At 41.3% G+C, this 144,179-nt stretch overlaps 1 protein-coding gene across 3 annotated transcripts; it reads right to left on the reverse strand.

Annotated features, from left to right (window-relative positions):
- Positions 1–32,871: 32,871 nt before the first annotated feature.
- KCNK5 (potassium two pore domain channel subfamily K member 5) lies at positions 32,872–91,748 on the reverse strand. 3 transcript variants are annotated; one of them, XM_061624900.1, is made up of 6 exons: positions 91,153–91,748; positions 90,045–90,256; positions 46,634–46,745; positions 39,991–40,157; positions 38,680–38,848; positions 32,872–37,954 (listed from the first exon to the last, which is right to left on the reverse strand). In XM_061624900.1, the coding sequence occupies exons 2-6, from the start codon at positions 90,228–90,230 to the stop codon at positions 37,131–37,133; spliced, it is 1,458 nt and encodes a 485-aa protein (XP_061480884.1). In that variant the 5' UTR covers positions 90,231–90,256; positions 91,153–91,748; the 3' UTR covers positions 32,872–37,130. The 3 variants fall into 3 exon arrangements, with proteins under 3 accessions (XP_061480884.1, XP_061480883.1, XP_061480885.1); XM_061624899.1 differs by lacking the exon at positions 91,153–91,748 and adding an exon at positions 90,561–91,120; XM_061624901.1 differs by lacking the exon at positions 91,153–91,748 and adding an exon at positions 90,426–90,552.
- Positions 91,749–144,179: the final 52,431 nt, after the last annotated feature.

Consider the following 144,179-nt stretch of genomic DNA (forward strand, 5'->3'; position numbering starts at 1 on the left):
CAGCCACTTGCAAACCAACATCTGCACCCTACTGGATCGCTGCTTCTGCTTATCAGACTAGATGGGCCACTGGCCTGATCCAGCAGGTTCTTCTTATGTTTTTAAGTACTACATCCAGAATCAAAGGTGGTAAACCTCTGAATACCAGTTGCTGGAGAGTGGGGAGGGCGCTGTTGCACATATGTCCTGCTTGTCGGCTTCCCATAGACATCTCGGGTCACCTCATTCATAGAACAGTAGAGTTGGAAGGGGCCTGTATGGCTATTGAGTCCAATCCTCTGCTCAATGCAGGAATCCAGCTTAAAGCATACCTACCAGGTGACTGTCCAGCTGCTTCTTGAAGGCCTCCAGTATTCGAGAGCCCACCACTTCCCTAGGTAATTGGTTCCATTGTCGTACTGCTCTTACAGTTAGGTAGTTTTTCCTGATGTTCAGTTGAAATCTAGCTTCATGTAACTTGAGCCCATTATTCCGTGTCCTGCACTCTGGGATGATCAAGAAGAGATCCTGGCCCTCCTCTGTGTGGCAACCTTTCAAGTACTTGAAGAGTGCTATCATATCTCCTTTCAGTTTCCTCTTCTCAAGGCTAAACATGCTCGGTTATTTCAGTCTCTTCTCATAGGGCTTTGTTTCCAGTCCCCTGATCATCCTTGTTGCCCTCCCCTGAACCTCTTCCAGATTGTCTGTATCCTTCTTAAAGTCTGGTGTCCAGAACGGAATGCAGTACTCAAGATGAGGCCTAACCAGTGCCAAACAGAGAGGAAATAGTACTTCACATGATTTGGAAACTATATTTCTGTTAATGCAGCCTAAAACAGCATTTATGGGCTCATATTCAGCTTGTGATCAACAACAATCCCAAGATCCTTCTCGCGTGTAGTATTGCTGAACCAAGTATCCCTCGTCTTATATCTGTGCATTTGGCTTCTTTACCTAGGTGTAGAACTTTGCATTTATCCCTGCTAAATTTCATTCTGTTGTTTTCAGCCTAATGTTCCAGTCTGTCAAGATCACTTTGAATTTTGTTTCTGTCTTCCAAGGTATTATCTATCCCTCCCAATTTTATATCATCTGCAGATTTGATAAGCACTCCCTACACATCCTCATCCAAGTCATTAATAAAAATGTTGAAGAGGACTGGGCCTGTTACCCTTTTGCGGGAGGGATGCAAGTGCACACTGGAAATATAGGTTTGTGTACTTAAGGAGATTAAAGCACTGTATCACTCTGGTGCAACAAATCCACTTTTTAAAGAAATGGACTTAAAAGGAAAGTGACATGGAAAATGCACTGAAAAGTGTGGGATAACAATCGATTATGGGAAGTCATTTAATCTTTGAACAAACAAATCAAGATAAATACTCATTAAACAATGGATGTCATACAGCCTCCCCACAAATGAATGCTCAATAAAGAGTGGACATTATATAACACTCAAACAAGCTTTGTGCAAGAAAGTCAGGATAAATACTCAACTAAAAAGGTCATCTGGAGGAGCCTTGGTTGGCCACTGTAAAACAGGATGCTGGAATAGATTGAACTTTGGTCTGATCCAGAAGGGCTCTTCTTACCTTCTTATGAGCATGTGGACAAAGAAAGTAGCAGATGTATTGATATGTACACATGAGGTGAGGTTTACAAGGTGAGGGCTAAAGATAGCAGAAATGCAGAGAACACACATCCTGAAATGAAAGACATGATTGAATATAACGCTTGATTTGCATTTGCTGGTGCAACAAAACATGAAATTCTAAAGGCCTTTTCTGACAACTCTCTCTCTCTCTCTCTCTCTCTCTCTCTCATGAAATGATTCTTAATGTAGTGGTCATTTTGCAGGGAAATCACATTTTCCAAGTTCTCAAAATATTTTGGACATTGTGAAAATGCAAAACTTTCTCAAGCTAGTGTGCTTTTTGCAATAGTTTGTGCTGTGTTAGTAGTGCACGTGCCATGGACACCTATTTACTAGGGCCTGAAAAGTTACTGGTTGACAGTCGAGCTATCTGCTCATGCCCATGTCATTTTTGTTTCTTGATAACATAGTTTTCATTTTTAATACATGTGTAACCAAGTCATAACTCCAGGTACACAATGATGAATACTGAGCAATGATAGGTCAGCATAAGCAGTATTTTATGCTTCTCTAGAGGTAAGAGTGCTCACCCACTGTACACTGGCATCAAGGAAGTGTTAATGAATCTATTTAAAGACCAAAAAGCCAACAAATGTGTTTCTTCCCCCTCAAGAAAACCTCAGTACCACAATTCTGTGAATCTTCAGAAGATGTCAGTTTCCTGCTGCATTGACTGTATGCACATGCCCTTTCTTAAACAAACAATGCAGCTGATAGACTAGCATTTATTTATTTATTTATTTAATTTCATTTATAAACCGCCCATAGCCAATGGCTCCCTGGGCGGTGTACAACATACAATAATACGATAAATGAACAAAATCACAGATAAAAATACAAATTCATAATAACACTAAATGATATTAGCATAGCTAAAACATTAAAACAATAAAATACATAGAAATATATTAAAATGCCTGGGAGAATAGGAAGGTTTTAGCCTGGCGCCGAAAGGATAGCAGCATAGGCACCAGGCGTACCTCCTCGGGAAGACTGTTCCATAATTCGGGGGCCACCACCAAAAAGGCCCTAGATCTTGTCATTACCCTCCGAGCCTCTCGGTGAGACGGTACTCGGAGGAGGGCCTTAGATGTCGAACGAAGTGTACGGGTAGGTTCATAGCAGGAGAGGCGTTCCATCAGATATTGCGGGCCCACACCTTGTAAGGCTTTATAGGTCAATACCAGCACCTTGAATCTGGCCCGGAAACAAATCGGCAACCAGTGCAAACGGGCCAGAACAGGTGTAATATGTGAGGACCGCTTGGTCCTCGTCAGTAGTCTGGCTGCTGCGTTTTGCACTAGCTGCAGCTTCCGAACCGTCTTCAAGGGCAGCCCCACGTAGAGTGCATTACAGTAATCCAATCTAGAGGTCACTAGAGCATGAACAACTGAGGCGAGGTCATCACCGCCAAGATAGGGGTGTAGTTGGGCTACCAAACGAAGATGGTAAAACGCATTCCGAGCCACCGAGGCTACCTGAGCCTCGAGTGACAAGGAAGGGTCGAAAAGAACCCCCAGACTACGAACCTGTTCCTTCAGGGGGAGTGTAACCCCATCCAGAACAGGATGAACATCCTCCATCTGAGCGGAAAAGGCACTCACCAACAGCGTCTCAGTCTTGTCTGGATTGAGTTTCAGTTTATTAGCTCCCATCCAGTCCATTATCGCGGCCAGGCAACGGTTCAGCACATCAACAGCCTCACCTGAAGCAGATGAAAAGGAGTAATAGAGTTGCGTGTCATCAGCATACTGATGGCAACGCACTCCAAAACTCCAGATGACCGCACCCAGAGGCTTCATGTAGATGTTGAAAAGCATGGGGGACAGAACCGATCCCTGAGGGACTCCACAATGGAGAGTCCAGGGTATCGAGCAATGTTCCCCAAGCACTACCTTCTGGAGACGATCCGCCAAGTAGGAGCGGAGCCACTGCCAAGCAGTACCCCCAACTCCCAACTCCGCAAGTGTCTCCAGAAGGATACCATGGTTGATGGTATCAAAAGCAGCTGAGAGATCAAGGAGAATCAACAGAGTTACACTCCCGCTGTCCCTCTCCCGACAAAGGTCATCGTACAGGGCGACCAAGGCTGTTTCTGTGCCAAAACCGGGCCTAAAACCGGATTGAAACGGATCTAGATAATCGGTTTCATCCAAGAGCGCCTGGAGCTGGCTGGCAACCACCTGTTCCAAGACCTTGCCCAGAAATGGAACATTCGCTACCGGTCGATAGTTGTTCAAATTATCTGGGTCCAAGGACGACCTCTTCAAGAGAGGTCTCATTACAGCCTCCTTGAGACAATGAGGGACAACTCCCTCACTCAAGGAGGCATTGATCACTTCCTTGGCCCAGCCGGCAGTTCCAGCCCGGCTAGCTTTAACTAGCCAAGAAGGGCAAGGGTCGAGTACCGACATGGTTGCACGCACCAGTCCAAGCATCTTGTCAACTTCCTCAAGCTGCACTGACTGAAACTCATCCAACAACTGAGGACAAGACCGTGATCTAGGTACCTCAATGTGCAGACATTGCCTGCCCTATGCATTATTACATTAAAGGTGCTATATCAGATACTGTGCACCCCGCTAGTGTACTGTAGTACTACTATAGTGGACTGTGACCTGGGAGACCAGGTTTCAAATCCTCACTCAGCCATGAAATTCACCAGGTGACCTTGGGCCAGTCACCATTTCTCATCTTAACCTACCTCACAGGGTTGTTGTGAGGATAACATTGGGAGCAGGAAAACCATGCACACCACTTAGAACTCCTTAGAAGAAATAAATGTAATAATAATTCTCTTGCCTGGAAATGTCCTATAGCACCATATGGGAGACAGCTGAGAGAACCATTCATAATGCTTTTTTGAACTTTGAAAAACATGCCCTTTTTCTAGATTCTAGTTCTGCAGCTTTTCACTGCAACTATCCCTTGTATTGACCTTAAGGTTAAAAACAGAATGTCCAAGAAGAGTGAAATGCTCCCACACTGATTATGTGTATTCCAGTTGTAGCATTCCATTTTGTCCATTCATTCTTTTTTGTAGGGATTGTGATGCTCTTTGGCTGATGTATTATAAACAGCTGCAGAATATTACTATTTGACTGCTACTATGAAATTATGGTGTACATAATAGGAAGATGGGTAGATAAGTGAGCCCTTGATAATATGACCAATGTTATTAAGCTTGGCTACTGAGAGGGGGTGAACTTTTCCTCCATGAATTTGTCTAGTCCTTTTTTAAAGCCATCCAAGGTTGTGGCCATCACTGCCTCCACTGGGAGTGAGATCCATAGCTTAACTATAATTTATAACAATTAATTAACAATTAATAAATACTTTATTTTATCTATCCTGAATTTTCCAGCATTCAGCTCTTTGGATGTGCACGAATTCTAGTGTTATGAGAGAGGGAGAAAAACCTCTCTCTATCCACTCTCTCCATGCCATACATAATTTTATCAACTCTTACCTTTGCTCTGAACTAAGAAGCCTCAAATGCTGCATCCTTTAGCATAGGGGAGTCACTCCATCCCCTTGGTCATCTTGGTTGCCCTTTTTTGAACCTTTTCCAGTGCTACAATATCCATTTTGAGGTGAGGTGACCAAAACTATACACAGCATTCCAAATGTGTATAGCAGCATTGTGATTGTTGTAGTTGTTATGTGCCTTCAAGTCAATTGCGACTTATGGCGACCCTATGAATCAGTGACCTCCAATAGCATCTGTCCTGAATCACCCTGTTCAGATCTTGTAAGTTCAGCTCTGTGGCTTCCTTTATGGAATCAATCCATCTCTTGTTGGGCCTTCCTCTTTTTCTAGTCCCTTCTGTTTTTCCCAGCGTTATTGTCTTTTCTAGTGAATCATGTCTTCTCATTATGTGTCCAAAGTATGATGACCTCAGTTTCATCATTTTAGCTTCCTCCTGCTGGGAGGAAGGGCGGGATACAAAACAAACAAATAATAAATAAATAAATAAATAAATAAATAATAGTAATAAGCATTATGATATCAGCTGTTTTATTTTCAGTTCCTTTACTAATGATCACTGGCATGGAATTTGACTATTTCACAGTTACCATACACATCTTCAACGAGCTTTCCATGACCCCAAAGTCTCATTCCTGGTCAGTCACTGCCAGTTCAGACCGTATGAGCATATATGTGAAATTAAGACTTTTTGCATCACTTCACACTTGCTCACATGAAATTGCATTTGCCATTTTACCACCCATTCACTCAGATTGGAGATGTCCTTTTGGAGCTCTTTCCAATTCCTTTTTGTTTTAATGACCCTGAACAATTTAGTATCATCAGCAAGTTTGGTTACCTCACTGCTCACCCCTAACTCTACATTGTTTATGATGTATATTGTTTACAAACAAATTAAAAAGCACAGGTCCCAATACTAACTTCTGGGGAACTCCACTTAGTTTCTACATATACATATATATATGCATTTCGTTTTCTCACCATTCACTGCCCCACATTTTAATTCTTGGTTTAACACACTAGGATATGGATTGTCCACTGTTAGTACGTCCCCACACTATACCCCTGCCTCTTCTTTTAGTCTATTATGCAAAATGTCTGCCTTAATGGCATTGAAAAAAGTACTGGCAGAAAGTGCATGCCCCAGAAATATGGGCTCAGAAATATTTTGTATTTCATTGCCTTAGTTCAGCCATTTGTGGAAGGCTGGGACTCTGTAAGTTCTGTTCCTGATCTTGATCTCAGATCAGCAGTCAATGAAATGCCTAGTTCAAATTATTTCTTTTGTAGTTCTTTCTGGTTATACTGCACGTTGTTGTTGTTATGTGCCTTCAAGTCGATTACGACTTATGGCGACCCTATGAATCAGTGACCTCAATGAGCATCTGTCATGAACCACCCTGTTCAGATCCTGTAAGTTCAGGTCTGCGGCTTACTTTATGTAATCAATCCATCGTTTGTTTGACCTTCCTCTTTTTCTACTCCCTTCTGTTTTTCCCAGCATTATTGTCTTTTCTAGTGAATCAGGTCTTCTCATGATGTGTCCAAAGTATGATAGCTTCAGTTTCATCATTTTAGCTTCTAGTGACACGTATCAACATTACAATACTTGGTGTGAGTGAATTAAAATGGACGGGAATGGGATATTTTCAATCAGACAACTACAAAATATTTTATGCAGGAAATGAGAAATAAAGAAGAAACGGGGTTGCTTTAATAGTGAGAAGGGATGTAACAAAAACAATTAGCAGCTACAACGCAAGATCTGAGCAAGTGATATCAATGAGATTAAATGGGAATCCTATTAACATAACCATCATCCAAGTCTATGTTCCAACGGCAAATGCAGAAGAAGAGGAATTGGAGGGATTTTATGCAGAAGTACAGGAGGAAATTGATCACACACCAAAACAAGATGTGCTGATAATCATGGGGGACTGGAATGCAAAAGCAGGGAACAGAGAAAAACTAGGAATTGTAGAGAAATGGGACTTAGGAGACAGAAAGACTTACTGAATTATGTGAAGCCAATAATTCATTTCTTGCAAACACATTTTTTGAATAACCAAAAAGACAACTGTACACGTGGACATCACCAAATGGTCAATATAGGAATCAAATTGATTATATAATTGGTAGCAGAAGATGGAGAAGTTCCATACTTACTGCGAAAACAAGACCAGGAGCAGACTGTGGTACAGATCATGAACTGGTCATATCGAAAATCAGAGAAAAGCTAAAGGAGAAGAACAAAGCAATCATAAAGCCAAAATACAATTTAAATAACATCCCAGAAAAATATAAAGATCAAACAAGGAACAGATTTGAGGCTTTAAACTTAGTTAACAGAGAATCAGAAGATCTATGGAGTAAGAGACATTATCAGGGAAGAATGCCAAAAGAGAATATCTCCAGTTAAAAGAGAGAAAGACCTCAATGGATGACTGAAGAAACTCTTAAAATGGTGAAAGAGAGAAGGAAAGCAAAAGCAAGAGGAGATAGAAACACTGTCAGAACTCTAAATGCAACAATACAGCGACTATTATGTAGGGACAAAGAGATCTATAACAATAGATACTCTATAGAAATAGAAGAGGACAACACAAAGGGTAGCACAAGAGCCCTGTTCCAAAAGATTAGAGAAATGAAAGGGAAATTTAAACCACGAGTAGGGATGTTGAATAATCAACAGGGGTACACACTGACTGATCGAGATGAAGGAAGATGACAGCAATACACTGAAGAACTGTATAAAAGAGATGCCAGGATGACAGATTCATTCACGGAGGAATCATATGATGAAGAACCAGAAATTCTAGAATGTGAGGTGAAAGCTGCTCTTCAAATACTTGGAAGAAACAAACCACCAGAAACAGATGGCATACCAATAGAGTTGCTACAAGCTACTGACACTGAATCTGTCCAAATTCTGACAAAAATTTGTCAAGAAATATGGAAATCTAAACAATGGCCCACAGACTGGAAGCGTTCAGTATACATCCCAATTCCAAAGAAAGGGGATCCCAGGGAATGCAGTAATTATTAAACTATTGCCTTAATATCCCATGCAAGTAAAGTAATGCTCAAGATTCTACAACAAAGGCTCTTACCATATATGGAGCGAGAAATGCCAGACGTCCAAGCTGGATTTAGAAAGGGAAGAGGCACCAGAGATCATATCTCAAACATATGTTGGATAATGGAACAGAGCAAGGAATTTCAGAAGAAAATCACCCTGTGCTTTATAGATTACAGCAAAGCCTTTGACTGTGAAGATCATGAAAGACTATGGAATGCTTTAAAAGAAATGGGGGTGCCACAGCATCTGATTGTCCTGATGCACAACCTATACTCTGGACAAGAGGCTACTGGAAGGACAGAATATGGAGAAACTGATTGGTTCCCAATTGGAAAGGGTGTGAGACAGGGGTGTATTTTATCACCCTATTTGTTTAATCTATACGCAGAACATATCATACGAAAAGCGGGATTGGACCAAGATGAAGGAGGTGTGAAAATTGGAGGGAGAAATATCAATAATTTAAAATATGCAGACGGTACCATACTACTAGCAGAAACCAGTAATGATTTGAAACGAATGCTGTTGAAAGTTAAAGAGGAAAGCACAAAAGCAGGAGTACAGCTGAAATCAAGAAGACTAAAGTAATGACAACAGAAGATTTATGTAACTTTAAAGTTGACAACGAGGACATTGAACTTGTCAAGGATCATCAATACCTCAGCACAGTCATTAACCCAAATGGAGACAATAGTCAAGAAATCAGAAGAAGGCTAGGAGTGTGGAGGGCAGCTATGAGAGAACTAGAAAAGTATCACTGAACACCAAAGTCAGGATCATTCAGACCATGGTATTCCCAATCTCTATGTATGTATGTGAAAGTTGGACAGTGAAAAAAGCGGATAAGAGAAAAATCAACTCATTTGAAATGTGGTGTTGGAGGAGAGCTTTGCGCATACCATGGACTGCAAAAAAGACAAATACTTGGGTGTTAGAACAAATTAAACCAGAACTGTCACTAGAAGCTAAAATGATGAAACTGAGGCTATCCTACTTTGGACACATCATGAGAAGACAGGATTCATTAGAAAAGACCATAATGCTGGGAAAAACAGCAGGCAGTAGAAAAAGAGGAAGGCCAAACAAGAGATGGATTGATTCCATAAAGGAAGCCACAGACCTGAACTTACAAGATCTGAACAGGGTGGTTCATGACAGATGCTATTAGAGGTCGCTGATTTATAGGGTCACCATAAGTCGTGATCGACTTGAAGGCACATAACATCAACAACAGGGAAAAGGATTCTAGTTTAACTAGCTGAGTTGGAGGCGCAATGACCAGATATGGTCATTGCCCTCGTGTTGCAGGTGAGAGAGACAAATGAAAGATGTCACCTCTTCTGAAGAGATCAAGAAAAAGCAGGAAGGAGAGTATGGATTGATAAGAGTATCAGTTTACAGGAAGGAAGATCAGCAGAAGAGTACAAGGAGGGTTCTTTCTCTATTTCCCCTCTCCCATCCAAACCCAATTTGAAATGCTTTCCCACAATTCCAACCATTTGTTTTTACGAAGTTTGCAGGGAGGTTACACTACATTGGCTATTTACAGTATTGAGCATTTATTTGGATTTTTTGTGGAGAGGTTATACGATGTCTGGACAATCAATTCTACATTTCCCCCTCACCTTTCTTATAGTAAAAAGTCCAGTTGTGGGGGGAAGTGAGTCTGTTGTGCAAGAGCGCCAAATTGACTTGCACAGCTTCAGTGTGCCTGTATCTGATTGAACCCCACCTGAAAATAGCAACAATCTGGAAGTGCCCATTCTCACTGGAATTAAATAAGGCAAACAGGGCAATTATTAGAGCCTTGCCTCAGCTGCATGGGCCCTCCTCCCAGTAGAGTGAAATCTGCACATATCCTCTCTCTCCCCCCTGGGCCATTATGAGACTTAAAATATTCCAGACATGCTGTTGTGATTCTGTGTCATGGTTACTCTGGCACTCTCGTGCCAGAACAATCAAAACTCTCACTGTAGTTTCTCCAGTGCTCTGGGTTAAATTTCAGCAAGCATACACTATTCTGCGAGTGTCCTAACATTGCTGTGCCCTGCAATGTTTACATTTCTGACATTTGTTTTGGGGAACAGAATGTGTTTTCTGTCATGATACCTTTGGTTTTCCCATAGACTTCACACAACTTACTGACTATTTCATGAAGAACACGTTTTCCTTAACCCTCTGATTTGACATGGAATATATGGAGGCACAGTTTGTGCCTCAGTGAAAAATTTGTGTGAGTAAAACCAATATTGTATTATTAGCATGAAAAGACTGTTAAATCCTGGGATTCCCACTGTGTTCTATAGTGAGTGGGCACTGTTACATTAGAAAGTAACTTACCCTGAAGCAATTTTGGGGAAAATGCCATTTGTGGCAAATGTCAGTCATCCTTCATAAGAACAGCTCTGCTGTCAAGCCCAGTATCCTGTTCTCACAGTGCCCATAGGAAGCATGCTGAGAAGCCCAAAAGCAGGACTTGACTCTCCCCACTTGTAATTCCCAGCAACTGATATTCAGATTCATACTGCCTCTGAAATTATAGACATCTATAACATGCCTATAAGACATGCATTTTCAGTGTCTTATCTCCAGGGCTCACAAATAATAATATATATATTTTTTTAAATACCTCAACCCATTAATTAAGTTTGCAGCCTTCTTCCACTTATCTGGAGTTTTGAACTGAATAGGACTTCCTTCTGAGCAGACATGGGTAGGACTGCACTAGAAAGAACAAATCTAAAGAAAAGCCATTTATGTGAGCTTATAGAAATATGAATTGTCTTCATTAGTCAAAAGAATGTCAGAAGAATTAAACATTCTAGGACCTTATCTTGCATGTTAATCAGAGGCATTAGTCATTGGCATTTCACATTACTCATGCAGGGGTGGGCAGACATTAAGCTTGCAGGATCTACTTTGTTTTTCCCCAGATCCACCAGCTGAAGCCAAGCGCAAGACAGCAACTTTTGAAAGAGAGATGGACAAACATTGAGAGGCTTGGTCCTGAAAAGTGACTGCTAAATAACTGAAGTAAAGAAATTATTTCTAAATAAATGTTCTGAAATAAATAAATAAATCTATTTTGGTATGGGTTTCTCAAAAGGCGCTAATAATTTGGTCACATGAAATGCCAGCTTTAGAAATATTGAACTATTACTGGTTTTTTTAATTTGTTACAGCATTTGTTTACTTACTGCCTCAAATTAAAGGAAACAATATGTCTTTAATCATAATAATATCTATAATTCTGAAAAACTATGGCTTTTTCGCACAGAAAAATTACCAAGGATTATTAACAATGAATTTACCGTGATGTAAAAAGAACAACCCAAAGTCAACAGCATTTTATTTTATGAGTGATATCCAATTAGGTCATTCAGAGAAGACCCTTTGAAATCATGGACTTATATAATTTGTCCATGGGTTTACTCCAAGTTTGACTAACATTAGATATCACCATATGTGAATAAGACATGACTGTCAGCTACTGACAACTCATGGTTCTTTATGGAAGGATATTTTCAAATGAGACTGAGTTCAGAAATGCTAGCATGGACAGCCCATAATAGACAATCACTGGAGAAATGTTTGTATTGAGTGTGAATGTGGATGAAGCAACCCACCCCCAGTCAATCTGTTGTCATTATTTGTTGCTTATTAATGTTTATATCTGAAAAAGAATAAAAATTTTATATATATGTCTCTGTGTGCGCTTTGACATTCTGGGAAGAAAGGCAGGATATAAACTTAATAAATAAATAATATGAAAATGTGATCTAAACAGCATTTGTTTATTGTTAGGGGTGACTTTCTTTAATGATTTCTGTTTAATTGCCTGCTACGATAACACACCACAGATAAAATAGCTTCGAAAGCTAAGGTACCCTTAGCGTGTTTTAAACACATATTTTAAACCCTGTGGAGTGCATCCTGCCAATAAAAATGTACCTACACTGATTAATATTGGCTGCCACCCAAAGCTTTAGATGATTAACTGCCTGCTTGAGTCAAGATCCACCCATGGTGCAATGTTGGACAAGCACTGGGGAAACCCAGATTCAAGTCCCCACTCAGACATAAAGCTCACAGGGCAACTTTGGGCCAATCACTCTCTCACACCCTAACCTGTCTTCCAGGGTTGTTGTGAGGGTAAATGGGATGGGGTGGGGGAAATGTTATGTGGTTTTATGCTCATTGGAGGAAAGATTCTATCTATCTATCTCTTGCAGCCCTACTTCTGTTAAGAAAATTATTGGGGGTGGGGAAACAGGGAGCCTTTGCTGCAAGGATCCCAGCCAGGAAAATTTGTGATTGTCTTGAAGAGTGGTATTAAAAACTAAGTAAACCCCAGATAGCACCAGATGTTCTCATTCACAGGTGCTTTGAAAGCAATAAAAATGCTTCTCAGCTTCCTTCCTAAAAAGACTAAATTCTCTAGGGAGAAATCTTATTTCTGACTTGATTCCCAGACTTCGCAAATGATGATGACATATTGATCCCTCACACTGGGTCAGAGGAGAGAGAGATTGCTAGACTGAGCACTGACAAGGTCATGCACACTGTGGAAGGGTCTACTTATGTTCTTCTGCGAAACAGACAAGTAGAAGGAAGAACTGTGTGACATAAGAGCAAATTTTGGATGGGTAGCGTGTTTTTTAAACAAATTATATATAAATGGAAAAGAATGCATAACTCTCTATGCTACTCCTTCGAATACAATCCTTTTCTTAATCATAAGCCTGCCATCACTGGATAACTTCCAAGGACCAGCACCCCAGCAGGGACCACTGACACTGGTGCCTTACTGAGACTTTGCCCACCCCCACCCAATGACCCGGTCCATGTTCAGGCTTCCCTTGCTGCAGTGCAAGAGAAATCCTATGTCAGGGCATAGAAATTAAAATGGTGGGCACGTTGCAGCTGCTCGCCTCACCTCCTGGCATGACTGCTGCTGCCTGTCATCAGTGGTAAGCCAATGATGTCAGGGTGGTGGTGGTGGTACCAGGCAGCACTTGGCCAAAGGGCCCCCTTCAACCTGGAGCCAAACCTGATCATAGTTTTCCTTCTTTAAATGGCAATAGTCCTAAGATCCCAAATTATGGAATGATATACCTGACGAGGTGCACCTGGCACCAACACTGTTATCTTTTCAGCACCAGGTAAAGACTTTCCTCTTCTCCCAGGCATTTTAGCATGTGTTTTTAAATTGTTTTAAATTTCTAAATTGTGTTTTAAATTGTTTTTAAAAGATGTGTTTTAAATTTGTATATTTGTTTTAATGTTTTTAGTTACTGTAAACCACCCAGAGAGCTTCGGCTATGGGGCGATATATAAATACAATAAAATAAATAAATAAATAAATAAGACTTGTTATAGCAGAGCATGCTGGATTAGGCCAGTGGTCCATCTAGTTCAGCATCCTGTTCTCACAGTGGCCAACCAGAGGCCTGCGGGAAGCCCACAAGCAGGACCAGAGAGCAAGAGCACTCTCCCTTCCTGTGATTTCCACCAAGTGGTATTTGGAAGCATACTGCCTCTGACTGCTATGTTCATGACACAGAGATTAAAACAAACATGATGTGGGAAAGCTGTGATCAGATCCCTCATATTTTTATTCCTAAAAGCAATCCCACAGAGCAGTGGCACTGGTTTTGACTAGAGGAGAAGTAGTAGAGTATTTTGCCTACAACAGTGGTACTAAGGGAAGAATATACCATTTATTTAGTTAGTTGAGGGATTTATTTATACTCTGGCTTTCAACAGAATCCCCCAAAATGTAAAAACAAAATAAAACATAAAATACACAAAAATACAGTAAAATGGTAAAATCGCTAGGAGCAGCATAGGAAAAAAAGAAGCCCAGTCAAGATGAAGCAGATTAAATTGAATTAGAAGGCCTGAGAAAATAATGAAAGTCCATCACCTGGCACTGAAACACGTAAGCCCCACCCGCAACTCAGGCACCATCTGAGAAGGCCCTTTCCACAGTAGCCACTGAGATATGGTGGGGGAAACCCAAAGAACCTCTGATGAGTGTCTTACTGTATGGACAGGCACATGTGGAGACAGGGGATCCTTCAGGTCTCTGGTGCCAACCTGTGAAAGGCTGTAAAGGTCAAAACCAGCACTTTCTAATGAGCCTTGAAATGGACCAGAATCCAGTGCAGTTTGGGAAGCACTGGTGTGATATGATTGCAACATCCAGTTCCAACTAGCTATCTTGTGACTGTGTGCTGAACTAATGGCAGTTTCCAAACAGTCTTCAAGGGCAGCCCCACATATTGCAGATGTTTAATCGCTGCCACCACCCCCACCAAATGCCATTTTTTCAATCTAAATTGACTTCCTGAAACTGCTGTAAGACCCATAGTGCGTGGGTAGTGAGATCTACATTATTCCTATGTTGTTCTCAGCTGCTGGTCTCCTAAGAGCAGCTTGGTGGTGATGTGGGGGTAAATGTTGGGGGAAAGATGAGGAGGAAAGGGTTTAACAAACTTCCCCCAGTTGTACTGCACCAATCAAAATCCCTGTGACTAGCCGCTTTAAAGTGGAGGGAGGGACCATATCCGGACATCTGATCACAGATGTTCTGTGTCACGTCTATTTTGTCTCTGCAAGTATTGCAAACTCTAGCATGAACCTCAAATGCTTCTACATACTGATGGGATTTTTAAAGCACATGCTACCTTGGCATTTATGAGGAGTAAACATGGCATACGGAGAAAGCTTTTATGTGTTTTTTTATGGCACTCTACATCAATAGAAAAGATTCATCACATAAACTATGTTGCAAGGCCTACAATCTTCTGACTCCCTTGTCTTTTCCATTTGTTTTCCTTCTCAGTGCCATTCTGTGTTCAGGGTTGCGCTGTTGATCAAGGACTGGCCCGAGACATTTTGCTGTTCAAGGCAAGGACAAGATGGTGCCCCCTTCAATCAGAGCTTGGAAAAGTTACTTTTTTGAACTACAACTCCCATCAGCCCCAGCCAGCATGGCCACTGGATTGGGCTGATGGGCGTTGTAGTTCAAAAAAGTAACTTTTCCAAGCTCTGCCTTCAATGCCATCCTGGGCTTCTGCTGGGAGGAACAGCAGGATATAAATCAAATAATAAACAAACAAACAAATTCTACACACAGACGTTGACTAGGCTTCTTATGGTAATACTGGAGCCTCTTCCACCACACTTGAGAGCAGTGAGGTAGTTTAAGGGGTACAGGGCAGATCACATCACATACATAGCTAGGAATGGGTGAATCTGTCCATTTTAGTTTCACTCAGTTTTTCCATCTTAAGTCCAGTTCTGTACATTTAGGCAGCAATTTGCACTGGGGGGAAAAAGTCATGAAAATTCATCAGCATTTTAATGCAAATATCTCCTAATACACACCAGTTTGTATGAAATTTCCCCTAAAATAACCTAGAGGTCAACTGGCCAATCCAGATCTACCTGTTGTCCCCCAGCTCTGGACTCAAATGCCACTTGTCCTGTGTGCATGAGAACATTAAAACTCCCCCACCCCACCCTCATTTTTGCAGTCTTTCCCAGAAGAAGGAGTTCGCTTGTGGGCAGAATTTGCTTTCTCTTTGGATAACTGTTTTTATTGGATGTAGTTATACATCACTATAGTATTTTGTATTGTTTAGTGGTTTATAAATATTCTGAATTATACAGCCACGAGAGTGGCTGTATACTATAGTCAGTAGGGATTTTTCGCGTTCTACCATGTTAAATGAAAATACCCCCTCACCCCTTTCTGGTGCTTTGTATAGTCCCAATTCAAAACAAAAACTTACAAGTCTTATACTGTTGGATTCAGAATCACTTGCTCTACAACTCTGGAAGTTTTCTTGGTGATACACAGCCCCCACACGGAGAATCCACAGGTTAAAGTGAAAAACGGGAGGGAAAAAAACTAGAAGCCATTTGGACTTTTTTTTCTTGAAATTGACATAATCTGTTGTCCTTGATTACAACTCAAAGATTACTCTAAGGTATCCCTAATCAATTGCCCGAGCTTGCCCCAAACACAGTACTTCATCTGAAGTAGGTTTAAATTAAAAAAACGCCATGGTTTATTTTTAATTAAATTTTTAAAAAATGCATTGTAGTGGGTGATAACATACCGCATGCGTAGAAGAGTTCTTTCGGTTTCACTCTTCCTCTCCCTCCCCCTCCCCTTCCAGTTACTTGGAGGAAGCAGGGGAAGTCAACAAACAGAAAAAATTAATTATCTTTGGAGATGGCAGGTGTTGCCACCACTCACCATATGCTCAGAGGCACATGTTACCAAATTCTTCCAAGCTACACAGGAAGTGGATTGGACTGTGAAAGACCAACCCAAATGGTGTTTGCATTTTGACAGATTTATAGGGTAGTATAATATCTCAGAGAGGAGTTCAGGTCCCCTGCTCCCCTGGTGCATTCACTATAGCTGCCCAATTTCCCTGCTTTTTAAAGTTTGATAGAAATAGCTGTGGGCTATAGGTACATTCTTAAACCGCAAGGTTTTTTGCCTATTAGTGAATAAATACATAAGATAAATAAATTAATTTGCTTTTAAATTCAAAAAGGCCCACTGAGCTATATACAAGGAGGAAACCAGGTAGTAAAGTTAGTTGGTAGGACTGTAGACAATTTTCCTTCCTTTTCTTCACATCTTTCAGACTTGAGCATGGAAAGTTGATGTCAGATGCTACCGCAAGAGCCCTGCATTCTTTCTGCATGGGTTGGGACAAGGTGAGAGCCAGTTTATGCAGTAAGCAGAACAGGGCTAGCTCCGGGTTTGAGAGGTTCCTCAGCATCAGCATAGCTCATACTGGTGGGTGCCTCCTGAACTGGTTCCCCCCTCCCGAGTCCTAATAGCAGGAGATGACATGGCAGCAGCAGTTCTCTGAGGAGCACTAGGTGGCTTAGAGCCACCATTTACATTTCTTATAAGGCCTTGGAATGCCCTTAAAATAGCATTGATTGGGAAATTAGGGGAAGGGCTGTAGCTCAGTGGTACAGCACCTGTTTAGCATGCAGAAGGTCCCAGGTTGAATCTCAGCATCTCAAGGTACAGCTAGGAATGCCCCAGTTCTGAAACCCCAGAGAACCAGTGCCATTCAATGTAGATAATATTGAGGTAGATGGACCCCTAGGGTCTGACTCAGTATAAGGCTGCTTCTTATGTCCTAACAGGGCAGCCTCCAGTCTCTATGTTGGAGGGTGTTCTGAGGCACTGTATGATGTTTGAATTGTGGCTCCAAGGCTCTCAGTGCTCACCAGAGCACCAAAAAGGGGAAGTCAAGGACTTCCATGTGCTGCTAGGGCCCTGTAGCAGGATCATGTGGCAAGCATTTCCCCCCAGATGGTATTACTTCCCATTGTACCTGAAGTGTTGCAAACAACAACAACAACACTTCCTCACACAAAGAAAATGAACAAGGGAAAGGGTTTATTCTGGGCAGGAAGGTAATTTGGGGGATGTAATTATGCACCTTGGTGTACTTTTCATTGCAGAACTTCACAGAGGAAGATCTGCAGTGTAGACCTTCAAAGGCATCATCACTTGCACAGTAGTAGCAATGTCCCCAAATGTCAGCCACTTACCATTTACCATTTTCTTTCTGTACCAAAAAAACAAAAAAAATCCCAAGAAAATCAAGGATGCTGTTTGTTTGAGACAATGTAGCATATTGGGGTGTGAAAAAAATCCAACAAAAAATAACCGAATTATGCAAGTTTAAATGTTGAGAGTTTTGTTTTTGAAAAGAAAAATCCCAAGAAATCAACCAGTGTTATACTGGAAGTCCTGTGGCTTTTTCAAAGGGAAACTGAACTATGGAAGCAGACGTAGGTGTCCTACTTCTGACACAACATACATGACTTTGGGGACATTTTACTATCCTAAGATATTTTTATTTTATTTATTTACGAAAATATTTGTATACCGCTATTTCATGAAAAACATCAAAGCCGTTTATGTTAAAAAACCCACAAACAACAATAGAATAAAAATAATAAAAATACAATAAGAACAAAGGCCAACTGTTGCAAACAAAGCAAAACAAAAACATCTTAACTGCATGAATAAGCTTGGCGAAGAGAAAGGTTTTCAGCAGGCACTTAAAAATTAAAACAAAAGGCGCCTGCTGAAAACCTTTCTGTTCCACCAGGCTTATGCATTAGAACTTAGTTGGGTTTGCAAAAGCATCTCCCCCCCCAAAAAAAAACCCATTTATGTTATGTTTTTCAGGGGTCTGGATTACTTAATGAGGGAGCAGTCAAACATGTATGAAGCTATAGGCAATGGGGTAAAATTAGTGTGAGGGGGCAAAGGAATGTAACCAGCACACTGCCGCCTATAATTTCCTCTGATGCTGACTCCTTGTGACACATACTCTGCTTGTCATTGCTTTTAGGTTTTTAATAGAAAAGAAATTTACAGTATAATCCTATACTCAGATTTTAATCCTACTGAGTTCAGTGGAACTTATTCCCAGATATAGGACTCAATTCTAGTTACCAATACAATTCTTAAATTATAGAGGATGGATTTTACTGTCTTTCCAAACTGAATGACTTTGGAACAAAGCAGGGAAAATGGATTAAAACCTCCATCTCACTTTTCCCTTGCAAATCTCTGCCTTCCGGCTCAGTTTTTGGCTTTGACCAAAAGATAGGAGGAGAAGCCTCAGAGATTGTCACAGATTGTTTATTTTAAATGTTTGTTATTTTAAAAACAAAAGCTAGGGTTAAAATGTCCTATTAAAAGTCCTTTCTCTAAATATGACAGCCCCAGAGTTGATAACTTAGAATTAGGTACTCTGTGTACATGTGCCACTCGTGAAAAAGTTCATATGAACAATGATGGCTCCTCTTCATGCCACCCCATCTGCAATGCCCAGTTGTATATTTCCACAGGACTATAGCTCAGTGGCAGAACTCTTGCTTTGCAAGCAAAAGGTGCCAGGTTCAATTCATCTTGTAAAAATGAAAGGCATTTGCAAAATCATTTCCTGTTACGTTTGCTAGGGAAAGAAAGTGTGATGTTATATTACTAGTTTTGAGAACTTGTTTCCTTAAAGTTCCTCAAAGTGGCCTCATGTAATATTGCTTTTTCCTAGTTCATTCCACTGGGGGCAGCTCCTGTTGGGAGCTGTTAAAAGTAGCAATTACCAGAACTGAGGTGCATGGAAGAGTGTTTATATACCATCAGATTTAATGGAATAGTATGATATGTATATATATCCTACATAACTGAATCCCATTGATATCACGTCATCTATAGCAGTCACTTCTGTAAATAAGTTCCCAAACCTCTGTCTCTCATGGTGATTCATGGGATCCTGCCAATGGTAATCTTACTATTGTGTGGCAGGAAGAGCTGAAACTCCGTTGATGTACTCTTCTGGAAGTATATATATGACCACTGGTCATGACCATGACCACATGACCATGATTTGGAGACCCTTGAAGAAGTGGGGGAAGTTTGGAGACTCTTGGAGGGGAAGGGGGAGGATTGGAGATCCATAGAGGGGCAGGGGGCAAACTTTGATGACCAGTGCTTGGGAGGGGGCTCTGGTGACCCATGTGTGGTTGGGTTGGGGTGGAGTTTGTGAGGGGGTGGGGGATGGCTAGGGGCAGCTGGAAGAGGTGATGGGGAGTGGTACGGGGTGGCATGGCAGAGGCAGCAGCTCCTAGTGTGTGTGTGCATGTATGTACACACACACACATATACATGCAAAGCATATGTTCTGCCACTGAGCTATGGTCCTGCTGGGGAAATATAAGTGTGGCCACAATCCAGCATAGTTCAATTCATTGAAATAAATGGTGTTACACATGCCCCAAAACAAAACAGTCCTTTTAATTCTCAACACATTTCAGACACAAACAGAAGACTGTCTTAAGCTGGTATCTCTCTTAAGTTAGTGAATGGATCTGTGGTCTGAACCACTGGGCTGCCTTGAATCAGAAACAGCAGAGGTTGGAAGATAACTTTTAAAAAGGAATAAATTACTGTTACAATTACTGTTACATGGCCCCAAAAAGGAACAAATTACCATTACAATGACACTTGTTCTGAAAGGAATTGATTATTTTACTGTTATTTATTTATTTATTGCATTTGTATACCACCCCATAGCCGAACCTCTCTGGGCAGTTTACAACAATTAAAAACATGAAAAACAAATATACATATTTAAAAACACATTTTTAAAAAGCAATTTAAAAACACATGCTAAAATGCCTGGGAGAAGAGGAAAGTCTTGACCTGGTGCTGAAAAAATAACAGTGTTGGTGCCAGGTGCACCTCATCAGAGAGATCATTCCATAATTTGGGGGCTACCACTGAGAAGGCCCTCTCCCTTGTTGCCAGACTCCCAGCTTCCCTCAGAGTAGGCACCAGGAGGAGGGCCTTGGATGCTGAGGGTAGTGTATGGGTGGGTTCATGTTGGGAGAGGCTTTCCATCAGGTATTGTGGTCCCAAGCCGTGTAAGACTTTATAGGTTAAAAACCAGCACCTTGATTTGAGCTTGGAAACCTACAGGAGCCAATGTAAGCGGGCCACAATCGCTTTTATATGTTCAAACCATCTGGTCCCTGTTACCAATATGGCCGCTGCATTTTGCACAAGCTGCAGTTTCTGAATTGTCTTCAAAGGCGCATAGAGTGCATTGCAGTAATTAACTTGGAGCTTACCAGAGCATGGACAACTGAAGCCAGGTTATCCCTGTCCAGATAGGGGCGTAGCTGGGCCACCAACCGAAGTTGGTAGAAGGCACTCTGCGCCACCGAGGTTACTTGAGCCTCAAGTGACAGGGATGGTTCTAGGTTCAAAAGTAATCACTACAATTACAGTTAAGTTATTTTTTTAAAAAACCTAGAGTGCCTACAAGGTGATAGCTTTGGCTGCTGCACAATAAGTTGCCTAAAACAACATTAAAAATAATCATACCCAGACACAGGTAGTAAAATCCTTTTTATCCATAAGATATCCGTGGTCTCTACATTGGTAAGGGAGGTGAGGAGGGGGCAGAGGCCACCGCTCTTTGTGCATCAAACCAAGTGCAACCCACACACACACATTCTCAGCCAACAAGCATCATCTCTCTCACTCAACCACTTCTCGGACCCTGCCCTGCCACCAACCAAGGCACACGCACCCAAGCAAACATTTTCCCCTGGGGTGCAAAAAAGTTAAAACATTACAAATGCAGCAAAGTAGCCAGGTAGGGTGGTGGAGGCTCCTTCGCACACCAAGTACAAACACAATATTCACACACACACACACACACACACACACACACACACACACACACACACACGTTGTCATCTCTCACTTCCACAGTTCTTTATCTTTATTCTGCTGCTGCCTCCTTCTCCTCCTTCATCCATGTCCTTGAACTCTGGCTCCTTTCTCCCTCCATTCCATTCTTCTCCACCACTGTCCATTTTTTAAACATTTTTTTCCTCCACTCCACCCATCTTGCTCTTGCTCTCCACCTCCTCCCTCCTCACCTCCTAAATACCTACAGAACACTAGGGAAGAGAGACGCTGCACAGAAGCCCAGTTTGAGGCACATGATTTTCATCCATGAATTAGAGGAGGAGAAAACTTCCCCTGCTCCCACCTCCAGTAATGCCCAAAAGTAATGCTGGGAGCATCACAGTTGCTCCTCAAAGGTAACAAAATCACTCTTTGTTCTATTACAATCAAAATGTAAATAAATTAGCCACTTGTTCCTCAAAAAAGTATTAAATTAGAAGTAATTCATGTGTTGTAATTAATTACTCCCAAAATCTGGGTAACAGTCTGGAAATGTAAAACAGAAGGATTACTCAATGACTGAGAGATCTAACTGCCTTTACCTGTGAACATTTTGTTGAAACACATTGGAAATGAGGGATACTCCTTTGCCCACAACTAGTACTCTTGCAGATTTGAGGCATCCCTTTTTTTAAAAATATCCTTTGTTGCTTTGGATTTATTTGATTATTTATCTCTACCAGTACTCTCCCCCTTTAGGATGCACACCTTAACGTGGTGAGGGGGTTTGAAAGTGTTGAAGAAGCTGCGAGCAATGCCATCAGGAGTCTAGACCAAGAGACTAGACTGCTAGCAGGGGCACCCAAGGCGGAATGGTCAAAGCTGAGACACCAGACTAAGATGGATCCAAACTCAGAGAGAGGCAGTGGTAAACCACCTCTGAATATCCCCTACCACGAAAACCCTATGAGTAGAGTATCCAAAATGCAACACGAGATAGTGCTGGAAGATGAGACCCCCAGGTCAGAAGGCACTCAGTGAGCTACTGGGGAAGAACAAAGGACAAGTACGAGTAGCGCTGTGACTAATGACGCAGCTGGGTCAAAGCCGAAAGGAAGCCCAGAGGGTGATGTGCACAGATGTGAAAGGAGAGTCCGGAGTTGTACGACGCACACAATAGGAACATGGAATGTGAGAAGCATGAACCAGGGAAAGTTAGAAATTGTCAAGCAAGAAATAGAACGTATCAACATTACAATACTTGGTGTGAGTGAATTAAAATGGACGGGAATGGGACACTTTCAATCAGGCAACTACAAAATATTTTATGCAGGAAATGAGAAATTAAAAAGAAATGGGGTTGCTTTAATAGTGAGAAGTGATGTAGCAAAAGCAATTAGGAGCTACAATGCAAGGTCTGAACGAGTGATATCAATGAGATTAAACGGGAAACCTATTAACATAACCATCATCCAAGTCTACGCTCCAACGGCAAACACAGAAGAGGAAGAATTGGAGAGATTTTATGCAGGAGTATAGGAGGAAATTGATCACACACCAAAACAAAATGTGCTGATAATCATGGGGGACTGGAATGCAAAAGTAGGGAACAGAGAAGAACTAGGAATTGTGGGGAAATGGAGCTTTGGAGACAGAAATGAAGCAGGAGAAAGACTTACTGAGTTCTGTGAAGCCAATAATTTGTTTCTTGTGAACACATTTTTTCAGCAACCGAAAAGATGACTGTACACGTGGACATCACCAAATGGTCGATACAGCAATGAAATTGATTTTATAATTGGTAGCAGAAGATGAAGAAGTTCCATACTTACTGCGAAAACAAGACCAGGAGCAGGCTGTGGTACAGATCATGAACTGGTTGTATCGAAAATCAGAGTAAAGCTAAAGAAGACCAACAAAGCAATCATAAAGCCAAAATACAATTTAGATAACATCCCAGAAGAATATAAGATCAAATAAGGAACAGATTTGAGGCTTTACGCTTAGTTGACAGAGAACCAGAAGAACTATAGAGTGAACTCAGAGACATTATCAGGGAAGAATGCAAAAAGACAATACCTGTAGTTAAAAAGAGAGAAAGACCTTAATGGATGACTGATGAAACTCTTAAAATGGTTAAAGAGAAAAGGAAAGCAAAAGCAAAAGGAGATAGAAACAGGATCAGAACCCTAAATGCAACAATACAGCAACTAGTACGTAGGGACAAAGCGACTGAGTGACCGAGATGAAATAAAAGGAAGATAGCTTCCTTTATGGAATCAATCCATCTCTTGTTTGGTCTTCCTCTTTTTCTACTCCCTTCTGTTTTCCCCAGCATTATGGTCTTTTCTAGTGTATCATATCTTCTCATTATGTGTCCAAAGTATGATAACCTCCGTTTCATCATTTTAGCTTCTAATGACAGTTCTGGTATAATTTGTTCTAACACCCAGGTATTTGTCTTTTTCGCAGTCCATGGTATGCGCAAATCTCTCCTCCAACACCACATTTCGCATAAGTTGATTTTTCTCTTAACTGCTTTTTTCACTGTCCAACTTTCACATCCATACATAGAGATCGGGAATACCATGGCTTGAATGATCCTGACTTTAGTGTTTAGTGATACATCTTTGCATTTGAGGACATTTACTAGTTCTCTCATAGCTGCCCTCCCCAGTCCTAGCCTTCTTATGATTTCTTGACTATTGTCTCCATTTCTGTTAATGACTGTGCCAAGGTATTGATAATCCTTGACAAGTTCAATGTCCTCATTGTCAACTTTAAAATTACATAAATCTTCTGTTGTCGTTACTTTAGTCTTCCTGATGTTCAGCTGTAGTCCTGCTTTTGTGCTTTCCTCTTTAACTTTCATCACCATTCGTTTCAAATCATTACTGGTTTCTGCTAGTAGATTTGTGTCGTCTGCATATTTTAAATTATTGATATTTCTACCTCCAATTTTCACACCTCCTTCATCTTGATCCAATCCTGCTTTCCATATGATATGTTCTGCATACAAATAAACAGGGTGATAAAATACACCCCTGTCTCACACCCTTTCCAATTGGGAACCAATCGGTTTCTCCATATTCTGTCCTTACAATAGCCTCTTGTCCAGAGTATAGGCTGCTTATCAGGGTAATCAGATGCTGTGGTACCCCCATTTCTTTTAAAGCATTCCATAGTCTTTCATGACCTACACAATCAAAGGCTTTGTTGTAATCTATATAGCACAGGGTGATTTTTTCTGAAATTCCTTGCTCCGTTCCATTATCCAACGTATGTTTGTGATATGATCTCTCGTCCAGAGCTTGGATATCTGGCATTTCTTGCTCCATATATGGCAACAGCCTTTGTTGCAGAATCTTGAGGATTACTTTACTTGCATGCGATATTAAGACAATACTCCAATAATTACTGCATTCCCTGGGATCCCCTTTCTTTGGAATTGGGATATATATTGAACGCTTCCATATATTCCATATTTCTTGACAAATTTTTGTCAAAGTTTGGACAGATTCAGTCTCAGTAACTTGTAGCAATTCTATTGGTATGCCATCTTTTCCTGGTGATTTGTTTCTTCCAAGTATTTTAAGAGCAGCTTTCACCTCACATTCTAAACTTTCTGGTTGTTCATCATACGGTTCCTCCGTGAATGAAACTGTCATCGCTGCATCTCCGTTATAGGGTTCTTCAGTGTTTTGCTTCCGTCTTCCTTTTATTTCATCTTGGTCAGTCAGTATGTTCCCGTTGATTATTCAACATCCTTACTCTTGGTTTAAATTTCTCTTTAATTTCTCTAATCTTTTGATATAGGGCTCTTCTACCTTTTTTGTTGTCCTCTTCTATTTCTATACCATAAGTATTGTAATAGTTCTCTGTGCCCCTACATAGAAACAATGTACGTATGTAACAAAGTGACAGGAGACCCCAATTCCCCTGAGAGAGCTACAATTCCTAGAGTTCCCTGGGAAGAGGGATTGATTGTTAAACCTTTCTGGGAATGTTGGCTCTGTGAGGGGAATAGGGGTCTCCTAACAACTGTCAGCACCCTTAAACTATAGTTCCCAGGATTATTTGCAGGAAGCTATGACAGTTGAAAGTGGTATGACACTGTTTTAAACGTATATTGCAGATGTGGTCTTCTTTTCCACACCTGCTGGATTGTGGCTGATGTATTCTCAACTAGAATATGGGATTTATTTATTTTTTACCTATGAGTAACTATTTGCAAAACATGATTCTTCACATACCCTTCAAGTCTCAAAATAATGTTTTTCATTATTTTTACTTAGTGTAACTTGCCTTATCAGCTAATTTATATATAATTTTAATCAGAGTACATATGTGCTAGCACAACTGAAATAGCTGAGATGGCTTTGTAGCCTGTTTACTCATTTATGTCAAGGTGTTAGCTCTATCGGACCCTATCACCATCTTCATTTGGACAACACCTTTCAGGAAGAAGGGAAATAATAGCCACACCACTCAATAAGCTAATCAGAATCCTTTCACTTATACAGCATAGCAGTGGCAACTATGGCACTTTCTGAATGCATCCATTTTATCAAGATTATGGAAAGGTGTTTGTTTTTCTGGCTAAGATGGCATATTTTGCATTCTTAGGTGCTATAAACCTTCAGTTATAGGATCCCTCTGTTCTAGAACATTTCCAGGTCAGTAGATTTAGCACTACACCATTCTAACACCTGTAGCCTGAAATATTTTAGTGAGGCGGCTAAGGATTAACTGTGTGTAAGCAGGACATAACGAGTTAGTATGAAACAGCAAAAATCCATATATAAGCCTGATATGTTTATAGTTGTTTAACTTACTGTTTAATTAGTCTTTGATGTAGGAGAGGTAATATGTGAATCAATTCAACCAATAAGGCTTTGTCATGTTTTGCCATTACATCCCTTCGTGATTCAAAAAAGGAAGTCTGCAGCCAGATTCACTCCAGACATTTATTCCACATTAAACAGCCATGGCTTCCCCCTAAAATCCTGGGAAGGGTAGTTTGTGAAGGGTGCTGAGACCTGTTAGGAGATTGTTATTCCCCTCACAGAGCTCCAATTCCCAGGATTCTCTGGGAAGAGGGGCTGACTATTAAACCACTTGTGCATTAGAGCTCTGTCAGGGGAATAGGACTCTCCTAACAACACTCAGCAGACTTCACAAAGTTCTCTTCCCAGTATTCTCTGGGGGAAGCCATACCTGTTTAATGTGGAATAAATGTTTGGTGTGGCTGTGGCTGTAGGACCTCTGAAGTTGTGACTATAACAAACAAGTGGGACTTGCAACAAAATGTTGCAGTGTGAGGTACTCGTGTTCAGGGTCTTAGGCCATATTCACACCATACATTTATTCCACTATTATTCCACTTTAAACAGCTATGGCTTCCCTCAAAGAATCCTGGGAAGTGTAGTTTTTGAGGGATGCTAAGAATTGTTAGGAGACTCCTATTCACTGCACAGAGCTACAAGTGTTGTTTAGCAGTCAGCCCCTCTACTAGGGAACTCTGGAAACTGTAGTTCTGTGAGGGGAATAAAAGTCTCCTTCACAAACTACCCTTCCCAGGACTCTCTGGGGGAAGCCATAATTGTTTAAAGTGGAATAAATGTGTGGTGTAAATGTGGCCTGTGGCAGTCAACCATTTCCTCCTCCATAATATTCCATTTCATCTCCCTCCCGTCTGGTCCCACCCACATTAGTTAGCATTCCATGAAAGAAGGGAGGGGAGGCACATGGCCTTGAGGTTCACTGCACCATGGTTTCCTGATATGTCTCAACTGAGTCACTCTCTTGCCAGCAGAACAGTGGTCTGGGTAGCTGTAGCTCCCTCAATAGTACTGTTTCCTTTTAAAAGGCAGGGTAGCTCTGGGATGTCACATTGCTGTGTGGCTTCCTGACATCGGCACAAGGAAAACCTCTCTATCAATTAAATGGTTTACCAGTTCAGACAGACATAGTTGCATTGCAAGCATCAAGAATCTCAAAGCTATTCTGTAACACAGGGTTGGGGAACCTGTGTCCTGCTAGATGCTGTTGGACTATGATTACCACAATCCCTGATCACTGGCCGTTCCAGCTGGCCATGCAAAAATGGGAGCATGATATTCGTGTGTCCTCTTATTCCCAAAAATGAAGATGCTTTTCAATCTGTGAGGTAATGCTGTAGACCCAATGACAGTTTAATTATAGGGGGCAACACATGCAGATGGAAAGCGAGGAGTGAGGTTGCATGATCACCTACAGAGGAACTCTCAGGAACAGGATTGCATGCCATCATCTTTACCCTCTCATAGCTCCTCATGATTCATGCAGCATCTTCACAACAATGGCAAGTTATTGGAAAGGGAATAAAAATACTATATATTTTCACCTTGTTATGTTGAACACACTTAATGAAAGGAAAACAGTGGGTGTTCTGCTTATCACACATTGAGATGTTGAGTTTTTTCAGAGAGTAAGCTGCCATCTACTTCCTGTGATAAACACTGGTCAATGCTGCTTCTTTCTACCAGCTTTGGGGAACGTATGGTCCTCCAGATATTTTATTTGCAACTCCCAACATCCCTGACCACGGGCCAGGCTGTCTGAGACTTTACTCAACACTTGAAGTAGTAATTTGATTTCTGAGTAGCCATTTTCTGTTTAGCTTTAATGTTCCTCAACATGGGGACACAGTAACTGACCCAAGGTCACCCAGTGAGTTTTATGGCCAAGTGAGGATTTGAACACAGCTGTCTTTAGTCCTAGCCTTATACTCTGACCACTATACTACACATGACTCTTTAGAAGCCTTGTCTTTATTGCCAAGCTCTGACAGCCTGGCCACAATCAACACAAAATAATACCCAGCCCATACAAATGTAATGGCTTCCTCTTAACTATCATTAGAAAGCAGTATTTCCTTACACACCCAGAAACTGACCGAGCAGTGGAAAGAGATTTAATCAGTGGAGTGTGAAGCCATAAACTGGCTATCAGGACAAAGGCATGTAATGCAGGCTCTTCTGCTCCCAGTGTAGGTTGCTTGTGCTTGTTAAAAACGAAGCTTCCCAGTAGGAGATTACAAAGAAGCAAAGTACTGCAGTCTTTCCTAGATGAAAGTTGTGCAAACATATATGTACTTGCAATCTAGTTAGTTCAGGATCAGAATGAGTTAGTGACATGATGCAAAGACTTGTAATTTTCCTGAAGTAACTCTCCAGTCATTTGTCTTCATTTTAAGAAGTTGCCCAATCTCCAAGATTTATCATAATTGGCTAGTTGTGTAACTTTTACCCCAGACAGCCTATTCCACTGTATTTTTTCAGTAGTTGCAAAACAAAAAAACAGGTTGTAGCAGAACATTCTAGCAAACACTTTGCAGTAGCAGAAGGGTGTCCAAAGTGGGTAGTAAGGAATTACTGCAGCATGACACTGTAGCAACTCTTTTCCCTGCCTTCAGCTTTTGTGTCACCTCCTTATATTTCTATGTATGTGTGCATTATACCTGGAGTTTCATCGCAGCCCTTTCTTAAGTAATATTATAACAAAGGCAACCTCCTTGGGAAAAGGCATCAGTAGATTTAGCACTACACCATTCTAAAGCCCATAACCTGAAATGTTTTAGTGAGGCAGCTAAGGATTGACTGTGTGTAGGTGGGACATAACGAGTTAATGTGAAACAGCAAAATCCATATATAAGCCTGATATGTTTATAGTTGTTTAACTTACTGTTTAATTAGGCTTTGATGCTGAGAGATTCCTTTTCTCCTGACAGAACTCCAGAGTGGTTTAACAGTCAGCCGCTCTGATTGAAGCTCTGTGAGGGGAACAGGGCATCTCCTAGCAACTCTCAGCACCCTTCACTAACTATAGTTTCCAGGATTCTTTGGGAGAAGCCATGACTGTCTAAAGTGAAATAAAGGTCTGATGTGGATGTGGCCAGGGACAGCTTTGGTTTAAATTTGGGTGGGAGGCTACATGTGCCTGCTGTAGAATAAAAAGGTGGGGGAAACCCTGAAAAAGAATACTATTTACAATGTTTTCCTTTTGGAAAGGAAAGGGGCTTTCCCTCTGCCCAGTGCCCACACACCCAATCTCTTTCCCCCTCCCTCCTCCTCCCCTTCCTGCCCTCCTCTTCCCCTCCTTGCCCCTCCCCCAGGTCAGTTTCACCTATCCTAAGCACAGGCGTAAATCCCACTGAATTCAAAAAGCATGCAAATGATCAAACCTGCCCTCCCCTCCTCCTCCCTCCCATCCCCTCCCTCTTGCACTTTCCCTCCCCTTACTTTGCCCCTCCCTTCCCCTATCCCCTTCCAATCCCCCCTGGTCAGTTTTATCTATATTAAGCATGATTGCACAGGAGTAAATCCCATCAAACTCAATAGGCATGCAAATGACCAAACCTGCCCTCCCCTCCTCCCTTCATCACCTCCTTTTGGCCCCTCCCCTCCCTTCCTCTACTCCCCTCCCCTTCCTTCCCCCTCCCCCATGGTCAATTTTAACTATCCTAACCATGATTGCACGGTAGTAAATCCCATTGAACTCAATAAGCATGCAAATGATCAGACCTGCCTTTCCCCTCCTTTCCCACTCCTCTCCCTTCCTCTTCCCTCCCATCTTCCTTCTTCCTCCTCCCCTGCCCACTCCAGCCCTCCCTCCCTCTTCTCCCCCCCATGGTCAGTTTTACCTATCCTAAGCATGATTGCACAGGATTAAATCCCACTGAACTCAACATGCAAATGATCAAACTCAACATGCAAGTGATAGGGTGCTCTGCCACCCTAGTCAGAGGCAGCATGCTTCTGAAAACCAGTTGCTGGAAGCCTCAGGAGGGGAGAGTGTTCTTGCACTCAGGTCCTGCTTGTGGGCTTCCCCCAGGCACCTGGTTGGCCACTGTGAGAACAGGATGCTGGACTAGATGGGCCACTGGCCTGATCCAGCAGGCTCTTATGTTCTTATCAAATCTGCCCTCCTCCTCCCCTCCTGCCTGCTCCCATCCATCTTCTCCTCTCTGCCCCTCCTTTCCTCCCTCCTCCCCCCCACACCTGCTCTTCCTCCTCCTCCCCTCTCCATCTCCTGTGCTCAGTTTCACCTATCCTAAGCATGATTGCAGGGGAGTAAATCCCACTGAACTCAATAAGCATGCAAATGAGCAATCCATTCTCAGCAAACTTGCACAGGATCCCATTTCTTACCTCCCAGATTAAAAAGCAGAGAAATTAACTAATAGGCAAAAAACGCTTGTGGTTTAAGTACGTAACTAAAACCAACAGATCTTTCTATCAAACTTTAAAAAGCAGGGAAATTGGGCAGCTATAGTGAATGCACCAGGGGAGCAGGAGACCTGAACTCCTCTCTGAGATATTGTACTGCCCTGCAAATTTGTAAAAAAGCAAACACCATTTGGGTTGGTCTTTCACAGTCCAATCCACTTCCTGTGTAGCTTGGAAGAATTTGGTAACATGTGCCTCGGAGAATATGGTGAGCGGTGGCAACACCTGCAATCAGCCCAAATAACAGAAACAAGACATGTGCTGTGCTGATCTTGTTTTAGCAGGGAGGAAGCAACAATATTAAGACAGTTGATAGAGTTCAGATGGTCACTTTAAATGTTTGATTTACTCTGCAATTTTAGTGAAGTTCCCTATAGCGAATCATTTTCTTTTGTTTCTATTTCTGTGAATATGTGAAGTACAGCAACACTTTGCAACACAAAAAAAAAGCTCCAGAAACAATTGTGGAATAATGGCACTGACTGTTCTGCAGAATAGTTTCCAATGGGCATGAGGAGCGTCTCAGTTTGCACAAGATAAAACAGTGGGAAGTGAAATATACTCTAGCAAAATTCTAGGTGTGCTCTATGTTTTTAATTGACCATGCTCACCTTTCCTTAAGTGGAGTAGTTTAAGTATCAAACTGCAGTTTCAGATCCAACTGTTAATGCACCCAAAATAGAAACAGAAAGTAACCTCCAGTTTGAAACACAAAAGGCTATCTTCATCATCATATGACATTGACCAATAAAAAGGCTTTGAAATTAATAAAAATAAATTTGTCACAGATTTCTAGGATGAATAATGAGAGAAATATAATTTTCTAGGTTAGATTCTCTGTAGAATCAGTAGTAACACAGGAAAGAAGCAAAGTAAGAACACCAAGAAACATACAAAAATGTAATTCTCCATCTTTGGTGATGGCAGGTGTTGCCACCACTCACCGTATACTCTGAGGCACATTACCAAATTCTTCCAAGCTACACAGGAAGTGGATTGGACTGTGAAAGAGCAACCCAAATTGTGGTTGCATTTTTACTTATGTAAAGTTTTCTAACTTACTTACTTTACTATAGATTTACTAACCACTAAAATTGCAAAGTAAATCAAACATATTTAAAGTGACTATCTGTCTTAATATTGTTGCTTCCTCCTTGCTAAAACAAGATCAGCACAGCACATCTTATTTCTGTTATTTGGGCTGATTGCAGATGTTGCCACCACTCACCATATGCTCAGAGGCACAGGTTACCAAATTCTTCCAAGCTACACAGGAACTGTGAAAGACCAACCCAAATGGTGTTTGCATTTTTACAATTTTGCAGGGCAGTACAATATCTCAGAGAGGAGATCAGGTCTCCTGCTCCTCTGGTACATTCACTATAGCTGCCTAATTTCCCTGCTTTAAAAAGTTTGATAGAAATATCTGTTGGCTCTAGGTACATTCTTAAACCGCAAGGGTTTTTTGCCTATTAGTGAATAACTATTTTAAATTGTTACAAATTTGAGATTATTAAATGCACAAAGTTGTGTTAGCTGCTTTGTCCCACTGGAGAGAGAGGTGTGAAAGAAAGCTTTCTTTCTTGGTTCCAAATACTTGGGGAAAAAAGCTGTCAAAATAATTTTATCCCATCTCTCTATAGTAAAATAGAGCTTGCTGATACAACTGTTAGTTGCTAACATCACAGATCTCCATTGACCTTATCATCTCAAGTGATGGTGCATATGACTTCTAAAGAAACCCCTATATAAACCTCTGTTTATGCCCATAAAATCATTGTCCTTGTCCCATATATAGAAATAGATCCTGGCTTATTTCTAAGGCTCCCTGGATGCATCACATCTGCTTTCTGAAGGTTAAGGAGCCTCCTTTTAAAGTTAAGTTGAAGGTGTATCTCCTAACATCTCAGAAAAAATGAGTCTTAGGAAGGACTTTCGAATAGGGATAATGTTCCTGGACCTTGAACAGCCATTTCTACCTCTCTGTAGTGGTTGGCCTATGTTCTTTATTGGTGTTTTCATCTACTGGATAAAATATATAATTTATTATATTGTTCCAAAACAACTTTCTTGAATATTTCCTTTCCTTTCATCAATTCCCATTAAGAAGGAGGAACAAAGCTTTTTTTTTTAACCCACTTTTTATTGAAATTTTTTTTAAAAATAAATTACATTTTACAAAGTCTAATATTTACATACAGTGATTCCAGTGACACAAAAATAGGCAAAAGTACAGACTGAAACAGGAGTTGTGTCTGTTCATGTGAAGGAGTGACAGAGATGAGATTGTCAGGACTGCACATTTCAAGAACCATATGAAAAATAGAGAGCCTCATTCAAAAATTCAGTGTAGCATAGAAGGCATGAAAACTAAAGATGAGTCCACCTACCAGACAGCTGTTAAGAGGCTTTTTAAGTATTGCTTTTTTCAGAGAAGATGCTAGTGCATTTTCACCTGTACCGTTCCAATAAAGTAAGCGATGAACCAAGTCATGTTGAGGGTAACAATCTTTAGTTATCTTATGCTTTGGCACACCTATTGCCAGCAATGGAGTCAATTATGCCTTCAAATTAAGAGGGGACTTAAACAAGTGTTGCGGAACAGTTTTGTACCACTGTATTGGAGCCATAACTCTGCCGGTTGTGTAAGCAAGTGGAGGTACCCTTACAGGCCCTCTTTAAAAGAAACGTTAGAGTGATATACTGCTTTATATAGACCTATTGCAGAGCAAGACTATCTCTGGGTCAGTTTTGCACTGGATATACTTAGGAATCATGTAGCAAGATGGTGGGTTGATGATGAGGCTTCTCCTGTATTTTTCAGAGCAAATTTATACCTGGTCACTACCCTACTATGAAATTACTGAATACACAGTCACAGTCTCAGGAATGGCCCCTATGTTTGGCTAATTCTGGTCATGTGAAAGTCCTATACTCTGTTAAAGAAGAGGAAGAGAGGTACTTATCTTTTTGGTCCAAATTCTGGAACTTATCCCCCCCCCATAACACTAAAAAGCTTAGCAGCCACTGCCAACATTCTGGGTTATTCCAATTCAAGTGACAACAGTGGTGGTGGGGAGCAAGGCAACACAGCAGTACTAAGTTTTCATGGTCCACAGCTTGGTAGGGATAGAGTCCTCCCTTCCCCCCAAAAAGAACACATGAATACTATTGGTGCTCTGGTGCTTTTGAAGGTTAACAGCTATCTTTAAAAAATAAATCCCTTCCGCAACACCTAAATAACAACATGCACATAAAGCAAAAGTGATTTCTCTCCATCAAAATTCTAGATTTTTTTCCCCCAGGAGAAAAAAGAAGCAGTTTCCAAACTTTACACTTTGTTTCACATTATGCAAATCCTTGCCCAGATGTAGCTGGGAAATCAAACCAGTCAAAGGCACTTCAAAATAACTCCAACTGAGAAGACCGAATCTCCACTTAACATATGGAAGACAGTACTTTAGACGAAGAGAGTGCTAAGGCAGACCAGTTCTCAGATAGGTCTAAGGTGGCTCCATCATTTAATGAATGTTAGGCAAAAAAAGGTAAATGAATAGCTTGAGCAGCTAATAAAGACATGATCCAATATTTATGCATATACCCTTTGTGCTGGCCACTTTATGACCAAAAGACCCAGCTAAATTTCACCCACTGCAAGGCACGTGGTGTTCTTCAGAGTAAGATTCTACCAAATGATCCAACTGCTTGGAATAAGTCCATATTGATTTTAACAGGGCTTTCTTCCAAACACTAGGTAGAAATGCCTAACAACTTTGCAGGTTATGCTTACATCTATTAAATTTCTCTTAATTTAAAACAAGGGCTTTGTTTCCTTGAAAGCTGCTTAAGTTCCTAGAAACACAGGGTATTTCCTAGGAAGATGTTAATAGCTATATACCATATCTAAAGGGCAGCACCCAACCTGCATTTTCAACAGTTCACATGAGCTCATTTGTATTGAAGAGATGACCCTGAAGATGGAGACCTCAGCTCCATGCTTGCATCATTTTGTCTCTGCCTGCCTGTGCACTATGCAACACAACAGTTACACCAAGAAGAAGCAACATTCCAAGGTAATCATAAATAGTTTCTTGGCTGTCCTATACTGTACTCAAAACACTGAAAGAATTTCCATTGTGTGCACCATTCTGTGCCTCTTTTAGTGCAGAGAGAAACCTCTTAGCCATTCATTCATGGAAGACACACCAGAATCCAATGCCAACTTTATCAAGTTATCTTCACAAAAATGATGTGCACTTTTGTAACAAAAACAGGACACAACTCAGTACTCACAGTGTATTATCTGCTATGGAATAAAAAGGAACATAAACTACAGCTGTCACTGATATAAACAGCAAGACAACGGTTCTTGAGTCTTGATGAAACTATTTGATGTCAAAAGTTGTTTTTACAGAGGTAAAAATCAGTCTTGCCTGAAAGGGCCAGTCTAAATAAAAAAGTAGCCAACCAGCCTTTAAGAGCAACACCACTAGTCTCTTGGCCTATATTTCAGCCATGCATGATGTAATGCATAGGATAACACTGGCAAATCCAATGGGATAACTTCCGTCGAGAAAAAGTGTAAGAAAATATTTTTAGTTCCTTCTTACTTTTTTTCTTGCAAGCTTTCTTGCATACATAATATAAATTTCCAAACAGAAATGAACACAGACCGTCATTTGCAACAAATGTTTTTGAGCTGTCCTTCCAAGGAGTATATGGTTGCTCAGAGGCATCTTTATAAAAGGAACAGTACAAATCTACTCCACAGTTCAGAAGCCAAACAGTAGTCAAAATGAGCAGTTTGTATATACTTAAATCATTCAATATTAGTATTGCAAAAGTTCCATTTGGCCTTTCTTACCATTCAGAAACTCCCACATGCCCCAGACTTTCTTCACCTATGAATTCTTCCAATTCAGGTAAAACCCACAAGGGGTACAATTACAATTCACATTGGAGCAATTTACAGCCTGATCCTCAAACAGCTCTAGCAGTGAAACCTTATGGGGCCAGAACATTTTGAGGATTACGATTCCTCATCATTGTTACTGTGCTCCAATAACTTACAAGGTATCGGTAGTTCTCTGCTTTTCAAAAGGAACACCAACCATTGAGTTAATTATCTCTTTTCCACTGCAAAGGCAGATATCAGACAAAGCCCTTTGCCATGATACCCAAATTCTGCTGCTACTTTAATCCTTCTTATAGTCTTCTCTGATGTTGCAAACATTTTAACTTTACTTAGAAAAGCAGCTGAAATACCTATATGGGAAAAAACCCAACTCCATAATATGTCCATAACAAATATCTCAAGTACTAAATGGAATGAAATAAAAAATATAATTTTCTAGAAGCTGAGACACTGAATATAAAGAACTCTTTGCAGCTCTTAGACCCTTCAGACAGACATTTAAAGATATTCAGGCTGTGTTTTGCTATTTAAAAAACAGTCATTCAAAAGGGCAGCATCACTAAATTTCATTTAGGAGACATTAGCACATAAAGTTTATTCAAGTATTTCTGTAGAGTATAGACAATGGAAGGGCATTTTTGACGCAAAACACAGGTTTGTCCCTGTGCTTTTTCTTCATTTTAAATCTGTCATCTGTAATCTTCTTGCACAACTGAATTTTAAATATAAGTCATATGGGCTTTTCATGTTCACCAGGTTTAACCGCAGACAGCTTCTTGTATAACAGAAGGTACGATATCTCCATAAAACTGGGTCTGTGTTTAAGATAGTGCTTTTGTTCATGGACCTTCAGCTCATGACTCAAAAGAACTGGCAAAACTTGAGCAGATTCTCTTCAAGATCCCTAGTCAGGACTGCCAACGTATCTCATCTCTGACATTCAGGACACTCAGCCCTTCCAGTTCAAAGCATCCCTTAAAAGGAGAATAGAAAGAGAGCTTCATTGTGTGATTGCGTTTGGATAATGTTATCAACATTTTCCACTCTGCACCAAGGCATTATCTGAATTCAGTTTTTCAGAGGTCAAGAATTAGTACAGTTACCAGCCATGTCCCACATACAATCAATCCAAACCAGTCTGACTACAGTATCAGAATGTCACTCTTCATTAAAAGAAGGAAACAAATACTGAATAGGCCCAATAACTGTAGGCTTTTCTTCTACCACCTCCTCAAAGGGAAAAGGAACTCTCAAGTTTTTAGAACCATCACTTCACAGTGAATAAGCAAAACTGAGTAATAAACAACTACAGATATTATCCAGATGTTGAATGCTTTCAGTCTGCTAATGCAAGGAGGTGGCGCCAGTGGAAAATACCAAATATGGTACACCCTCCTCCTCTTCTTCATGTATGTTTATCTGTTGAAATCTGCAATCAGTGATTTTTCAGGAAGCTAGTAGCAAAACAAGAAAAAGTACTTCTTCACGTTGCAGCTTTTGCAGTATTCACTGTGTTATATTCATTCATTAGCTGCTCATAAGGCACAGATATCTCTAACTCATTATTGGTAAAGGTAGATTCATCAGAGCATGGGAATTTCACAAGTTTTTTCTGAGTCTCAGGTTCCTCTGCAAGATTGTCATCCACAGAGGACTTTGAAGTTTCCTCATCATCTGAAAGATCCCCTTCTTCTTCATCCTCCTCTTCATTTACAAATGTTATATTTGCATTTTCAAAGATCAGAGGTCGATAGTCTCTGGAGTCCCATGCTTCCCCTTCTTCCTCACTGATTCGATCCAGCTGATTTACAAACACATTGCCCTCAATTGGGCTATCCCCAATACGTGTGTCAGTTAGATGTCTCATAACATGAAAGTTTTGGAGTCCCAGAGAAACCTCATCATAGTCAAATAACTTGTTCCTTGTGTACATCACTTTGATGTCTTTGCTAGAATGTTGCAATGTTGGCTTCACTTGCTCTCCATTCAGAATTTTGTCATTGCTTGTTTTCAGACCTTTCTTTCCAATCTGCTTGATGAGATCATTGTAAGTCTCTTGCTTCTTAGAAAGGAAGCTGAAAATGTTCACATCTTTTGGGTTAGACATCTGAAGAGCTTTTTTTGTAGGAGGATGGTTTTCAAAGGACTCCTTCCTTTTTTTTCTTCGTTTCTTGATTGCTTTGTGGACCTCAACAAACATGCTGACCTTCCAATTAACAAAGAGGGAAAGCCAAGCTAGGCCCAGGTAGATCCACAGCTCTACAAAGTATCTGTAGAGTGAATGGTAAGTCATATTTGGATTCACACCTAAAAGAAAAAGCACAGAGAAGAATATTATAGGACTGCATTTATATATGTATGCACGCAATAGGTACAGAAACATATATGCCCTGAGAGCTTATCAAGTCAACATTTTCATACATTTCACCAAAAAATGGGCAAGGCATCCAACTGGAGAGTCTCTCATGACTTAATAAAATTGTCAAATGGTACTATGGGGTCAGGGCCAGCAAGAGTCAGTTTTGGAAACTTTGGAGTTTCCAAAACTAAAAAGACTTGTCACATAGTGTTTAAACTCCATTAACTGCACAGATATACTGACAGATATTATCCCTTAAATAATGGGACATCTGCTCAGTCTAATTGTTGCAAGATGGAGGAGGAGAACACCAAATCTTATTAGCTATTCATACCCATTCCCTGAACTTCATCTATCCCTGCCTTTCTTTCCTTATCTCAGTCCTCGCATATCATGGAGGCCAGTTGCTGTGAAGAAGTGCCCTGCCCAAGCACACCCCTTTAAAACATGTGGTCCCTTTAGCCTCCATTTCTTCAGCTCACATCCTTCCCACCTCCTCTGAATCCAATAACTCTAATGCCAATAAATAAAAGGTGGAGATAAGCTTATATATAACTGTAGCCTCTTACAGCACCACCTATTGATATTAGATTCTGAATATGGTTGTGTTAAGAAGTGCGGCACGTGTGCAAAATATTGTTATTAGCTGCTAAAATGACAAAAGATTACTGACCAGCAACAAAGTCTCCAAATCCTATGGTCGTAATAGTGATGAATGAGAAGTAGAGACCTTCAATGTAATCCCAGCCTTCAGTCACCATAAAGACAAAGGGAGGAAGAACTAGATGGATGAGGACTCCCCAGATGATGAAAATAGCGGTGCATGTAATTTGTGCTTTTCTCTGCAACAAGTGAAAAGGAAGGTGGGACAGAAAAAAGGATCAATCATTTGATTATCTTTTTGCTTTTAAAAACAATAGCAGCTCATCTTGTGGCAAGAATGTAACAACTGCAGACAAATTGAAAGAAGTAAAAAAAGGAAGTAAATGGGTAAAATGCAGGTTCATTTGATTTTCTAGTTATTTCTGGATATTTTATGTACACAGGAACAAGGCTGGAGTTTTTCTGTTTTCTTGCAGGAAAAACAGTAAGTACCTTGACATAAAATCATCACAATGTCCATTTTCACAAATCATTTTCACTTGGTGAAGCATTTGTGTAGAACTTCCCACACAATCTATAGTTAAATTAGACAAATCTCTTTTCAGAAAAATCAGACTTTTCCACAAAGGGTCTTTTACACAAATACCTCACCACACAAAAATGACATGGCAAAGTCACTATATAAGAACTTTACCATATTAAAAATATAACACAATGTGGTGAAGTTTGAAAGATTAGCAATGATTAGCAAGTTTTGGCTCTTTCTAGCCAAGGAAGAAGATTCAGCCAGCACCCAAGCAAAAGGAAACAAACAAACAAGCAGAAAGACAGGGCCTTGTTCTAGTCTACTAGAACATAGTGTATTCCTTCAGCTAAATATCAGCATGATCCCCCCAAAACAGGGAATTTAGAGGAAAACAGAAGACTACAGAAATGCTGTGATATGTGGTGGTATAAGAGCAAGAAAACACATGATTTATACAATTTGGACAATATTCCAACTTTTTAGATTCTGGGGCATGTGGCACTCATTCAAATCTTTTGCTAAACAACAATTAATACAGCAGGAAACTAGTGATACTTCTGGTTCTGTATTCTTTTTTAATTTTTAAATTCATCTACAATTTATATGAAGAATCATGTGTTCAACATCATCTATGCATATTTGAGCAATGTGTTCCACCTATTGATAGTCACAGAACTCCAGGATGGATCAACAAAGTAGAGAATAAAGGAAAGGAGGAAGTTAGGGCAGAAGAAGAGGTTAGGATTAACTACCAATAATATTTTCTGCATTATCTATACTATAGATTGATTTTAAAGATCTTAAAGGTCATGCACCCAGCACTGGCAGTACAATAAGCAGAAATTCATTCCATACCAGGCTTACTCCTCTCTTCGTCAGGAACTGACCCAGCCTCTTGGCACGTCCACCAAAAAACTTTCCCAAAGCACTGATCCATGTTAAGCAGAGAGGAACACCAAAGAGTCCATAAAATATACAGAAAAGTCGTCCAGCTGAAGTCTTGGGAGCAACATTTCCATAGCCTGAAAGAGAACATTGTGTTAAAAGTTACCTATGCCATTTTAAAGCACAGAAGAATCAGGAGAATCTATTATCAGATGCTGTCAAAACCTTTAGAGCTTGCTCACACACAACAGTTTTGGATATGATGTTCTGCAAGCCACTATGGTGTATCACACAGCCATTTAGTATTCATGAATCAGTATCATCATAGCCTGTAGTTAAAGTTTCAGAGATACACAGGCACTCATAGCAAGAGGTAACAAGAGATGCTTGCAATCACAGGAGATGGCCACATAATTCAGAATTCTAAGATTCACAGCTTTCAGATTTAAAACAAGTAACCTTTTTATCCCATAAAGCTGTGAATGGAGAATGAAATTTCAGGAGCCACTCAGTAACCGCTACTGGTTCCACTACTGTTTCCTGGCTGTTTGTCAGGATGTCCTCTCCACCGTGATTGACCAGCAATGCCAGCATGGGAGACATCTCACTTGGCTGCTGTTCTCTGCAAACTACTCTTTATTGCTTTGTTATTAAGCTGGAATCAGATGATGTCCTATTTAAGGATTCAGAGAGGGTACATAAACTACCAAACCTGAACCCATATTTTATTCACTAATAGGCAAAAAAGCCTTGCGGGTTATGAACATATCTATAGCCAACATATATTTCCATTCAACTTTAAAAAGCAGGGAAATTGGGCAGCTATAGTGAATGCACCAGGGGAGCAGGAGACCTGACCTCCTCTCTGAGATATTGTATTGCCAAACATATTTGTAAAAATGCAAACACAATCTGGCTTGGTCTTTCACAATCCAATCCACTTCCTGTGTAGCTTGGAAGAATTTGGTAACGTGCTCTGAGCATATCGTGAGTGGTGGCAACACCTGTTATCTTCAAAGATGGAGAATTACATTCTTGTATGTTTCTTGGTGTTCTTACTTTGCTTCTTTCCTGTGTTACTGCTTTTAAAATTTTGATAGAAATATCTGTGGGCTATAGGTACAAGTTCACTGATAATGGATTGATCATTTGCATGCTTATTGAGTTCAATGGGATTTACTCCCCTGCAATCATGCTTAGGATAGGTGAAACTGACCACAGGGGGGATGAGGAGGGTAGGAGGAGGAAGGTCAGGGGGAGGAGGGGGAGGAAGGGCAGAGGGGAGGAGGGGGATGGGAGCAGGCTGGAAGGAGAGGGGATGAGGAGAGCAGGTTTGATCATTTGCATGCTTATTGAGTTCAGTGGGATTTACTCCCCTGAAATCATGTTTAGGCTAGGTAAGACTGACCATGAGGGAGGAGGAGGAGGAGGGAGGGAGGGCGGGAGTGGGCAGGGGAAGAGGAAGAAGGAAGAGGGGAGGGTGGAAGGAGGGAGGAAGGAAGGGGACAGGAGAGGGGAAGGAGGGGAGAGCAGAGAGGGGGAGGGGAAAGGCAGGTCTGATCATTTCCATGCTTATTGAGTTCAATGGGTATACTCCCATGCAATCATGCTTAGAATAGATAAAACAGACCATGGAGGAGGGGACAGAAGGAAGGAGGAAGGGAGGGGAAGGAGGGAGGACAGGTTTGATCTTTTGCATGCTTTGAGTTCAGTGGGATTTACTCCTGTACAATCATGCTTAGGATAGGTGAAACTGACCAGTGGGAGGGGCAGGGAGTGGAGGAGGAGGGCAGGAAAGGGAGGAAAGGGGGGGAGGAGGAGAAGAGACCCTTTGGGTGGGTGGGCACTGGGCAGAGGGAAAGCCCCTTTGCTTTCCAAAAAGAAAACACTGTAATAGTATCATTCTTTTTCAGGGTTTCCCCCACCTTTTTATTCTACAGCAGGCACATGTAGCCTCCCACCCAAATTTAAACCAAAGCTGTCCCTGGCCACATACACATCAGACCTTTATTCCTCTTTAGACAGTCGTCGCTTCCCCCAAAGAATCCTGGGAAATGTAGTTTGTGAAGGGACTGAGAGTTGCTAGAAGAGGCCCTATTCCCCTCACAGAGCTACAATCACCAGAAGAGGGGCTGACAGTTAAATCACTCTGGCCACTGGAGCTCTGTCAGGGGAACAGGAGTCTCGTAACAACTCTCAGCACTCTTCACAAACCACACTTCTCAGGATTCTTTGAGGGAAGCCATGACTGTCTAACGTGGAATAAATGTCTGTTGTAGGTGTGGCCACCTGATTAGGCAGCTGTTTATGATGAGTGCTTGGTTGGAGCCTTGAATGTTGTAAAACTAAAGCCACAGTAACCTGGAGATTTAACAGAACTAAAAGTCTTTTTTAGTGCTTTTGTTGCCTCCCTGGGCTCCTACTAGAGAAAGCAGAGGCTTTACATTGCCATTGGGGACAGAAATACCACCAGTGCCCAAGAAGAAGCACCATGAGCAGGGTCCAAAAGAGCTGCATCACCATAATAACCTCCACCACCGTGGGTATGTGCCGACTGTCACCATTTTGCAGGAAGAATTCAAGTGCATACTAGAACTTTAGCACATGTCAGAACAGGAAAAGCAAGCAGAGGTATTAAGAAACAGTTTGATTTGTACTGTATGCTAGCTGAGAGGCCAAGTTGTTTTCCTTTGAAACGGAACCATCTGATCACCTTAGGAAAGGACAAACTCTTCTTGCACAGCTTTGCTGTAACAAATGCCTGTTGTCCTTCTGCCTCACAGGAGATGCTGCCCCCGCTAACACCACCTCCTCTTTATTGGCGGTGCTGATAATGATAATGTTATTTGTTATTTAATTTTATTTGTTTTTATAATGTTATTTGCTATTTAATTTTTGTACATTGTATTGCTTTTATTGTATTTTTATATTGTATTTTTATACCTGTGTTTATTTTTCTTTGTAAGCCCCCTCGAGGGCCTTTGGCCGAAAGGCGGGGTATAAATAACAATAACAACAACAACAACAACAACAATAATAATGTCAAGCCAAACAGCTGCGAGTCTGACTTTTAGAACACTGACAGTTGGTTCTTATTGAGCATGCCCGACATTTTAATAGACTTCAATGTTAAATATCTTAAATTAATTAAAAATCAGCCAGGCATTTTTTTTTAACTTTTAAACTGCAGAAGATGAAGGTCAGAGTATGGGATAAGGTCAGTAATAGAATTACAGGTACTCTGTGAATGTAGCTGATTTTTAATTAATTTCAACAAATTATGAGAACTCTGACAGAAAAAAGCCCAACAGGGCTCTGGATTTTCCCCCTCTTGTTTTACACTTTGAATTCTCGATTCTCTCTGACTGTTGTGTTTAACACAAAAACCTAGACGGTTGTTAAGCAAACGTTTCTGAGTTCAGGACTATAAGTTTTGTTAGGTGTTATTTTGAAATGTGCTTACGGGAAGCAGCACAATGGGATGGGGGGTATTTTCTTTTTTTTTTTCAATTAATTTTTATTCCAATTTTCAAAACCAAAACAATACAAAAAGAAAACAACACAAATCAATAACTAGTACAATACAAAAAGAATATATATATATATATATATATATATATATATATATATATATAAAAAGAAAGAATATTGACTTCCGATTTGTCATAGTTCAGCTATAAATCTATAATATATAACAAACCTATCTCTTAATAGATTATAAAATCACCTTCCTCCAGTGGTTATCTTAGTTGGTTTCAAATCTCATTAACATCCTATCATTTTAATCTTCCACAAAAAGTCAAAGAGAAGTTTCCAATCCTTGAGATATGTATCAATCAATTTTTTTACTAAATAAACATATCAATTAATCCAACTCATCAAATCTACTAAGTCCAGTAATTTTAAATCGCTCTTCTGTCATTATCCATATTGGGTCCATCTTCCATCTTTACGCACCCAAAAATCTTGCTGTCATAGTCATATAATAAAAGTCTGATAGGAATTTCCTTCATCATAGATATTTTTTTGCCATCAAATCCAAACGTATCACTGAAGTATTGTTGCAAAGCCGCATCTCTGTTCCTCTTTTCCACATGATACACTAGTACATCTCTTGAAGGTTTTTCCATTGACACAAAACAGGGATTAATTCTGTTAACTTTCTCCATTTCAAGTTCCATCAAATCCTTCCAGTCCAGGAATTTTTTTGAACCGATAATATCTTTATCTCCAATCTCTTCAATTCCTTCAGGGACAGTGCTGAATTCCAAACTGTAATATTTGTCTCCAGGATCCATCACAGCCAGGAAATCCAAATCTTTTTTCATGTCCATAATTAAGCCAATGTCCATAGTTTGAACCTTGCCTTTAATTTCTCTTTCATCCTTTTTTTGTTTTCCAGATCTATCTTTATTCTCCTTTCTCATAGAATCCTGAGTTTCTTTCAGCTCCTGTCTCATTTCGTGAAATTCAATTCTCCACGCTTGTCTATTATTTCTCAGTTCTTGTTTTATTGAGTTAATCCCATTCATTATTTTCTGAAACATGTCTAGAGATAAAGTCTCTTCTTGTACATCCATGATCTTCTTAATTGTCATTCTTAAAGCCAAAGGAACAAAACTCCTTCAATTTTCAATGTCCCAAACAAAGAGCAGCTTATTTCTTTAACCAGTTACAAAGGAGTTAATCTTTCCAACCAACTAACGTCACACGCTAGACAGCCCTTATCTCTTATCTGCCCGGAAGTGTAAGAACGGCTTTAGTTCACAGCGTCGAAATAACTAGTAGCAGAGAGAATGAGCAGATTCGTCAAAAAAAAAGTAGATCAGGAAAAATAGTCCCAACCATAAATCAAAAAGATTTCTTATCTCTTCCAATCAGAAATCTCTCGTCCGTTGTAATCTTTAAAATGCTATTTTCTATGTCAGCTTTTTGCAATAAAAAAAAGATAAGCTATTTATATTTTCTTCCCCCTTAGTTCCGTGAATAAAAAAAGGAAAGTCTTACCTCACCTAGGTTATCTCAATTGCTGTTACTTTGACAAATCTCTTTAGCTGTATAGATAAGAAAATGATGAATGTAGACAGGAGGATGTTTGCCTGTTAATCCGTATAAAAAAAAACGGGTCACTTATCCAGCTGAGCTAGCATAAAAATCCTTGCTCTGTCTGAGCTGCTGGAAGACAGACAATTCTGACGAATTCCAGACTCCAACAATCAAAACAAAGCTGTGTGGGAAATCTCACGTTTCTTCCTTATCCGGAAGAAATTATTCCCAGTCAGAAAAGAGCCTTCTGACTGAATTTAAACTGGATAAGTTTCATCCAAGACGGAGCTCGTCTCAGAGGCTGCACAGGCGTAGGGATCCTCCTGGGAAGTCCTCGGGATGAGGGGTATTTTCAATTTAACATTGCGGAATGCGAAAAATCCATGCTGGCTATAGTATATAGCCACTCCTTGCGGCTGTATAATTAAGTACTTTATATCATTACATTCTTGCATCTTATACCAAAATCACTTAGCCACCTGCCAATGAAGGTTAGAGACAAAACTGGTTCTCTTATGCTCTCAGTTCCTGTGGCTGGAAATACCCTAAACAAGGATCAAGGGAGAACAAAGGCCATCAGTCAACCAGAATATTCAAGTTTGAACCAGTTTTTGCTTTGTTGAGTTGTTTACAGGAAGATGGGGGGGGCAGGGGAAGAGAGAGAATGTCAGGTTTCCTTCAAAATATTTTAAAGTAATAGTTACAAGTGGAACATAGTGCTTTATTTGGTTTAGCAGCAAGGTTTCCATCTCCCTTTGGTCACCTCCTCTGCTCAGTATGTTTTCTAACTGTGTGTGTTCTATTTCAGAACAAACAAACAAACTGAGATTCTGATGTTTTCCTGCATCTTGCAAGGAATTTTTTTTTTTTTGACAACATGAAAATTTCTGCAAAACAAAAGGCAGCATAGATAAACTCTTTTACACTATTTTTGCTCTCTAAATTGGGAATGGGGAGATATCGAGTTATAACTGGCATAAATAATAACTAAAATGCAGTTTTGTAAACCATACTTATTTGAAAAAGGCACACACAGAGAACAGGAGAGAGAAAATAACAACTCAACTGAATGCTTTCAAGCTTTAAATTTATCTCATAATTTTAATAAGCTGCCTTAGGATTCTGAACATTCTTCACTAGCCATACCAGTCTTTCTTGTTATCCCAGGCTGGTGGTAATGAGCTTGTCAGACCCAATATAGCTTTCTTGGAATTCCTTCATTAAAATACAATTCCACATAAGGAACAGTATCAAAGATCCATGGCTCATGGGTCATCACGGAACGGATGCTACATGTCAAACCACCATGGTATCCTACAATAATGCATATAATTAGGTACAGCTAAGTACAAAAACAGCTACAGATTATTCACAGCTCTTGGGATTGCAATACATTCCCAAGGAGAGCCTCTGAACAGTGTGCCTACCACTTGCTTCTCTGACCTCGATCTATCCCCCTTCACCTTTCATCCTTCCCTCCCAACAGGGAAGAAATGAACGCACTTCCTGTTCACCAGACATTTGGGAAGGAGAATATCCAGAGAGCTTTAGCAAGCTGAATACTCACCAATGGTTGTAATCACGGTAGCAGCAAAGATGACAGCATTAGGCCAGTTCCAGTTGTTGAAGGTGTCATTGGCATCGATAGAAACTCCTTGCCCAGCAGCTTCTGATACCACCTATAACAAAATGATGGTGGTTACTCAAAATGCATGCAAAAATTATGACAGTCATTCTTCCATACAGTCATTACAAAAATAAAAATATAGTCAAGGAAATTTATTTTATCCAGTCCTCACATGTCCAGTTTTTCAGGGTGAACACATCAGTGATAATTTTAAATTGGCAAGAAAATCTACTAGCTCCCAGCTTATAATATTTTTCAAAACTCCAATGTTTAATAGCTGTGGATTTTGGAAGCAACTGGAGTTAGAAGAGAGACTATTCAGAGCTGCAGAGCTGTCTTCCATATTAGATTGCTCAGTCATAAAAGCACTTGGATAGCCTATAGCAGAATTCTTAAATGCGGTAAGTGATAAACTGCATTTCAGAGTGGTTTGTTGATATTGCTTTAAACAACACACAACATTGTTCTGAGCCTTACCAAGGCCAGAGTATAAGCATGGCGAATGGAGTCTTTTGGCAAAGATGTCCAAACAAAAACAGTACAAGCACAGTGGAGCGTTTGTACACTTGCTGTGCTTGGGCAAGCCTGCATGAAACTGGGCATTTCAGTTTATTTTTCTTTGTTTCATTCCTAAATGAATTTCATGCTATCAGGTCTAACTGAGAAAGGGGAATGAGTGCAAAGAAACCTTTTTAGATTCACTGCACCAATTTAAATGCTAAATATTTGTTTAGCACATTTTGTGGCAAGGGAGTCCATTCCTGTGACTCTTAAGGCATTCCAATGTTTCAAACATTTCTCCGACTACAGCAGTATTTAAGAAATGTGACACAACCCACTCCCACCCTTTTTTATTGATTCATTGTAGGTTGCATATATTAATCCCAACAAGAGATATACATTGATTACTGCCAAGGTACCAATAATTTTGTTTTCCTCAACATAAAACATTTAAAAACAAAATTACTGAAGGGAATTAAAGAGGAATTTTGCAATTCATTTAGTCATTGCTTTTGGGGAGGGGGTAGAAGGAGATGGCAGGAGCCTGGAGTTTTAAAGCTGATTCATATGAAATATTAAGGCATGGCCAACCACAGCACCTACATATTCACATAAAATCTGCTGTCTACAGCACAGCATGTACTCAATCTGCCTGTGACAAACCTGGGACTCTCACACTTCCCCATATGACCCTTGCTCATGTTGAATTCCAAACTCAAGAGATATCACTCTGAAGCTAGTGATGAAAAGGGCAAAACTGAATATTTGTATAGAATGTATACTTCAGAAACAATTGTAGCCTTCAGATTTGGAGAGTTTACCAATTTCACATGCATGAAATTTTGTCAAGACCCACCCCCATATACCTGACAGCTAAAAGTAACCTTTTGCCTTGCAGGAAAGGATCAGATAGCAAAATGAGCACAAATGTTGTCTTTATAACTGAACATAAGACATCAAGGATAACCTAAAAATAAAGATCAGGACAAAAGTGCTGGGCCAGCCAAGATACTATTTCCATAATTACTTAAGTTCTCATTCACACACATAGCTGATAGAGTACAATCACAGAGAAGCTGGATTGTGGGTGCTTTCAGACTGCACTTTATTCCATTATTCTGACGATTTATTTCCTATTAATTTGCGCATAAAATTTGAGCTTTCACATGACATAACGGGTAGCTCCGGAATTCTGGTGGAATGTAGTGGAAGTTTAGCGCTAAATTCTGCAATAAATGATACCTCAAAAATTGCGATAGCAAGGCCGGGGACACGGAAGATCATGGGAGTTTTGCACTAGCTGCCGCTGCTCACGTGACAGCCCTCCCAACCCTTCCCGCCCTTACCAACAGCCCTCGTCGTGCCTCCCAGCCGATCCCAGCTGCTCCTGAGAGAGGAGCCTCTGCTGCTGTGCTGCTGCGCCTCTCAGCTGATCGCATTCGCACCTCTTTCAACTCCCCCACGCACCAAAAGAACAGGCCTTAAACCAGCTCATCCGGTGTCGCGTGAGGCCAAATGAGGAAGGGGGGGAGAAAAACTGTGCTCTGTGTGAACGACTGTTGCGCAAAATGCCGGTATAACAGGTACTGCAGTGTGAAAGGGATTTTTTAAATATGGAACGAAGCGCTACCTTTTTAATCTGGAAAACTAGCGCTATTAGCCCCATGTGTGAAAGCACCCTATGTGACAAGCCATTTATGTCATGGCTTTGGTAACTGTCACCATGCAATTTTCTAAATGCAGCAATAAAACTGGTTTGCAATGGCATAATCTAAGTTGCAGTTTGTAACTGAAGGGTTATTCTGTTATCAGTAAGTCAGCCAACAAAGAGGGTGTTGGAAGTGTTGCTTAGCAACTGGGCAGAGTGGCATGATTTTTGCTGATGTAGCAGGTGCTCTGATTGGTTCTAAAGTCCTGAGGGAGTCTTCCCCCTGTATGTTTGATTGTATGTCTCCCTGGTCTGGACAAGGCATAAACTATGAAAGACAAAACCTCTCTGTTTATTATTCTCAAATTACACACTGATTTTGTTCAATTTGCCCAGTAAAGTGTTAACAGGATCTTTTCTCTCTGGGGTCTGTCTGTTAAGTGACTCTGCCAACAACCAGAACCACATGCAAAACTGCTGCATAGTGCAGCTTCCATACAACTGAGTTCACTGATTACTTGTACAGCTGCTTACATGCATGAACTGCTCAATTATCTCTCTCAAACACCATTATATTTGGGCAAATTGAACAAATGACTCCCACAGCAAAATAAAAAAATCCAAATCACCTCTATTCCAACATGCCTTATGTTATTGGGCAAGCTCAAGTATCATGATCAACCATGGTTTATTGTTACATGATAAACTTTGGCTCATATGCTCCCACCTCCCATCTGAAAAGGTCATAAAGAGGAGACCAGAAGCTCTCATTTCTATTTTTTATTACCCTCAGTTTAGCATTACATGCAAACCCTAATTTGTGGTAAAGTACTTCTTTACTCAGGACAGACAAAAAGAAGTACTTCTTTACTCAGCTCATAGTTAAACTATGGAATTTGCTCCCACAAGACGCAGTAGTGGCCACCAGCTTGGATGGCTTTAAAAGAAGATTAGACAAATTCATGGAGGACAGGGCTATCAATGGCTACTAGCCATGATGGCTGTGCTCTGCCACCCTAGTCAGAGGCAGTATGTTTCTGAAAAACAGTTGCTGGAAGCCCCAGGAAGGGAGAGTGTTCTTGCACTCAGGTCCTGCTTGTGGGCTTCCCCCAGGCACCTGGTTGGCCACTGTGAGAACAGGATGCTGGACTAGATGGGCCACTGGCCTGATCCAGCAGGCTCTTCTTATGTTCTTATGTTTTGTTCTTATGTGGTTAACCTTAACTATGGTTTGTTGAAAGAAGCCAGGACCGTAACCCATGGTTTAAACCTCGCTTGTTGAAAACAAACAGCTGTGATTAATAAAAAACAAAACTGAAAGCTTCTCATGGCTGTGCCAGAGGAAGGGAAGGGAGTGGGAGTGTGCGAACATAAGGCTTACTGTGCTTCGATTCTGACATGATAAACTGTGCATTATTGTGATGTCTGAAGGAACTCAATATACTAAATCCTATGCAAATGACTTCATTAACCATCACTTCTGACGAAATACACATTTCAATCTATAGACTGGCTGCAATTCAGTCAGTGAAACAAGATATGAATAGGGGCTTCTTCTCCCCCTCATATGCTGATGGCCACACTTGTCCTGCAGTTTCTATCTTATAGCAAAATCCTTGAAATTTCTGGGTACCCAGAACTTTAGATATGCTGCTACTAAGCTGACCCCCCCCGTGAAATTAATTGGATCTATGCTAATGTTAACAGATTTTGCATGTGGTGATAGTTATATCTTCTTCTTCTTAACGGACTTGCTCCAATTTCTCATATATGAAATAACACATAATCTTCAGGTGCTTGTATTTCAGGGTAAAGAGGTAGAAAGCATATATCAGCAGATGGAGAGGAAGAGCATTCAGTGCAGTTCATATCCTGAGAAAGCTACAGGGCCAACTCTTCTCATTGCTGTGTCAACATTTCACAAGTTTACACTCATAGTTGTTCCTTTGCCAAAGCTGCACCTCCCTCTTGTCCCCATTGGCATGCTTTTGCCTAGGATGAGCTGCGGCCTTGCCTGACACAGCTTTCATTCTTTTCCTCATGTCTTTTGGCTATAATAAATCTCAACATGGAATTGAAGCAACAGGGCTCATGTCAAAATACACAATCTAGCCATAAAAATTCAAGACACTTCTGGAAGTTGAAGCATGACACAGTGCAGGCATTGTCCTATTGTTGCTTTTTGAGAGAGCTTAGTTACTATCAGGATGTTTAAAGTTTTATCCTAAAGAAATTTCAATTTTTATTCAAAAAGTTTTGTTTTAATTGAGGTGCTTTTCTTGCACAACTGGATTATGCCGATACACATGTGTGTATTGAATTTTCCCTAACTAACCAGAAACTTGCTATTATTTATATGAGGTCTTCAATTCTTCCTACTCTCTGGGACCCGTAATTCAGTACACAAGCCATATTTTCCTATCTGTAGCATGATCACAAGACAAGGGACAATTCTAGCCTTTAAGTAATTGGGTACGAGAGCAACATTAAGCAAAAAGCATATAGTTGTGAGTATATATACAACATACATTTAAAGCCACATGAAAATCACAGAGCTCTTATACTTTGAGTTCCCCAGACTTTATAATTGCTGTTATCCACCCTAAGCCATTAAAGAAAAAGGGTTTAAGTTTGAACAAATAAGTGCTATTTCTAAGAGTACAGACCAACAGAGATCTTTTCTAAAATTACAATTTCACCTCAGGTATGTTAATTGTTACAAAAAATGCCTTCAGATACATGTGCAACCTTGAAGTAGGCACGATCCTATCAGTATGAGATTAAAAATAAATAAATCACACTGCCAGAAAGAAAGAAGTTAATATTGTTGCATGGTATAAAAAAGTAACCATTGTAAGATGAAGAAATTCTGCAACACACTGAAGTAAATAATCTATGGGGCATCAGATAATTCAACAAGCAAGCATTATGTTTAGCAATACGTTTTGTGTGTCTGTGAAAGGTCACTTTACAAATTACAGTATAAAAAGACCCTAAAGAGGGTGAAGAAAGATAGAGCTGAAGAGCTAAGACCTGAATACTGGCAGTGTCTCAACTGTCTGTGAGGCATCAAGGAGAGTCCTGCATATTCCCCAGCTTCTCCTCAACCGTGAAGGATAGAAGCTTGCTTGAAAGAGTTTTTAAAAATATACAGGAAGCCCTATCTATATCCCTTAGTAATTCCAACAGTTGGAGGAATCACCTGATTTCTCAACAAAAAGGCAGCTCCCTAGTCCAGACAACATCTTATAAAATACATAAATAAATGCTTTTTACAACCACAACTAGTACAATATTATCCAAAGGTATGTTGTGCAGTCACAATTCTTATCTGCTCAGATAAAGCAGAAGATTATGATGGGCATATAAAACCTGTTATGCTGCAACAAGTTTCATCAGATGATGCTTATACTTGTTGTACCCTTTGGCACAAGACACATGCCAGCACAAGTAGGAACAACAGCACAAGCAGTAATAAAAAAGATTAAGTGCTAGAAATCATAAGCTATGCAGTTTACAGACCGGGATGTGTTGGAATGTTAGCCTGTAAATATTTTCGGGAAAAATGAGCTTTTGACGGCTTCAAAATACTGCCCCAAACCTGCATGGTTTTATGTTTTTTTCCCCTGGCAGTGTTCACAGCTTTTGTTTCCCCAGGACTGCAACCTAATTCAGTACCATTTCCCTGCTCTGATGTCTGCTTTCTGAAGTGATCCCAGCCAATCAGAGCACACGTAGTGAGTGTGATCATACAATAGTGGGCAAGTGTAGATGAATTAGAGAAAGGGCAATGTTTCCTGGACCTCTAACTAGCCAGAAGCACACTGCCTCTCCAGGCAGGAAAATGCATGCAGACTGAGTAGAAAGGAGGAGGAATAATACTACACATTGTACTGTGGATCACTTTGCTTGAAGTGACAATTTGCAGTTGATTAGGTGGGGGAGACTGTAAACATTTGTATCCCTGTTCACATAACCACACCAGATTGCTACAATGAGGAAGGTTGATTTTGCCAAAGATGTATTCTTTCCGATTCTTTAGGATTTCTGGTTCTCTTTGTAAATCATTAGAACTATATACAATTTTCACTTGTCTGGAAAACAAAACTGGCTTCCAAGTTTTGAGAAACAGAAATACTCTACAGTGTAGTCTCTACATTTTAAATGGACATCTCTCTTTAGGATTCATAACATGTTCCATAACTATGGGGGCATAGACTATTATAAACCTTGAGTTCACATTAAGAGGTCAGGATGTGTAGACTGGCAAAATACACTTCTATCACTCTGGACTAGTTTCTGGAAAAAAGTGAGAGACCTTAGTTATTCAGTAGTTAGCCATCCAGTGCTAGACAGTTTAATGATCTATACTGTCATGACATCACTTCTTAGCTAAAAAGAAGGGCAAAGTGCAAGTTAAGACCAGTTCAAGAGTTATATAGAAGCAGGAGTGATCCCTGGGGCTCATGGATTTTGCTTGGTGTGATTCAAGCACTCAACTTACAGTTCGCTCTTAAGTGGGACTTATTCACACACCTGCTTTTCTTGCTTCTTCCTTTTCTTCTTCCTTTTGCCTGCATATAAGTGGAACTATTTAAACAGTAAGCCATATTTTTAGGTACAGTATACCTACAGGCACCTGAAATGTGATTGACTAAATTATTTACATGGGAAAGACAAAGAAAAAAGAGTGTCATGTGTGTAGAAGTCTGCTTCTTTAACATAGTGAAACGGAGTTTTGCATAATTATCTGTTTCCCATATGTTGTAAAGTGGGATTACCACTGCTGAGCTACGGGTGACCTCATTTGCATGTAACGCTAACTGAGAGTGAACAACCAAGAATGCTAGTTCATGGTTAGAAATTTGTGGCCACTTTGCCCTTACCCATAGTTTGGCTTAATGTTATGTGCAAGCCTGGGCTAGTGGGTTACCTTGCTCCAAAAAAACTGCAAGCTTTTAACCAAGGTTGGCTTACCACTTATAGGTGAGCCAAACCCTGAGTCTGGGTTTGCATGTAATGCTAAGCCAAACCATGGCTTAGCTCCTAGTAGTGTGGCAGCAACAGGGGCAGGAAAGGAATGAAGCACCCTCAATTTTCTACTATACCAGTAAGCTTGCTCATTCACACTGAGCCATAGGTTGGCTTAGTGTTACATGTGAACCAGACCAGTGTCAGATTAAAAAGGAGATCTTTATACATGTGTGCTGGGACAATACATATCTGAACCATATGTCTGGAACTGCATTTGATTTGGTAATTTTTATTTATTTATTTTAAACATGTATTAGCTGCTCTTTATGCAGCTACTAAATGGCTTTCGGAGCACCTTATAAAGTAAACATAAACATGCAATAAAAAGCCAAGCAATCAAAACATCAGCATAAAATAAAAACAAAACTAAGTAGTATGGTCATTTTTTTAAATACAGTTTTTCCTAGTACCAACAAGGAAATAAGATGTCACCTGGTAAACCTCTCTGCAAAGGGGGTTCCATAAATGAGGCATTTTGGAGAGCTATGACTGAAAAGTGCTCCTTTAAGGGACTCCACATGTGCACCAGTTCAGCTGGCAGCTATGCACGAGGAAGCAGACTTCCCTGCGTATATCCTTAGTATACGGATGGGAAACCGATGACCACTCAGATGCTGTTGTCTTCCAAATCCCATCAGCTTCAGCTAGAATGGCCAATGAATCAGCTACTGCAAACACACCATGTTGGGTTGGAGTTGCAGTGTTTTATAACTTCAGCCCAGAATGTCTGGGCTGCAGGGCAGTCCCATCACAGTTGGTAGAAATATACTAGTTTAACTGAAAGCCCTCTAACTTAGTGGCTTACTGTACTTGTGTGTCATACACTCTTTGCAAACTAGACATGAAACTAAGTAAGTAACACGCAATCACATCAGTTTAAACAACATGGTAAACATCCTGCCAACCCTCCCCCCTCCCCACAAGGCACACAGAGTTGTGTCAGGACCACAGTGTACAGGAAGGTAAGGTTTAGCCCTTTCCTCCCTCACTGCAGTCCTGATGAAAATCCCTCCCCAAGTTGCTATTAGCCTATATTGGTATATTGGGGGTTTTTTTTGCAGACAGCACTTATGTAGATGTATGTTGACAACATCTCAGAATTTCAAAGCATCCTTATGCATATCCAAAGCTGATATTCCAGAGGTCTGTTTTGGAGCCAGCACATTTTTAGCCATAAGACTTTGCAGTGACTTGGACAAACCTCTCCATGTCAGAAAAACTTAATGAGAGAAGAATACATCCTTGTTAAAAATTTGCCTTTTTTCCAAGTTTGAAATGAAATTTAACCTCTCCCAAAATATCCTTTCATATGTATTTGTCCAACTTACTTTAAAAACCTGTATGCCCCTTATTTGCCATTATCTTCCTTATTTAATGAACCGTTCAGATTTTAGAAACCAGATTTTGTATTTCATGCCTGTTTCCAAACCTCTTATGTAATTCATTTTGAGATAGGGAAGAGTCTGTGGATCTGTTATCTAATCACAGGAACACACAAAATACCAACAAGTTAGCCAATCACAACAAAACAGTCCAGAAGCATGGGGTTTGAATTTATAATCGGATGAAACTTTATATCACTGTTCTCCTTTCAGCAGTTTTTAAATTTTATTTTAACAGAAGCCAGCAGCAATGGAGCAAAATAGCAGAAGACGATAAGCCCTCCAGCTATCCTCCTGCAGTCTTGCTTTTGATTTCATCACAAGTCCTTTGGAGAGAAGAGGAGACATCAATACAACAAACAAGAAAGGGGACCCAGAGGCTGGATCGAAACTAATTCATGTGGGTCTACATAAAAATCACAGACCAACAACGGCCCAGTACTGAGACAGAAACTTCTCCATGCTTCTGCTCTTCTTCCCATTGTCCCCAGATAACTTTGCAACCAGAAATTTTATAAACACTAAATTTTGTTGAGAGAGGAAGGATGGGAAGAGATTGAAGCATATTACTTCAGGGCAGAATATAGAAAAGAAGATGAAAAAAAAAGCCCCAAGATCAGAGCACATGCAACTATGTGGAAAAGCTGCATCACTTTTTAATCTGCTGCTTAAGGTATCAACTTCTTCCCAAGTATTTAATAGCAGGCCTGATATGTGTTCAAATGTGTGCTTAACAAATACATTCCCAGGAATTAGGACTGCCTCAGAGTATATCCAAATTATGAACACACACGCCTTTAGTTACTGCCCATCCCAATTTCCCATCTCAGATATAAATGGTAATGTTATGAATCTTCACTTGGCCTCTCAGTCCCCAGTTGCTTGAAACATATTGGCACATGACCAGAGCAAATGGCCAAACAAGCAACTCTTATAAGCAGCCTCAGGCTCTTGACACAGCAGTCTCTCAGGGACTCTAGGAAATTTACTTAGGATGGCTGTTAAATCATTCCCTGCTTCTCTCTTACTCCCCAACTCATAACATTATTTGAGATTCATCTTCATACTTGACATCTCTGGGAATGGTCAGTAACCTTTGGGAGAGAGAGAAAAACAAACAGGTGAACTACTTTTTCTCAAGCTGGCAGGCAACACCCTAAAGGGTTGTAAACTGTTGGGAATTTTACACTTTCATTTAACTGACCTTTATAGAAAAGCAAAATTGGAAGGGGTTAAAGGCAAAAGGGCCAGGATATGAGTCAGCATCAGTATTCATTTCACTTGCATTAAGGGAAGAGTGGATCATCAATTTTAAAAAAAGCAAAAGCTGCAGACACTCTGAGATGATAACTAGTTGCATATACCTATTCCCACAAGCAGCAGGGAGTTTTTTTAACATGTTCTTGAGCAAGGAGGGGGACATTGGAGCCCTCCAGATGTTGCTGGACTACAGATACATCATCCCTGATCTGTAGCCACACTGGCTGAGGTTGATGGGAACTAGAGTCCAACAACACCTTGTGGGCCACAGGTTCCTCACCACTGCTCTTGAGAGATGCGTTGAGAGGCATTTCCTATTTGCTTGCTTTAGCCATAAGCTTTTAAGTGGCTGTTCGCTAAATTCATTTCCCCTGAATATTGAAGATCTTTCCATCATGTCCTGGAGGTCCTCTGAAGAGTTCATATCCCTTAAAATCTTGGCAGCCTGGTGGTAGTCACTGGTAACTTTAGAGCAGATGTGGGTGTCAGATTTATCATGGTGACTAAACTGAACTTTACACACAATATATCAGTAGTAGTCTGCCATCACCTTTTGAAACGAGAGTAATTGGAACTATTCTATGGTGTGAGGAGTAGATACCTTCTGTTTAGAGATCTAACTGGGTGACCAGTTACAACACTGCATTCAAACTCAGAGGAAGGCAATGTTAAACCACCTCTGAATACCTCTTACCACAAAAACCCTATGAACAGAGTATCCAAAATGCAACACAAGATAGTGCTGGAAGATGAGACCCCCCAGGTCAGAAAGCACTCAATGAGCTACTGGGGAAGAACAAAGGACAAGTACGAGTAGCGCTGTGAATAATGACACAGCTGGATCAAAGCCAAAAGGAAGCCCAGAGGCTGATGCGCACAGATGTGAAAAGAGAGTCTGGAGTTGTACGACGCACACAATAGGAACATAGAATGTGAGAAGCATGAACCAGGGAAAGTTAGAAATTGTCAGGCAAGAAATGGAATGTATCAACATTACAATACTTGGCGTGAGTGAATTAAAATGGACGGGAATGGGACATTTTCAATCAGGCAACTACAAAATATTTTATGCAAGAAATGAGAAATTAAGAAGAAACAGGGTTGCTTTAATAGTGAGAAATGATGTAGCAAAAGCTATTAGGAGCTATAATATGGAGAGGAAAGGGTGTGAGTCAGGGGTGTATTTTATCACCCTATTTGTTTAATCTATATGCAGAACATATCATATGGAAAGCAGGATTAGACTAAGATGAAAGAGATATGAAAATTGGAGGGAGAATTATCAATAATTTAAGATATGCGTATGATACCGTACTACTATTTATTTTATTTATTTATTTATTTAATTACATTTTTAGACCGCCCTATAGCAGAAAGCTCTCAGGGCGGTGTACAACAAATAAAATCACAATTAAAATATGAGCAAGTGTGAAAAAATATAGTACAATTATAAAAACATTAAACATGATAAAAATCTGAAATAGAGTTGCCATTGAGTTTATAAATTAAGATCCATATTAGGTTTAAAATATTAAATTTAAAATGTTTAAAATGCCTGGGCGAAAAGGTAGGTTGTTACCTGGCGCCGAAAGGTAACAGAGAAGGCGCCAGGCGTATCTCATCTGGGAGGGCATTCCATAGTTCGGGGGCCACCACCGAGAAGGCCCTAGATCTAGTTGTTGATCTCCGGGCCTCTTTATGAGTTGGGACCCGGAGAAGGGCCTTCGACGTCGAGCATAGTGAACGGGTAGGTACATAGCGAGAGAGGCGTTCCACCAGGTATTGCGGTCCGATGCCGTTTAGGGCTTTATAGGTAAGAACCAACACTTTGAATCTGGCCCGGAAACATATCGGTAGCCAGTGCAGCTGCGCCAGGACAGGTGTTATATGGTCAAATTTCTTTGTCCCAGTGAGAACTCTGGCCGCAGCATTTTGCACTAGCTGAAGTTTCCAAACCGTCTTCACAGGTAGCCCCACGTAGAGTGCATTACAGTAGTCCAATCTAGAGGTTACCATAGCATGGATAACTGAGGCGAGATTCTCCCTGTCCAGATAGGGTCGTAGTTGGGCTACGTAGTTAGTAAAAAACAGTAATGATTTGAAACAAATGCTGATGAAAGTTAAAGAGGAAAGAACAAATGCAGGACTACAGCTGAACATCAAGAAGGCTAAAGTAATAACAGAAGAGTTATGTAACTTTAAAGTTGACAACAAGGACATTGAACTTGTCAAGAATTATCAATACCTTGGCACAGTCATTAACCAAAATGGAGACAATAGTCAAGAAATCAGAAGAAGGCTAGGACTGGGGAGGGCAGCTATGAGAGAACTAGAAATGGTCCTCAAATGCAAAGATGCATCACTGAACACTAAAGTCAGGATCATTCAGAGCATGGTATTCCCAATCTCTATGTATGGATATGAAAGTTGGACAGTGAAAAAGCGGGTAAGAGAAAAATCAACTCATTTGAAATGTGGTGTTGGAGGACAGCTTTGCGCATACCATGGACTGCAAAAAACACAAATAACTGGGTGTTATCACAAAATAAACCAGAACTACCCACACAGTCATGAAGCTCACTGGGTGACCTTGGGCCAGTCACTGCCTTTCAGCCTCAGAGGAAGACAATGGTAAACCCTCTCTGAATACCGCTTACCATGAAAACCCTATTTACAGGGCCGCCATAAGTCTGAATCAACTTAAAGGCAGTCAATTTCCATCGCTAGAAGCTAAAATGATGAAACTGAGGTTATCATACTTTGGACACATAATGAGAAGACATGATTCACTAGAAAATACCATAATGCTGGGAGAAACAGAAGGGAAAAGAGGAAGGCCAAACAAGAGATGGATTGATTCCATAAAGGAAGCCACAGACCTGAACTTACAAGATCTGAACAGGGTGGTTCATGACAGATGCTCTTGGAGGTCACTGATTCATAGGGTCGCCATAAGTCATAATCTACTTGAAGGCACATAACAACATCACCCATCTCCCCCAAAAGGGTTATCATACATGCTACTAGTAATGTTGCCAAAAGGGCAGGGGCATCAACATGGAGCAAGAGAAGCCTATTATAAACACCCTACATCTGAATATGCATATAGACTTACTCATGAGAAGCATTCAAAGAAATGGCAAGCAAATGTTATGTCTAATGTAATACCCACCCTAGCCTAGCCGATATATTAGGAAAATAACGTGTAGTTTTGTTTCAGGATATTCATAACAAGAGCATAAGATTCTTGAGATTAGAAATCCAATTCCCTCTCTGCTTCATTGGCAGAGAGATGGAGCATGTAATTAACTGAGCATAACTTAAGTTCACTTCATCTAAAGACAGCTTACCATGTCCTTGGCTGATTTCTCGTCAGAAAGCTTTACTGTGAATTAACCCAAAGCCATATCAGGAGCCAGGTAAATAGAACGGAAAACCAGGGCAAGTTCACATACTGTCCTGGCAGATCATATCTACATTTATAACTTGAGAATAGTAGTTAGCATGGCCCTTAGAAAAAGAAAAAACTAGCATAAGAAGATATGAACAGCCTTGCTGGATCAGGGCAAAGATTCATCTAGACCAGCATTGTGTTGTCACAGTGGTCAAACAGATGCCTGTAGGAAAGCCACAAGCAGGAACTGAGTGCTCTTCCCACTTCCATACTGCCTCCAAAAGTGGAGATAGAGCATAGCCATCGTGGCTAGCACCATTGATAGGATATTTTATTTAACTTGGACAATACAATATATTCTTTACACTATGTATCACTTAGATATTAACTGCTAACATTGAAACATTGTTGTGAAAATGGTTTGCCTCCCATCAGAGTAGATTCATGGTGGAACTTGATGTGATGCTGAATGGAGATTTATTGCTGCAAGTGGAAACTCTGTACGCCACTTCTCCCTATAACACTTTGTTTTTGAAATACATGAACAGTGTACCACCTGAAGTGGACCTGTGGTGCAAGGGCTACATTAGGAGGTAGGTGCACCTCTACATCATGCATGGTAACTCTTACACACTAATACAGTTTGTGAAGACCAAGCAATCTATGAAATGCTGCCAGTTTTGCTATTCAACACATATAAAGAGAGACAAAAAAAGAGGAGAGTTCAAAGTACAGACATTAATACTATTTGCACTCTTTGATAGCTGTTTAAATTTGCTAAAGCCTTATTAGTTTCATCTGTATTCTCTATTGTGAAGAACTGATTGTTGCTAGCAGATACTGTTTAATCACTTCAGCAACTGTTTTGACTTGCAGTTATCTTTCCAAAGAACGGCAACAAAGTTCACAGTGGTGTTGCAACACCTCATCTGAAACATGAACTTTCCTCAGCCGTACAGGTGCAGTTAGATAACTTTATGCACCACAGTGGATTACTTGGTGAGTCAGGCTGTAATCAAATTAAAATTGGCTATGGTTCCCTTCTAATCAGCTGGTCTGCATGCTGTGCAATTTGGGAGGGGGTTATTTTTAAAAACCAAAGTGAGTGACACCACCTTTGAAAGAATGGAAGTTAAAAATTTCAACACAAAATGAAGGTTGCAATCCCAACAATGCTTATTTGGGAGTATGTCTGGTTGGAACCAATCAGGCCTAATCTAAGTAAATGTAGCTAGGATCATGCTACATCTTAATCCTATTAATAATTAATCCTACCAAAGTATTTATGAGCAGGTGGACAATGCAATTTATGTATTGGAAGTAAGGGCATATATAAGAGCTCCTGCTGGATCAGAGTCTATATAGTCCAGCATCCTTGATTCAACAGTGGCAGTCTAATTCTTCTGGGAAGGCTCCCACCTGCTGCCCCTCCCGAGCAACAGGTTTTCAGAAGAATACTACCACTGAGCTTGGAGTTTCCATATAACTTAGCTATTTTTGAATGCAAAGAAGTGCAAAATAATCAAATCATGCTTTGACAGAACACCTTCACTCATTTAGATAATTTTCTCAACATTTATGTAATAGTATGGCTGATTGTTCACATATGTTGAGGTTTCAAGGCATGATGCCTCATTTATTGCTGTCCCTCTGTTTGTTACTGTGCCAACAACCTGGCATTGCATCTGAACAAGCCTCTGTTTCTTACCTAACAAAGTGCCTAGAGCTTGTGGCAAAGTCTGGTCTAAATGTAAATGTACTGCCTTCAAGTCGATTCTGACTTATGGCGACCCTATGAATAGGGTTTTCATGAGGCTGAGAGGCAGTGACTGGCCCAAGGTCACCCAGTGAGCTTCATGGCTATGTGGGGATTTGAACCCTGCTCTCCCAGGTCGTAGTCCAACCTGGTTTCTCACTTATTTCTTATGTAACTGAGCTACACACTGGGCATGGTTTTACTTCTGATACAATGGGGTGAGAGAACAGCCTCCCAAATTTTGTTGCTTTATCATCTACTAGCTGATGTCAGTAACTTAGGAATTCTCTGGTATTTTAAGAGGGAGGGGGAAATCATGTTTCATAGTAGGTATACTCTATTTCACCACCAGTCTTTGGTTCAAATCATTGTTATCTTGTTAATCTTAACTTGCCAGTTCTGCTACATATAATACTTATTATTTATTCAAATCAAAGATTAATCAAAGATATTGGGCAAGTCACAACTTCAGTGCAATAAAATCCAAAATACTTAAAAACTACACCATAGGTACCATCTCACAGTAGCACCTCAGCAAGAATCATCAGAAGCCCATATAAAAAGCCAACACGGGGGGAAAAACCCAGAACAATTTGCATTGCAATGAATACTGAAATCACTCAGGCTCCAAGAAAGGAATAAAACATGATCTGAGATAGGATGTATAAGTAAAGGTCGATGTCAGGGCCAGCGCCAGTGCCAGAGGATGGCCAGGTTGGGCCCTGGCCAAGGGCCTCTGAGGGGGCCCTCCTTAGGGTGGATGGATAGCAGTGACAAGTTAATAATACCTGACAAAACATACAGGCTCAGGAAGTTATCGTGATAGGGAAAGGAAATGCATGCTGTCCTCACATGCATTAACAACTCCAGCAGGAGCAGCACAGCTTAAAACATGGTACATGCATGGAAGCCTCTACCACGGCAGCTATAAACTGGGCACTCTTTTGTGTTGGCTCTGCAGGTTACAGTGTAAATGGACACAACATTGCCAGCAAAAGCTTACCAGGCATCACAGACTGCTGAATCACACTCATAGCAAATCAATGTCATCCTTCAACTTTTGACCTACTTGTATGATCTCAGAGCAAATAAGCAGAAGCTATGATGAAAGCACATTTATTTCAGCCTTACACCTCTGTTTAAGACTAAACTTGCTTTCCATTTCTCTGCCACCAAATGCAGAAGCCACTTCTGGTTAATAAGTTACATGCATCCTTGACAAGAATGGCTATGACTGATTACCAATCCTCTGAATAGATACTAATTTTGTAAGTCAATTGCAGCTCACAAGGAGCAATTTATCCCTTCATCCCAACATTTGTAACATAACATGGTTTTACTTCTGAGATAATTTGGGGGGAAATGCCCTCCTCCTAGGTTTGGAAATTTTTATCTACTTGCAACAGCCAAAAATGATCTCCCTGTTGTGAAGAGTCTGGATAGTACTTCAGAACAGATTCCAGAAATCAAAAATCAGTGTCAACCATAGTTAAAGGCAAACAAGCTGCGTTTGGGAAAAGCCCACTGTCAGAAAGACAAACAATTTGGGGTGGGCAGTAGAGAATTCCATTCAAGATGTTAAAGCAGAATATCAGAAAATTTGCACAAGATCTTTGGTTTGAATTCAATGTAGCTCTAAGCAGATAATTCCATCAGTGCAAGGATTTCTCCTGGTGCCACAGAACAATTGCCCTCTCTCCTTCCTCTATGCACATCCCAAACCTGTTCTGGGTTTTTCCCAAAACCTCCAGATAAGATTTGAGGATGGCATAGGGCCCAAGTGCTTGCACTAACCCTTGCACTAGTGCAACTTTGCAGTTTAATACCACCCAATATATTTAAATGAGCTACCATTAAAATTATAGTGTAGTTATCCAAGTGTCCAATTCGTCAAAGTTCTACTTAAAAACCTCATTACTGTGGCCTGGTTTGCAAGTTTAACATGGTTTTGCATTAAATGTGAACCCATCCCAGTGCCTTGAAAATGGAAATGGACTGCCTTCAAGTCGATCCGAACTTATGGCGACCCTATGAACAGGGTTTTCATGGTAAGTGGTATTCAGAGAGGGTTTACCATTGCCTCCCTCTGAGGCTGAGAGGCAGTGACTCGCCCAAGGTCACCCAGTGAGCTTCATGGCTGTGTGGGGATTCGAACCCTGGTCTCCCAGGTCATAGTCCAGCACCTTAACCAGTACACCACACTGCCTCCCAATGCTTAACTATAGCTTATTAACTATGGTTTGTTTTCAAAGTTAAGTCAAGGTTTGTTGTTGGCCTACTGACCTGAACTATCATTTAACATTACATGTCAATGCAGGCATTTCCTTAACTATGATTGAAGTGTGATTTGTTTGCCCCATTTGGATTGCCCACCAAGCAGAGACACTAGCCCAGAGCACCTGGAAAACAAAACTGCTCTTAGTGCTCAGCTGCTCTCGCTGATGCTTTTCCTGAAGCTGGTGTCACTGCTAACTTCGCCTGGTAACAATATCAGTTTCCCTACCCAACTCTTCCCCATATAGTCTTTGTTTCAGAGCTGCAAAATTGACAGGAGATGAAAACTTGAAGGTACTTTTTGAATTCATCTCTTAGTGCTGAAACTGAAAGACTGAACTTATGGGGGAAGGGGACTGAATGAAGTTTTAGTATATACCTCCTTTAACCTGTGGAAGCATTTCAAGAAAAAGCAAAGGTAGCAAAGTATGCTTGTTAATATTGTTGCTGGCACCCTCTCCCTCTTTAACAGCAGCTTCGCTGAGTGTTTTGGAACCTTGCATAAAATGTTGCTCAACTTTGCACTTCTTAAGAAGGAATTTCTCAAAGCTCAGTGGCTTTGCAAGTTTAAAATTTAGCTCAATTAAAAGGGAAACATTTACTTTGGCTACGCAACCCTCGTTTTGATTCCATTTTGCAAGTCATGGCAAACACCTGCTATTCAAGGTCTCAAAAACAACTTACTTGTGTTGCAGCAGACACAATAATCATGTCGTACTCTCACTCCTTGATCTGACCTAGGTGAACTGAGACTCCAATGAGCTTTAAGTAAGAATGTGTTTTAAGAGGTAGTCTCCAAGTCCAATCTCCCTAAATTTTATCTAAATGCAGTTGTGGAAATAAAGCCAATAAACATTGTAACAGCAGAATGGAACAGTGGAAGGAAAGGGTTAAGAAACTCTACGCTGCTAAGAACTCTAGGTGTTTTCTTGACCGGAGAAGGGGAATTCGCTGTTGAAAAGGGCAGGTGAAGAACCCAAGAAAAAATTCCTACAATTTCAGTCTGGCCAATGGGCATGATGATGCAGCCAGGAGTAAGGCACAACAAAAGCTGTCAAGATATCAGGTGGAGAGTAAATAGTAAGGGGAGGACAAGCCAAAGTATGACAAAACAAATTTAGGATTGTTTGATTGCAAACACTGCTTGTGGCTTAAGGATGGTTTGTTTCACAAACTATAGTTTAGTAAAACCACGGTTTAACTTTGACTTAGTGTAACATACAAATGGGGCCTGTGTATGTAGAGAATTTCATTTATAGTTAAGCTCATGGCCCCAAAAGCTAAAAGAGAATAAAAACATAGACATAGCTTCAAGACAAGTTGCTCTTAATTCATTTGTGTAAAAAAGTATTCACATTATATATATACGTCTACTATTTTAAAGAATGGAACAAAAATGGACACTAATATGGAAAATTGCTGCTGAAATACAATATGCACTTATAGATATGTAAGTGAGGTACAAAAGAATGATACATTTTGCTTTCTTTGCAGAGTATTCTAAACATCTACCAGTTCAATCATCAACAGATACATCTTTTTGTTCCGAAAGATGATAGTTTGGTTCTAAAGACTGCTGGAAAATGAACTTTTACAGAATTCTGTGATGTTTATAACCAATGCCTGGAAAATTATAGAAGAGGAATTGTCCAAACACAGAAAGTCTGCCTAAGGACATGATTCTTCCCAAGACACAAGCATACACTTTTCTTGTTTCTTGTTCTTTTCCTTTGGCATGGAGAATAAGGATTCAACATTTTAGAGGAAATGGAAAAATATCCTGGGAAATAAGAACCACTGATGTGGCAAGACAACCTTCTGTTTTGTGGGACATTATCTCAAAGAATGAATCTTTCCCCTTATGACTGCCCTTTTCCTTTAAACTTCAAAACACTGCAATGATCCAAAATTGAAGAAATCAAAGACAATCATCTTACTCTAATAAATGCATTGGAAGTATTGTAGTGTCAAATGCAAGCAAGACCGACTATATGTGCTGACAGATATGTGCATATCCATACTTATTTGCAATGATTTAATTACTCACATTGAGGCAAAGTATAGACTGCTTAAGTATCAGTGTGGGTATCACATCAGTTCAGATAAACAACATTCACCTTGGCTTTTACTACACAAAGTTCAATGCATTCAGTGCAATTTCTTGAGTACTATAGGAGCATTTCCAATATTCCTATCTATCTGGGATTCTCCAAGTCATGTCATTTTTGCATTCCAACTCCTTTTTCTCCTCATTATTCATCCCAATCTTATGATTTAGCAAAATAAATAGTTTTATATCCTTCTCTACTCTAGATTTGTCACAAAGAGACATTCTCGAGACACAGAGGTAGAATGGGGAAAAGATCCATTTTGTTTAAATTCAGATTACTTGGAACCTTCAAAAACTGGTTAAATCTGTAACTGAGAACAGATTTGTGGCTTAGCGTGACTGAGGTCCATTTTTTAAAGTAGCTTTGGAAATAAATGCATTATTTTTCTTGAAGGGCCACCTGTCTCCATACCTACCTGTCTGTACATTAAGTTCTACAACGGAGGGCCTCCTGTAAGTGCTCCTGTCACCTGAGATTAGGAGAGTAGCTAATAAAGAGAGCCCTCTCAGTGGTGGTACCCCAGAGAGGTTTACCTGATGCCTGCCTTCTTGTCTTTTTAGCACCAAGAAAAGACCTCTTTATTTCCCAGGGTTTTTTAGGCGTAATGTTTAATTCTGCCAGTTGTTTTTTGTGGATTTTAGCTTATTATATTTTTATATTATTATTCTTGTAAACTGCCCTGGGATTATGTGTGGTATCCAACACTGTATAAACAGACTTCTACTTGTATAACAGGACGTCTTCCTCTCCTCCTCCCTGCAGTCCCCTGTGCAACTTCAAAAATTTGCACACTTAAACAGATTTTTGGGGTGCAAGGGGGACAGGAAGGGAAAATTCCACTGTGTAAGTAGAATTCTCATAAAGACAGCATTGAATACAAGCCTCTAACTGAAGGGTAGTGTAAAAATAACAACTTTAAATATAAATACATTTGCCTCTCCCTCTTCCAATGGGAAAAAAGATGACTTGCTTCTTCAGTCTTAGCAGGTTGCTATGTGTTCCTTGGACCCACTGTGGCACTTCAGTGGCAACAGTTACAGTCTGTTCAGAAGCAAAGCACTGTTTGAAAACATAACAGTAAGAATTCACATGGCATAGTACTTTCTGATGTGGTAAATTCCACCTCAGGAAATTTCATCCACATGAACAAGACATGGGATTGCTTCAGTAAGACAAATCTATGAGTCTGCACATCCTCAAGTGTAACTTGAGGATTCAAGAAATGTGAATCACATAAATGGCTCATCGTGTAACAAAATGATGCAGCTTAAAACAGTTATTTAAAAATTGACTCAAAGATGGTCCACTTAGAGCTAAAACCTCCAGGCTTCCTGAAACTGCCATACTCTTAGCATTTCAGCAGCAAATAATTCAATGAGGCACAAGTATTTAACAGGAATAAGTTCTACACACAAAGCCACACTGAGTGACTATTGGTAGAAAAGAAAAGTATACCAATATAAAATACTAATATAAATAAAAGGCCACACAGTCAATATTCATGCAACAGTGCCCTCCCCCGTAATGTTTCAAAGCTTGATCAACTGCTATAAAAGGTTATGACGACTAATGTGCTAACCAAACCAACTCAAACCCACACACAAAATAGAGCTCTTGCTGAAGCTCTATTACAAATTGAGGAAGTTATTGTAAACGTTGGAATCTTATTGAATTCTTATAAACAACAATGGACCACTATTTTTATCACAGTTTCTCCTAAGAATTTATCTAAAGCTGACATCCTACGCATTTACTTGGATTAGCTTCATTGACCACAGTGGTATTTACTTCCAAGTGAACATCTACAGGATTGGACAAGGTCTCTAGGAGTAGCTAATCTGTGGCTCTCCAGATGTTGTTGGACTCCAAATTCTATCAACCATCCCCCCATCAGTTCTAGCCAGATATGATGAGAGCTGTAGTTCAACAACATTTGGCATGCCACAGGTTGCCCTAAAAACTAGACCTCACACCAAAATTAGAACACATTCCTGCCCAAAGGGAGGATGTATCTAAGCAATTACTCATATGCTCCACTGCAGATTCCACTCATAGGCATAAGACACTGAATCTACAAAATCTTTATTTTCAGTATAAAACAGCAAGGTCATATTTTTGTAGTGAACTTGCATCTAGTTATCCTAGATGTAAACCAAACAAAATCCAAATGAACAAACATCCCATATAATTAAAAAAGGAGAAGCGTTCAAACTAACTATCCGAGGGTATTGCCTAACCAGTAATTGGCTGCTGTGTCGTGAACAGCAATTTAGATATCTCTATTTTAGCAGAGTCATAAAATAATTGCATTTAGAGACATTTTCAGTCAACAGAGATGATTAAGAAACAACATGGACAATCAAATTATCTGAAACAAACAAACAAAACAAACGCTTTATCTGAATGCTTGTATGACCATTCATGACAAGTACATGGTGTTATGGTACAGAGAAACTGAATTTGTGACACTAGTAGTATTCCACTGGTGCCACAGTGTTAGTTCACATGTGTACCTGTGCATTCAAATTTCATCTCATTTTCAGTCAGACTTTTCATCGTTGCATCTTAGTATAAATTCCATTTGTTCCTCATTTTTATTCCTTAACTGTAAGCCTTTTGAGTTCTAGTTGAACTGAAATGCAGGATTTCAAACAGACTCAGCAGTGCCATCCCAGTTCTTTCCCAGCACTACTTCAGGGGATTTTGGGGGCGGGGGGAGAGAGATGGTAACAAGAGACATGCTAGTTCTGCACAGATGGCCTTCATCCTTCCTGGGGTATATACAGTATGTGTATATTAGTGTGGCGTAGTGGTTAAGGTGTTGGACTACAAGCTGGGAGACCAGGATTCGAATCCCCACATAGCCATGAAGCTCACTGGGGGACCTTGGGCCAGTCACTGCCTCTCAGCCTCATGAAAACCCTATTCATAGGGTCACCATAAGTCAGAATCGACTTGAAGACAGTACAGAGATATTTCATACATGGATCTATATACCCAAGAAGAAAAAGATATATTCAGTCCTAAAGCTGCTGATGAAGATAGAGATATCCTCCATTCCTTTACGTTCATGACCCTGAAAGTCAGCATATGTTTCATCCATCTACAGGAAAGTGCATTTCTCATAAGCTTAACTGATGTACACAACAGAACCTTTATAATTAAACTTTGGTTATATGAATCACAGGGGTGTAGTCGTCCAGGGTCTTAGAGGGTCCCAGATCCTTTACTTTTTTGGGAACAGGGTCCCAATGTCTCCAGGATCCTATGAGCCAATCAGCATGAAAGGGAAGTCTGTTAGTCGCTGAGAACAGTCTTCTAAGATGCTTCCTTATCCTTTCCTGCTGATTGGAGCCAATCAAAGTAAAAGGTGGTGAGTCAGCCACTGAGAAGACTCTTTTCAGTAGCTAACACTCTCCCTTTTTATGCTTATTGGCTCCTAGGGACATCTGTTGTTGTGAGAGAAGGCATTCACAACCCAGTGGCAAAAAGTGAGGGCATGGCTGTCACTATCATGAAGGGAGCCTGTAGTTCTGAATTTGCCACTACACTACTGATCCACATAGAAGACCGTGCGGTGTGGGGAGAGGACTTATCTGGCCCCACTCTGATCAGGGTCAGACCTAATGGGTAGTACTCTCATTTACCTAAATTCCCCAGAGAGTTCAGAGAAAATGAAGATGAATGAGAAATGAAAATTTGCTTGCACATTTAATAGTGCTTTATAAATGAGTCATGTCTTCCTCTCTTTCTAACGTCGTTAACAGACCTAGATTTAGTTATGTCACTTTAAATATGGATTAATGTTAAGGCTTTAACACATAATATACATTAAAAGTGCAAAGTTGGTCTAAATTGCATTTTGATACCAAGGTACCTTTTATGGGAAAACTGAACTAGTCCAATTTATCTTAATGCATGCAGATTAAATTTATGTATTGTCACCAAATTAGTAGAGCAATCAGTCTTACAGTGCAATCTGATAGCATCTACTCTGTGTAAATCCTGTTGAATTCAGTGAGGCTTACTCTCAAGTAAATGGAGTTAGGATTAACTACTAAAAAGCTGTTACTTCTCTGAAGATATCTCTCAGAATACATTATTTCAAAGATGTAGCTTGAGTTCTAACTGCCCCTTTCTTATTTTTGTTTCAACTTTAATATTTTTGAGTGTTTTGAGAAAATGACAATTAAGGTCTGGCTTTGTGTAAAGTACTTAAGTCTGTTTCTAAGCCTATTTCCTGTACTGTCATGGGTTCTAGGAACCAACAGCCACAGAAGGAGGGAGAAACAGAACAGGGGTTTCCTTTGGTGGTTTTCAGTAAAGTTAACATGCAACCTGAAAACTTCATAGTTCTGAAAATGTTATTGCTGAAAAAGGTCAGTCAAAGAAAATAACTGTAATGGAAGTCAATGGGGAGTGCTTACTCGCCTGGTAGGGGTATTCATGAGAGCTGCCTTTTTCTTTTTCATTTGTGTGTGCAGCTGCTGGCTGAGCTGATGTTTAGCCATCCTGGAAGCTCAGAAATGGCAAATGGATGCCACAAAGCTTCCTGCCGGCTCCTCTGCTGGCACCCCTTCTGCCAGCTTCCCATGAGTTGTATTGCTCTACCCAACACTCATGGAAGGGAACTTCCCCACCTCTCTCTTCCCTTTGCAACCCCTTGAAAATTTGCCCCCTGGGAGTGGGGACCTGAAGATGGAGCAGGATGGGGGTGGAAATCACCTAATGTGAGCATATAAGGGTGAGGGGAAGCATGTTTGATGTCATATTTATTAGAGAAAGAAATCTAAGTGGGTTTTAGCTTTTGTATTTAAACAGATAGACCTTCTCCTCCATTTTCCGCCTACAATAAAAAGAGAGGTACAGAAACTACAGTATGTGCTCAGCAAAATATGTTTTAGTTAACTTGTCAGTTTTGTATCAGGTTTAGTGTGTCACATTTAACTGAGATATATTTTGTGAAGAAAAAGCCATTTTGTTCGGCAGCAGGGGCTGTTAACTCTAATAGTTCAGGGGTTCCTTAAATCTGACACACTTCCACCAGTAGAAGTAACACTAATTGTGCTCCTAGTACAACATGCTTGCAGGACACTTTGCTGATATAATTTCTTGTCTTGAGCTTGAAGACAGTATCTGTAGGAATTCTTTGTTTCAATCTATTGCAACTGCAATTCCTGGTATGCATCTCAGTTATTGCAGACTGAAGATTTGGACAGAACTCTTAGCCATCCACACATATTTTTGCCCATCATGGTTGGTGGTGGCTTGGTGGGATAGGAGGGATGCCGCTGATATTGCACTGATTATAAATAATATACTTGAAGGAAGGCATGGTCCTAGCCTCCTTTAAGAAGGCTACGGTAAGGCTGTTTGATCGGGTCAGTTATCAACTGGTAGCTTATGCCCTTTTTGGGAGAGAAGATGATGAGAGTGGGTGCTGGCTATTCAGTTACTTTATTCCACAGTAGGCAGATTTACTCTGAAACAATATGCTTACTGGAAGGAATAACATGAAAATGCATAAAGTGGGAGGACAGCATATGCAAATACCCTCTTTGAAGCCTATGAGGTGTCATTAGTGATCTGTCAACAATTAAACTTCTTCATATCACAATCAGAGGTGCTGCAATTGCTCAGCTTTGAGCAGAGCAATGGACATAGCTTTGGTGGTAAATGTATGTATATGGGTGTTAGTTGATGCCATCACATTTCCCTGGCTCATACAAACAGCCTCTGCTGCAGTGAAAATTGATGTCTACAAGGAAAAGCCCCTCCCCCCCAGTAGAGTATCTGAGTCATTTAATGTTATTTGAGCAGTTGGGTGTACAAGGTAGAATGTTGTTTTGTTAGCATGGTTTTTCTAAATCTGGAGATTCAAGACATGGGTGGCCACCATCACTAAGCCTCATTACTCCTTTTTACTTAACTGGATTACAAACATTTTTAAGACCATGAGCATGACAAAAATGGAGCAATAAGTATGTTTCTGTCAGGGGAATTAAGATTATATTCACTAATAGGCAAAAAAAACCCTTGTGGTTTAAGAACGTACCTATAAAAAAACATAAATGTACTGCCTTCAAGTCGATTCTGACTTATGGGGACCCTAAGAATAGGGTTTGCATGAGGCTGAGAGGCAGTGACTGGCCCAAGGTCACCCAGTGAGCTTCATGGCTACGTGGTGATTTGAACCCTGGTCTCCAAGGTCATAGTCCAACCACCTTACCCACTACGCCACACTGGCTCTCTCGAGAACGTACCGATAGCCAACAGATATTTCTATCAAACTTTAAAAAGCAGCAGGGAAATTGGGCAGCAATAGTGAATGCACCAGGGGAACAGGAGACCTGACCTTAGTGGTGGCAACACCTGCCATCTCCAAAGATGGAGAATTACATTTTTGTATGTTTCTTGGTGTTCTTACTTTGCTTCTTTCCTGTGTTACTACTGATTCTACAGAGAATCTAACCTAGAAAATTATATTTATCTCATTATTCATCCTAGAAATCTGTGTCAAATTTATTTTTATTAATTTCAAAGCTTTTTTATTGGTCAATGTCATATGATGGTAAAGAGAGCCTTTTGTGTTTCAAACTAGAAGTTATGTTCTATTTCTATTTTGGGTGCATTAACAGTTGCATCTGAAACTGCAGTATGATGTAAAATCAGACTGATTACAATATATTGCTACTTAAGCAACAAAACTAGCTGTTGGAAAAAACAAAATTGGCCTGCCCAAGATGCCCATTTTCAGCCTGCTATGCTTAAACTACTCCACTTAAGGAAAGGTGAGCATCGTCAATTAAAAACATAGAGCACACCTAGAATTTTGCTAGAATATATTTCACCTCCCACTGTTTTATCTTGTGCAAACTGAGATGCTCCTCATGCCCGTTGGAAACTATTCTGCAGAACAGTCAGTGCCATTATTCCACAATTGTTTTTGGAGCTTTATTTTAGTGTTGCAAAGTGTTGCTGTACTTCACATATTCACAGAAACAGAAACAAAAGAAAAAGATTTACTATAGGAAACTTCACTAAAATTGCAAAGTAAATCAAACATATTTAAAGTAACGATCTGAATTATATCAACTGTTTTAATATTGTTGCTTCCTCCCTGCTAAAACAAGATCAGCACATGTCTTGTTTCTGTTCTTTGGGCTGATTCCAGGTCTTGCCACCACTCACTATATGCTCAGAGGCACAGATTACGAAATTCTTCCAAGCTACACAGCAAGTGGATTGGACTGTGAAAGACCAATCCAGATTGTGTTTGCATTTTTACAAATTTGCAGGGCAGTACAATACCTCTCCTGCTCCCCTGGTGCATTCACTATAGCTACCCAATTTCCCTGCTTTTTAAAGTTTGATAGAAATAACTGTGGGCTATATGTATGTTCTTCAACTGCAAGGTTTTTTGCCTATTAGTGAATTTTTCTGCTTTCTAATCTGGGAGGTAAGAAATGGGATCCTGTGCAAGTTTGTTGAGAATGGATTGATCATTTGCATGCTTGAGTTCAGTGGGATTTACGTCCCTGCAATCATGCTTAGGATAGGTGAAACTGACCACAGGAGATGGGGAGGGGAGGAGGAGGAGGAGGAGGAGGAGGAGGAGGGAGGGGAGGAGGAGGAGGAGGGAGGGGAGGAAAAGCAGAGGGGAGGAGGGGGAGGGGAGCAGGAAGGAGGGGGAGGGAGAAGGACAGGTTTGATCATTTGAATGTTTATTGAGTAAAGTGGGATTTACTTCCGTGCAATCATGCTTAGGATAGGTAAAACTGACCATGGGGAGGGAGGCTTGGAGTGGGCAGGGGAGGGGGAAGAGGGGAGGAGAGGAAGAAGGGAAGAGGTACGAAGAGGAGAGGGCAAAGACAGGTCTGATCATTTGCATGCTTATTACGTTCAGTGCGATTTACCCCGTGCAATCATGGCTAGGATAGGTAAAACTGACAATGGGGAGGAGGAGGAAGGGGGTGGAGGAGGAGAAGAGGGAAGGAAGGGATTGGAAGCGGAGGGGGGAGGGGAAGGGAGGGGAGAGGGAAGGGGCAACAGGGAAGGAGCAAGAGGGAGGAAGAGGGGAGGGCAGGTTTGAACATTTACATGCTTTTTGAGTTCAGTGGGATTTACTCCTGTGCAATCATGCTTAGGATAGGTGAAACTGAGCTGGGGGAGGGGCAAGAAGGGGTGGAAGTGGGCAGGACCTTTAGAGAGTCGTGGCTTCTCCCAAAGAATCCTGGGAAGTGTAGTTAGTGAAGGGTGCTGACAGCTGCTAAGAGATGCCCTGTTCCCCTCAGAGCTTCAGTCAGACTGGCTGACTGTTAAACCACTCTGACCACTGGAGCTCTGTCAAGGGAATAGTGGTCTCCTCTCAGCACCCTTCACAAACTACACTTCCTAGGATTCTTTGGGGGAAGCATGACTGTCTCACGTGAAATCAAAGTCTGGTGTGGGTGTGGCCCCCTGATTAGGCAAGTCCAGCAGCTGGGAGTCTGACTTTTAGAACACTGACAGTTGGGTCTTCCTGAGCATGCTTGACACTATCATTGAGTTCAAGCCAAAATTTCTTAAATTAATTAAAAATCAGCCAGGCATTTTGTTTTACTTTTAAACTGCAGAAGATGGAGGTCAGAGTATGGGGCAAGGTCAGTAATAGGATTACAGGTACTCTGTGAATGTGGCTGATTTTTAATTAATTTCAACACATTATGAGAACTCAGGCAGAAAAAAAGTCCAACAGGGGTCTGGTTTTTTCCCTCTCTCTTTTTACACTTTGAACTTTCGATTCTTTCTGACTGTTTTGTGTATCACCATGAAAATTTAGAGGGTTGTTAAGCAAGCGTTTCTGAGTTCAGGACTATAAATTTTGTAAGGTTTTGCTTTGAAATGAGCGTATGGAAAGCATCAGAATGGCATGGGGGTATTTTCAATTTAACATTGCAGAATGCGAAAAATCCATGCTGATTATAATATACAGCCACTCTCGTGGCTGTGTAATATAATATGTGTTTCTGTAATTCAATTAAGCCAACCCTCTCTCCCCAATCCTCTCTCTACAATTGTATGCTATATGTAGGCAACAGTTTCAAGGGCAAAGTTGTCTTATAAGGATGAATGTAATTGTGGAGCTGCATAAAGTCCTAGAATGGGTTTCAGCATACTATTAGAACCAAACCTTAGAGTGACAGTGTGTTTTGCCAGTTCTCTACAGGAATATAAGCACAAAGACTGTACTAAAATTGTTGTAACCCACCCTGAGACCTTTGGATGAAGGTCAAGTAAATAACAACAACAAGAAGAAGAACTGCATCACTGTGATACCATACCTTAACGCAATCAATCTACTAGTAGCATACTACTAACCCATGGCAGAATACAGTAATGAACAGACTTTCTTTGAATAACATTAGTTGTGCCTGCAGGATATACTTCTGCACCCAGAACTTCTGGCTTCATGCAGATGGTTGCCTTTTTGTGGCTGAGGTTCATATGATGAGCCTAGTTGCATGGGCCGATAAGCCATTTGAGGAACTAACACAATCAGCTCTTATATGTCAGTTTTCTGAGAAAACAGAAAATACGCATATTGAAGCAGGCAAGTAAGAAAGGCAAACCTGTCCTTGAAAAATATGATAAAAAGGGCACCTGTTGCTGGAAGCAGCAAATTTCCACTAATTACTCTCTTTCTCCTTGCCCCCATTTTTTGTATCTACTTTGCAAAGATAAATAAATAAAGTTATTACCATCACCCTCAACAGTGCAGGAAACGGTTATCACAAACTTCCTTATTTTAGCCAAGTTTGCATTTTCAAGAACCACTGAAAGCGAAAAACCCTTCTTTTGAAACAAGTGCAGCTGCAAGCATTGTTGCATCATAAAGTATGAAATTGGATCATCTCAATGCTCTCTGGGTCAGAAAAGGGAAAGCAGCTGTTGGGACTTCTGTCCAAGTAAGCAGCTGTCCATACTGGAGGAAGTCTGGATATGCATTCTTAAGATGTCTGCAAAATGAAAGCTTGTTACTACTACTGTTACATGATTGACCTTGGTTGTACATCTCAATTTGAGAAAAGATGTATTGCAGCTCCTTAGCATGGCTTTATCTGTGTAATTTAATTAATTAAAATTGGAACTATGTGTGGAAGTCTCAGGAAAAAGCAATCATGCTATAATGCCCCCTAATTTTTAAACTGATGCTATACAACCAAGTCATCATAAGGCCCCTACTCACAGGGCTGGGCTCAGAGAATAGTGTTAGGAAATTATGTGTCCACTCATTTGACAGTTGTGCTGTGCAGTGCTTTGGGGCACTATTTTGTCCCCATTGCTATTTAATATCTATATGAAGCTGCTGGGAGTAGTCATTAGATTTGTGGCACAGGTTCATCAGTATGTTAATGACACCCAACTCTTATTTCTATGTTATATGTGAATCAGGAGAGATTGTCTGTTCTTGACCAGTGCCTGCATGCAGTGGTGGGCTGGATGAGAGTCATCAAACTGAGATTGAATTCTGGTAAGACAGATTCTCTGGGTAAGTAGTTCCTAGATCCAGGAGTTGGGGACTTCAGTTCTGGATGGGGTTGCACTTCCTCTGCAGGAACACATCCACAGTTTGGGAGTGCTCCTAGATCCATCTTTGTCACTGGAGGACCAGATAACCTCTGTGGCAAAGAGTGCCTATTATCAACTTAAGTTGGTACATCAACTATTCCCTTTCCTTAATAAGAACAACTTGGCCACCATTGACTCATGCACTGGTAACCGCACAACTGGACAACTGTATTGCACTTTCTGTGGGGCTTTCCTTGACACTGGTTTGAAAGTTACAGCTGATGCAAGATGGTGCAGTCAAGTTGTTGAGTGGAGCACCCGGATGTGCACATATAACATCTGTGCTGCTGGAACTGCTCTGGCTGCCAATTAGTTAACGTACCATATCCAAGGTGTTGTGACTAACATATAAATCCCTAAACAACTTGGGGCCAAGTTGACTGCCTGCCCCTTTTAAATGTATAAAATAATGAACTAAATAGAGCAAATGGCAGAAATAGTAGTTGTTTAGATATCTTCAGGCCTAGGACAAGTCCTTCCACGTTTTAGAAAGAGTTCTGTTGCTTTAATTGCACTAAGAGAGTACAAGATACACCACACAGAGATGGATTTTGTGCTGCTGCTTCCTTTTTGTTTTTTGTTTTTAAGTACCCAGAAGTAAATCAAGGGTGGGGCAAGAGATTGCTCTGGCGAAGATAGCATCCTGTCCTTTGTAAGAAGCCACAAACTTGTTGTTCACATTTAGATTTAACTAAGAGATCTACTACAGCTGCTTCTCCCCACCACCACCCATTCAGCTGGGACAATCAATGGTATGTATCTTGAAAGGTCATGATAGCCATTGTCCTTAATTCACTGTCTGAAACATAACCAGCTCAGCTCTTGGCCAATCTACTTTGGTGTATGTTTGACAGAAGCTGAAGTGAAAGATATCACAAAAGTATTAATGTAATGTTTAATATGGTTAGCCCTATAGATCTCTACATGCATAGGCCTTCTCCTGCAAATGTCTCTGCATCAGGGACAGGACAAAAGGCCTTGGAGGCACAGCCCCGAAGCCTCTTTCTATGTAAAATGCCCCTTCACAAGATTCAAGCATGAAAGAGGCTTATATCAGTCATCAGGTTTACACAGAGCTTATCCAGGCAATGAAATCATGTTGCTTCTCCATCCTTTTTGGGATAGTCCTATAATTCTTCATTCAAAAATAATTGTTCATTATCTAATCAACGCATACAAAAGAGGCCACAAGTTATCCTAGAATCATAGAATAGTAGAGTTGGAAGGGGCCTATAAGGCCATCAAGTCCAACCCCTTGCTCAATGCATGAATCCAAATCAAAGCATTCGTGACAGATGGCTGTCCAGCTGCCTCTTGAATGCCTTCAGTGTCGGAGAGCCCACTACCTCTCTAGGTAGGTGGTCCCATTGTCATATGACTCTAACAGTTAGGAAGTTTTTTCCTGATGTTCAGTCGAAATCTGGCTTCCTGCAACTTGAGCCCATTATTCGGTGTCCTGCACTCTGGGATGATTGAGAAGAGATCCCTCCCTCCTCTATATGACAACCTTTCATGTACTTGAAGAGTGCTATCATATCTCCCCTCAGTCTTCTCTTCTCCAGGCTAAACATGCCCAGTTCTTTCAGTCTCTCCTCATAGGGCTTTGTTTCCAGTCCCCTGATCATCCTTGTTGCCCTCCTCTGAACCTGTTCCAGTTTGTCTCCATCCTTCTTGAAGTGCGGAGACCAGAACTGGACGCAATATTCAAGATGAGGCCTAACCAATGCTGAATAGAGGGGAACTAATACTTCACGCGATTTGGAAACTATACTTCTGTTAATGCAGCCTAATATAGTGTTTGCTTTTTTTGCAGCCACATCACACTGTTGGCTCATGTTCAACTTATGATCAATGACAATTCCAAGATCCTTCTCACATGTTGTATGGCTGAGCCAAGTATCCCCCATCTTATAACTGTGCATTTGGTTTCTTTTTCCTAAGTATAGAACTTTGCATTTATCCCTGCTGAATTTCATTCTGTTGTTTTCAACCGAATGCTCCAGCCTATCAAGGTCCCTTTGAATTTAGTTTCTGTCTTCCACGGTATGCTCCCCAATTTTGTATCATCTGCAAATTTGATAAGCATGCTCTGTACCACCTCATCCAAGTCATTAATAAAAATGTTGAAGAGCACTGGGCCCAGGACCGAGCCCTGTAGTACCCCACTCGTTACTTCCACCGAGTTTGAGAAGGAACCATTGATAAGTTATGTTGCTGTCCTCCCTTCTTTTTAAAAAGCTGGCACCTTGTGCTCAGTGTATGAGAGGGAAAGTGGTCACCGGACAAGGAGCAGCTTATCAGTTTCATAGCAAATTCTGTGTTGTCATTTCCCAGATTTACCTTACGCTATTCAGCCCTCTTTGCAGGCTGGATCTTGATGTTCAGGTCTTGAGTGGCATATGCACCAAGGGGAGGGTTGCAAGGATGGGGAACTGGATGGCCATGGTGCTTGTTCACCTACATTTCAACAGGACATCAAATCACAATACCCCCCCCGAGGAAAGAATCTCATTTGCTCAGCAACAGTATAAATGGTGCTTGAGTAACCTTCTCCAAATATTGTTGGACTACAACTTCCATCATTCCTGAACACTGGCCATGCTGGCTGGGGCTGATGGTCATATAATCCAAGCACATCTGGAAGGCCACAGGCTCCCTACTTTTGGAGTATATTGTGCCTGCCTATTCTCTCCTTCCTCCATCAGCAACAATGCAGTGTGCTTAATGATATGCTACCACATGTGTAAATGTTAAAATTTGCTTAATCACATAGCAGAATAAAATGCAATCAAGTTCTTGTTGAAAAATAAATTGTTACATGGCAAATACATCCTGCATATTATTACCGGGGGGGGGGGGAAGCAGAAGAGTAAGAGATGTACAACTCCTAATTTGTGTAAGACACAGACAAGAGGAAATTATGCAGTAAGTCACCAATGCTGCTGTGACACAATGCTTGTTCCTCACATAAATTGGGTAAAGTGTTTTAGTGGTACATAGCAAGTCTGTGTTGGCAATCAGGAACCCAGAGTTTTCTGGCAATGAGAGAAGTCTATACATGAAAGAGTAGGAGTGAGCATTTAACTTCCTGTATTCACAGCAGGGTAGATAGCACCTTGGTTCTACTTTTTAACAAAATAGAGTCTCATCCCATTTAGTTATTAGTATCAGTTTGGCAGTTTAGCCAGGAAGAAAGAAATCTTATTCTCAGCCAATTCCATTTTTCCTCCTTCTTGATAACTATCCAGGAAATAAACATTCACAAGTCCCTTAGCCACTTCATTCAGCAAGGAGTGTAAAAAGTAATTGGCTACTTATTTCTCTGATGTCTGAAAGTACAAGTCCTATTGGACACGTGCTATGAGTCTTGGCTAAACATGTTATGCAGTGCAGTAGAAGTGAATTTATCTTCATTTAAAATAGTTGTCACAAGTCCTTTTCCAATGGCATCTATGAACAACATCTAGGTGGAAGCATGGCATGCAACCAAAATGAAATGCAAGGTCTCCATCCTTACGTATCAGAACTTCAATCCATCAAGATTCAACAAACCCAATAAGACCATTTTGCATTTATAACATATAATTTTTACAGTCATTGTTTTTGTCTGCTTCTTGCTTCACATTTCACAAGTTTTTTAAGTTTAGCCTTTTTTATTAAGCTTCACTTTCACAAGTCACAGCCATGTCCAACAATACATGAGGACGTCAGAGGCTGACAGTTTACAACTGTTTCAAATGCAAGACCTACCAAGGCTCCAGAGTGCATTGCCAGAATACACAGGCCTTCTATCAAGTCTTAAAGAAATGTAAGGATTAACAGATTTTTTGTGGCCTATGCTTTTGTGGACTAGAACAGGGATCACCAACCTTTTTGAACCAGAGGGCACATTTCAGATTTTGAGAAAATGCTAAGGGGGCCAGTCTCAGAATGGCTGCCATGGGGATGTGCCATAACACAAAATTCAAGAGAGTACAATCATTGTTACTTTTCTCCCCTCCCCTCCCCCATAAGCTCATGTTTGTAATAGGAAGTCAGCTATGTCCTGCTGGTCCTGGTTGTAGAGATGCAGCTGTTAAAGGCACAATAACCCTTTCCCCCCCATGCCAATCTTAAACCAAAGCCTAGGCTGTCCACCTGGACTCACTTACCTGGGCGTAAGCCCCATTAAACACAGAGACTTACTTCTGAAGTCGACATGTATACTATTGCACTGTAAGTTAACTATACATTGAATTCTTAATGAATGCATGAACATCAGCTCCTGCACAGCAAGAGGCATGCCTAAGCATCTTTGCAAAGTTTTCACATTTTGCATTTGCCATTTGTCGAGGGGGATCTTTACTATCCACCTAAACTTAGTAAATTTAGTAGTAGCATTTGCAGAAAATAACTTCAAGAGAGTACCTGATCTCAGACAAACCTACCCAGAATGCATCTTGCTTGCTAGGGGAAAAGGAAGGGGAGATATTCCAAGGACTAGAAAATAATATAGAAGCAAGAAAAGTACACTAAAAAGTACACTAAAAGGGAGCCGAAAACAGCAGCTCTTTAGGGCTCCGGGGATTCCTATTGCCTGGTGTCTAAACGCCTCACTTATCAATCACAGCTCTGTCTTCACTCATTGGCTAAAAACATTGACAGGTGGAAGCAGCCAGGCTGGCTCATTTCACAGAAATTAGTTGGAAGAGTACCTGTACATTTTGCTTCACAACTTTCTTTCTAGCAAGGCTAGAGATTTACTTTTTGAAAAAATGACCTTCCCACCCAGACTATAATCTACTTCCTCAGGTATGTGAAGTATTATCCTCAGATGGAAGATGCATGAGTACAAGGGGGGGGAGTTGTAAGCAACAAGACATGAAATAGTAAAGAGTAGGAGCATATCACAACATTCCTATGCAGATCCCAAAGTATACAAGAAAACAGACTACCAATGGTAGAACATTAGAAAGGTAGAATTATTTGCTGTTTTGAATAGATCACTTTGTTCTTTTCTTGCATAGACTTGTCACAGACTACCACCCCCATTATTTCATGGCCTTTTGGCCTCACTGTTAACAGTAAATAAATATCTGAATCTATACTACTAACTGTGAACATACTATAACATGATGCATATATATGAAACAAAGTGTGTAACTTTTTACAATGTAAAGGTATGCCAGATTTTGCAACTGCAGTACTGATGTGAAGATTAACAAATCATTTTGTTAAATTTCTGCTCCTTTTATTTGGTGTTGAGCAAGTGAAAGGGAAATTTAGCATTAATACTAAGCTTTGAAAAGGAAGTTCAACAATAAATGCTGTACACAAATTAACCCTGGTGTTTGCTTTGAAGGAGGAAGCTATGGAAATACAGCATTTAAGGCCAAAGTATTTTGCTTCATTTAAATTGTCATGTTGTAAACATTCATGAGAAATGATCCAAGACAGAATGTGAGTGGTTCTTTCCAGATGTTTAGAATTAGTGGGAGACCCAATATTCAACCTAGTATCTTCCAGTAACTGTTGGTGCTTGCACATTTCTGTTTTACTTTTTCTGTAAAAGCATTTTTATCATTTTTAAAGAAGAAAAGAGAAAAGTTATGAACATCATTGTATGAATAAGTGAATTATTGGGCTGCTATCCAAATGACTCCTCTCTCTCTAGATAAGTCTTTGCCTTCTGCTATACAATCTTGTATTTTCTTAGAATAAATATACCTGAAGCAGGTAGAACACATCACCAGTTGGTACAGACTTGTCCCTCACTGTAACTACATATCACCTTTTGTACATTCTCAGATATAAGCTGCAATCTTATGCAAACTTGTTTTTGAGTAACCCCCACTAAGCTCAGTAGGAATAGAAGGTTCACTTTCTACAGTGCAATTACACATCGCCTTAAGCTGGATTTACATCAGCCATTCCTGCAACTACAATATGTTCCCAATGAAGTGAACAAACAAGAAGAATTTGAAGGGGGAAACAGCTAAAGCAGAGTTCAATCAGTAAATCTGATTTTATTTGACTTGGATCATGGGTTTCCTTCTTACCACAGGTATGTTGAACAGCAAGTCATTCTGTTAAAGAGCCTGGGGCACAATGTCATTGATGTCAGAGCAAATAGCCAGTGGCCAAGTTCAGCTTGCACACTCATGCATCACACTCTTCCTCGTTTTTGTGCCTATGTATCAGTTCCCCATTATGTCTGAACTCAGGGACCTGTGGTTTGTTTATTTAGAGGAAGGGTTCCCAAACTGTGGTCTGTGGGCCACCAGTGGTCTGAGGCCTGTCCATATCAAATATTGATTTTTAATTGTATTTTGATTGCTTCTTTTATTTCTTATATCGTATTTTAGTGTATTATAATTTGAATTCTATGGAATGCATATAGCAACATACAATTTCTTATATAATATAAGAAATAAAATCAAAATACAATTAAAAATCATACAGCAACTAGCACAGCACATTACAATTGCTATAACAGGCAGGGAAATTATTAAGTGGTCCACCAAGACCATCAACAATTTTCAAGTGGTGTGTGGGAGGAAACATTTGGGAACTACTGATTAACAGAATAAACCAGAATTAAACCGTAGTTTCAGATCCAGGTTTGTTCTAAAAAAACTTTAGTTAGGGTATCACAGGGAAGTGTGGCTAGTATAAAAGTGAAAGCAGATTCTTCTGATTTCCTCTTCATGGGTGTAACAGAGGGGGCAAACATAATGCTCACTGGTTTGTTTACATAGTGGAGACCATTTTGTCTGAATCAAGCTATAATGTACTCTGAATCATAATCCCAGGGCTGGCTCAAGACAATTTGCTGCCTGAGGCAAAGAACAAGATGATACTCCCTATTCTATGAACAGAAGCTGGCTGGAGCAGCAGTCAACTTTTACTTAAACACTGGTAATGGGACTGTACCTGAAGTTCAGCTTAGCCCTAGCTTAGAGCATGCAGGACAGGTTTCATGGAGTACAGAGCTCTGACCTCTAGCACCTTGCTGCCAGTCCCTGGGTTGGCTGTCTCACTCTGCCTAATGGTAGGGCCAGTTCTGCATGTTCACGAGTCAGTAGTAACCCACACATCTCACTACTTCCATCCTAGCCCACAGAGTACCTTGCGTGACATAGCAGCATGATGGCTGCTGCTATGTCAGCAGGATGGCTGCTGCTATGTCAGCAGAAGAGGAAGACACAGCAAAGTGATAAGTGCCCCCTTAATCTGGGTCTATTGTACAAGTTCCCTTGCATAGCTTCCTCAGCAATGTAGAATCAGATTCTTTTCAATGACAAGACTGCAGTCAGGGCCCACTGGACTTTTTAAAATATTATTTATTTATCTATTTATATACTGCCCCATAGCTGAAGCCCTCTGGGTGGTTTACAACAATTAAAAACATTAAAAACAAATATACAAATTTTAAAAAACAAAATTTTAAAGAGCAATTTAAAAACACATTCTAAAATGCCTGGAAGAAGAGGAAAGTCTTGAACTGGCGCCAAAAAAGATAACAGTGTTGGTGCCAGGCGCACCTTGCCAGGGAAATCATTCCATAATTTGGGGGCCATCACTGAAAAGGCCCTCTCCCTTGTTGCTAGCCTCCCAGCTTCCCTTGGAGTAGGCACCCAGAGGAGGGCCTTTAATGTTGAGTGTAGTGTACGGGTGGGTTCATGTCGGGAGAGGCGTTCCATCAGGTATTGTGGTCCCAAGCCGTGTAAGATTTTATTGGTTAAAACCAGCACCTTGAATCAATTATTCCTGCCATCTGACCCACTTTGTGACAGGCTTAGCCTAAAAAGGCTGACAATAGGAATCTAGCACAACAAGGGTTTTGGGCGAGTTCCAGAATCTGCTTTTCTACTAGTGCTGCACATCCCAAGGGGTTTGTGCACCGAGAATTATGAGAGCTTGGTGAGGAGACCTCTATGGTGGGGAAATATTTCAACTATCTTTGCTTCCAAACAGAAAGCAGATCAATGGGCTAAGCAGTAACACAAGCTCAATTCAGACATCACATCAGGCTATGGTTTGAGCTGCCATAACTTACAGGGAAGCGATGATTTAGAGCTGCTTGTCAGCCTTCATTTTCCATGTGCTTAGTACTCTTATTTCTTTGGCAGAGCAACAGCCACCACTGACATCTGTCAGTTTAGACTATAGGCAAATTGTGATTTGAAAACCTACTTTAAAATCATGATTGAACACATGTATCGTAAGCTGGAGGTAAGCCCTCAATGGCTGGTCAAGCATAATCCTTTTTTAATTGATCTTGTTTAGTATATTCGTATGATTGTTATTATGGACTTTAATGCTGACTGTAAAACTGCCATTGCATAGTGGTTCTTTTGCACGTGCTTTTGAAGGTAAGGTTCCAGTGTGGAAGAACAACAAGATGCTACCTTCTACCTTCCTAACCTGCTTGAGGGCAAACCTAGATGAGATGTTGAAGCCCTGTGAACAGATATCCTGCCTCCTTTAATTTCTTTTAAAAGCTGCTGCGGGAGTGATGGCCGTGCCCAATAAGAGGGGTAACCCTGAGCAGCTGAAACAAGAATGATCTGGCCTCGTAGGCTGAAAGAACTGGCCATCCCCATTGTACATTCATGGATTTGGTACATTTAAAATTACATACACCCCTCATGTTAAAAGTAAACATTGTAAATGCAACTGCCTTGAGTTTTTGCTTGAAAGGCAGAGTACAAATTGTAAATTAAAACAAAGTAAATGTCAGCCAGCACCAAACAAAAAAGGTATGCTAATAAGCAACAGCGGCAGTGGCAGCATCTACTCTGAGATTCTGGGAGAATACATTTGAAAAGTAAACTGATGGGCCATTCCCTCCCCCAGACCCCTCCCCCCAACCAGGTGGGAAATCTTTTTCAACCTAAGGGCCACATTCCCTTCTGGTCACCCTTTCAAGGGCCCATGCTGGTGGTGGGCAGGGCCAGAAGCAAAACTGGGTAGAGCAACAAATGCAAATTTCACCTTTGTACAGTAAGTTAGTTTCTACACACACACACACACACACACACACACCCTTCCCTATAGTCCATCAAGAGCAGCAAGAGGCATTATCAGAGTTCGAGGAGACTTTCCAGCCAGGCAAAAACGTTTGGGACAGGAGCAGGACCAGTGAGGAGTGTGGCCTGGGGCAAGCTTAGACGGCCAGACAGAGAGGCCAAGAAGGCTGCATTTGGCCCCTGAGCCACAGCTTCCCCATCCCTGCCCTACACGCAACATATACCTGTATCGGGACGGCCATTTCTTGATGAGACATGAAACCCAAAGTTGCCCTGTGGGGAGCGCTGCAATTCCAGCCAGCTTGTTCCATCCGGGAAAACTTCTACCACCTGCCTAACATTTCTCACCAAGTTGGGGGAGCCAATGTCCTCGACATTGAGGGAACGCTGATGTTGGGCCCCTGCATTCCTGTTGTGCATAGCCATACTCTGTTTATGCTTCATTAGATGTCAGCTGACTACAGTGGGGCTCACAGCCAGTAAAGCACACATAAGATTGCAGCCTATGTACATTTAGTAACTTTCAGTTATTTCAAAATAAAATATGAAGAGAAAAAACATTTTTAAAAAACCCAAACTAACTAAAAACAGGATACAAAAAGTAGAAACGTGAGATGAGACTTCACTGTAATAATGGAGGGAGTGGGGAGAAATAGATAAGAGCACATGCAGGACAGACTACAGTTGTGAAAAAAAAGAGGCAAGTGTAGTTCAAGCTGCATCTGGAAACTAATGAAGGGATTCAAGTGCAGGTGTGGCACAAGATGAGAAAAGGGAAGAGGAGATAGATGTACCAGCAGCATTTCTGAATTCTACTGAAGAAGAACTTCTAAAAAGAAAAAGGAAGTTCTAGCCACTAGAACAGGAAATGTCTCAAACGTTTGCTACTGGATCTCATAGCAAAGGGTGAATGTAAAAGAGGCTCAAGGCTTGGAAAGATCAAGAAGCAGGCTCTATGTGAAAGTGCAATCCACACTTGCAACACCATGTGCACAGAAGTCCTAATGATCATAGCTTTTACAGTGTTATAAAATTTGGTGACAAGGACTCCTCAGGTCAAAAGTCAAGAGATCATTTAACTCAACAACTACTCAACCTCCCTTTTTAATGTCATGCAAGACATACCAACAACAAGGTGACCAAACCTAAGATCAGTGGTTCTGAACCTGTACCCCAGGGATCATCAATGGGCCCTGGTGCATTTCAGGTTGTCTCTGAAATAATGAAAAAAGAGAGGTAAACAGCAACAAGTTTCCTTGAATTTCTATACCATGCTGAAGAACTAGTTTTCACGCAATTTTTAAAAATTTAAACTTGATTGATTTCCCTCTTCTGCAAAGCAAACAGCCTCTCTGAAAACTTTGATGAAACTCCCAGCTGTGGACATGGGATGTACGGTATTTTGAGTTTTTAATTTGGAAGCCTGCCAAGCATCCTCCCATGCGGGGTATGGAGCAAAAAATACAAGTCCACAAAGAACAAGCAAACATTAATGCATCAGAGTTTAAGAACCACTGACCTAGATGACAGTCTTTAATCATCCACCAAGAGACCAACAGAGATAAAGTTAGAGAAACCTGAACATCAATAGTGACAGAACAAAAGAAGTCGAACCAAAAAGTTACCTAACTCATTCTCACACTAAAAGAGGGATTTTCTGCAATCGCAGTCAGACATGATTAGCTCGGTTCATGATATTTTGACCACCATTTGACTTGAGACATGTGGGTTCAATTCCCACCTCAGCTTTGGCTTCATCAGGTGAACACTGGACAAATTACTCTCCATTTCCCCATTTGAAATAGGAGCATTAGCAATCAACATAACATAGCTATATGAAGACAATTTAGGGAATATAAATCACATTCCAAGAAAAAGGTACTATATGAATTATAATGCAAAATATGACCAGACAAGTGCACTATGAATAATATATTTGTAGGCCTGCCCTCGTTCCCTTATTCAAACTGGGAATCCATTCCATGTATCCTAAAAACCAGTGGTAATAGAGAGCTAAACAATGGAATAATCTAGCCATGGAGCCCCAGCTATATGAGCTAACTGGCCCTTATTGCATAATCCTTTATGGTTATATTAGCTTCAAAATGATTAAGCACAGGAGGAATAATATATATATATGAACCTAAGAACATAACTGCCCTGCTGGATCAGACTAAAGACCCATATAATCTAGCATGCTGTCCCTAAAGTAGCCAGCCAGATGTCTATCAGAAGCCCAGAAGCAGGAGATGAGGGCAATAGCACTCTCCTGCTGTTGTCCCTAAGTTCAGTTACATAGTGCCTCAGATCTTGGAGGTAGCATTTAGCCATCACGAGTAACAGCAATTGGTAGCCCTATCTTCCCTGAATTTATCTAATCCCCTTTCAAATCTGTCTAAACTGGTTGACATTGCTGTGTCATGTGGTAGTGAATTCCATAGTTTAATGATTGACTCCATAGAGAAGTACTTATTTTTGTCTGTCCTGAATCTCCTACCAATCAGCTTCATTAGATGATCATTGGTTCTAGTATTAGGAGAGAAAAATACTTCTCTGTCTTCACACTATGTTAAGTTTTATGTACTTCTATCATGTGCCCTCTTTCTATGTCTTGTTGTCTGTACTAAAATGTCAGATATTGTATTTTGATTGCCCTTTCCTACTTTAAGCCATCATTAAGAAATGAAAGTGTAGGAATGCTCCAGAACAGTGAGATTGTCATAAAAAATCCCACCAAGCTTCTGTACCTCCTTATATTTCATGGCCTTTTGGCTTCCCTGTTTACAGTTTTCCAGCTGTACTCATATGTGAAACACAAATATGCCAGTTTTTATTATTTGTTATTTACATGGCATCATCAATTCACACAGTGATTTACAGGGTACAAAAAGTGGTAGGTCCCTGCCCTGCGGAGTCTACTATTTCAAAATTGGGAACATACACATATGACAAAGTAGGTGCTACAATAAATATTAGTCTTCAAAAGTGCTACAAGACTGTTCTAGAACTAGTAACATATCCAGTGCTAAACACTTCTAATTGTTATTAGAAGTTCAGTGAGGATTCAACCTAAATTGTATTTTACTCATCCGTAACAAGAATTCTGCAGGGTTGTGTTTTTTTTAACTGTGTGACCTCACACTCTGTGCAAGTTACAGCTTAACAAAAGTGCCAGGCAAACCTTCCACATAATGGAGCTTATCAGACGCATAAGAAGAGACGGGCAAACAAAGAAAAGGATAAAGGGCAGCAGCAACTCAGCATCATCCTTTGTTTCCAGATTCTCATGCAGCTCAGTCAATGGGACTCCTGTGAGCTGAGCTCTGTGAGGACTGGAATCTTTCTATTCACATTCTAAATTTCTCTCTCTCACACACACAGCTCAAACAGTTCTCTAGCCTAAAACCACAGAACAGGTGTTTTGCTTATTAATAAACTACAAAGTTTCCCCCTCTCTCCACCTTATGGCGCTTGCTTTCTTTTTACAATCTCTTCACCTGCTCACATTTTTAGTTTTACTGGTACATCTGCACAACATTTGAAAAAGAGGAAATGGGAAACAAAGCACCTGCTGCTGATATAAAACAGTACAACAATGTGCTGAGCCTGCCCCCTAGAAAAACCACATAACAGCCACTGGCACAGTATGATCAACTCAGGCGCTTACAGAGTGGAAAGAGTGACAAACCATTTGAACCTAAACACTCCTGGGGAAAGTCCATTTCTTAAAATATTATTTAGTCAATAAATGCTGCTGTATGATTTCAAATACAGTGAGAAGGCAGAAGGGAGGGAATGAATTAAGACTGTTACAACTCCCACTTCGTACTGAATGTCACATTTAATGTTTTTTTTTCCTTCAAAGAACGATTTGTTCTGCAAACACATACTCCCAGATTCGGAACTCTCCGATTATTCATCTACTTTGAGTTTTGTTCATGCATCGTTAGGTTTGTGCAATTTAGTGAGGGAGGAGGTACCGGGCTTTGAAACGCGCCGTCAGAGCTGAACAATAACCATGTTTTCATTCAATGGTTGGGCTCCCTCCCCCAAGAGAAACACAACCGTGTCCCGCTTAGGAAGGGAAAGTGTGTGTGTAGGGAGAAAGGGTATTTGCCTTTCCATCCCATATGGAAAGATTAGATAGAGAGGTGTGTATATATATGAGCATGCCTTTTATAATAACTTCAGGTGGCATTTGCTTAGGCTTATAATACATCTTGTGCCCTTTAAAATCCTCGGTTTGGAAACCTCAAACGCGATCGTGGGTTCGTACAAGATAGGCAAGCCTCCACACTGAGGGGCTTCTCCATCGAACGTCTTTCGGGATAGACGCAGTAGCGGCAGGAATCTGCTCTTTCAAACTCACCTGCAGGATCTTGTCCAGCCCTTCCTGGCCCAGGCAGGGAAAGTCCTTGAGGAGTTGCGTTTTCTTCTGCTTGTAGCCTTCCGACGCTGCTCGCCAATAAGGCTCCTCCAGGACTTCGAAGATAGCTGCTCCAATGGACAGGTAGAAGATGATAGCGGACGTCAGCAGGGGGCCCCGGTCTACCATGGCGGTGCCCAGTGGGGGACGCTCAGCTACAGCGAAAAGGAGAGGAAGCTGCTTGGATACGCCTCGGTCGGAAAGCTGAGACCTGAGCTCCCTCTGGACAGACTGCGAGGGACGCTCGTTCGCTCTGTTTCCTTAGCCGGCTTCTGCTTCCCACCCCTCCCTCCTCCCCTAAGCCCCTGGTTTTATTTTCCTCACCCTTTCGCTCTCCTCCCACCGTCTCCTCCTCCTTGTGGCTTTCCCCTCTGTCCCCCTTTCTGCCTGCTTCTCTTTCGCCTCTCGGCTCCGGCGCTGTTTGAATTTGGTGCCCTTCTGCGCCCCCACTCTCCTCACCGAGCAGCGCATGCGGAGCGCTTTCCGGTTGGCCGGTGGCGGCAGCGGCAGCTCCGTTCTCCCGCCTCAGAGACCGAGCAAGCGGGGGAGCCCCATCGAGTCAGCCAGTTCCATATGGCGCGGTCGCTGTGTTACGTCCCGCTCTGAGCGCCCTAGTCGCGGCACGGTGGTGGTGGAAGAGAAGGAGGCCGTCGCCTCCCCACCGCGAACAAGAGCCCGCGCTTTCCCAACTTCTCGAGCCCTCGCTTGGTGGCCCGCTCTCTACTACAGAGTGGCCCGAGTACGCCCTAGGAAAGCTATTTAGGAGCGGAGCGCCCGCCCCCGCTATGCCAGCTTGTGGGACGGTCAGGGCTTGCTGCTGCTGCCACCGCCTGGGCGGGGTGAGCTGTGATCAGCAGCAGTTAAGTGAGGTACTTGCTCTCACGTTGACCTGGGTGGGAACCCGCGTAATGTGTCCTCTCTGGTGTGTGTGTCTTTTATTCGCTCAGTCTCCTGCCCTCCTGGGGCAGAAGGAAGGCTCAGCACCATTAAAAAGTGCTTTTAAAAACTCAAAAAGACTAGCCATTTTGGTTCCCGAAGGTAAAATGATTACCTGAATCGTATCTGTATGCTTTATTAGCAGCCACGCTGGAAATAGGATAGTGGGCAGGCCTGGTTTCAGATTATGGGAGGCCCTTGGCAAAGTGCGTTTCGTGGGGGCCTCCATCTGCCGCCTCCTCTCAATCCTTCTGGCCTCACCACTCAAGGGAGGGCTGGTTCATAGGCAGAGGGTGTGTGCTCTTTCCCTTTAAGAGTAAGAGGTCTGCTGGGGCGAATTTGACCTGGTGGAGCTGCCCATAGAGAGAGGAGGAGAGACCAATCACTTCTGTCTGCGTCCTCCCTCTCCCATGGTGAGTGATAGGTATGTTGTATCAGGGCAACTGGCACCCAGACATTTTGCAGCCCTGGGATCTCTTAGAAATTCAGTGGTGCCTAGTGTTAGTTCAGACTGGTGAGACAGAAGGCAGAGAGGCCAACAGGAGGTGGAGCCAAAGCCAATGAAAGGCAGCACCAACTTATCTCTAGTTTTGCCCTCATCCTCCTGAGTTCCAAAGTGGCAACACTGAGACTAGGGAGGAGGAAGTTGATAGTGCCACACCCTGGATTGGATGTAAATAAGAAGGCAGGCAGGTGGGGGCTGGCTGAGACTAAGGTTGGTGGGGCAATGCTCCATGTGCCATAATGGACAAGCTTCCACTGTGTTAGTCTTATAGACATAGTTGTGTCACATGACTCTCAGAACTCACATGATACCCACAGTATCCTTAGAAAAATTGGCAGCTCAGGTTTTTACAGTTGAGCCAGTGCTAAAGCAACAGAGGGTAGCAATCCTGTTCCCACTTACCTGGTAGCAAGTCCTATTCATTCAGTGGGATTTGTGTACCCTTTCAAGGAACTTCAGGGTTAAGCTCATTTTATTACCAGAGCCCAGTGACAGCCTCTTTTCTGGGGCCATGAGTGGGCGTCATGGGTGGGCCGGTATTTAAATCTAGGTGGTCTAGTTCCAAGTCCAGCACTTCTGAGTAAACATAAATAAGAACAGGCTGTAAGTATATCTTCAGCATACCTGAATGTGTTAACCAGATAAATCTTAAACAAATAAATAGCATAATAAGTATAGTCCCACAAATTTTGTTTCGTGGTGTAAAATCTCTCACAAAAGCTGTTTTTGGCCCCTACAGGTCATAACAATGAAAAATATGTATTTATTTTATTAATCAAATTTATATCCCACTCTTCCTCCCAGAAGGAGCCCAGGAATAAAATTTTATCACTAAGATTTGCCGTCATTACTGCAGATGGTAAGAACACGCTTGTCTTTTTTACCTGAAATTTTCTAAGGGATAATATGTTAGTTTGTTGCAGCAAAATTAATAGTCTTTCAAGTACCACAAGACTGTAAATTTTGCTGCAACCAACTAAGGCTGCAATCCAGAACACATTTCCCTAAGAGTAAGTCCCATTGAACCCAATGGAGCGTACTTCTGAGAAGGCATGTATTGGATTGCAGCCTAACATATTACCCATCTGAAAATTAGAGGCAGGAGTGTTCATGGACTAGAATCCACTCCATCAGATATGTGATGAAGTGCATTTTTTTAACCTCAGTAATTACAATTAAGGTTTGGTTTATGTTTTCTATTTTCCAGTTATGGGCTCAGTCCTGTTAGTGATTTTCCCCATTTACTTTGTAATGTTTTACTAGGTGTACCCTACAGAGAGAGTAAAAGATTACAGTTCTCACTCCAGTTTGTGAGGTCCCACACATGTAAGCATAATGTACTACGCAGGAAAGCTATACAGAAGACAAGGCTGATAATCTTAATACACACTAATTCTTCATCACTTCCCCCATACGGTTTACCTTTACTATGTTCACCCCGCTCCCCACAATGCACACATACACCAACCTGTGCATCTGTACTAAGTCTGGAATTCGCACATAATAAGCAATCCAAATGACAGTTTTGTCTAGATTTTTTTTTATGAAACACTATGTACTAAAAATGTGTAGATATTTTGCTATATGAGTTCTAATAAGTATAAACTGTGTGGAGTACTCATATTTTTTAATAGAATCCTTTTTGTATTTACTGAGAAGAAAAATGTAGTTGAGCAGCAGAGATCATGCCTTGCCCTCAGAAGGTCCCAGGTTTAAACCCCAGTATCTCCAAGATATGGCTGGGAGAGACTACTGTCTGAACCTTTGCCAGTCACTGTAGACATACTGAACTAGATGGGCCAATAGTCTGACTCGGTATAAAACAGTTTGTTAAGTCCCCCCCCCATGGGGTATATTTCCATGTAAGTGTGCATAGGATTGAAGCCTTATTTAGAAACCGACAATTGGCATGGGAAATTAATAAATTCCTTCTCTTTCATCTGTTCTTTTGACTGTGTGTCTGCTTTCATTGTAAGAGATTGTCACATAAATACTTGCATTGCATGTAGAACATTGTGTGTACTTAATAGTGTGCAAGTGTGAGAAACTCTTGCTAGTGGTTTTCTGTGACACATTTAAAATCCAGCTTTTATCCACAGTTCATATAAAAACTAAGTACAAAGCAGGCAGTACATACACAAGGATCTTATAAAAAATCTTACATCAGGAAATAGGTCAGCTGATCAATTCAGTATTGAAAACTGTAAAGTTTTCATGCAACAAACACAGCAGATCGGGAACTTAAAGGGGGAGAGGTGACTTGGAAAAGTCTCTTTCAATTCTCCCCCCTTCCCCTTTAAGTCCCCAATTGTGAACAATAAAGAGGGAAACATGAGGAAAGTTGGAAAAGGCTTTAAGATAGCCCCACTCTACTGTTTGAACAAACAGGAGTGCAGGTCTTAAATTCTTTGCAAAAGTGTCTTTGAAGTGTGCAAGTTGTGCAAATTGCTTCAAAGGGCACTTTTGCACAAGGCTTTAATCCCTGCTTTCCTGGTGAGCAGGGATTAAATCCTGCTGCTTTGGCTGTGTGATCTTGTTCACTACTGGGAACAGCATTGTGCAGCTAAGGCATGATTAATTCCTCTCCTTCCCATCAGCTACTGATGTCAGCTGGTGGGCATGGTTTGGGGAAAATGACCTCTGGGGCCAAGCAGGCTCTCTGGAGGACCATGATTGGCTCAGAGCATGGAGGTTCCTCACCCCTAATTTATGGAAAAGGTAGGTTCTGTAGATGGATTTAAAGGAAGAGAGAAGCAGCAGTACATATGTGTCTTAGGAAAGAGTTCCAGGCATAAGGGGAAAGGGTGTAGTCTTTTAATGGAACAAGACATTCAGATGGTTGAGGGTAATGGAGATTGAGAAGTGAAGATCACATCAGCAGAGATATAGTGAGATGTGGGAGTGGACAGGTACACACAGTTCTCCTGATCTAGCTGCACATGTGTAACCCTGTCAGAAAATTTTGCGGTAGCAGCAATTGGCTATTCAGGAATGGAAAAGGATGGGACTACAGACTGCTGATAACCCACCTATTTTTTCCACATCTGTCTGTTTTCTGCATATTTACAGGACTGAATTCTGATCATAGGGTGTTATATTTTTTGGTTCTGTAATTCTGTTGCCATGAGTTGAAACTCATGAAAAATTGTGGGTTTTTTTAAGTGGAAGCATTGCCTATCAGCAAAGGCTGTTTTTGCCCTTATAAAGTTGTTGTAACCTGTCCTGCAAGGTGTTTCTGACAGCTTATTATGGGAAGGCTATTGCAAGAATATTTAATGCTTCCTAGACAAGAAAATGCCCTAAATCCCAAGGAAGCCACTTTTACCCACCCCTGCACAGCTCTCTGAGAGGATAGCTCTTTGAGATAGCAGGTTCCAGTATTTTATTTTATGTATTTATTTAAGGCATTTGCATACAATTTAATCATTTGCATTTTTAAGTGGTGTACATAAATAAACCACATATAATAAAACAATAAAATCATCATAAAACGAAACAGAAACCCAAATACTATCTTAAAATGCCTACTTTCATATGCCTGAAGTTCAGTAAGGAAAGTGCCTGTCAAATATCAATAGGGAGGAAGTTCCACAGACTTGGGCCCACAACACTGAATGCATGGCTTCTGGTAGTTAAGAGTTGTGTATCTGAGCCATGGGTAGGGTTGCCATATTCCAGTCCCACAAATCCAGGCAGACTAATTTGCATATTATGCATATTATTTGCATATTATGCATATTATTTGCATATTAACATTTGGATTGTCCAGTTGTTTTGTTTTTGTGCCTAGGAATTACCACCAAAAACTGGGGAAAGATGTGAGAAATCTTTTTGTTAAAAAGCAACATTTTCAGCCTTAAATGCCTAGACTCTAGTTTCCAACACTATGGAATATTTATTGATTGATTAAGAGGATTTATATCCTGCCCTTCTGCTGTTAAAAACAGAGCTCAGCACAGCTTACAAATATAATAAAAACAATAAAAATACACAATCAATTAAAAAAAAATAGCAACAAACATAAAGTAAGTCAGGGCAGCAGTACGGTTAACAATTACATATATGATATATTTCAGAGATGTGGTGGGTGGAGAAAAACAAGAAGCCAAAATGTTAGGAAAAGGAGTCTTTCATGCCACATGCTCAGTTCTAAATACTGTTGCAGCAAGTTTTACAAGTTCCTCCAGTATTCCACTGGTGCAGGCACTCAGACATTCAAAGTATCTGTATGTTTCTTAGGTTTTATAAAAGCAGAGCTTTGCTTAACTCAAAATTTCTTCTCCCTTTGATCAACCACATCTACACAGGTTCCACCTCCCTACTCAAAATGAAACTGGGCCTGGAAGTGTGCAACAACCCCACACATACCTTGCTAATTAGATTACCAATGCCAGGATGTCTGTCTTATCGACTACTCTCCTGCTCCCCCCGCCCCCACCGGGCATCATGAAAGACCCAGTCCTGGGCTCAGAAAGAAAATAAATATCTGGTCCTCTTCAAAGTACTGATAAGCCTCTTGTTTTAATTAAAATAATAATTATAAATTCTTGCTCTTATCACTAATGGGAGTTAATTATCTTGCATATGCTGCTGTTGCTTCTATGGCTGTAACGGAGTGAGGTTAAAGATAAGTGAAATGCAAATAGGAAAAAAACAACACAAAAGGCAGTATCACTTTCCTAAATGTAATACCATACCAACCACAACAAGATTCCTATGAGTAAGGCAGAAAACTAAGCATCTCACAACCAGTCAGGATTCCTAACCAAAAACCAAAAATATGATAAATGAAGAAATATTTATATAAGCATGACTATCAAATATGTTTATTATTTACACAAACTGTAAAGATATTTATAGTGCAATCCTAGGTTTATTTATTCAGAAGCAAGTCCCAGTGTATTCAGTGGGGCTTACTCAAACAGGGACAGAAATGCAACCTCAAGTGATAAGCAACGTATGTGATTAGCATTGCTTTTACAAAAAGCAAGTATTGGGAAAGTTTTCAAAACACTGCCCAAGATCTGACTCCTGCACACAAGAGGAAAAGAAACTGAAATGTATATACTTACCCAATTTATGAGATTTTCAGATAAACGGGGGGGGGACCACCATTTTGTTTACAGGGACAGAAATGCAACCTCAAGTGATAAGCAACTTCATTCACACAACCCAAAATTCCGAATCATGCCACTTTATGCTGTTTTGCAACTATTTATACTTGTTTTTATGGTTGTTGGATTTTAAATGGCTTTATTTCTTCTTGTGAGCTGCCTTGGTTTCCAACCCTACCTCACAGGGTTGTTGGAAAGATTCCACACACACACACACACACACACACTGCAGATGTACGAATACATACAGCCCATATAATAGTTTATTGTCAAACCAGTTGGTCATAAGAACATAAGAACATAAGAAGAGCCTGCTGGATCAGGCCAGTGGCCCATCTAGTCCAGCATCCTGTTCTCACAGTGGCCAACCAGGTGCCTGGGGGAAGCCCGCAAGCAGGACCCGAGTGCAAGAACACTCTCCCCTCCTGAGGCTTCCAGCAACTGGTTTTCAGAAGCATGCTGCCTCTGACTAGGGTGGCAGAGCACAGCCATCACAGCTAGTAGCCATTGATAGCCCTGTTCTCCATGAATTTGTCTAATCTTCTTTTAAAGCCATCCAAGCTGGTGGCCATTACTGCATCTTGTGGGAGCAAATTCCATAGTTTAACTATGCGCTGAGTAAAGAAGTACTTCCTTTTGTCTGTCCTGAATCTTCCAACATTCAGCTTCTTTGAATGTCCACGAGTTCTAGTATTATGAGAGAGGGAGAAGAACTTTTCTCTATCCACTTTCTCAATGCCATGCATAATTTTATACACTTCTATCATGTCTCCTCTGACCCGCCTTTTCTCTAAACTAAAAAGCCCCAAATGCTGCAACCTTTCCTCGTAAGGGAGTCGCTCCATCCCCTTGATCATTCTGGTTGCCCTCTTCTGAACCTTCTCCAACTCTATAATATCCTTTTTGAGATGAGGCGACCAGAACTGTACACAGTATTCCAAATGCGGCTACACCATAGATTTATACAACGGCATGATGATATCACCTGTTTTATTTTCAATACCTTTCCTAATTATCGCTAGCATGGAATTTGCCTTTTTCACAGCTGCCGCACACTGGGTCGACATTTTCATCGTGCTGTCCACTACAACCCCGAGGTCTCCTGGTCGGTCACCGCCAGTTCAGACCCCATGAGCGTATATGTGAAATTAAGATTTTTTGCTCCAATATGCATAATTTTACACTTGTTTATATTGAATTGCATTTGCCATTTTTCCGCCCATTCACTCAGTTTGGAGAGATCTTTTTGGAGCTCTTCGCAATCCCTTTTTGTTTTAACAACCCTGAACAATTTAGTGTCATCAGCAAACTTGGCCACTTCACTGCTCACTCCTAATTCTAGGTCATTAATGAACAAGTTGAAAAGTACAGGTCCCAATACCGATCCTTGAGGGACTCCACTTTCTACAGCCCTCCATTGGGAGAACTGTCCGTTTATTCCTACTCTCTGCTTTCTGCTTCTTAACCAATTTCTTATCCACAAGAGGACCTCTCCTCTTATTCCATGACTGCTAAGCTTCCTCAGAAGCCTTTGGTGAGGTACCTTGTCAAACGCTTTTTGAAAGTCTAAGTACACTATGTCCACTGGATCACCTCTATCTATATGCTTGTTGACACTCTCAAAGAATTCTAATAGGTTACTGAGACAGGACTTTCCCTTGCAGAAGCCATGCTGGCTCTGCTTCAGCAAGGCTTGTTCTTCTATGTGCTTAGTTAATCTAGCTTTAATCATACTTTCTACCAGTTTTCCAGCGACAGAAGTTAAGCTAACTGGCCTGTAATTTCCGGGATCCCCTCTGGATCCCTTTTTGAAGATTGGCGTTACATTTGCCACTTTCCAGTCCTCAGGCACGGAGGAGGACCCAAGGGACAAGTTACATATTTTAGTTAGCAGATCAGCAATTTCACCTTTGAGTTCTTTGAGAACTCTCGGGTGGATGCCATCCGGGCCCGGTGATTTGTCAGTTTTTATATTGTCCATTAAGCTTAGAACTTCCTCTTTCGTTACCACTATTTGTCTCAGTTCCTCAGAATCCCTTCCTGCAAATGTTAGTTCAGGTTCAGGGATCTGCCCTATATCTTCCACTGTGAAGACAGATGCAAAGAATTCATTTAGCTTCTCTGCAATCTCCTTATCGTTCTTTAGTACACCTTTGACTCCCTTATCATCCAAGGGTCCAATCGTCTCCCTAGATGGTCTCCTGCTTTGAATGTATTTATAGAATTTTTTGTTGTTGGTTTTTATGTTCTTAGCAATGTGCTCCTCAAATTCTTTTTTAGCATCCCTTATTGTCTTCTTGCATTTCTTTTGCCAGAGTTTGTGTTCTTTTTTATTTTCTTCATTCGGACAAGACTTCCATTTTCTGAAGGAAGACTTTTTGCCTCTAAGAGCTTCCTTGACTTTGCTCGTTAACCATGCTGGCATCTTCTTGGCCCTGGCGGTACCTTTTCTGATCTGCGGTATGCACTCCAGTTGAGCTTCTAATAGAGTGTTTTTAAACAACTTCCAAGCATTTTCGAGTGATGTGACCCTCTGGACTTTGTTTTTCAGCTTTCTTTTTACCAATCCCCTCATTTTTGTGAAGTTTCCTCTTTTGAAGTCAAATGTGACCGTGTTGGATTTTCTTGGCAATTGTCCAGTTACATGTATGTTTAATTTAATAGCACTGTGGTCACTGCTCCCAATCGGTTCAACAACACTTACATCTTGCACCAGGTCCCGGTCCCCACTGAGGATTAAGTCCAGGGTTGCGGTCCCTCTGGTCGGTTCCATGACCAACTGGTCTAGGGAATAGTCATTTAGAATATCTAGAAACTTTGCTTCTTTGTCATGACTGGAACACATATGCAGCCAGTCTATGTCTGGGTAGTTGAAGTCACCCATTACTACCACATTTCCTAGTTTGGATGCTTCCTCAATTTCATATCTCATCTCAAGGTCTCCCTGAGCATTTTGATCAGGGGGACGATAGATCGTTCCCAGTATTAAGTCCCTCCTGGGGCATGGTATCACCACCCACAATGATTCTGTGGAGGAGTCTGCCTCTTTTGGGGTTTCGAGCTTGCTGGATTCAATGCCTTCTTTCACGTATAGAGCGACTCCGCCACCAATACGTCCTTCCCTGTCCTTCCGATATAGTTTATATCCAGGGATAACCGTATCCCACTGGTTTTCTCCATTCCACCAGGTCTCCGTTATGCTCACTATATCAATGCTCTCCTCTAAGACCAAGCACTCCAGTTCTCCCATCTTGGTTCGCAGGCTCCTAGCATTAGCGTACAGGCACTTGTAAGCAGTGTCTCTCTTCAAGTGTCTTTGGCACTTGTGGTTAGGCCTGTGGTAATTTTGCTCTTCTGAATTTATATCCTGTGCCCCTGATCTCACAATGCCTACATCTAGGCCTACCCCTTTTAAAATTTCATCATTTCTTTGGTTTTTATCCCAGGGGGGAGGTTTATTCCGAACCGGACCTTTCTCAGCTCCTGTCGGGTTTCTCCCCTCAGTCAGTTTAAAAGCTGCTCTGCCACCTTTTTAATTTTAAGTGCCAGCAGTCTGGTTCCATTCTGGTTCAAGTGGAGCTCGTCCCTTTTGTACAGGCCCGGCTTGTCCCAAAATGTTCCCCAGTGCCTAACAAATCCAAACCCTTCCACCCGACACCATCGTCTCATCCACGCATTGAGACTGCGAAGCTGGGCCTGTCTGGCTGGTCCTGCGTGTGGAACTGGTAGCATTTCAGAGAAAGCCACCTTGGAGGTCCTGGCTTTCAGCATCCTACCTAGCAACCTAAATTTTGCTTCCAGGACCTCACGGCTGCATTTCCCCATGTCGTTGGTGCCAACGTGCACCACGACCACTGACTCCTTCCCAGCACTGTCTACCAAACTATCTAAACGACGGGCGATATCCGCAACCTTCGCACCAGGCAGGCAAAACACCTTGCGGTCTACACGCCCATCACACACCCCACTGTCTATGTTCCTAATGATCGAATCACCCACTACAAGGATCCCTCCACCCCCTGGAGATATATCCTCGGCACAAGAGGATAGCTGCTCATCCCCCAAGGAATGGGTCCCTTCTAAGGGATCGTTTCCCTCTTCCTCAGCTGGATGCTGTCCTTCCCCGAGACCATCGTTCTCCATGATAGCAGGAGAGCTATCATCGTTGGAGTGGGACACAGCTATAACGTCCCTGAAGGTCTCCTCCACACACCTCTCTGCCTCTCTCAGCTTTTCCAGGTCCGCCACCTTGGCCTCAAGGAAATGAAGTCGTTCCCGGAGAGCCAGGAGCTCATTGCACCGAAAGCACACCCACGACTTCTGTCCAACCGGCAGATAGTTGTACATGCTGCAGGCGGTGCAAAACACTGGAAAGCCCCCACACCCCTGCTGGCTTCTTACCTGCATAGTTTTGTTTAAGATTTATTACGTCAATGGGTTGGAGACTGCGGTTTAGTTGAGGTCAGGGAACAAACGGGCAGAGTGGGTGGCCCTGGCCTCCTTGCCCTGCTGCCGAACTTGCTCTGCTGCTTAACTCGCCTTGACGCTTTGTCAGCTGGGGCTCCCTCTAGCTCGTGGAGCAGGCTCCCTCGCTAGGGTGCTCTGACTTTATATGTGTGGCTGGTTCCTCCCAGCTACTGCTGCCAGCCAATGATGTGTTACTTGAGGCTGATGGCTATCAGCTGGGGCTTAACTCTTTAGTATTCTCTCAGGCTTCCTTCCTTCCTGAGCGAGGGACGGGGCTGTTTAAGCTTTTGGCTGCTTTTAATCTAATCAAGGGGCTGCGCCTTCCAGGCAAGTCTTTTGTGTTTGTTGTTTTTCCACCTAGAACAGCCTGACCTTTCTTTAACATAGGGAAACAGAGCTTGTGGTTGTGTTTCAGGAAGGCTGAAGCTGCTCTTTTTAGCAAGGACTGAGCTGACTCTCTCCCTGTATGTGTCGGTGGAGTTTCCTTTTCCCCCTTCTCTCCGACTGGAATTTAGCCTTGTTTACAGTGTCCCCTGAAGCTTTCCTGCTAGGGTGGTGTTGAAAACTAGCTTTCTATAGGCTTCCTTCTCCTAGGATCTGTCTCCTAAGATATAGGTTCTTTCAGGATTTGGCTCCTAGCTCAGGGTGACCTTGGGCTGCCCTTATTACTTATTGCTCTGAGCTGTTTTACTTCAATTAAATAATGGAATAAATGGGAGCTACTTACCCTCTTTTCGCTCTGCTGCTTAACTCGCCTTGACGCTTTGTCAGCTGGGGCGTTGACGCTTTGTCAGCTGGGGCTCCCTCTAGCTCGTGGAGCAGGCTCCCTCGCTAGGGTGCTCTGACTTTATATGTGTCATTGCAGAAAAATCAGTATTAGTTTAAAAAAATCAGTATTAGTTCCCTACAGAATAAAAACTGTAATACCTAAGTAAGCCCTGCCTACTTGCTTTAAAATAGGACTGGAGCGGGAACAGAAAGAGTTAGAACACAAACACAATTCTTTTTTACATTCACTCCAAAGTCCCACTGATTTTCAGCACATTCATAACCATGTCCACCCAAAAGTAAATCCTATTGAATTCAATGGGATTTACTGTGGGCATATGGGATTAGCATTGCTTTTACAAAAGCAAGTATTGGGAAGGTTTTCAAAACACTGCCCAGGATCTGACTCCTGCACACAAGAGGAAAAAAAACTGAAATGTATATACTTACCCAATTTATGAGATTTTCAGATAAACGGGGGGAGGGGAGGAACCACCATTTTCTGGCATTGCAATGAGGTTTTCTAGACACTGCCTGAAGTCAATCAAACTGAAACACAACCCTGGCTTCACTGATTGGCTGCAATCCTGAACAGGCGGGGTTAAAGCTACGAAGTGCTATACAGTACTGTTTAAAGAAAGATTTAACAATCGGGGGGGGCTGACGTTTTGATGTATATCTCGAGAACCGGACCACCTAGAAACTTAATTTTTTAAAAAAATTAAAGCCACCTAAGGGGCTAAACGGGCACTGGGTGGCATGCAAAGAATCTGGGTAAAACTCGGCTAACCGGGCAATATGGCAACCCTAGCCATGGGGGACCACCAACAGAGACTCCCCTGAAGATCTCACTGATTGGGCACAGTATAAGGCTTCAGGTTGTCCTTAAGATATCCTGGTCACGAGTTGTTAAGGGCTTTGTAAATTAGTTTTCCTCATCCATTCCACAACAGCATCAAGACTACAAGGTGTTATGGAGAAATAGAATTGTGTATCATCTGTGCTTATGACACTTTGCCCCCAAACTCCCAGTGACCACTTCCAACGGCTTCATATTGATGTTAAATAGCATTGGTGACAAAATGGTGCCCTGCAGCACACCATAGTGCCAGGACCATGGGGCTGAGACAATCTCTCTATGATATTTGAATGTGGCCCTGCCGGTAGGAATGGAACCAGTGTAAAACAGTGCCCCTGATACCCATCGCACAGATCTAGTCAAGAACCATACATTGGTCAACGGTTACAAAAGCCACAGACAGATTGAGAAGCAGGAGCAAAGATACATTCTCAATGCAGGTCAAGGCTGATTCAGTCTCAAAACTGCCTGAACCCAGGTTGAAATGGATCCAGATAGCCAACAGTTAGTATGCTGCAGGAACTGCTACAACTGCTATGCCACTGCTCTCTCCGCTGCTTTGCCCAAGAATGGGGTATTCATGACCAGGTGCTAGTTACTGTAAACCACTAGTTCCAGGGTTTGGTTCTTCAGGAGTGAACATACTACTGCCTGTTTAAGGGCAGCAGGCAGATGTTTGCTGCATCCTGGATCCACCGAGTCAACTCCCCTGAGTGGCTTTCACCAGCCAGGATGGATAAGGTCAAGAGATCACATAGCTGGTCATATCATTGCAAGGGTCCTGTCCACATCGTCAGGGTGTATAAACTGAAATCGATCCCATAAAATATGGAAAAGTGTTGCATTTGACACCTTGACTGGACTTACTGAAATTACACTACAAAGTTGAGTGACTTGATCCTTGAAGTGCCATGCAAACTACTCACTAAGTGCACCAGAGGTCCATCCACCATTTCTGGTATGGTTAGCCTTGGGACCACCCAAAATGGCTCTGCTGGATTGTTAATTGAGGACACAATCCTGGCAACAAAGCAATGCCTTCCTTCACCACCACTTGGTAGGCAGAACTGTGTGACCTAGCAAGTGTTTGGTCAGCCTTGGAGCAAATTTTCCACCATCTATGCTCCAGTTGTCTCCCAGCCTGCTTAATTTCCCATAGCTCCAAGTGCAAAGGACCTTTAGGAGCAATTGTGTTGATACCCCGGCTCATCTGCACAACCCACAACAAGACCAGGGCCTTGACAGTTTCACTGAATCTATCCACTAGGAAACCCCCCAGAGTATTCAGGAATCTGCCAGATTCCATTACCTCCAGGGGTGGTCCATCTGAATCAGTCCTTCCATCCCTGCAGGGTAGGGCTGCTGCCCAAAGTCCAAACTTCACTAAGAAGTGGTCTGAAGGTGACAGTGGGTTTATGGCCACTGCCACTATATCCAGACCACCCCTCTCCCCACTATGGGCAAAGACTAAATTAAAGATATATCCTCCTGCGCTGTGCATTGGAACAGTCCCATGGTTGCTATGAAGGCCATGGAATTTATACATGCAAAGGAGAACACACAGGTTTTCTGCCTTTAGATGAATGTTTTAACCTATTTTCTGCACATCTGCTGAGTGTGCAGTTTTATTATTTAAAGCATTTTAATCCAATTCTTAAGTGGAAAATGTTCCCAGTGTGACTTACAAACAACAATAGTGAGATGGTCCCTCCCCTCAGTTTCATTTAAGCCCTAAATTAATGCTACAGTTCTGCTAAGTACCTTAATACTGTGTGTCAACACACAATGTGACAAGTCTAGAATTAAGATATGGAAGATACAATTTCCTATAAGTTACCGCTAGGAAACAGTTAAGAATGATTATGTAAGGTGTATAATTTAGAACTCTTCTGCTCATCTTTGTTCAGTACACTCACCTCCAGGTCACCACAGCCATGAAACTAAAGCTATGTAGGCAGTTGTCATAATTCTGCTAGCTGTGCTATGTTGATTGCACTTGTGGCTCTCATCTTTTTTTAGCCTTAGAACATCTGGCCTTTTAAAATTACATGGGAGACAAAGGTTGGAGCTAGATATTACGGCAAACAAATGGATTCTGCCATGAACAACAGTCCTGTGTCTCTGTAGTAAAAGAAAACACATGATATATTTTTATGATCAGAGTCCTCCTCCAATTGCAAACTGCACCCAATGAAGTGGACAACTGTCTAGTAAAAATTAATAAGCATGTCAATAATAAGTGATGGATATGCTTCAAACCTAAAGTTAATTTCATTTATACCTGATGAAATTGTAATGAGATTAAAACCTTTTAGATGGAAGTTGTTTTTGTTATCAGTGTAGTGATTGGTTATACCCTTTCATTTAATCCATTGCTGGGTATATAAAAGACTTTCTGCATCAGGAACATTTTGATTTATGATGGGATTTATTAATTGCTGCTAAAATCTTAATAGTTGCTAAATACCTTGATTCTAACCCACCAACTTAGATAATGGCTTTCATAGACTTGGGACTTTGCCTTGATGGCTAATTTGTTTGAATGCGTGAGCCAAACAGAACTGACGGAACATTGAACAGAGTGTTTCATCATATTGAGTCTAAAATGTCTTGTATTTTTGTGATACTTCATTTTGGGTGTACTCCCTGGGTGTATTTGATCTTCTAGTAATACACAATTATGAGCAATAAATGCAAATGCATTTCATCACAAGATAGAAACCTCTCATTGCGTATTCAACAGAAGTATTGGGTTACGCCCACCTGCTTGATCATGAGTATTCTGAAAAAATTGTCTTGTAGATTGCATTAAACATCCATATCCTTAACCCGTTTTACATTGGCTCCCCCATGACCTTCATGAAGCAACTACTACTGGGGATGAAGATGCTGATTGTTCCAACCTATTCTGAAGTTTTTGGGGCTGGGAGAAATTACACTTTTATAGCTAGAAAAATAGTTTACCTCTCCTTCTGCTCTTCCTGAAGACGGGCATTGACTGAGTCAGCTAACATTGGAACAAAAAACTGCACTACAACACATTAATTAGTAATGTTTTCACATGGATCCTTTTTCCATGCTAAAACAATACTGTTCATACCACACCTTGTCAGATTGTTTCCTTGTGTTTGTTTTTAAGTTCCAACCCAGAATAGTAACAACACCTGAATTTTTTTTTAAAATATATATTTTAGTGCGAAACATTTTAAGTTTAGGAACAAGTGTGATTTTATGATTATGTCAACAAACCCTTTTTCTTTGTGTTTCTTTTTCTTAGGAAATTTACTTTGGTCCCTCTTCTGCAGAACGAATTACAAGGCATATTTTTTTCCAGCTGCTGCAGTCTATGTTGCAAGAATTTGTCTTAGCCATGGATGCTTTTATACAAGTATTAGGGCTATGCTTTTCCTTAAGTGGTTTTCCATAGCTGGCACCTCTCTTTCTGTCTTCTGATTTTAAATGCCTCTCTTGACCTTATAAATGATTCCCTCTTCTTCTTTTTTAATCCTCCTTTTCCACTCCCTGCCTCTTTCTCACCCCCTTCTGTTGAAACAGTGCCTTTATTGTTCACTCTCAGCACTTGTCACATGAGCCCCACAGTTTTTCCTGTTAGTTGAGTTAATGAAAAAGGCTGGTTCATTTAAAGCGTGGCTAAAAGTAAACCTAATTTTGAAAAGTACAATGAGGGAGAAACAGATAATAGTGTTGTGAGCAATTTCACAATTATCAATCATTCTTACTATTTGCATAGTCATCAGTTGTTTCAGGCTGTCCAGTTTAGAAAGGAAATGTCTTTCAGTCGAGGTGTATGTCTAAGACATATCTGCTGTACAGATGTTTCCTAGATCATGAACATGAACAAATAAATAAATGTCAGAAAAAAAATTCTAGATCACGCAAATGGAAAAGGATAGCAAAGGAAAGTGTGCAGAAGCATTTGCTTGAGATGCGACTAACTGTGGTATACATTTAAACTGATGTTGACATTTTGTTGTTTGAAATGCTTTACAACCCTTTCTCATTCAGCCTGTCAAAGGCCACTGATGCTGACAGCAGGATAATTGGCCCAGGCTTTTCAGTAAGTTTTCATGGAAGAGCTAGAATTTAAGCCTAGATCTTTCAGTGGATGATCAATTGTTCATATTCTGTTTCTCTGGTCAGCTGGTGGGTTTTCATGGCTGTCAACAACTTGGCTGCAGCCAAATGTAAGAGGGACCATCCCAACAGTCTCACTGCCATTTTAAAAAAAATAAAAAGAACAGAGAAAAAAGTCCAAAGGATAAAGATGAAATTAAAAGTGGGCCCTGTAAATTTGTAGGTTTGGGGTGCCTCAGTGGTGTTACGTTTTCTTAAAAACTGAGGGCAATGGGTGGTGTTTGGATATTCTCATTACTGTCACTCAGCTGACTCTCCCCCCTGCCCAGAAGCTTCTTGCAAAGGTAAAAGGTTGCTCTGAGATGCTTGGAAGAAGGTCAGGCTATGAATGTAACAAATGAAATGGTATAGTTCTTTCTTACATTCTAGATGCCGCATTTAACACAAGTTTTGCACAAGTATAATTTTGTGGTATAATGGTACTTGGTCAGTTGCAAGAGAGGAGCCTACTAAGGTTGCCGTCTTTTGCACACTTGCCTAGAAGTAATCCCCAGTGATCTGATGGGATTGAGAAAAAAACACGGGACTAGACTGACTCCATGTTGTTAAAGTGTATATTAGTTTTGATAAAACCCATTTCCTAGAGTGGTTTTAGTCTCCATAACCAGGTCTGCCTTGATATATTAAGTAGAGAAAATACTTCAGGCAAACTATACATTGTTTTCTGAAGGTAAGCATCCAAGCAGCTTCTTGAGAGATGTTTTAGCAACTACCGACAAATGCATGTTCAGCTGACTGCTTCTACTTCTGCTGAAATGTCTGGAAGGCAACATGCATGACAGAGGTACAAAAGCTCAAGATAGGTTGGCCATTTGCCCAACATGAATTCCACTTTGGATGTTACAGTACAACACTGAAAAGCAATAGATTTTTTTTTACTCACAGCAGTTTTGGATAAGTGGGCACAAGTGGGTCATTTGTGTTCTGGAGATACTGCATATTTTGGTTTGACACTTAATTTACTGCCCTTCCAATGGAAGATGAAGGCTGTCCTGGTATCCACATAAAAGCAGTATTTTGTATCTGGGAAGTTCTAATATTTCCCTCAGATAAACTATTCCTTGCTGGTTTGTTTACTGTGTAGAATGAATAACAAAATGTCACAAGTATTGTTATTTGACTCCAACATGATGTATTTATTGACAAGCAAGATTCCTACATCTGTTTACAGAAAATGAAATTATTAAAATTACTTATTTGTTTAAAATTTCATCATTTTCTAATACGTAGTGGTGTCAAGGTAGCTTCCAAAAAGACAGCAACTATTAAAACAAAAATACAATAACAGTACAAAAAACCTAGATCCCCAAACAGCTGTAAAAACACATACCAGTAGAGACATCCTAAAATAAAATTTCTTGAGTGTGCTTGCCACACCATGCCTTATATATCTAAGAATTAACTGGTGCTAATTCTCTTCTACCTCCCACCCCAATTTGCTGCTATAATTTTAGCTGAAGCCAGCAAGTTCCATATGCTTAGACTTTATATAGCCATGGAGATATCTTAGCAGCACATCTAGGGGTATACTAGAGATTTCCAAATTCCACATAAGGCCAGGCTGGGTATATGGGCGATATAAAAAGGGATCTTCACTTGTCTTCTTCCAGTTCCCATAGTAGGGAAAGAGTTAATTCTGTGGTTCAGAAGTGGCTAGCCTGTTTATTTATTTAAAATATTTATATACTGCTTAATCACTTGAATTTTTAAGCAGTGTAGATAAAAACAATCCATACATAAAAACAATAACATGATAAAACCATCATAAAACCAAACACTACCTTAAAATGCCTTCTGGAACAAGAAAGGTTTAGTCACGTGCCTGAGGCTCAGCAAGGAGGCTGCTTGTCTAATTTCAGTTGGGAGACAGTTCCACAGGCTTGGGCCCATTACACTGAAAGCATGACTTCTAGTCATTACAACCTGTGTATCTGAGCCATGGGGGACCACCGACAGCTACTTTCCCCAAAGACTGCAGCGATCAGGCCAGGATCTAAAGGATCAGGTGGTCCTTAAGATAACTTAGTCCTGAGTTGTTAAGGGCTTTGTAAATTAATACAAGACCCTTGAACCCCAAAGAGGCAGACTCCACCACAGAATCATTGTGGGTGGTGATACCAGGCCCCAAGAGTCATTTAGTACTGGAGACTATCTATCATCCCTTTGATCAGAATGCTAAGGGAGATCGTGAGATGAAAAATGAAATGAAGGGAACATACAAACTCAGAAATGTTGCAGTAATGGGTGACTTCAACTACCTTGACATAGACTGGCACCATATGTGTTCCAGTCATGGCAAAGAGGTAAAATTTCTAGATACCCTAAATGACTGTGCCCTAGAACATTTGGGCACATGGTCATGGAACCAACCAGAGGGATGGTGACCCTTGACTTAGTCTTAAGTGGCGCCCAGGATCTGGTTCAAGATGTAAGTGTTGTCAAACTGATTGGGAGCAGTGACCACAGTGCTATTAAACACACATGCAAACAGCCAATTGCCAAGAAAATCCAACATGGTCCCCCAAATTGAGGGGATTGGTAAAAAGAAAGAAAGTGAAGAGCATCAAATCAATTCAAAATGATTGGGAGTTGTTTAAAAACACAATATTAGAGGCTCAACTGGAGTGTATACCGTACATCAGGGAAGGTACCATCAGGGCCAAAAAGATGCTGGTGTGGTTAACAAGCAGAGGCAAGAAGGCTTTCTTCAAAAAATGGAAGTCTTGTCTGAATGAGGAGAATAAAAAGGAACACACTCTGGCAAAAGACATGCAAGAAGACAATAAGGAATGCTAGAAATATTTGAGGAGCACATTGCTAAAAACATAAAAACCGACAAAAAATTCTTTAAATACATTAAAAGCAGGTTACTGTATAGGGAGTTGGTTGGACTCTTGAATGACATGGGAGTCAAAGGTGTGCTAAAGCAGGATAAGGAGACTGTAGAAAAGCTAAATGAATTCTTTGCATCTGCCTTCACTGTGAAGAATATCGGGCAGATCCCTGTGCCTGAACTAACTTTTGCAGTAAGGGAGTCTGAGGAACTGAGGCAAATAGTGGTGGTGAGAGATGAAGTTCTATGCTTAATAGACAAAATAAAAACTTGACAAATTGTCAGGTCCAGATGGCATCCACCCAAGAGTTCTCAAAGAACTCAAATGTGAGATTGCTGATGTTCTAACAAAAATATGTAACTTGTCTCTCAGATTTGCCTCCACACCTGAGACTGGAAAGTGGCCAGTGTAATACCAATCTTTAAAAAGGGATCAGGGGGGATCCCGGAAACAACAGGCTGGGTAACTTAATGTCTGTCCTAGGAAATATGGTAGAAAGTTTTGTTAAGATAAAATAACCAAGCATATAGAAGAGCAAGCCTTGCTGAAGCAGAACCAGCATGGCTTCTGCAAGGGTAAGTCCTGTTTCACTAACCTATTAGAATTCTTCAAGAGTGTCATAGATAGAGGTGATCCAGCGAGTTTAGTGTACCTGGACTTTCAAAAAGCTTTTGACAAGGTACCTCACCAAAGACTCCTGAGTAAGCTTAGCAGGCATGGAATAAGAAGAGAGGTCCTCTTGTGGATGAAGGACTGGCTAGGGAGCAGAAAGTAGAGAGTAGGAATAACTGAACAGTTCTCCGAATGGTGGGCTGTAGAAAATGGAGTCCCCCAAGCATCAGCATTGGGACCTGTTATTTTTAACTTGTTCATAAATGATCTCGAGTTAGGAGTGAGCAGTGAGGTGCCCAAGTTTGCTGATGATACTAAATTGTTCAGGATTGTTAAAAGGGGATTGTGAAGAACTCCAAAAGGATCTCTACAAACAGAGTGAATGGGCGGTAAAATGGCAAATGCAATTCAATGTAAACAAGTGTAAAGTTACGCATATTGGAGCAAAAAATCTTGATTTCACATATACGCTCATGAGGTCTGAAACGGCAGTGACTGATCAGGAATGAGACCAGAGATTGTAGTGGACTGCTTGATGAAAACATCAGTCCAGTGTGCGGCAGCTGTGAAAAAGGCAAATTCCATGCTAGGGAACATTAGGAAAGGTTTGTTGTTATATGCCTTCAAGTCAATTACAACTTATGGTGACCCTATGAATCAGTGACCTCCAAGAGCATCTGTCATGAACCACCCTGTTCAGATCTTGTAAGTTCAGGTCTGTGACTTCCTTGATGGAATCAATCCATCTCTTGTTTGGCCTTCCTCTTTTCCCTTCTGTTTTTCCCAGCATTATGGTCTTTTCTAGTGAATCATGTCTTCTCATGATGTGTCCAAAGTATGATAACCTCAGTTTCATCATTTTAGCTTCTAGTGACAGTTCTGGTTTAATTTGTTCTAACACCCTATTATTTGTCTTTTTTGCAGTCCATGGTATACACAAAGCTCTCCTCCAACACCACATTTCAAATGTGTTGATTTTTCTCTTACCAGCTTTTTTCACTGTCCAAATTTCACATCCATACGTAGAGATCGGGAATACCATGGCCTGAATGATCCTGACTTTGGTGTTCAGTGATACATCTTTGCATTTGAGGACATTTACTAGTTCTCTCATAGCTGCCCTCCCCAGTCCTAGCCTTCTTATGATTTCTTGACTATTGTCTCCATTTTGGTTAATGACTGTGCCAAGGTATTGATAATCCTTGACAAGTTCAATGTCCTCATTGTCAGCTGTAAAGTTACATAAATCTTCTGTTGTCATTACTTTAGTCTTCTTCACGTTCAGCTGTAGTCCTGCTTTTGTGCTTTCCTCTTTAACTTTCATCAGCATTCGTTTCAAATCATTACTGGTTTCTGCTAGTAGTATGGTACTGAAAATAAAACTGCCAACATCATAATGCCATTATATAAATAAATGATACAGCTGCAATTGAAATACATTGTATAGTTTTGATCACCTGGTCTCAAAAAGGATATTGTAGAGCTGGAAAAGACTCAGAAACTTGCAACCAAAATGATCAAGGAGAGGAGCGACTCCCTTATGAGGAAAGGTTGCATCATCTGGGACTTTTTAGTTTAGAGAAAAAGTGAGTAAGAGGTGACATGATAAAAGTGTATGAAATTATGTATGGCATGGAGAAAGTGGAGAGAGAAAGGTTTCCTCCCTCTCTCAACACTAGAACTCATGAACATCCAGTGAAGGTGAATGTTAGAAGATTCAGGAGAGGCAAAAGAAAGTACTTCTTCACACGGCACATAGTTACTCTATGGAATTCACTCCCACAAAAGGCAGTGATGGCCACCAACTTAAAAGAGGATTAGAAAAATTCATGGAGGAAAAGGGTATCAGTGGCTACTATGCATGATGGCTATGCTGTGCCTCCGTAATTGGAGGCAGTATGCTTCCAAATACAGGTTACTGGAGACTGCAGATGGGGAGAGTGCTCCTTGCACTCTGGTCCTGCTTGTGGACTTCCCTTGGGCAACTGGTCGGCCACTGTGAGAACAGGATGCTGGACTTGACGAGCCATTGGCCTAATCCAGCACACTTTTTATGTAACTTGGCCCCATAACATCTGGGCAGTCAGTGCAAGCTTTTAAGCCCCACAGATATGTGTTAGAGGTAGTCTGTCTCTATTAATAGTCTAGCTGCAGCATTTTGCACCACCCAGAATGTCCGGATCTGGTGCAAGGGTAGTCCCTCATAAAGCAAGTTGTCATATTCAAGCCTTGAGATTACCAGTGCATGAATCACCACAGGGCTATCCCCTGTCCAAGCTGTGGCTGGTGCATAGTTGGTGCGCCAGCCATAGCTGGAAAAAGGTACTCCTTGCAATCGAGGCTACTTGAGCCTCAAGTGACATAGATGGATCCAGGAGTACCCCAAACTATGCACCTGTTCTTTCAGAGGGAGAGTAACCCCATCCAGAACAGGCAAATGGTCAATCCTCCTGGACACTGGAACTACCCACCCACAGTGCCTCTGTCTTTCCAGGGCTCAAGCTCAGTTCATTAGCCTGTATCCATTCCACAACTACATCCAGACAACGCTCCAGACCAAGCTCATACTCTCTTTATTCAGATGTTATGGAGAAATAGAGCTGAGTATCATCAGCATATTGTTGACACTTTGCCCCCAAACTCCTAATGACTGTACCCAGTGGCTTCACCTAGATGTTAAACAGCATTGCATCCTGCTGTTAAGTCCAAACATCTTGAGGATCACTGGTCACAGGTTAGCCACTTCCACTCAAATTAGAAGGCTGTTGACTACATCCAGTGAAGGTTTCACTAGTAATTTCCTCTTTTTTTTTTTTTTTTGGCCAAACAGAAAGAAATAATAGAAATAAATCATGCATGGAAATTTAGCAGAAAATTTTCCATGTACAGTAGAGAGAATAATGAATATTTAGAAGATGGAATTGCTATAAGACCATCTGAAATCTTTTAGATTTTTAGGTCTGCAGACTTTAATAAATTTAATAGGCAGGGTAATATTGGTTGGGGCTGTAAACTGGTGTGATTTTGAGAACGTTGCTTCTGTTATTTTACTGTAGCTAGAAACACAAATGAAATTATAAATATGGCCATTTCTTCTAACATTGAATAGTATCCTTTAAAAGTAACTTTGTAAATTACCTTACATTTCCTTCTGTATGTCAAAAAGACACATATAGTGAGGTTTTTGTTACATGCAAATGATTTAAATCAGATAAAAGGCTAACAGCACAATCCAATACATGTCTATGCAGAAGCAAGTTCTGCTGAGTTCAGTAGAACTCAGTCCTATACCCACTTACATAGTTCACTGAACTCATTGGAACTTAATTCCAAGCAGACATTTATAGAATTGAACTGTAAATTACTTAAAATAGTTGTCATAAAGTTTGGTTTTGGATCATAACCGCTACAACATTTTAGGCAGTTGATAACCTTTTGACTTCCCCTAAGTCAAAGAATACTACAAAGATTATGGATCTCAGGATGTGTATGATCATTATTCATGCAAGCAATGTATAACTATGCATGCAACTGAAGTCCCTAGATTCTAATTTTGGCAATAAGCACTGCTAATTAGAATAGAGTTTGGTAGACCCACTCAATCTGTGTATTAATTGATTGATTGATTGATTGATTGATTTATATCCCACCCTTCCTCCCAGCAGGAGCCCAGGGCAGCAAACAAAAGTGCTAAAAACACATCAAAACATCATGAAAACAGACCTTAAAATACATTAAAACAAAACAACTTTAAAAACATTTTTTAAAAAGGGTTAAAAAAATATTGTTTTTTAAAAAAACAAATTAAAAGCAATTCCAACACAGTTGCAGACTGGGATAGGTCTCAACTTAAAAGGCTTGTTGAAAGAGGAAAGTCTTCAAAAGGTGCCGAAAAAATAACAGAGTGGCACCTGCCTAATATTTAAGGGGAAGGAATTCCACAGGGTAGGTGCCACCACACTAAAGGTCTGTTTCCTATGTTGTGCACAACAGACCTCCTGATATCTGCAGGAGGCCCTCACCTGCAGAGGGCAGTGATCAGCTGGGTATATAAAAGATAAGTCTTTCAGGTATCCTGGTACCAAGCTGTATAGGGCTTTGTACACCAAAACTAGAACCTTGAACTTGGCCCTGTAGCAAATGGGCAGCCAGTGCAATTCTTTCAACAGTGGGGTGACATGTTGGTGATACCCTGCCCCAGTGAGCAGTCTCGCCGCTGCATTTTGCACCAGCTACAGTTTCCGGACCAACCACAAGGGCAGCCCCACATTGAGTGAACAACAGTAATCCAGCCTGGAGGTTACCAGTGCGTGGACAACAGTGATCAGGCTATCCCAGTCCAGAAACGGCCACAGGTGTCTTGCAAGCCGAAGCTGGTAAAAGGCACTCCTAGCCACGGAGGTCACCTGGGCCTCTAGTGACAAAGATGGATCCAGGAGCACCCCCAGACAACGAACCTGCTCTTTCAGAGGGAGTACGACCCCATCCAAAGCAGGCAACTGACCAATTATCCGAACTCGGGAACCACCAACCCACAGTGCCTCTGTCTTGCTAGGATTCAGACTCAGTTTATTGGCCCTCATCCAGCCCACCACCAAGTCCAGGCAGCGGTCAAGGGCTTGCACAGCCTCTCCCGATTCAGATGTTATGGAGAATACTGCTGACACCTCACCCCAAAGCTCCTGATGACTGCTCCCACGGGCTTCATATAGATGTTAAACAGCATGAGGGACATTATGGTACCCTGCGGCACCCCACAGCACAACTTCCAGTGGGCCAAAAGACAGTCACCCAATGCTATTATCTGGGACTGACCCTGGAGATAGGATCGAAACCACTGTAAAACAGTGCCTCCAATATCCATCTCACCAAGTCGGCCCAGAAGGATACCATGGTCCATGGTATCAAAAGCAGCTGAGAGATCAAGTAAGAATAACAGGGTCGAACCCCCCTGTCTTTCTCCCGATAAAGGTCATTCATCAGGGCAACCAAGGCTGATTCAGTCCCACAACCAGGCCTGAACCCAGACTGGGATGGGTCAAGATAATCTGTTTCATCCAAGTGTACTTGCAACTGCTGTGCCACAGCCCTTTCAATCACCTTTCCTAAAAAGGGGGTATTTGCAACCAGTCGGTAGTCATCACAAACCAATGGGTCCAGGGTGGGCTTTTTCAGGAGTGGTTGAATCACTGCCTCTTTCAAGGTGGCTGGAACCACTCCATTCCACAATGATGCATTGACCACACCCTGGATCCACTCGGTCAACCCCCCTCAGCAAGCTTTAATAAGCCAAGAAGGGCAAGGGTTGAGAGGACACGTTGCTGGACGCATCATTGCAAGCACCTTGTCTATGTCATCAGGCCGCATCAACTGAAACCGTTCCCAAGAAGTTGCAGCAGACGTTGCACTGGACACCTCATTGGGGACTACAGTGGATGTGGAGGGGACATCAAGACTGCTACGGAGGCGAGCAACTTTACCCTCAAAGTGCCTTGCAAACAATTCACAGTGGGCCTCCAAAGGTTCTAAATCTCCATTTCCAGGAGTTGATGTCAACAGACTCCTGACAATATGGAAAAGCTCCACTGGACGGCTACTTGAGGATGCAATGGAGGCAGAGAAGTGGGCCTTCTTCGCCGTCCTCACCACCACACAGTAGGCACGGGTTTTTATTATTATTATTATTATTATTATTATTATTTATACCCTGCCTGTCGGCCAAAGACCCTCAAGGTGGCTTACAAAGAAAAATAAGCACAGGTATAAAATACAATAAAAACAACATAATTTACAAAAATTAAATTAAATAACAAATAACAAATAACATTATCATAATATTGTTAATTGAAAGCAGGGAGAGCCCAGGGTTCCAATCTGAAGAAGGTATTAGTTAAATCGAAAGTACTGGGGAGCCCCAGGTTCAAGTCCCTGCTCAGGTCCCTAGATGACCTTGGGACCATCATCTTCCCTCCAGCTAACTGACACTGCAGGGCTGCTTTCTTGCAGGGTGCTTCGTGCTGTGGAGGCTGGAGGCTTGAATGCTTGCAGGGGCGCCTTCCGCTGCAGCTGGGCCTTACCGGGCCCGCTGCCCTCGGCCAAGTACTGCTGGTGGTGTTGGTGGTGGTTGTAATAGTAGCGGTGGCGGTGAGGCGGCGACAGCGAATGCTGCTGCTGTGGGCCGGGGTGCTCCTCCATTGAAAAGCCACAGGGCCTCTGGATGGCAGCAGCGATGATAGCGCCAGTGGCAGCCCACAGTCCTCTTGCCTCCCCCCAAGAGTCGCCCTGTTGCCGGCTCACTGCAATGTTGGGGCGGGAAAGGAGGTAAATGATTAGGACTGAGGGCAACGAGGTGAGGTAGCCTTAGGGATCCCTATGGTTTGCAGAAGTTCCAGTATAGTCCATTATCCCATATATTGCTAGTTGGTTTTGAGAAACAGGCTTGCAACAGCCCTGCAATGTCAGCAGCTCATACATTTTGGAATGTATGCTACATATGTATTTATAGGCCCATCCCAGGAAGCGACATATACATACATTTTTAATTTACAGATTTGTTTCACTTATGCCTGCTGTTCCTCCAAAGAGCTCAAGGCAGCCTCAAGGTTATGATGTTTTACTCGTGCCTGAGCAGCCTCACAGCACATCTTTCGCCACTTGCACTCTAGCTGTCGCCCAGCCTGTTTCATTGCCCTATTTTGGTTTAGTTCGTGGGAGGGCCTGTCTCCTCCTATAGTGGAATTTTACAAATGTCGAACTTCATTATAGAATTTAGCAGGGAAAAGAAATTAAAATATTTTGCCTCCATAAAGCCTATATTCGCAGCACATCAAAACATTAATTCTTAAAACAGCCAACTTCAGCTGCCATATGTAGAGATGAAACACCCACTGAGACTGTCAGTCCTTGCCTTCCTTTTTCTTCAAGATGGGCTCTGCCTAAAGTATTGCACAATGAGTATTAGGATGTTACACTTAGGGTTGCCATATTGCCTGGTTAGCTGGGTTTTACCCAGATTCTTTCCATGCCACCTGGTGCCCGCTTAGCCCATTAGGTGGCCCGGATTCTCAGCTTTAATTTTTTTAAAAAATTAAGTTTTTAGGTGGTCCGGTTCTCAAGATATACATCAAAATGTCAGCCACCCCCCCCAGACAGTTAAATATTTTTTTTAACAAATCTGTCCTGTATACGCACTTCGTAGCTCTAGCCCTGCCTGTTCAGGATTGCAGCCAATCAGTGAAGCCAGGGTTGTGTTTGGTTGACCTGAGGCAGTGTCTAGAAAACCTCATTGCAATGCCAGAAAATGGTGGTTTCCCCCCCTGTTTATCTGAAAAACTCATAAATTGGGTAAGTATATACATTTCAGGTTTTTTTCCTCTTGTGTGCAGGAGTCAGATCCTGGGCAGTGTTTTGAAAACCTTCCCAATACTTGCTTTTGTGGGGTTAAAGGCAATGCTAATCCCATATGCCCACAGTAAATCCCATTGAATTCAATAGGACTTACTTTTGAGTAGTCGTGGTTATGAATGTGCTGTAAATTAATGGGACTTTGGAGTGAATGTAAAAAAGAATTGTGTTTGTGTTCTAACTATTTCTGTCCCCCTCCAGTCCTATTTTAAAGCAATTAGGCAGGGCTTACTTAGGTATTACAGTTTTTATTATGTAGGAAACTAATACTGATTTTTTTAAACTAATACTGATTTTTCTACAATGACCAACTGGTTTGACAATAAACTATTATATGGGCTGTATGTATTTATACATCTGCAGTGTGTGTGTGTGTGTGTGTGTGTGTGAGAGAGAGAGAGAGAGAGAGAGAGAGAGAGAGAGAGAGATAGGGTTGGTGATTGGAAACCAAGGCAACTCACAATAAGAAATAAATCCCTTTAAAATCCAATAACCATAAAGCAAGAATAAACAGTTGGAAAACAGCCTAAAGAGGCATGGTTCTGAATTTTGGGTTGGGTGAATGAAGTTTATTTATTTATTATTTGATTTATGTCCCGCCCTTCCTCCCAGTAGGAGCCCAGGGCGGCAAACAAAAGCACTAAAAGCACTTTAAAACATCATAAAAAACAGACTTTAAAATATATTAAAACATCTTTGAAAACATTTTTAAAAAGCTTTAAAAAACATCTTTTTTTTAAAAAAAGAGAAGTTTTAAAACATATTAAAAAGCAGTTCCAACACAGACTCAGACTGGGATAAGGTCTCAACCTAAAAGGCTTGTTGAAAGAACAAGTTCCTTATCACTTGAGGCTGCAGTTCTCTGCACACTTCCCAGTTTGAGTAAGCCCCATTGAATACATTGGGACTTGCTTCTGAGTAAACAAACATTGGATTGCACTATAAATATCTTTACAGATTGTGTAATTAATAAACATATTTGATAGTCATGTTTATATAAATATTTCTTCATACTGTGTCCCAATAAGTATTTGATTTCACACTATGGTTGTAGATGATTTTTTCCTCTACATTTTAAGTGTGCTCTTCTTCCTTCCAAGATCTTCTTCCAAGATCGTCTGGATCTTGCTGGATCGTCTGGAGGGATTAGGAATAGGAGGCACAGTATTAAACTGGTTCCGTTCCTTTCTCTCCAATGGGCACCAGCAGGTGGCATTGGGAGATGAGGTTTCAGACCCTTGGCCCCTCAGTTGCGGTGTGCCACAGGGCTCTATCCTTTCTCCCATGCTATTTAACATCTATGTAAAACCGCTGGGAGCTATCATCAGGAGGTTTGGGCTGCAGTGCCACCAATATGCGGATGACGCTCAGCTCTACCTCTCATTTAAGTCCTCACCAGAGTCGGCTGTGGAGACCATGTCCAAGTGTCTGGAATCCGTGAGTGGATGGATGGGAAGAAACAGGCTAAAGCTGAATCCTGATAAAACTGAGGTACTGCTCGTGGGAGACAAGGGGGGGTTGGGAAACATCGACCTGGTATTTAATGGGGTAAAATTGCCCCTGAAGGACCAGGTCCGCAGCCTCAGGGTGATCCTTGATTCCAAGCTGTCCATGGAGGCTCAGGTTTCATCGGTGTGCCGGGCAGCTTGGGGTCAATTGCGTCTCATACGAAGACTGCAACCCTACCTTCCTGTCCACCAGCTCCCACTCGTAGTACACACTCTGGTCACCTCTCGTTTAGACTACTGCAATGCGCTCTACGTGGGGTTGCCCTTGAAAACAGTCTGGAAATTACAGCTGGTACAAAATACGGCGGCTCGTCTACTTACGAACACCCGCCGTTATGATCATATTACCCCAGTGCTGTACAATCTACACTGGCTTCCAGTTATTTTCTGGGCTCAATTCAAGGTGTTGGTATTAACCTATAAATCCCTGTACAGTTTCGGCCCAGTATACCTGATGGAGCGCCTCCAACGTCATAGATTGTGCCGCCCTACAAGATCTGCCACTCAGGGCCTCCTCTCAGTCCCGTCAACTAAAGTGATTGGGTTGGTGAGGACTCGGGAGAGGGCCTTCTCTGTGGCGGCCCCCACGATTTGGAACTCCCTCCCAATAGATCTTCAACATGCCCCTTCCTTATATATATTTCGCCGAGGCCTGAAGACTTGGCTTTTCCATCAGGCCTTTATGAACTTGAGACTTCTAAGGTGAACTAGCTTCAGAATTGTATTACTGACAACTCTACTAAATATTGTAATTTTGCATTGTGCTGTACTGGTTATATTGTTTTTATTGTATCATATTTTACCATGTATTTTATCGTGCTTTATTGTACGCCGCCTAGAGTGGTCATTGGCCAGATAGGCGGCCTATAAATTAAAGTTTATTTATTAGTTTATTATTCCTTGGGGTGGTCATGGTTCTCCATTGTTTTCATCCTGAGGGGAGGATAGGCTGAGAGATGGTGAGTAGCACATGGTCACCCACTACATTTTATAGCTCATTTCCATTTTGAAAAATTATTTAAAACTATTTACATACAGGCAAAGTTGATTAAGTAGATCAACACATTTAAAGCACATCCAACTCACATTTAAAGTGCATGAGTTCCCCTAAAGAATCCTGGGAAGTGTAGTTTCCCCCTCACAGTTATAGTTTTCACCACCCTTAACAAACTAAAATTCCCATGATTCTGTGGTGGGATTCATGTGCTTCAAATATGTGTTGAATGTACTATAAATGAATGGTGTGGATCTACCCTAGGTATGATGTGCATTCAAGAGTGAATTGCAAAGAACAATTTTAAAAGATACTTTTTTAAACAGGGGAAGGGTTGTAGCTCATCGGTAGGACATATGCTTTGCATGCAAGGTCCAAAATTCAATTCCTGGAAAAAGCTATTGCCTGGAATCCTGGAGACCCAATGCTAGTACATGTCATGAGTACTGAGCTAGATGGCACGAAATGGCCTGAGTCAGTTTAAGGCAGATTCCATGGTTCCTAAAAGTGGGAAGAGACTCAAGGGCCACAGTGACTCCAGATAGCCATCTCTGCTATCTTTTTGGCGCCTTTTGAAGACTTTCCTCTTTCAACAAGCCTTTTGAGACCTATCCCAGTCTGCATCTGTGTCAGAATTGTTTAATATGTTTTTTAATAATGTTTTTAACTCTTTTTAAGGTTGTTTTTTTAAAATGTTTTTAATGCTGTTTTGTTTTAATTTATTTTAAGATCTGTTTTTATGATGTTTTAAAGTATTTTCAGAGCTTTGTTTGCTGCCCTGGGCTCCTGCTGGGAGGAAGGGTGGGATACAAATTAAATAAATAAATAATTTATGTATGTATTTTTATTTACAACATTTATATACCACTTTATTGTAAAAAATCTCAAAGCGGTTTACAGAAAGAATTAAAACAATAAAATTATTGGCAAAAACGTTAAGGACAGATATTTAAAAACATTCAAAATAATAAAACTAACAATGTGTTAAAAACAGATTTAAAAACACAATAGCTTCTATACGCCTAGAGAGGCTTGCCTCAAGAAAACTGATTTTAGCAGGTGCTGAAAAGAGGCGGCTGCCTAATGTCAATAGGCAAGGAGTTCCAAAGCATAGGTGCTGCCACACAAAAGGACTGATTTCTTACAAGAGCAGAACAAGTACTATGTGGCACCCATAACATGGAAAGCACAGCTTGAACTTGGCCTGGTAGCAAATCAGCAACCAATGCAGATTTCAGAGCAGAGGTGTAATGTGCTGATAGGATCTCACTCATGTCAGCAATTGTGCTGCAGCATTCTGAATTAACTGCAATCCCCAGGTCAGGTTGTGCTGCATGGGGATTTCTGTGACCTTGGCTGACTGGCTGCTAGGATTTTTTTAGTTTGGGTTTTCAGTTATGAATCCTGACTGGTTGTGGGATGCTGAGTTTCCTGCCTTACTCATAGGAATCTTGTTGTGGTTGGTGTGGTATTGCATTTAGGAAATTGTTACTGCCTTTTGTGTTGTTGTTTTTTCTATTTGCATTTCACTTATCTTTAACCTCACTCCGTTACAGCCGTAGAAGCAACAGTAGTGGTTCCATGTGCTCAGGTCAACCCCCTTAAACCCACTGATGATGCACCTTGTTGGTTGCATGACAGTTTGTTTCTTGCCCAATAGTGGTAAAAGAGAATTCACATATTTGGAAGTGTGGCTACAACTGTTGTTCCCAAGCTGCTGCCTATGAAAGTAGACCAAACCATGTGTGTTTTCTCTCTGTCCATTATTGTTCACTGGAATTGGGTTGGCTGTCAAAGTGAGTTTATAGCAGCCCACAGGGTATACAGAAAGGGTAGAGAATCTTCTTACTCTTACTCATTTCTCAGACCTCTTTCTGAAGGGTCAAATCTGTTAAGAATTTTGGAGCAGCCATGTTAAAAGATACGGGCAGGGCACTGCAGGCAGGGGGTTGCCAACCCTGCTTGGATATGGATGTCTTTGCAGAGGATCCCTAGTCAAGGTTTACCAACAGCACAATCCATACTATATCTACTCAGAAGTAAGTCTTGTTGAGTTCTATGGTGCTTAGTCCCTTAGTAAGTGTGTTTAGGTTTGCAGCCTTCGGGGGCATCCATCTTTACTCCTGAGTGTTCCCATCTAACATTTCCACAGCACTAGGCTCCTTTCTTCGTACAATGACCTTCTGGTGACTGGCCTGGCCTGGGGGCACTTAAACCCTTCTTGCTGAAAGCAAATAGGCTAGATTAAATGTTCCCTACCCGGGCTCCATATTTTAGCTAAGATTTCTATCTTAATTTCCAATCAGAGAATTTTTTTTTCATTGTATGCTCTAAACAACTGTGATTGATGCTTAATGTATCATGCTTAATGACAGCACTAAGGCCCATCCCTGTGACATCACTCAGGCACACCCCCTGACATCACTCAGGAGTACCCCCTCTGGCCCGCCCCTGAAATTTCAGGGTTTGGGATGCTTCTGACCTGGCAACCCTAATTCCCGCCTTCCATTGTTCTTAGCCAATGAGGGACACCACAGTTGTCCTGGAAAAATGAAGAATTTTAGTCTGCTTGCCTGCTGCATCTGCAGAATCTAGCAGGTTAGAAAACTGCACATGCCCACTTGATCAACACATGCAGCTGCTCCACCCCTTACCCATACACTTTCTGGTTGCGTCAGCAAGGAGAAGCAGCTTTCATCTCAGTTGCCTGTTTCTCAGGATATTTATTTATTATTTATTATTTCAATTTATATACCGCCCTTAGCGAAATAGCTCTCAGGGCAGTGAACAAACAAAATAAAATACAATATATCATAATAAAAATACAAAACATATACAAACAAACAACGAAAAGCACAGCAAAAACAAAATAAATACTACAAAAATTAAAATACAGATTAAAAGATTAAAAAGGTTAAGAAGATTAAAATGCCTGGGAGCATAAAAAGTTCTTTACCTGGCGCCAAAAAGATGGAAGTGTAGGCGCCAGGCGTACCTCTTCGGGGAGGCTGTTCCACAACTCAGGGGCCACCACAGAAAAGGCCCTAGATCTCGTAACCACCCTCCAGGCTTCCCGATGGGTTGGTACCCGGAGGAGGGCCTTAGATTCTGAACGAAGTGAACGGGTAGGTTCATAGCGAGAGAGGCGTTCCACAAGGTATTGAGGTCCCACGCCGTGTAAGGCTTTATAGGTCAAAACCAGCACCTTGAATCTCGCCCGGAAGCAAATAGGAAGCCAGTGCAGACGCGCCAGGACAGGTGTTATATGCGAAGACCGACTGGTCCTCGACAATAATCTGGCAGCTGCGTTCTGCACCAGCTGAAGCTTCCGAACTGTCTTCAAGGGCAGCCCTACATAGAGCGCATTACAGTAATCCAATCTTGAAGTTACCAGAGCGTGGACAACGGAGGCGAGGTCGTCCCTGTCCAGATAGGGGCGTAGTTGGGCTACCAGACGAAGATGGTAAAACGCATTCCGTGCCACCGAGGCCACTTGGGCCTCGAGAGACAAGGAAGAGTCGAGAAGAACCCCCAAACTACGTACCTGTTCTTTCAGGGGGAGTGTAACCCCATCCAGAACAGGGTAAGCATCCACCATCTGAGCAGGGAAGGCGTTCACCAACAATGTCTCGGTCTTGTCTGGATTGAGTCTCAGTTTATTAGCTCTCATCCAGTCCATTATCGCGATCAGGCAACGGTTCAGCACATCAACAGACTCACCTGAGGAAGATGAAAAGGAGAAATAGAGCTGCGTGTCATCAGCATACTGATGGCAACGCACTCCAAAACTCCTGATGACCACACCCAGCGGCTGCATGTAGATGTTGAAAAGCATGGGGGACAAGACCGATCCCTGGGGGACTCCACAATGGAGAGTCCATGGTGTCGAGTGATGTTCCCCAAGCACTACCTTCTGGTGACGATCCGCGAAGTAGGAGCGGAACCACTGCCAAGCAGTGCCCCCGACACCCAACTCCGCGAGTCTCCCCAGAAGGATACCATGGTCGATGGTATCAAACGCCGCTGAGAGATCAAAGAGAATTAACAGAGTCATACTCCCCCTGTCCCTCTCCCGACAAAGGTCATCATACAGGGCGACCAAGGCTGTTTCAGTGCCAAAACCGGGCCTGAAACCGGATTGAAACGGATCTAGATATGTGTCTTAAGTGGTGAATGCAATGGGAGGGTCTGCCTGTCATCATGGAGGATGGAATAAAAGGGTTTGATTCTACCAAACACTCCCTCCCCTGAACAGATACAAGATATAAAAGCAAACCTCTCTGTAGAAAAGGCAGTGATACTAACATTTGCATTTTTCAGCCCTGTACCCACCTTGTTAAATTTATTATTTATTTATTTAATTAAGCTTATATACCGCCCGACTAGCAACAGCTCTCTGGGTGGTGAACATTAAAAATACAATAAAAATAACACAAAACTGTACACAAAACTGTACAGTCTAAAATCAAAATATAATAATTTACAATTAACAGGAATTAAAATGCCTCAGAGAAGAGAAAGGTTTTAACCTGGCGCCGAAAAGATGATAGTGTCGGCGCCAGGCGCACCTCCTCGGGAAAAAATGGTGCTTACTCCTAAGTAAAGTTGCATTGGAATGCAGCCTCACTCACACTGTTGCCTGACAGAGCCTCTGTTCAGCAATTCAGAAAAGGCTAAAAAGTATTTTTTGATACATATGTGGGAATCGGTGTACTAAAGACACTTCTTACATGCTCAGACATGCTCCCTTTAGATAAGATGATTGACAGAACTGATAATATTGAAATCTTAATTTCTATCTGCATTAAAAGTTGTATGATTTTTATAGTACTGCATTGACTTGTTTTATGTTTGTTGTGTTTTCATTGTTTTTACATTGATTGTGCATTTTTATTGTTTTTGCTATGTTTGTAAGCTGCCCTGAACTCCGTTTTTAACAGTGGAAAGGCAGGATATAAATCCTCTTAATAAATAAATATTCCATAATAGGCATGTAAGGTTGAAAATGAAGGATTTTTTGCTAGGCACAAAACAAAACTGGACAATGCAACTTTTAATATGATTCATTTGCCTAATCAGGACATGATCTGCATAATATGCAAATTACACAACTAATTTATAATTTGCATAATATGCAAATCAGCCTGCCTGGATTTGTGGAATTGGAATATGGCAACCCTAATTACACTTCATCACTGTGCATTAAATCTTAGTAGTCTTAGACTGCTTCACTTATGAGGGATGAAAGTGGGTTGCTTATTTTACCAGCATCCTTATATGTATATCTGTATATTTATATGCAAAAGGAAGATCTTGCTGACCTTGGCAGGTATAGGAGAAGAGTACAGGAATGGATGGAGCAGTGGGGCTGGAGGTGCAGTGACTACACAACCTCTTGATGCCATAGCGCTTTAAAATAGGGCTGAAATGAACTCTCCCACCCCAAACTTGACCATTCTGTTTGTAACACACACGGAGATAGGATGTGTTGCAGCAATCTGGGGGAAATGTGAAGCATGGAGCAAACTTAGCACCAGCTCTTACACTGCTTGTTGCTGGCAGCTGCTGTGTATTGCTCCCCTCCCTACCAGACTTCAGAGCAAGGGCAGGAAGCATTTGCCGTCAGGAGTTGCTTTGGAGTGATGCTACATGATCATATGGCATTATCATGAAGTCAGAATAAGGAAGGACTGGGGTTCCTGCCCTCCCTCCAGAGTCTTGTATGTGTGGATAGGAGAAATGATGCCTGCTGGCAGCCAAGAGCACGATTGCCACCATCCACTGCCCAGGTGGTTGAGTGGGGAGTGGTATTATGAATCCTTTTCAGACACATCCCCAGACCCCTAGTTTTGATTTTTAAAGAAGGTTCTGAGAAGATGTTTCATCTCAGTTATCTGAGACAGTTTCTGAGAGGATGTTTCAGCTTAGTTCTGGATTTCTGGATACAGATGTAGCAACCTACTTTGACAACTGATTTTAGTGCTGTCACAGGGTGCTTGTGAACAGCTCTTTTGGCCCAGACCAAAAATCTCTTAAGATCAGTATTCTCCTTTGTGGCTACTGCCATTGCTAGAAAATTGGGCTGTGTACACATTAGCAGTTATGCTGGCTCCAGTGTGTCTCCAGCTCTGTTTTGTAAATCCTGGTGCACACAATGCTAGCCATGCGCCGCCCCTTCTCCAGAAACTCAGAATTTTGTGTTCTGATGCATTTTCCCTCAAAGCCATCTTCACTCTGACTTGAAAACTATTCAGTTGATCAAGTTGATCCCTCGCTAGATCGTCACGTAGTAGTGAGTGGGCTTGCGGGTTCCAATGAACCCTATGAGCGATGCCGTCGGGAGTCATGTACTCCCAGCAGGGTCACCCATGGTGGTAAGGTCAAGGGAGAGGAACCAGACAAAGAACGATCGAAGAATGTCCTCAACGGTAGAACAGGCAGAGGATAACAATGTGTATGTTACAACAGCTGTAAAGGGGGATGAAGGCTGCAGCAGATAAAATACTTCCAATCGTCGTGGTATCCACGCCATTGGATCAAAGCCTTTTTCTGTCAAGATTGTGTGTTGATTGTTGTGTGCCGATCTCCCCACATAAAACAAATTCATGCACAGGCATCTTCCAAGCAAAGACCTTATCTTGGAAGACAATCTTATTTGGCCACGAGTGATCTCCAATGAATGAATGCAACTCCAAGGTGTGCACAATGGAAATGCTTTGCTGGGAATGTTCTACATCTCTGACATCAGCGGGTGGGGGTGGGGGTTAAGTAGGAAGAGAAGGGACAGATGTCAACATTCAGAAACAGGAATTCCTAGAGAGGCTCCTGTAATGGCTGGGTGCAGGTAGGTTTAATGGAAGTGGTGAGGGGAAGTGGAGCTTCTGGAATACAGCAAGTGTGGGGGTGGAGTTGGAGGGATGAAAGCTTCACCAGTAGGACTTGGGATGGGTGGAGGAGAGGGGCAACTGGGGACAGACAATGGGCTCGTGGAAAGGCATCTAAGCATAGTGACGTGTACTAGAATTTGCAAAAATGAATTGAAATGCAGTGAGAAAAAACAGTTTAACTGTGTTTTAAGCCTGTAATGTGTACCTAGCCAGGGTTTCAAAACACATGGGAGCCTCTATGAGTATAGGAAGTTTCCCTGGAACATGCAAAGGACAATGAGGAGAGGGCAGCAGAGCTAGCATGCTTGTGCATACTCTCCCATCCTTACATGTTGACTTAAGCCCAAATCAGAAAGTCTGAATACAACTCAAATGTACAAAGGAAAAAGTACACTAAAGGAGTACAGTCTACTATGCATTGATCCTGTCTAACATCCAGCAGTCTGATGTTTGAAGACAACATTGGCAAAAGGATTTATACCCTGAAACTTTTAGTAAACAATCTTTGATACTAATATCTTTCATGAATTTGGCAATTACATTTTTCTGAAATCCACTTGTGCTTTCACTTATATCATGGCAACCAGTTCTCAGTTTGAAAAGGTGCACCCTGTGAAATTCCATCTTAGTAAATCGAAAGAAAATTTACTACTTTCCCTTGAAAGTTAGTTACTATGAATATTTTATAATGTATGGAATGTTAAATCTGTTGTTATAAATGACACAGGGCACAATTTAGTCTGAGTTAAGTATTTTTACAGAACTCCCTTTCCCATGCATGGCAGAGATTTAAGAATGTGACTTAAATGTGTTTTAAGTCTGGCTGAATCATGCTGGTGATAAGTTTCACAAAGATTGGAGGAACTGATAAGGCAGCAAGAACAGCATTTTTTTTTAGCAAATTGATAATGCTTAAGCAAACTATGTGTCTCTTTCCCTTGTTGCTATATCTAAATGAAACAACACTTTCCCTCCATCAGCCCTATTCAGTTGAGCTTCAGTAGGAAATCAGAGAATTACCTGTGTGGCTGGTAACCACAACATGTCCTCACATATCTGGGGAATCCAGATGCAGGTCAGAGGACGTAATTCCCAGGCAGATTATAGCCACAGCACACCTTATTTTTGGAAACTGAATGGTTTTCATTCAGGTAGTCCCTGTAGTATGTTTTGACAGCACCACAAAAGCTTTTGGCTCCAGAACAATTTTTACAAAAAATATTAGTAGTATACATTGGAGCTCTCTGTTTTAAAAAAAGCAATTACTGGAAAGGATGTATAGGTAATCTGTTCTACAGAGAAATATTTTGGTTTGGGTGTCTGCACTACAATCTATTTTGCTGATGACTAATATTATTGTTTGCCAGTTTTTACACAGAGTATAGTATATTGCTTTCCACCCAAAGTGTACTGAGAACTTAAAATATTACAAAGTGCAACTGATATGCTATTATCACAGTTCAAGGCTTTCAAGTACACTCTAAAGCAGTGGCATTCCTGGTTTTGCCAAAAACAATGTCCTAAAATAGAACAGAAAGTCCAGTGGAAAACAACAAGCATCTTCAGTATTAACCAATGAACCCAGTGACCACCAGTGTAGAAATCTCTCCTTTTATTATCTCCATGCAAGAGCAAATTTAGTCACATTATGTTAAAAGCTGCAAATATTTTTCTGTATGAATAAAACTATACAAACATCAAGTCAGCACAGCCATTTATAATGCTTTATTGTATGTGATCATAAATTTTGCTCTTCGAGTCCTCTGCAAGAGGATTTTGCCTAAGGACTTAAGCAGGATGCCGGTCTCATTTTAGATCTTTGCATTGCAGGTAAAACTTGATCTTAAGCTAAGGGACTTTCCAGACAATATTCTGTTAACATAGCGATAGTGCTTATATATCTTTGGGATAGGCCAGGGGTGGGGAACCTTTCTCAGCCTGAGGGCCGCATTCCCATCTGGGCAGCTTCTGAAGGCAGCATGCTACTGGCAGGTGGGCCAAGGAAAAAGTGGGTGGAGCAATTCATGTAAACATGACCTTTGTCCTGCTGTCTAGTTTCTTGGCACTCACGCACAGCCCTCTCTGTCCTCCATCTAGACAAGCAAGAGGCATTACAAAGTACAAGGACACATTCTGGCCAGGCAAAAACATGTGGGGTGCAAAGCAGGACCAGTGAGTCTGGGAGGATTCTGAGGGTCAGACAGAGAGGCATGGAGGGCTAGATTTGGCTCCTGGACTTGAGGTTCCCACCCTTAAACTAGACCCATCCAATACCAGTGGTGTTTTATCCCTATAACCACATTGCTCCTGAAGGACTGACTTGCTACTAAGGTACAGTCAGAGACTGGGATGGGCTTTTCACCCATATTGGGAGAGATGAGGGGAAATTATATCTTAAATGGCAGAGTATTTGAACATTTCACAATGGCACACGTGGTTGTGGTAATGTTGTGGGTAACAGTGGCATCACCTCCAAGTGGTGATACTAGCTCAACCATGATTTGAACAATGGTCATCTCAGTTGTGGCTTCAGTGCATAAATAATGCAATTCACAAAAACTAATTGACTAACAGTACAGTCCTAAATACTGATTTCAGTCTTCAGTGGGATTTACTCTCTGATCTGTGGATAGGATTACAACCTAAGGTAGGGAAATCAGAGCTTAGAAAAGTTACTTTTTTGAACTACAACCCCCATAAGCCCAATTCAGTGGCCATGCTGGCTGGGGCTGATGGGAGTTATAGTTTAAAAAAGTAACTTTTTCAAGCTCTGAGGGAAATGACATCTGGATGCCCTCCCCATGGATAATAACTTCATGTTCCATGTACGGAAATATCATCTGGAAAGGCCCTTTGAAAGTGTTAGCATACTTTGTTGCTAGGCTATGGTCCCAGGCTCCCTGCTGAAGCTAAGCAGGATCAGATCTGGTCAGTGTCTGGGTGGGAGACCGCCTGGGAACCATATGTAAGCCGCCTTGGGTTTCATGAAAAGAAAGGTGGGGTATAAACGTAATAAATAAATAATAATAGTTCTCAAGTTCCAAAGTTGTTCTCCTCCCCCCTTCCAATGAATAATGCATAGAATGTGTTCCTTGTCTTTCTTTATTAAAACATTGATTTCATAACTGTATGATATTCCAGGCAGCTCAGTTCTTGGGGTACTGTTTAGCTTAGAAAATGAAAAGAGTAACTCTGTTTTCTTCCTATTCTTATTACATCAGCCTTAGGCCTCCCATCCACCTAAAACTTGTATCTTGTACATTCAAAGGTATCAGTCTTCACCAGAGCTTGGAAGTAACTAGTTACAAGTAATGAATTACTTGTAATTCATTACTTTTTTGAGTAACGAGTGGTTAATTCCTTTACATTTTGATTGTAATAGAACTAGGTGTAATTTTACTACTTTTGTGGAGTAATTGTAACGTTTCCAGAGTTACTTTTGGGCATTACTTGGGGGGGAGCAGGGGAAGTCTTCTGCTCCTCTGATTTGTAGATGAAAATCATGTGCCTCAAACTGGGCTTCTGTGCAGTGTCGCTCTTTCCTTATGCTCTGTGGATGGGCAGGAGGCGACGAGGGAGGAGGCAGAGAGTGAGACGGGGTGGAGTGGAGAAAACAATTATTTAAAAAAGGAGCCAGAGGGCAAGAACATGGGTAAAGGAGGAGAAGGAGGCAGCAGCAGAATGGAGATAAAGAACTGTGGAGGTGAAAGATGACTCTGTGTGTGTGTGTGTGTGTGCGTGTGCCTGTGTGAATACTGTGTTTGCACTTGGCACACAAAGTGGCCTCCACCACCCTCTCTGGCTACTGGGCTGCATTTGTAGTATTTTAACTTTTTTGCATCGTCAGGGGAAAATGTTTGCTTGAGTGAGTGTCCCTTAGTTGGTGGCAGGGCAGGGTCTGGGAGGTGGTTAAGTGAGAGAGATTATGCTGGCTGGCTGAGTGGGGGGGTTGCACTTGGTTTGACGTGCAAAGATCTGAGTAGTGGCCTCAGCCTCCCTCCCCACCACCCTTACCAGTGGAGAGACCACCATTGCTATCTTATGAATACAAATAATTATTCTACTACCTCTGTATGTGTTTGTTTATTTTTAATGTTGTTTTAGGCAGCAGCCAAGGCCAGCACCTTGTAGGCTTTTTTTTAAAGTAACTGAAATGTAATTGTAGTGATTACTTTGGAGAAAAAGTAAAGTAATCAGTTACTTTCAGAGCAATTGTAATTGTAACAGTAATTACTACTTTTTTGGGGCCATGTAACTGTAACTGTAATTTATTACTTTTTAAAAGTAATCTTCCAAGCTCTGGTCTTCACATACTGTAAAAGGAGGATTCCATGGCTGTACCTCTCTGGAATACAGCATAAGCACAAGGCTTGTAATGTGCTTGTACAGTAAGCAGTGTGACCCTTACAATATACTTATTTGCTGGTATAGAAAGTCTTACGATGCGCTTGTGTCTTCTTACGGGATCCAATTTTTTAAATTCTTTGGAAGATCTGTGCAAGTTGCTCAAAAAACAACTGATTTTTACATTTATTCGGATCTGAAAGACCACACTAAAACTGCAATCCCATGCACACTTACCTGGGTGTAAGTCCTATGGACTACAGCGGGACTTCATTCTGAATAGCCATGCAGTAAATATACCTTAGAATCTTAGAATAGTAGAGTTGGAAGGAGCCTATAAGGCCATTGAGTCCAACCCCCTGCTCAATGCAGAACTTAGTTGAATATAACCGAAAGGGGTTATGTTCTCTAATAATTTATCTTGGGTTTCATCCAGTACTAGTCTTACTCAGAGTAGAGCCATTAAAAATAATGGGCATGACTAAGTTATATCCATTCATTTCAATGGTTCTACTCCTGTGTTATGATCCCCAACATTTCTGAGTAGTGAGGTACACCAGGGGACTCTTAGCAGTGGCACATTCCACATTCTGTGGAATTGCCTAACCATGATGGTCCATCTCAGTCCAAATCTCCAGTCTTTCAAATACATTGCTAAGTTCTTCCTGGTTTAGAAAAAGCTTTTCAAGCTTCAGTCCTGTGCACATTTATCTGGGAACAAGTCCCATTGAACACAATGGAACTTCTGAGTAAACTTGCATAGGATCTGGCTACAAGTTACTTTTTTGATGGGGAGATTTGCTGACTACTGTAGTGTTTCGCTTTTAGTATGGCATATAGATGTTATTTTATTCAAAATGTATTAAAATTATTAATTGTGGTTTATGAGCAAACAATTCTGACCTGTTCTGGTTATATAATCAAGCAGTCAGTCAAACGGCTGGAAAGCTTCTTTTGCCTCATTTCTTGCAAAGGAGCAAGATGATTTATATTGGTGTGAGATTGGAGATTGCACAGGATAGAGTTAATGGATTCAGGAGTAGAGTTGGTGACTGCCTTAATAGTTTTGGCAAAGTTGTCAGGTACCTTCCTTTTGTGGCATTGCTGTCCATAGCTGGCCTTCTGAATGGCTAGGAAAAGGCTCTTTCCTCACCCCAGCCAAGGATAATGTGATTTAGGTGTTTGCCTGTGAGGAGAAACTACAGTTGTAGAAAAACACAAAGAGCAGAGTTTAGGCTTTGTATGCATCTTAGGGAGCCGGTTAGGGTGATCCCTAGAGGTCTAATGTGGGAACAGTAGCCTCTGGCTATTTGTTGGAATGCTTTAAGCAATTCCAGTAAGCCTCCAGTGATCTCCTTCCAAAGGGAACCAAACCTAGGTAAGTGCTGTGACCCTGGAACTTCTCACCACTAGAAGCGGGGTAAGTGTGTCAATATTGAAATACTTCCTCTACTGCAAGCAACTAACTGTCACTGTGTGATCATTTTCCTTTCCTGGTGAGAGTCAGCAATTGCATGTAATTTAAACCATGCTGAGCTGTCCAAAGTTAGATGATTTTAATGGGCAGCTGTCCTGAGATGCCTACTTTTGTTGAGATAAAAGCACATCCAGCCTAGCAATTTACCCATAAACACAAACAATAAAGGAATTTTTTTCCTCCTTTCACATGAGTGGCTACAAATGTCAAAAGGCCTAGCTATGATGGTAAAACCAAATGTATATCAATCTCGAAAGGTCTTCAGAGATACCAGTATTTAAGGCAACCAATATCAATTGATAAGATTATTTTTGACTGTGTGTGGAATGGATGCAACACAAACCATAAGCCATTGTTAAGCTAATTTGCTTGTGCACAAGCTGTGTGCTCATGCACACAACTTGAGCCCTCCTTCACTCTTTCCTTGAGTGGGTAAACTAGCCACAGAACAGATGGCTTAGGGTTACATCTGAACCAGCACTCATGGTTTGTTCCTCTGTAAACAAACCATGATCAGAGGCCAAAGTTTGTTCTTGGCTTCCTGATGATGGTTTGTTTGGGAGAAGTTGGTTTGTACATAATGCTAAATGTTCTATGGACACCAGACACTCAGTAATGGCAGCCTATGTGTTTTCACTGCCTTGGCACTGTTTCTGAAGAGAAAAGGAGAAATAGACTGACCTCCTTGCTCATTTGCACACAGACACTGCTCTCTGCAGACTAGTAAAACAATGCAAAAAGTAATCCAATAAGGACCAAATTCACCTGTGTTTTTTTCCCTGGCAAGCCTCACTTCCCCCTTACTGGTCTTTTTTGCAAATAACAACAACAACAATAATAATTAAAAATGACTATTTTATTTCAGAAGGCATTGGGGCCTTGTGAGCTGTTCTGCTGGGACTATGTTTTTATGCAGCTGATTGTGGGGTTTTTTTTTTGTTACTGCTGATTTTTGCTTTGTTCCTTGATTTTATATTTTTAACAAGTATTTGGGTTGTTTTACAATCTTGTTGTAAGACTTGGAGTGCTTTGTTGGTTGAAAAAGTGGGGTACAAATAGATATATACATTCAACACAAGTGTGAGTCTTTCATAAGTGACACCTTCTGTGAATATATGGTACTTGAGAATAGGTTCTCGAGTACAAAAAACCCCAAAAACGTATAAAGAGGCTCAACATGGCTAGAATGAACGAAGAGTGGCAGGTTACCTCTGCAGTGACACCAAGCACATTATTGTTATTGCATCAATAACAATCATATGGAGATTCTGAAATCACTGGCCAAGGAAACATTAATCTAAGCTTTCCATAAAGCATGGCATTCCTTTATTTACTGATTCTACCTACTGTAGTCTGGGTCAACTGTTTGCTGGACAGTATGTCATCTTGACATAATCAGCCATTGGTTTTAAAGTTCAGTGGCTAATCATAAGCTAGACTGTAGCTAGAATCTTAGTTAATATTTTTCTTTCAAATGTAGCTCTGTGGAGCAAACTGAAGTCAGTGTTTCCCTCTTCTGTGAAAATGAAGGAGAATGAGAGGGAAGGAGTTGGTCATTTACAGGAGAGCACAATAGCCAAAGACTAGTGTCCTTGTAAAACAGATAAATAACAGACAGCCCAATTTTTTGTAAGAGCTCCAAGGTTTCCTCTGGGATTCCTTTAGATAAGAATTTGAAGGGCGCTGGTCATTTCTGAAGGTACATTCCCCTCTCAAGGTCCAGCATACGAGAAGAAAGAAAGCTCTTTAGACAAAAACAAAAACAAAAAAATTCAGCTGTTTTCCCCCCATGCTCTCAGCAGGACAGCCTGTTTACAATTTCAAAAAAGATGTATCCATGATAGATAGAAACAGTAGGAGTACAATCCTAGGACTTCCACATATCTGAGCTCGGGTTGCCACTGAAAGTTTTGCTGTGTACTTTGGAGATGCCGTTCAGACTCTTGGGACATATATAACTAATAGACTATATCTATACCTCTGCAAAGTATTGCATTATAGTGGGATAAATATGTTAATACCACAGCACTGAAGCCAAAATAATAGATAAAGGAGTTGGAACTAAGTTATGACCAAACAGTGCTATGGAAATAAACACCACTGATCACATAATCACTTATGCAGGTGGTATTAATGAACTGTTGCAGCTCTTGTTTAATATGTAGTTTGTGCTAACAGTGTATTAGGTGCCCTAGAGAACAAGGAAGTGAAATGATGAGCTGCAGGCTCTGAAATCTTATAGTCTGCCTTGGGGTATCATCAAACAAGGAACAGACTGACATTTGAAAGAGGTGGGTGATATAGGAAAGTAAGTGTCAGAGTGCAACTGAATGATCAATCTTCAAAAATGGCACATAATTGTCTACTCAGAAGTAATCCCCATTGGGGTCACCAAGACTTGCTTCCAGGTTAGTGACTTTAGGATTGCAGCCTAAAGGAAATAAGTATTTTGATGAATAGGGAGGGCACATTTGTTCCAACTACAGCAAATGACAGAAGGTGAGATTGTGTAGAACTGAAGAAACAAGAGTGGATCCAAGGCACCATGATAAGTTCCTCTCTCACTTCACAATCTGTTTAAGGTTCTGGATTAAAACCACTTCAGATTTAATATTGTACATTTCCTGGTCTCTGCAATGCAAGTTATCAGCCTGGTTCCTTTCTTCTACTTAAAAAAAAAAAACTACACTCCCTCCACTCCCAGTTCCTTACTTCCAGGGATATAGTCTACATTTAATCCAATTTTTCTTTTTAAAATGTTATAATGAATGTCTGATTTCAATTTTTTCTTTACAGTTTTTTCTTATTTAGATTACTGCTCTAGTCCTCTCTATATGGATTATAGGACACACTGCCTGGAAGTTGTGGGAAAATTCTTGCTTGTTGGCTGGTGGCCTTTTGCCTTTCCATCCTCTGTTCTGCTTTCATTTACTTCTCTAATTTTCCTGTTTCATCTTCATTCAATAAGTTACACTTTTCACTTTTTTACACATTTACCTACTATATTTCTATTTTATAATAGTGTTTATTCTTATTTGTTTTTACTATTCTGTTCTTCTTGTTCATTGTCTAATATCTTTCTAAAGATCTCCCCCCCAAGATCTATAAAATAAATTGTCTAAAGTTAGACTAACTTTTGATTACTTTAATGCCATTTGGCCTCCAATTTTTTTGATTTAGCAATTTCATGCCTTGTGTTAACAGTTTCTGCCCCTGACTTAATCAACTACAGGTGAGAAGGGTCATAGCTCAGTGGTAAATATTTTACTTCCTCTAGTATGCACACCTTAACATGGTGAGGGGGGTTGAGAGTGTCATAGAAGCTGAGAGCAATGCCGTCAGGAGCCTAGACCAAGAGGCTAGATTAGATGCTATTGGAGGTCGCTGATTCATAGGGACGCCATAAGTCATAATCAACTTGAAGACACATAACAACAACAAAAATACTTTACAAGCAGAAGGTCCCAGGTTCAGTCATCTCAGGATAAAACGACCAGGTAGAAGGCAATGCAAAACCTCTGCCTAGTACCCTGGAGATCCTCTTCCAATCAAAACAGAGAACATTGGTCTAGATGGAGCCAATATATAAGCAGTTTCATATGTTCACTACTGTTTTTGCTGTATGTGAGGTAGTGGTTCTGTATAATGTATATCACATAGGTTCCACCCAAGCTACAGCCCCATCTTCAGCACGACATTTTGTTACTACTTAGACTTCCGACTTACTGAGGCCCATTTATTTCAGGTACTTCTCAGCTTATTTATTTTCTTGCTTTTATTTATTTATTTTGACACAGACCTTTTCATGCTTAACTATGGCTGGGAGTGAATTACTAATAAATCAAAATCCAATCTTAAGCACAGTTACCTACAAGTAAATTCCATTGGAATCAATGGAACTTATATTGTGATGCATAAATGCAATTGTGTACACACCCTTTCAGAATGAACCCCATGGAAATAATTAGATCTTAATTATCAACAAAGATGTGAATGTTTGCTTTCCACTATGCTTACCCCTTTCCCCCTCACTAGTCATGTTTCTTGAACTTGCCTCAGGCCTTTACTACCACTGCTTGTCTTTCAGAATCCCCATATTGAGGGACAGACCCCAAAACCCCAAGATTTTCCTGCAAAGTATAAATTGTTCCTGTTTCCAAAGGCCAACCCTGTTCTGGTGGCCAGTTAATCCATGCACTAACTATCCATTTTACTAATATAGAGCACATGACATAGGAAGCTGTGTTATACTGAGTGAGTCAGACCATTGGCCCACCTAGCTCAATATTGCCTACACTGAGTCTCCAGGGTTTCAGATAAGGGTCTTTCCAAGCCCTGCTTGGAGATGCCAGAGATTGAAATGCCAGGGATGTTGCATGCAAACCAGGCACTGCACCACTGAGCTATAGCCCCTTCTCCAGTTAATAATACTAAAATAATAAAAATAGAGATTTTGAAAAGTATGTAGGGGAGTTTGGAATGTGTCTGGGAAGGGAGCACAGAGATTGCTGATTAAAACTTGAAAGTAAAGTTATTAGTGTTAAAAAAATCAAGGGAAGAGAATAAAATGTTGTACACATATGATAAAAGATGTCCTGGAGTATTACAAACTGAAAATGTACAGACCAATTTACATGAAAATGAAAATTAACATGGAACAATTGAAGTCAGAATGATGCACCCTTGGATTCTTAGGGTTTACTGCATTGCAAAAGAATAATCTCTAATGCCAACAAGAATAATTACCAAGTGTCAGCATGTAAGCATGTGTTGAGCAAACATGCAGCAGGTGCCTTGGGTGGAGCAGAGCTTCAGCAAATCAGTGAGTAACATATGACAGTTTCTGTGGAGAGGCAAACAAAAGTGGTTGGGGGGAAACCCCTACAGGAGCCAAATGGATTAGGGAGGAATTGACGGCAGAGCCAAATTGTGGATGCCCAGGGTTGTGCAAAGGGAGATGGCTTCTGTTTCACCTACCTGACAGTCATTGCCACATTAGCTCATAACAAACAATAAGGAATAATAACAGTAATGTAGCAAGATTCTTACACAATAAAGGAAGCAATACTTTGGTTTACTCTCTGCAGTTTGTGAGAGCTAATAACTTGCTTTGGTGTTCAGCTATGCTAAGGATCCATTTTAAAAAGCGTAGTAGCCTGTGATAGTCTCATCCTCTATGAATGTGTTTCACCACCTGTAAAAGGCATCTGTTTGTTTATCTCAGTATTTATAGTCCACTTTCCCAGGCAAATAGCTTCCACAAAGTGTCTTACAACATAACCAAGTGAGTATAAATACATCTTAAAACAATATCATAAACAACAACAATAAAATACCTGTAAATATAAAACACATTAAACTTAAGACAGCAGCATTAAAACATAATGCTCCAGACTAGCAAACATTGGTGTGATCACCACATCTTGTGGTAATGAATTCCATAGCTTAACTATGTGCTGTGTTAACTATGTACTTCATTTTCTGTCCTCAATCTTTCAGTTTTCAGTTTCAAAGGATGACCCTAGATTGTAGCATTGCAAGAGGAGAAAAGCTTCTCTCTCCTGACTTTCTCCAGACCATGCATAATTTTGTCCCCCTGCCCCCATACTTGCCTTTCTTCTAAGCCCCAAACTCTGTAATCTTTTGTCATAGGTTGGGTGCTTCAATTCCCTGATCATTTTGGTTTCCCATTTCTACATCATTTCCAGCTGTATAGTATGCTTTCAGAGATGTGGCTACCAAAACTCTAGGCTGTATTCCAAGTGCAGTTGCACCACAGATTTATAAAAAATCATTATAATATTGGCAATTTTACTTTGACCTCTTTTCTAATGATCCCTAACATGGAATTTGCCCTTTTTGAAACTGCCACACGCTGGGTTGGCATTTTTATTGATCTATCCACTACAGTCTCAACATTCCTCTCCTGATCAGTTGCTGCCAGCTCAGGTCCCATCAGTATGTATGTAACGTTAGGATTTTTTGGCTTAATGTGCATTACTTACAAACTGTATTCAGGCACTGGTTACTCCATACCCAGCTAATTATCCTCCACCTGGAAAGTGAGGATTCTAAAATGCACAGGAAGCCTACACACCACCTGAATAATTTGGTGTCATCCACAAACTTTCTTTCCTCACTGCTCACCCCTTCCTCCACATCAGCCTTTGCCAAATTTGGTGCTCTCTAGCTGTTGTGGGCTGCAGTTTCCTATCAGTCCCGTGTTTTGGATTTGAAATCCAAAACATCTGGAGGACACCATGTTTTTGAAGGCTACACTAGGCTATTTATGGCAGCTTTCCACAGGGAGGGCATTCCACGTCTTTTCCACCATCACCAAAATGGTCCTGTCTCTAAATGCAGCCTCCATGTTCAGAGTCAGTTTCAACTCTGAAGCTGTTTACCAAATGCTGGGGGCAAGCAGCATGGAATAGCAGTCTCCGTTTTGTTCTGCTTGTGAGATTCCCAAGAGCATTTGATTGGCCAATACTGAAGACAGTGTGCTAGACTGCATTGAGTGTTGGTCTGATCCACCATGGGCACTAGAGTAGTGTCAAATTCATAAGTGCAGGGTCTCTTCATGATAGTCATGCCACACTATCACAGCCATGCCCCCTTCCTCACTATCCCTCTTCTCCCTTGCTCTCCCTGTCATCTTGCAAGTCCGCACTCCATTACAACAGACATCCCTAGAAGTCAATCAGCATGATTGGGGATGGTATGTGTTAGATACTGAGAGGAGTCTTCCCAGTGGCTGACTCACCTTCTTTCACTCTGATCGGCTCCAATCAGCACAAAAGGACAAAGGGTGCTTTCACACTGCACTTTGTTCCATTATTCTGACGATTTATTTCCTGTTAATTTGCGCATAAAATTTGAGCTTTCACACGACATAACCGGTAGCTCCGGAATTCTGGTGGAATGTAGTGGAAGTTTAGCGCTAATTTCTGCAATAAATGATACCAGAGAAATTCTGATAGCAGGCTGGGAACCCGGAAGATTGCGGGAGTTTTGCGCTAGCTGCCGCTGCTCATGCTACAGCCATCCCAGCATGCAGTGCATTCCCGGCCTTACCAACAGCCCTCCCAGCATGCAGCCTTCGCACGCTGCCGTGCTGCCACTGCCGCGCCTCCCAGCCAATCCCAGCTGCTCCTGAGAGAGCAGCCTGTGCTGCTGCTGCTTGTGCTCAACCAGAGCCTCTGCTGCTGCGCTGCTGCGCCTCTCAGCTGATTGCGATAAACCGGTGTCACGTAAGGCCGAATGAAGGGGGGCAGGAGAAAAACTCTGCTCTGTGCTCTGTGTGTGAAAGACTGTAACCCCTACCTATGTGAGTAGAGAATCTGGTTCAAAATGTTAAGTACAAGGGAAATTGCATAGAGTTTCACTGTCATTGGAAGTGCTATGAAGCTTTAGTCATCTACAAGGAAGGTCAATAATTATCTTATGTGTATTTTGAAATAATACATGCCCTGAAAATGAGGGGCTCCTGCAACCCTACCCAACAATGGCATGTGACAGCTTCATTGTGCAAATGTGATGCAGATAAAAAGGAGAGGAAGGGAAGGGTGCTGCATGTAGTTGGTACTGGTGAAGGAATTTAAATTGCCAGGATATTATTAATTGCCCATGAATTGCCAACTGTTAACACCCTGATGGATTACCTGGAAGCAAGTCCAACTTTCAAGGAAATTCTTTGAGATGCAGCTTTTTTTAAAAAAGTAAATCAACACTCCTATATCTGTTTCCCCATGGAACATCCAAGGTGCTTTTTATACATTCTGCTAGCAGTATCTGAGCTCTTTTTCTATGGCTGTTTTTCTACAGTGCTGCTGCAATGTTTATAAGGCCTGACACCGCGTGTGGGGAAAATAACACAGGACCTTCTCACCCAATTGTTGCTCCTCCAGTCTTGGCTGAGGGAAGATTTCCTTTATTTATTTAGCAAGATTTCTATACTACTCAATCACAAAATATCTCTAAAATGGTAGAAAATAGAAAACTTAAAAACAGTAGAAGATATATAGATAAAATCACCACATTTTAAAAACACATAGAAAAGTGCATGTCTGGGTAGGCTTGTCTAAACAAAACAGTTTTTAGCAAGTGTTGAAAACAAAACAACAAAGGGTAGCTGCCTATATAAATAGACAGGGTGTTCCATAGAATAGATGCTGCCACACTAAAAGATGGATTTCTTACAAGTGCAGAATCAACATCGTGTGGCACTTGTAAAAATGCCTGTTCTGCAGAGCAAAGCAGCTGAGTGGATATATATGGGGTAAGGCAATCCTTCATGTAAATTGGTCCCAAGCACTTGGGGTTTTATGTAGTAATAGTAACACCTTGAATTTGACCTGTAATAAATTGGAAGCCAATGTACATCTTTGAGCAGAGGTGTAATACGCTGACAGGATCTCACTCTTCAGCAATTGTGCTGCAGCATTCTTCATTGCCTGCAGTTTCCCGGCCAAGCACAAGGGAAGCCCCACATAGACTCAAGGCCTGAACCCAGATTGAAATGGGTCTAAATAGTCTGTATCATCCAAGAATGCCTGCAGCTGCCCCGCTGTGACCTTTTCAACCACTTTTCCCCGGAAGGGGGTATTTGTCACTGGTAGTTATTTAGTCCAAACCAATGAATGGGTTGAGGACCGGTTTCTTTAGGACTGGCCACACCTCTGCCTCTTGCAAGGTAGCAGGGACCACCACTTCATGCAATGAAATGTTAACCATGCTCCGGATCCAACCAGTCAATCCCCCACTCTTTGCTAGATTTAATAAGCCAAGGTTGCAGGGGTTAAGAGGGCACTGTGATGTTCTGCCAGGGTTCTTTTTTAGGACAACGCAATGAAGTAACGCAATGATAAAAGCCAGCAGAGTTGGAACTGCTGGCTGGGCTAGGGAAGTGCCTCCTTGTGCGAGGGAGTGGTCCCTGGCTGCCTGAAGGCGGCGATGGTGAGACCACTTTTGAAGAAATCTTCCCTGGACCCAGAAAATCTTAATAACTACAGGCCGGTAGCAAATGTTCCATTCCTGGGCAAGGTCCTAGAAAGAGTGGTTGCGGACCAGCTCCAGACGCTCTTGGATGAAACCGATTATCTAGATCCATTTCAATCAGGCTTCAGGCCCGGTTTTGGCACGGAGACGGCCTTGGTCGCCCTGTACGATGACCTTTGTCGGGAGAAGGACAGGGGGAGTGTAACTCTGTTGATTCTCCTTGATCTCTCAGCGGCTTTCGATACCATTGACCATGGTATCCTTCTGGGGAGACTCGCTGATCTGGGAGTTGGAGGTACTGCTTGGCAGTGGTTCCGCTCCTACTTGGCGGGCCATCTCCAGAAGGTAGTGCTTGGGGAGTTTTGCTCGGAACCCTGGGTCCTCCAATATGGAGTTCCACAGGGGTCAGTACTATCCCCCATGCTTTTTAACATCTACATGAAGCCGCTGGGTGCCGTCATCAGGAGTTTTGGAGTGCGTTGCCACCAGTATGCTGATGACACGCAGCTCTACTTCTCCTGTTCATCTTTTTCAGGTGAGGCCGTCAAGGTGCTGAACCGATGCCTGGCTGCGATAATGGACTGGATGAGAGCGAATAAATTGAGGCTCAATCCAGACAAGACTGAGATGCTGTTAGTAGGTGGTTCTCCTGACCAGATGGCGGATGTTCAACCTGTCCTGGATGGGGTTGCACTCCCCCTAAAGGAGCAGGTCAGTAGTTTGGGAGTTCTTTTAGAACCATCCCTGTCATTAGAGGCACAGGTAGCCTCGGTGGCACGGAATGCTATCTATCAACTTCGGTTGGTGGCCCAACTACGCCCCTATCTGGACAGGGACAACCTTGCTTCAGTTGTCCATGCACTGGTAACCTCTAGATTAGACTACAGCAATGCACTCTACGTGGGGCTGCCTTTGAAGATGGTTCGGAAGCTACAGCTCATGCAAAATGCAGCGGCCAGAATGTTAACAGGGACTTGGAGGTCCGATCACATAACACCGATTCTGGCCTGCTTGCACTGGCTGCCTATATGCTTCCAGGCTCGATTCAAAGTGCTGGTTTTAACCTATAAATCCTTACACGGCCTGGGACCACAATACATGGTGGAACGCCTCTCCCAATATGAACCTACCCGTACGCTGTGATCAACATCAAAGGCCCTCCTCCGGGTACCGACTCAGAGACAAGCCCGGAAGGTGACAACGAGAAAAAGGGCCTTCTCAGTGGTGGCCCCCGAACTATGGAATTCTCTTCCTGATGAGGTATGCCTGGCGCCAATGTTACTATCTTTTCGGCGTCAGGTAAAACCCTTCCTCTTCTCCCAGGCATTTTAACATTTTAACATCTTAACATTTAATACTGTAATATTTTAACATTTTAATATATAACTATTTTAATATTCAACATCTTAACATCTTAATATTTCAATTAGTTTAATACTTTTTAACAGTTAATATTTAGTACTGAGTTTGTATTTGTCTATGCGGCGGAGGCTTCATCCCCTTAGGGAAACTGTGGCCGCCATCTTGGTTAATGGCAATAGTAAAAGGCAGGAGACAGGTAGGTGGGGGTGGGCTGGGCTGCGCATGAATGCGAATGCGAACGCGCACATGCACACACGCCAGGGCCCAGGGCAAGCTGATGCCCAAGGGCCCCAGCATTCCTGGAGCTGGCCCTGGATGCAAGGATGACAGATTCATTCATGGAGGAACCATATGATGAAGAACCAGAAATTTTAGAATGTGAGGTGGAAGCTGCTCTTAAAATACTTGGAAGAAACAAAGCACCAGGAATAGATGGCATACCAATAGAGTTGCTACAAGCTACTGAGACTGAATCTGTCCAAATTTTGACAAAAAATTGTCAAGAAATATGGAAAAGAAAACAATGGCCCACAGACTGGAAGCATTATACATCCCAACTCCAAAGGAAGGAGATCCCGGGGAATGCAGTAATTATCGAACTATCGCCCTAATATCCCATGCAAGTAAAGACATGCTCAAGATTCTACAACAAAGGCTCTTACCATATATGGAGAGAGAAGTGCCAGATGTCCAAGCTGGATTTAGAAAGGGAAGAGGTTTCGACTGGACAGCAGGAAAAATTTCCTAACTGTTAGAGCCATACGACAATGGAACCAATGGAACCAATTACCTAGAGAGGTAGTGGGCTCTCCGACACCAGAGGCATTCAAGAGGCAGCTGGACAGCCATCTGTCG

This window comes from Rhineura floridana, chromosome 4, assembly GCF_030035675.1.
Source record: "Rhineura floridana isolate rRhiFlo1 chromosome 4, rRhiFlo1.hap2, whole genome shotgun sequence".
NCBI lineage: Eukaryota > Metazoa > Chordata > Lepidosauria > Squamata > Rhineuridae > Rhineura > Rhineura floridana.

Coding starts and splice junctions, on each gene's coding strand:
- KCNK5 (XM_061624900.1), bottom strand. CDS start 90,230: ATGGTAGACCGGGGCCCCCTGCTGACGTCCGCTATCATCTTCTACCTG. Junction 38,849..39,990: donor CGAAGAGAGGAGTAAGCCTG/GTATGGAATGAA, acceptor CACTTGTTGCAG/AGAAAAGCACAAATTACATG. Junction 37,955..38,679: donor ATTTGGAGACTTTGTTGCTG/GTCAGTAATCTT, acceptor TTTTTCTTTTAG/GTGTGAATCCAAATATGACT.